This window comes from Boleophthalmus pectinirostris, unplaced genomic scaffold (genome assembly GCF_026225935.1).
Source record: "Boleophthalmus pectinirostris isolate CB_2022bp ecotype Guang Dong unplaced genomic scaffold, ASM2622593v1 HiC_scaffold_7, whole genome shotgun sequence".
NCBI lineage: Eukaryota > Metazoa > Chordata > Actinopteri > Gobiiformes > Gobiidae > Boleophthalmus > Boleophthalmus pectinirostris.
The window spans coordinates 2,736,221-2,880,399 of record NW_026571473.1 but is presented as its reverse complement, the minus strand read 5'-3'; the positions used below and the strand labels follow the sequence as shown (position 1 = coordinate 2,880,399).

Sequence of the window (144,179 nt, the reverse complement as noted above, 5' to 3'; positions counted from 1 at the left end):
GTGAAGATTTTGATTAAAGACCATTCAACTTGGAGTGTGCCCATGTTCCCTCAGCCCTATGTTCCCTCATTTTTACTTTTTTTTTGTTTTTCTTTTTCCAACATTAGGCTCTATATTCCCACATTTCCTTTATCATCAATTTCTTCCAATTTGGTCGTCAATTACACTCACACTTTTATCCAGCAGCAGTTGCCCACAGATGTAATGTAGAGGTCATGGTGCAAAGGATGTCATGGTTCATGTTTTTAGTGGTTGTTTTTGCTCAGTTTGGTGTTTTATTTTGACATTTGTTGTGTCTGCTTGTAGTTTTGAGTTTTACTTCGTGTCTTGATTGTTTGCCCCGCCCTGATCTGTTTCACCTGTGTCTGTGTGCATTTATACCCTGTGTTCTCCTCGGCCCTTTGTTGGTCCATTGTCTCTGTCAGTGTTTCTTCTTGTCTTGTGTCATGGCAGTTTAGTTTCGAGTTTTGGATTTTTTTTGGATTTGTCATCAAATAAATACTTTGAAGCAGTCCTGCATTTTGGGTCCTCCCTCTGTTTCTACATGACAAAGGATCCTAGTTTGAAATGACTCTGAATCATCCCTTTAAATGAACCGACTTAGGCTGCATTCAGACTGCAGCCTGAAGTGACCCAAATCCGATTTTTTGGCCCCTATGTTCCTGTATCTGATCTTTTAATGACAGTCTGAATGGCACAGATCTGATTTTTTCAAATGTGACCCAGGACACTTGGATATGTGCTCCTGAAACTGATACATATCTGATCTTTTGACATGTGACTTCAGTGTGAACGGCCAAAGCGCATTCATCCACCTACACGTTATCTACAAACCAAAAACGTCACTATTCTGCGCTGAAGTAGGCGAAAATTGTTAATGAACTCTGTGTCACTGAAGACAAGCACATCACCACTCACCACTCTTGGCTCCGTCTCCACATCCACACGTTCCTTTCAACATGGACGTCACTGCCGCTGTCCCACAAAACACCACAACCAAAAACCTCGTCCTTCTCCTTCTCAATCTCCTCCTTAAAACAAGTCAGTTGTTCATGTTCTGGCTCCGGTACGAGAGGAACTTTAAAATCTCCAGGTGATCAATGCTGCGTCCATGTTTGGACAACTTCTGTAAACACAGAGCACGCTCACTGCGGTTGACGTCGTCATGTCTCCAGTGTCACATGTGGGACACTTTCGGGCCGTTTAACGTTCACACTGGAGTCACATACAAGTCACATTTAACTGGAAATGTGAACGACCTCGAAAAAACATCGGATTTCACAAAAAAATCGGAATTGAGCGTTAAGCCCTGCAGTCTGAACGTAGCCTTAGACTTTGATTTTAAGAAAAATCTTAGAAATAAGAAAATTCTTAGAAATGAGGGAACATAGAGCTATGGGACTATAGGGCCGACCCCATTCAATGAATGTGATCTTGAAAAAAAATTAAAATAAAAGTACATCACAAATTACACAAACTGGCTAATTTTGGTGCTATTTGGTGCAATATAGTCAAAGTTCTGCAAAAAAGAAAAGTTGTGATGTACAAAAATATAGTAGTGGTGCAGGAGGGTTAATGACATCACAAGGTGGAACAGAGCGTTTTGAGGTTTGGAGATGTAGACACACTAATAATAAAAGATTTACTCAAACATGTGAATGAAACAAAACACAACTCCAGGTCTGTTTTTGAGGAGGAAACAACATTATAACATGATGTAAAGCTCACAGGAGACAATTTGGCGTAATATAAGACGTTTAGCTGTACATGTCTGTAGTCAGTGTTGGGAAAGTTACTTTTAAAATATATTCCCCTACAGATTACAGATTACAGATTACATACCTCAAAATGTAGTTTGTAACGTAATCTATTAAATTACTTAAAGTGACTAACGTAATCTGAATACTTTGGATTACTTGATATTGTCATGTTTTTTAAAACTACATGAATGTACCAACCACATCCTGAAAATTCTCGTTGGTTTTCTTCAAATTGTCTGTTGATCCCAAATCTCCATGAACAGACTTTTGTTTGTTGTAGAGAAGAAAAGACGAAGATCTGAACATAAGATAAATCTGCTTAAAGAAAATAAAAAGTCCAGTCTTTACTTCACTGTATTAAAAATATTATTGATAGAGAAATGATTTTGATATGAGATCACTGCTGCTTTAAAGTCTGTCCACCTACTGTTAGTGTCAGATAGATTAGTCCTGGTTTTTGTCCTGGTTTTAGTCCTGGTTTAGCCCAAAAGGTGAAAACGGGAAAATACCGCCATGTACTCCATTTATTTCAACAAAGTAAATGTAACTGAATACAGTTACTCATAATTTGTACTCTGATTACATTAACGCCAGTACCTGTAATCTGTTACTCCCCAACACTGTCTGTAGTACTTTTCTGATCAAATAAGTCCAGCTCTTACCTTGTTGGCGCACAGGTGTCACTCAGGTGCGCACGTGTAATCCAGGTGAAGCTCCGTCCTTGTCCTTCTTCATAATCCTCCATCTCCACCACCTCCACCCTCCTCTCCTCCTCCTCCTCATCCCGGGGCGAGGGGAGGGGGCCGGGGGCGTCCCACCTGCAGCGGAGCCCGCAGGTGAAGCCCTCCGTCGACGTCTCCAGCTCATCCCTGCGCGCTCTCACCTTCTCCAAATCCTCCTCCACCACCACAAGTGCTCTCGCTCAGCTCCTTGGCGCGTGTGAGCGAACAAGACTTCTCCATCCAGTTTTTTTACTTAAACACACAAACACGCGCACACACTCCACTAGCTGGCGCCTTGTGTATTCTTTTATTTCTCTCTCTCTCTCTCTCTCTCTCTTCGGCATCAGCAGCAGCCCGGCTAACCCCGCGCAGGGCCTGAAATGCTCTCTAGCCCACAAACACAAGACGCTTTTCATTATCTTGGCCGTCTCTGCACACGGTCTTGCGTCTAAAAGCTACCGATTTCTTTCTTGCTTTAGCCCCGCACACAAAGGGAGGGCATTTTGTAAATTACTTGCTCGTTTCAAACCAACAAAAGGTACTTTCATTGAACCCTCTTCCTCTCGGCGGCCCCCCTCCCCTCCTCCGCCCGCTCCTCTTCTTCGCCAGCGCCATTTGATTTTGCTCAAATTTGATTACAAGGCTGGAAGAAAGGAGAGGGGAAATAAGAAAGAGACCCACAGATGGCTCTTCTTTTGAGGGAGCCTGAATGGGTGTATACGGGCATCCACACGCCCTCAGACGCGCGCTAAAAAAAGAACTTGACAAAATTATTGGTTTGGTGGCTTTCTCTGAGGCTGACACCGCGGCGCGCAGGAGACGAGCTGCACGGGCTCTGCTTCTGTGCGCAGGTCGCGATCAAAACAAACCAGAGCCAAGGAACGCAATTTAGAGCAGTTTAGAGCGAGTCAATGTCAAATCAACACCTGTAATGTTGATTTAAAAAAAGCACGAGAGACGCATTGAAGTTCATGTTATTTAAATGTGAAATGACGTTTTGTCTGAGACACATGAGGATTGTTGTAAATAAGCAACTTCTGCATGTTTTAACTCATACACAGTGTTTAGGGAGTAACAGATTACATGTACCGGTGTTACATAATCAGAGTACAAATTATGAGTAACTGTATGAAGTTACAGTTACTGTTTCAATGAGTGATAATTGGATTACAGTTACTTTGTTGAAATAAATGGATTACATGGTGGTATTTTCCTGTTTTCACATTTTGGGCTAAACCAGGACTAAAACAGGACTAAACTAGTACTAAACTAATACAATCTGACACTAACAGTAGGTGGACAGACTTTAAAGCAGCAGTGATCTCATATAAAAATCATTTCTCTATCAAAAATACTTTTAATACGGTGAAGTAAAAACTGGACTTTTTATTTTCTTTAAGCAGATTTATCTTATGTTCAGGTCCTCGTCTTTGTTTCTCTACAACAAACAAAAGTCTGTTCATGGAGACTTGGGCTCAACAGACAATTTGAAGAAAACCAACGAGAATTTTCAGGACGTAGTTGCTACATTCATGTAGTTTTAAAAAGTATGACAATATCAAGTAATCCAAAGTATTCAGATTATATTACTCACTTTAAGTAATTTAATGGATTATGTTACAAACTACATTTTGAGGTATGTAATCTGTAATCTGTAGGCGAATACATTTGAAAAGTAACCTTCCCAACACTGCCCATAGAAATAGAACGGCAGATCTCACAGTGACGACCGATAGTAGTAGTAGTAGTTTCTTAGGTCTTATTTATTATGTTTTGCCAAAAAAAAAAAAGTTAAATACAAGAACAAGTGAATATTGGCTAGGTCTTAAGTATTTGAAGTAAAAACCTCAAGATTTCTTTTTTGTTTGTTTTGTTTCTGTAATTCATTCCTTCAGTGTCAAAGAATCTAAAATACAAGTATGTAATTTTGGTATGTGAAGAATCCCTCATCGTCCAGGTAGAATCCACGACGAGGAGAAAATTCAGTTTGTCGACTGGACAAAAGTTGGTTTGGTTGAAGATGTTTCGCAGCTCAACTGCTTCTTCAGTTGTGAACTGAAGAAACAGCTTTTGTCCAGTCGACATATTGAATTTTCTCCTCACCATCAGTTTTGGTAAGTAATTCTAAACATGAAACTTAAAATACAGGTCTTCCTCTATGAATTAAGAAAGCTTTCAGAAATATTCATGTGCATAGGATAGAAATCCGTAGTCAGGCTGTTGCCAACGCATGTCTCCACTCAACTTCATTTCTCTCCAGGGACTAGGTCAGGAAGCAGAAGGTTAGACTAGATGGTTTGCAAGAACCCCGGAAGTTGTAGACCGTGCACTGGCCAATCAGCTGTGAGCTGTGAATCCATGACGTCAAACTCATCGTGTCTGTCTGTGTCCCTTTTGTGGAACAACACAACAGTAAACAAAGTGTTGAGATGGATGTAGACGAAGACAGACATTGTGTGTTGGCAACGATTCCCGGGATCGAGGATTTAAAGCTGGAACAAAGAGAATGTTTGGTGAATTTTATCAAGAGGAAAGACGTTATTATCCTTCTTCTTACGGGATTTGGAGCATTACATACGTCACGACCAAACGGCAGCGATTGGTTAAATAAAGTATCCGCGAACCATCGAGCAAAAAAATCCTAATGCTGTCAGACGGATTCTACATAGTGAAACCGAAGTGAAATCAGCTAAGAATCAGGCTAAGAAATCCGTGTATATTTGTCTGTAGTTGAGTATAAAATAAATACTGGTAAACTCTCAAATGAGTCCAGTCGTACAGAAAATGTGTTGTGTGTATTTTATCCATCGGAATACAAATTGAAAAGTCCTGTTTTAGTCTTAGTTCAATCCTGTTTTAGTCCTGGTTTAGTCCTGTTTTAGTCCTAATTCAGTCTTGGTTCAGTCCTGGTTCAGTCCGTATGCGGCGCAAAAGTCTAGCATCTCGATCGATGCTTCTTCAATAAATAAATCCTGTGAAGTGATATTGTATTTTTGACAGTCGAGTCGCGTTTGTGAATTCGTATTTGTACTGAAGAAATCATAAATTTTTATTTTGTGATTGTGATTCTTGATGTTGTAACTTTCTAATTCATATTCTGATGGATAAAATACACACAACACACACACACACACACACACACATATATATATATATATATATATATATATATATATATATATATATATATATATATATATATATATATATATATATATATATATATAATACGACTGGACTCTTTTGAGAGTTTACCAATATTTATTTTATGCTCAACTACAGACAAATATGCACACAAATATTTCTGAAAGCTTCTTGCCCCATATTCCTGACATCATTTGTATAAGCAGACTCACTGGCAGCTGATGCTCCTTGCTCTGTGGGAAACACTGATATGGCCTTGTCCTCAACTGATTCATTTAAAGCAGCATTACCCTGGACCAAGATGGAGGCTTTGTTGACACATTTGTTCCAATGTGCTCTATTCATGCTTATGTCACAAACCAGGAAGACGTTTGGAAATCTGTGATGAAAATGTCCTTTGGGTTCTGTTAATGGTAGTAAGTCTGACAAAATGTATAAAAAGTCCCAGTTTTCTTCATCTCCATGTCATTGTAGTGTTCCGTTATGTTCGACTCATCAACAATTCAAACCATTCCTCAGTTTTCATCATTTCTCCACTGACACACAACTCTGAGTGCTCTGGTACATGTGATTAGAAGAGATGAGGGACAAATTCCAGATGATTCCAAACAGCACATACATCTACAGTCTTCATTTTACGATCAATATATATATATATTTATATATATATATATATATATATATATATATATATATAGTGTTCCTTTAATAAATAAATAAATAAATTTCATGTTTAAAAATGTATTAAAATCTCAGATGTGTTACATGATCGTTTAGAAGTATTTTAAAGAGGTATTTCATTGTATTTATGATTTAAATTAAGAAAAAATGGCAGAATGGGGGCGGAATGGGGTTTTGCCGCATCACTTCTGGTTTGCCATTTTTCTGGTTTGCACGGTGGACAGTCTGCATGTAGGATCTGTCAGGCTGGTCTCATCAATCGTAATCCACCTTGGAGCTCAAAGCAGGCAATGCCGTGAGTTATTTAATGCACTTATAAGTTCCTAAACATTTATATTTTTGTATCATTAAGTGAATATATAGCCTTTTAAATAAGATGAATGCATTTTGTTTTTGTGTTTCATTCGGCTCAAATTCTAAGAGCAACGTTGTTGTATGTTACAGTTTTCACCATCTGAAGAGGAAAATTAAACTTCCAGAACTTCTCCTGTGGTTCTTCTTCAATGGTTTAACTAAGTGTCACATCAAGGACATAACGATCACATTTACTTAAGTGGGTTTGATCACAGTCGGTGAGTCCAGTGTCGGGAACTACACTGGAAGTTGTCATCACATGTTTCCAAACGTCTTCCTGGTTTATTTAAGTGTGAGTAGAGACTATTAGAATAAATGCGTCCACAAAGCCGCCGTCTTGGTCCAGGGTAACACTGCTTTAAATGAATGAAAATAAACAAGGCCATATCGGTGTTTCCCACAGACCAAGTAACATCAGCCAGTGGTGAGTTTGCTCATACAAGTTTCATGTTGAGAATTTATCAAAATTAATATTAATGTTAATTCTTTTATTTAACTTTTCTTTTGGTAAAACAAAATTTATATTAGACCTAAGAAACTACTAAAGGTACAACAAGGCAAATAAATGAAATAATCATCTCCCTCTCAAGTCCAAGATTAGTCCTAGTTTAGTTTAGTCCTGGTTTAGTTCTGGTTCAGACCTGGTTTAGAGCTGTTTTAGTCCTGATCTTGGTTCAGTCCCTGTATAGTCTTGGTTCAGCGCCAGTTTAGTCCTGGTTTAGTCCTAGTTCAGTTCCGGTTTAGTTTTGATTTAGTCCTTGATTTAGCGCTTATTTAGCCTGGTTTAGATCTGGATTAGTCCTGGTTTAGTCCTGTTCAGTCCTGGTTTAGACCTGTTTAGTCTTTGTTATTAGTCAAGTAGAGATAAACAGTTAGTAAATAAAATGGTTTGTTTAGTCCTGATTTGGTCTTGGTTCTGCCCTGTTTCGTCCTGGTTTAGTTCTAGCTGCTGGCGGCTCTGAGACCAACCTCGTCCTCCACAATGTGCGGATGAGCATTTTCTGTTGTCTCTGCTTCCTCTCCTGCAGAAGGTGCCACCTCACTTTAAAGATTTTGTAAAATTTCAAATTCATAAATTACTTTATGAAAATTCATCAGTTAGTTTAAATTTGGAACCATTGGAGCTGGTTGACTAAACAGAGGTGACATCTTCTGCAGGAGAGGAAACAGACCCTCCTTTCTCCTCTCCTTCCTATGTTCCCTCCTGCTCCTCCTCCAGGCAAGGTCCTTTCTGATTTGTAAATATATATATATATATTGTATATAGAATTATTATTATTTTGTTAATCTGTGTTGTTTTCTTTTTATTGTACAATAAAAAATTAAACCTTATTTCTTTCATCAATCGAAGACCATATATCAAACATCAAACATACATAGACAAGAGTTAAGAAGTTCATCAGTGTATATTTTATTTTTTTCTCCATGTAATTTGGTAATTAGTGTAGTGTAGTGTACATGTTGTGCCCAGTCCTGGCAGCTGTTACCTGCAAACAAGAAACACAGAACAGCACAAAATATACAGTCTAAATGTAGGCAGTGTAGTAATAAATTAATAAGTGAATAAACATAATGAATCATAACCATCAACTCTTTAATGTTAAGCTCTTTGTAGTTTAGTGGGTGGCTCTTAAAAGAGCCGTTGTGGGTCAGTCCTGTGGAGGACATGACTGTGCTGGCTGCCATGGCACTGCTCCCTCTTCACAGAAGTGGGCCATGAACACCTCCCTCACCCTCATGGCCTCTTGGGATGCATTGTTGGCTCCCATCCGCCTCACATCTGGAAGTGGGTCCTCTCCCTGTGCTCCAGCTGCCCTCGGTGTAGGTGAGGATGCTGTTGCCCTCATGAAATTGTGGAGGCGACCTGTGGGCTGACTTCCACTGCCCGGCGAAACAGTCTCCACTGCGAGCTCCAGATCCCAAATGCATCTTCAACCACCAACCGTGCCCGGGAGAGGCGGTAATTGAAGATGCGCTCCTCTCGGGTAAGGCCACCATGTGCACGTCCGGGATAGGGTCGCATCATGTGTTTCTGCAGCGGAAAGGCCTCATCTGCAACAAAAACATGGGGCTGGGGTCCTCTGTAGTCAGCTCCGGGCAGGTGTTGGTCAGGGGGTAGAGGAAGTCTGCCCTCACGCAATGCCTGACCAAAGGGAGAGTTGGCCAAGATCCCCCCATCGCTCGTCCGGCCGTATCCACCAACATCTATGATCCGGAACCGGTACCGGGCATCAACAATGGCAAGGAGAACCAGTGAATGGTCCCCCTTGTAATTGAAGAAAAGGGATCCTGAGTTGGGCGGTGCCTTTAACCGGACATGTTTTCCGTCCACAGCCCCCAAGCACAGTGGGAAGTTCCACTGCTGCTCAAACTCCGCAGCAATGGACCTCCAGTCTTCTGCTGTGGGCACAGCCATAAAGTCCTCCACAAGGGTCTCCCAGATGGCTGCTGCCACATCTGGGATGATGGCGGAGACTGTTGAGACACCAACCCTGAAGCTGGCCCCAATTGTCCTGTATGAGTCCCCAGTGGCAAGAAACCTAAACAACAATGAAAATACAATGTAATGTACTTGTACTAAAATGTACTACAATCTGAAAATATTAATGCTTTACAAAGTATTATAGGCATGTTTAATTAGTATGTTCTATAACCCTGGTTTCACACAAACACAACAAATAATTGACTATTTGTAGTAGCAAGAACAGACAATAACTCTGTATAATTAATATGTTTAAAATGCCTAAACTATTTTTTATTGTTAATATTTATGAATACAAAATAAGTTATTATTGTTATATTATTTCATTATGTATATATATATATATATCAGCTGACCTGAGACAGATGGACAGGCGCTCCGCAGCTGGAATTGAGCGCCTGTAGTTGGTGTCCTGGTAGGTTATCCGCGCACCGATGCGGGACAGCAGGTCATCAAATTGGGCCACGGATACACGGAAGTACCGCTGAAAGCGGTTTTCATCCAGACGGAGCTCCTGGAGCAAGTGATGAAACCCGCCAAACTCCGAACGCCGCTGGATTATATCATGGACCCAGACACGCGGCCGCCGAACCGATCGCCTCCGCTGATGGGTTTTATGTAATAAATACACAAAAGCCACTCGCTCAACCTGATCTGCCATCGTTTCGGGAAAAGACCGGGAAAATGGGACTTGTCTCCAGGGCAACAGACGCCCCGGACGCGCGTCAAGTATTTTTCTCCCGATAAGTCCACGGCGTCAAAGACGCGCGTCTGGGGCGTCTAAACTCAAATGCAAAGGCGTCCAAATTGAGGCGTCAAGGCGTTTTTTGACGCTTTGGTGTGAACGCCCCTAAACGCTCAAGACGCGCCGCGCTGACGCCAAATTCGCGCCGCGCTGACGCCGAAAACGCGCCGCAAAAACGCAGGACGCTCTAGTCGCGCGTCCACATAGACTTTACATAGAAAGTGGACGCTTTGACGCTTTGGTCTGAACGGGCCTTTAGAATAAAGTGCAATTGCACTTCCACTACATTAGGGGGCAGTGGCGCTCTCATTGGCAGAGTGTGCGCAGGGAGCATTCGCTCGGTGGTGTAGGAGTTTTGTTTGCACTGAGCATGCGCGCTTTGCACACAGCACAGAGTTTGAGTATGAAGTGTAGACACGAAGTGTAGCAGACCCTCAAGTGACACCATGAAAAAATATTTAACAGGGATGAGAAGACAGGCGGAGAGAGACGGAGATAAAAAGACAAACGAAAATCTCCCGAAAGCTAAGACGAAATATGACGAAGCGTATGTAGCGCTTGGCTTCACTGTGACTACGGTGGGAGACGAGGAAAGACCGGTGTGTTACTGTGTCTAAAAATGTTGGCAGCCGACAGCATGAAGCCCAATAAATTAAGGCGTCACTTAAATACATTACACCCCAATCACTCTGATAAGTCGCTTGAGATTTTTCAGCGAAAACGTGCCGAATATTGCCGACAATCATCCCGCTTGTGACTGCTACTTCAGTAAACCAGCGAGCGTTGTTGCCGTCATATAAGGTGGCAGTGTTACGCAGAGGTGTACTTATAACAGTTTTATAGACAAATGATACTATTTCTGTGTGTGACATCTGATTTATAATTTAAAGTTCATGTAACTGGAATCACAAAACATTAAATCATACAACAAACTGGTATTTTCAAAGCACAGACACAAAAGTGAAAAAAACAAACAACAAAGCTGAATCATATCCAATGGAATACTGCAAGTAAAAGTATTGTTACGCTGTACAATATTAGTTACTCAAGTACATGTAACAGACTGAATGTAAGTCGTCTATCCACCTTCATTTGAACCAGTAACAGAAAAGTGTTTTGATGTTGTTCATCTGAAAACACACACGCTCCACTCAGTCTTTGTCTTGTGCGGTGTAAACTTAAAAATAGCTGTAAATATAATAAATAAAAGTCTCTAACATGAAACATCTTAAACCAAACGTTTCTCGCTCTCTCCATCTGTAATCCTGTCAGGACAATGAAGCACTTGTTTTCTCCAGGAGGATAATTATAGGCCTGCAGCTTTCACACATGCACACAGACAATACTGAGGTCCAGACCCAGTCTAGTCCTGCTCTAGTCCTGCTCTAGTCCTGGTTTAGTCCTGCTCTAGTCCTGCTCTAGTCATGGTCTTAGTCCTGGTCTTAGTCCTGGTCTTAATCCTGATCTTAGTCCTGTTCTCAGTCTGGTCTAGTCATAGAGTCATTAGTTTTTTTTGCTGGTGCATCTTAAGTAAATAAAACCATGTTCAATGTAGATGTATGAGGTTTAGTCCTAGTTTAGTTCTGGTTTAGTCCTGGTTTAATCCCTGTATAGTCTTGGTTCAGTTCCAGTTCCAGTTTAGTTTTTTGATTTCATTTTGGGGGTGATCCGGAAGAAATCCTGGATTCTGGATCACTTTGAAATTTTAGTTAACATTGTGGTAAATGGGGCCAAAAATTTTGTTTCTCAATATCTCAGTTAATTATTGACCAAACCCCATGAAATTTGACTCAGGGATGGACAATGGGATCCTCTTTCATATTCCAAATTGAAAGATACGAGACAAATATTTATGGAAAACACAATTAATATGAGGGGGACTGTAGTCCTTGGCGGAGTCTGCGCTCTCTGACTGCTTTTCTAGTTTATCCTGGATTGGTTTTAGTTTAGTTCTAGATTAGTCTTGGTGTAGCCCTGGTTTAGTCTTGATTTAGACTTGGTTTAGTCTTGATTTAGTCCTGGTTTATTCCAGTATAGTATATAGCTGTGGTTTAGACCTGGTTTAGTCTTAGTTTAGTCCTGGCTTAGTCCTGGTTTAACCCCGGTCTAGTTCTACGTTTAATGTTGTTTTTTATAATTAACAAAACTAGTCGATCTCACCTGGGACAGAAGGGGAGGGGCTTAGATCAGAGAGATCAGGAGTCTAACCCACAACCTCCTGGTGAGAGGGAGGAGACAGGACAACCGCCCGACATCAGAGCGTTTGTGAAAGCAGCGGCTGAAACGTCCCCAACACATTTGCACGACCTCATTGCTCAGGTAAAGGGGCGGAGCCTTACTGCTCAGGTAAAGGGGCGGAGCCTCACTGTAGTAAACAAAAGCACTCTTTTATATGTTGATGGATCCACAGGTGAAGTCTCCCTGTCCAGGATGTTGGAGCTTTTCTCAAATCACAGTCTGACCTGTTCATTTTCAGAAAAGTCCTGGTGTTTGACACAAAGAAATACAAATTTAATTCACAAATATTAATAATAACATAGTTTTGTTTTGTATCTGAACTAGAAGTGCACAGTCTGATCTTTGAACACTGAAGAGTCTCAAAGTGAGTGGTTTTACTGTAGACAGGAAACAGGTGACACAAAGGTCTGCACACAGATCCCGCTTCAGTCTTTGCGATCGGGGATTTAAAGTCTCGTAAGATTCTCCTCGTGTCTGTGGCGTTCGCTTTCTGTCGCATGTTTTGGTTAAATGGTTAAATATCCTGTAGTGTGTGTCGGCCGTAACTGCTGCTGCGAGCCTCATCGTTCTGCTCTTAAAATGTTCGTATTAATCCACTCTACGTGATCCCGGGTTTTTCATTTTGCTGTTTTGTCTGTAAATCGATTCCTAAAATGCAGCTCTGTATTCTCCCCTGTAACCGCAGGCCTCGATGAGCTTCATTTGACTGGAGCCGAGCGATTTCTTTACAGTCTGTGGACGTCTAAAGAGGAAAAGGACTCCACATTTCAGCATTCTCAGTTTGTATTTTGGATTTAGATGTGAGTCATTTATCATTGAAAGACAAACAGACTGTGAGTAAAACACAGTGATAATAATAAAAATGAAATGTGAAGTTTTTGAGGCGCCTATGTTCTATTTTTGTCATAATTACACGAGGGATTCGGGACATAAGCCTCTGCCATGTTCTGTTTTACATTAGTCCTGGTTTAGTCCTGGTCTTGGTTCAGTCCATATTTTAGTCCTGGTTTAATCCAGATTTAGTCCTGGTTCAGTCCTGGTTTAGTCACATCAGGACACTCTCTTGTCACTTTTTAGTGCTCTCCCCGTCTCCATCCCTCTTTATCCCTCTTCTCTTCCTCTGTCTTCATCTCTATGTAGCGGGAGGGCATCTGACACACACACACGCACGCACGCACGCACACACACACACACACACACACACACACACACAGTGATGCAGGGGTCACTGGGGCGCCTCCTCCCAGAATGCACCTCTGCGGGTCAGAGGCACTAATGGACAGCAGTTACAGAGAGCAGAGGAGGGCACAGTGAGCTCAGATGCAGAGATATGAAGCCTCCAGAAGGTCTGTATCTGTATCAAGTCTTGGGGAAAATATAAAGTATGTCGTCTTATGTACTTGGAAGTGTTTTTATTATTCTTTTTTATATATAATGTATTTGTATTTATATGTATTTATTAAAGGGACAATGATAGTAAAAGACAAGACAATGTAAGAATGTAATGTACCATATTTTTTGGACTATAAGTCGCTCCGGAGTTTATGTCGCACCAGCCAAAAAAAATTAGTAATGAAGAAGAATAAAAAACAGATATAAGTCGCACTTTTGGGGGAAATTAATTTTATAAAATCAGAGACCAGGAACCGATATTTCATGTTGAAAGTCAAGTTCTAGTAATAACAAGCTCAATCAGAGATATCAACCTGGTCCATGAGGCGTCGGTGGGTCAGTTCATCAGCACAGAAACAGTTTATGTGGAGTCCAGCCCATATGACATCATCATTATATCCACAATGTAATGTGTGTATGTGTACAGGCCCATGAACATTAGTGTGATGTTGGTCACACATGAGAATGTCTGTGTTTGTCATGAGTTGTGTGTATGTTAGTTGTGTGACTGTAGATCAGTGTGTTGTGTATCACCAGAAAAACAAGAAATGGAAATTATTTTTGTTCCAATTAGAATTTTAACAGCTACACTGAAAGAGAAAGAAACTGTTCTAATTAGTGATGATCTAGAAAACTATGAATATTTGATTATACAAATGCATCAAATTATAAATATTATAATTATTTTCCTGAGATTTTGAGACACTCCCGTTGCTTGAGCTCCATCCTTCATGGAGTAACACACATTTGACCTTGGTTACCTATTTTTCTTTTATAAAGAAGCATTTTATGGAGCTAAATTATTCCCTGATTGTGGGAAAGATGGACTGGCGTGGGTAATGTGTTTTAGTTTTTCCTTGAGTGAAGCAGAAAAGAAGGAGCCACTGTCTGTGTGAATGTTCATGTATGTTATAAAGTGACCTTGACCGGTTTCAACCTGTAACATCCAGTGTACCCCGGTTATGTGTGCGCCAACTTGTGTGATGATTGGGTGAATATTTTAGGCCGCAGAAGGTTCAGAAAATGGCGAAATTGCCGATCTTTTATAATGGCGTGACTTTTCAATTGACCCGTGTGACCTTAAATGACCTCAGATCCTCACCAAACTTTTTTTTTTTTTTTTTTTTTTGCGGCATCGGGCACGGGAGCTTGACCCATGTACCAAATTTGGTGACAATCGGTCCATAAATGGTGGAATTATTGCAGGTGGACAGACACACACACACACAGACACACACACAGACACAGGGTGAATATAAAACCTGGTCAACCCTTCGGGGATCAGGTAACAACAGAAGAGAGAACAACAGACTGTTAACATCACATATGAACAGTTCTTCAGATAAACTATAACATAAACAACAGAACAGAACAAGTTTAACAAACTCTCCACCTCACTCCAGATCACTAAATCCATTCAGTTCTTTGTCCATCCATCCAGTGACTTCAGGAAAGTTTCATGGTGCATCCTCCCGGTGTCACAAGTTTCTCTCTCACTCCAAACTTTCTTTCTGCTGCTCGATTATCGTTTTCAACTGCAGATTTCACGACTTGCAGTTTGTAATCTGTAAAATATGATTTTGTTTTTGGGGACATTTTGGGGGCAAAGACAGAATGTTCAATTGTTCAGTGGTGCAGAAGTAACGGTGCGATCGACTGACATGATACAGACAGAACAGAGGCTCTTTCTGCAGGAGACATGTGCAGTAGAGTGAAGTGACAGTGGTAGAGGAGGAACAGGAGCAGCAGATACTCACACACAAGAACCTCTCCACACTTCACTGAAACATTTTAATATAGAAGTCACACCCAAGTATAAGTCACAGGAAACACACAAACCATGAAAAAAGTGACACTTATAGTTAAAAAAACAACAACTTGTAAATCTGCAGGATTGTAGAGTCATCTGCTGGACCAAGGCCACATCACCCGCACAATTCATAAAACACAACAAAAGTTACAATACTCGCTCCTAGATGGATCTCTCACTCATACACTATAAAACACTCATACAACGTTAGTATTAAAATGTCCAGGTCAGACATATTCACACACACACAGCATTAGACCTTTTTCACAACAGCCGGAAGTGTCACCGTGTAGTTGTTTAATGGTTTCCTGTGGCAATATGTGTGTGTAAATGTGTGTCGTTTTCTCCAGCAGTTTCATAAATCTGCCCCATCACCAAATCTTCAACCAACAAACTCCACAAAGGATAAACATTCTAACATGAACAATTTATCCACAACTATCAAGAGAAGAAAGACCAAAACATAAAGGAAACAACGATGATGCATTAGTGACACTGAACAAAACCGAAGTTATGATCATGAAAACAACAGAAGGAACAGACTGATTCTACAGTTACCGTATTTTCCGGGCTATAGGGCGCACTCTTAAGCCTCCAACTCCATGAAAAAACAACTCTGTGCCCCACAATCCAGAGCGCCCTATACACGAATCCACTCTGGTGGCCCCTGAGAGAACCCCGAGTCCGTGGAACAGGGTGTCTGCAAGGTGTGATCGGGCGTCAGCTGCTGTTAGCGCCGTGAAGCGTCGAGTTCTGAGCCGGCCCTTTCGCCCGCAGTCACCCGATGATCTACGCAGGTGCACCTCCGGCGTTTCACCGCTGCTGATATTGCAGTGATTTTAGGGAATTTGTATGAAGAAAAATGAAAAACCCTCCACTTCAATCCAGGTTAAAAAAGCACTGTGACGCGCATTACTGACATTTGGACTGAGTAAAATATTACTATTTTCTTCCTTGTAATACCTTACATTACTGCGTTACAGCAAAAAGCTAAAGTAATTCGTTACTTTTATAACGCGTCCCAACACTGAAAATAACATATTAATTTTGTATAATTTATTAATCAAACTTAACTTTCTTAATATTTATGATATTCATGTTTATCAAATGTGTATTTTTATGTATGCAATTATTTATAATTCAACAACGATCCCTAAACATTTCACATTTTACTTTAAAACCAATGCAGAGATTCAGAGATACAAAACTCCTCAAAATCATAATTTTCATCCAAAATGTGTCACATGCAGAGTCAGTTTTGTTTCGATCCAGAGGATCAAAACTGGAGCAGTTTTCACATCTGGTCAGTGACGAATCAGAAACGATTAAAAAGTTGAGGAAATGTTTGATATTTCATGATAAAGTTTGATGATCATTCAGTTGTGGATGTTTCATTGTGTTTTCATCCATGTTTGAATCAGTGGAGTGGAGAAAATGAAGTATGTAAATGTTTTTGTTTTTTTGCACAGCTATAATGTTCAATTTGAATCTGTTCATAAGGTGAAGGCTTTAATATGAGCCCTTTTTTGCCTTTTTCAGCACCTACTTTTTTATCTAGTGAGCTTTTTATTGTTAATGTTATATATGTGTGTGCAAAAATCATGTTAATTCTCATTTTTATTTGTATATGATATAAGAGAGGGGCCAGTGTCATTACTCTAGGGAGGTTTCAGTTTTGTTTAACAGCTAATAGCTCTCGACTTTCAGTAAATATTGTTTTTGATCACAACAAATGCACTGTGGAGTTATCAGACAGACAGCAGACAGTCACGAGGAGAGAGAGAGAGAGAGAAGGAGGGAGGACAAATAGAAGGAGAGAGAGGGAGGAGAGATATGACGCTGTGAAAATGCTGACAGGACACCCTCACGCTTTTCCATCCTCCAGCTCCCACCTGCTCCAGACTTAAACCTGCTTTTGATTCTGCTTTTCCTGATCAGCTCCCAGATTCTCGGAGCAGTGGTCAGCCTGCATCCCTCGATCCGTCCCTCCCCTCCATCCCTCCATCCCTCCATCCCCTCTCCAACGACGACAACTCATTATAACCCCAAGATAAAACCAAATGCAGAGGTGGATTGTCAAAAACGGAGAAATAAACTGGTGATAGAAATGACCTTAATATTATTTCAGTCTGTGCGTATTTCCAATAAGAGTTTTCCATCTTTGCGTTTGATAAAAGGATTATGCGTCCGGCGGCTTTGTGTGGCCCTCTCAAATCGGCAGATGGGAGGAGCTCTGCGTGATTGAAAAATTCTTGTTTCCTTTTTGCAGGGTTTGCAGTCCTCTTTGGTGAAGTGACAAATCAGCATTACTCCAGATTTGTACATGTGCCGAGGGCCGTCTGCGCTCGTGGCACACAGAGTCTAAAACTGTTTATGACAGGCAGAGAAGAGCCTGGGAGGAAAAGGAGACGTCAAAATGTGGCTTCACTCATTTTCTTCAGACTTTTCAAACGCGCATAAATGTAAATTCCCATTTCTTTCCATGTAATAAAGTAAAAGCAGCTCTTAAGGTCAAAGCGTGACCACTGTGTGCCGTCTGCACCCCATTATAAACCAGGATATAATACTGGTGCACTTCCTAGTTCGAGTAAGGACCCGAGCTGCAGCGTTCTGGATGTTCTGCAGCGTCTCACTGGTCTCTCCAAACGAGATGTGAGACACTGCAGAACATCCAGAACGCTGCAGCTCGGGTCCTGACTCGAACTAGGAAGTACGAGCACATAAGTCCTGTGCTCAGGTCTCTGCACTGGCTCCTGTGCCTCAGAGACTTTGAAGCAGCTCTGCTTGTACAAGTCTCTCCATGGCCAAGCACCAAAGTCCATCTGTGACATGTTAGTGTCATATGAACCATCTCACACTCTGAGGAGCTCAGGGACCGGCCTCCTGCTGGTGCCCAGAGTCACGACTAAACAAGGGGAGTCAGAGTTTCAGGTTCATGCAGCTAAAACCTGGAACAGTCTGAACATGTGAGACAGACTCTTCTGTGACGCTGTTTAAATCCAGACTCAAAACATTTCTGTTTGACTGTGCAAATAACTGAAAGGTTTTCATTCCGCACTCTTCTCTCCAATTTATGTCTCTCTTTTTTAATTTTAATCTTCATCATTATTTATGTTTTGATTTGTTTTTATTATGATTTTAATGTATTTCTTATTCTGTAAAGCACTTTGAATTGTGCTGTACAAATAAACTTGCCTTGCCTTGCCTTGCACTGTTAGCATGCTAGTTGTTGTTAGTGTTATAGTGACAGCAAAACTTCTTGTCATTTTCTGATTTGGCGGTTTTTGTGGGTAAAAATGACGTGTCTTTTGTTTAGACCAGGGGTCAGGAACCTTTTTGACTCAGAGAGCCATGAAAGCAAAATATTTGGAAATTTATTTCAGTGAGAGCCATATAATATATTTTAAAACTAAATTCAACTAAATGTGAGCCTCTGAATTTATTCTTTTAAATAATGTTGTTATAATACTCACCATTAATGCGACCAGAAGTCACATTAATGGTGCCATCAGTGGCGTCAGTGCCGTCATATGCATGCTGGTTCCGTGCACTGGTTCCGTTTGGGGAAAGTGAGACTGCACTGTGGAATACAGGTCTGGGCAGGCTGCTCCGGTCCTCCGCGCTCGACTGCAGCTGGTTCCAAGTTGGTGCAAAGGATCCAGACAGAAGCGTGAATCCTGTTTGGTTCGATATGTTGTTCTGAGCGTCTGTCTGTGCACGTGTTTTGTTTTGTTTTTACGGGGAAAGCGCTTCTCAGGTGGAGGCACCGGACACCACTCCCCGCTTCAGCTCATCTATTTCTTCTGGTGCAAGCATTTTTCATGTGTTTGCATTTGCACACACAGCTGATGGATCAGATCCATGACCAGAGATGAACAAGGACTCGGAGGTCAATGATTTTGACACTTCTTTAACATATTTGTGAAGAGGCGAGCCGCTCACTAATGCACATTTTTCAAGGTTTCAAGGTTTTTGAGTAATCCATACAACTGTAATGAAATAAATCCTACAGGTTTGACTCAAATCCAGCTCCGCCCAGAGGCTCGGTGTAGTCATGACTGTGCTCGATGGCATATTTATGCGGGTCGATGTAAACGAAAACTTTTTTGAAAACGATGTTGTGTGCACGAAAACGGAGGGAGGGAAATATTTGTTTCTCGAAATACGCGGCTATGGGTAAACGTAGCCTAAAACAAGTGAGAATATTTTATGTTTTATCTGTGAGCCAGATGCGATTATTAACAGAGCCACGCCTGGCTCGCGAGCCATACGTTCCTGACCCCTGCTTTAGACGGTAACAGGCTTAAAAACGCAACAATCTGAAACCACCTTTAGAGTGGAAAAGTTGAATACACTCCTCTGTAGTGTTTCCATCTCCACTGTCCAAGACACAAAACTCTGGTCAGATCTGCTCAGGTTGCGTACACGTTTATGTCACGAACACGTTTACGTCACGTACATCACCTCCTAGAATCACCACTGAGTCGCCTGGCATGCACACAATCCAATTCCACACACTTTTGCATCATCGTATACATGCAGATTTCCTCCTGAAAACACCTGTCTAAATGCAGAATAAAACGTGAAGACGCGACGCCACTTTTGTGTCTTCTGTTCAACACAGTCATCATATAAATGTAGCTTCTCTCTCTCACTCTCTGTCTGCTGTAGCCACAAATATGTCTCAGATTAAATGCGTCAAAGTGTGAACATATCACTGAGTTTATTCTTAGAAACAGACAAAAACTAAACATTTGACCATAACTATCAAAGTATCAGAGTAAGACTTTTTCCGCTCTGCTGTTTCAGTTATTAACCCTTTCAGACCGACGGTATCGTATACAATGTCTGGGAATAGGTTTTATAAAACCACACATAACTTTTCAACCATAAACGATAAAAACGTACATTTTCCCCATTGAAAAGCTGAGAGTTTTGGCTTTCTGAGCAGATTTCCGGCATTATCCTACATCAGACACTGGGTGATGACGTTTGGAAAACGAGTGTCCAATAGGAACTTTGTTTTTCACCAAACTCATGTGCTCCATCCATTTTGATTGGTCTAAACTTTACCAAAGTGTAGTGAGTCAAAATGGTCGATGCTCTGAGCGTCTGTGTTTGTAACAATTGAAAAAGTCGCTCTAATTGCAGATATTTCTCAAATAAATGGAACATTATGCATCTCGGTCTGTGTTTTTGCGCATCCCTTGCTATTTTTATTTTCAGATTTATTTCAGTCCAAATGTCCAAATCCAAATGTAATAAACACATGGAAATGCAGAAGTGATGTGTCTCTGTGTCCTGGACCTGACACCAGCTGTTTCCAACTGACACCAGGAAAGTCATGACGCCACTGCACTTGTTGTTTTTGTTCTGAGGCAATAAGGAGATTTTAAGTTTACTTAAACACTTGATATTTTGCACTTTTGTAGCTAAGGCCCAAAATTAAGCATTTTTTTTATGTCCAAAAAGTTATTTATACATGTTTACTGTGTGTTTTGTATGAAAGAGTGTGAATTTTATTTTTGTATTTTTGGTCCTGTAGCTTTTATTACAGCCATATGACACAAATACAGCAGCAAATTGTGAAATAACAGATTGTACTGAAAAAAAAGGATGTATAATACATCATTAGGGGGTAAAAGGAGGAGTTTTAAATGCAAAATTAAGAAGGACATATGTTCTAAAAATGACCTTAGGTCTTGAAGGGTTAACCTTATATAAATACATATTTTTTTATGCTTTATCAGTTACACAGTTTATATTCCAAGAGTTCATTTGATCAAAAAAATTAATTTTTTTTCAAAGTACAGTTACTATTGGGCCCGGTCAAGCAGAAGTAAACATCAAGGCCAAAAATTCCAGTTAATTCATCTGATATAAAAATGTATTGAACAGATACATATGTACTCTAGTTTATGAAACTGTTGACCTTTTTTCTGTACCATTTTTGGTTCTAAAGTTCCATATGTTTTAAACAGACCATGTATGAAACATGGAACAAAAATTATTTCCCAAATTTCAAAGACCTGCAAATCCTGTAAATAAATGGATGTATTTCATCATATCTTGTGTTATTCCATCTTTGAACTGTTGATGAAGATACATGATTTTTCCAAAAAAAAAAATTTAAAATAATAAAAATTTGCTTGGAAGGACTGACATATTTTATAGAAATAGTTGCCTTTCATTTTGAAGTAATATTAAAGTATTCGGAAGAAAAAAGCGACAAATGATGTAAAATCCTGCACCTTCTACTTGTTTGTACAATTTTCCCTCCGTTACTTTTCCCTCCGTTACCATGACCTTTCTTAATAAAAAATCTCATGACTCAAAAAGTAAGAGGTTTTTCAACCTAATCTTGTACCATATGGTAGAAAACTATATGAAGCAAATATTCAAACCAGTTTGTTAAGGATATGGAAGTGAGAACCAAGAGTTATCACTGTTTGGATTTATTGCCCAAAAAGTGCTGCATATTTCATTCCCTCCGTTACTGACATGAGTTTTTAAATTTTTGGTCAACAACATGAAAGAATATTACAGGTTTAACTTGACCCTGTTGGAGTGTAACTCTTTCCTACATTCTACTATTACTATATACTTTACTTATTTCAATAGTCCCTCTAGTCCCTCTCTGAATAAGAGACATTTGAATGTCAAAAATTCTGACCCTGTTTCTCTCTGTTACCACATGACCAGAACCTATAGCAACTTCATTGCATATTTGAGCATGTTCAGTGTGAAAAACTATGCCAAATTAGATAATCGCACTCCTTTTGGTCTCTGAAAGTTGTAAAATGCTCTTATAAACTCATCATGGTGAATAATTAGGACGCTCTGAATGCAGAAAGTAAGTAAGCAGTAAGTGAGGAAGAACTCTGGACCACTGCAAACTGTTTTTAATGATCGAGTTCAGTTTTCCATGTTTTTAAGACAGTAAAAATCAGGCACGGCGTCTTTACACTTCACGTTCTGTCAGCGTTGGCGGCGCTCGTGTCTCGGGGGACGCACTAGAACCATATCGACTAAACACAAATGTCAAATCTCATTTATAAACAGACCTAATCCTTGTGGAGTGTTTATCCGGCCCTGATGTCGCCGCTCAGAGTGCACATCATTTAGCGTTTGACCCCTCGTTCAGTTAACACAACAGGGTCACGACCTCTGACCCCTGCTGCCTGCTCCAATCACAGACAGACTCAGATAAACCTCAGCAGAGGGAGGGAGCCTGTCTATATTTATGAGGACCATTCATTTACGAAGAGAAAAATAAATAATCGTCTTTTAGAACATAATTAGATTTTGAATTGAAAGATTTGGTTTTCACATTTAGAGCATTTGCAAATATATTTCTTGTAAAAATGTTGAAACACCTGTCACTTTATAATGACAGTGTCACTTTAAAGGTGCACTGTGTAACTTTTCTGAGGGTCTGCAGCCTGTTCTTCTCCATGGAGATGTTCATCCTTTAGTTTAAATTGTCCACAGACATTAAACTAATCTGTCTTGCATTTGTTCAAAAATATCTTTAAAACTTCTCACTGTGAGGGCTCGCCTCTCCACAAATCTAACCAGTAATTTGAAATGTACAGTATTTTTCGGATTATAAGGTGCACTTAACATCCTTTAATTTTCTCAAAAATCAACAGTGTGCCTTATAATCTGGTGCAGTTTATGTATTAATTCTCCTGGTGTTACTGACCTCAAACCAATTGTATGTGTTACACGGCGCTGAAAAATCAGTCAGAATGTTTTAGTAGGACTTTGGTAGTCACTCCTCTTGATGGATTGTCGGAGCATTATGGCTTTAATGGTCTTAAGTTTGTTTCTGTAAAACATAAACAAATGTGTGCATGGCTGCATTAAACACATTATTACTCTGTGTATATTCAATTCATGGAGACTTTGATTTTGATTCCATGGAGATGTTACTGCTTTTCCTGAAATGTTCCACAGTATGACATTAAACACTTATTCATTACCAGTGTTGGGAGTAACGCATTATAAAAGTAACGAATTACTGTAATGCATTCCTTTTTCCAATTTTAGTAATGTGGCATTACAGGGAAAAAATAGTAATATTTTATTTGGTACAAATGTCAGTAACGTTAAAAAGCTTTTTTAACCTGGATTGAAGTGGTGGGTTTTTCTTCATACAAGTTAGCTAAAATTACCGCGATATTCAGAGCAATGAAACGCCAGAGACGCGCCCGCATAGACCATCAGGTGACCGCGAGCGAAAGGACCGGCGCAGAACTCTGCACTCCATGGCGCTAATTGCAGCTGACGCCCAATCGCTCTTTGCAGACACCCTGTTCCACGGACTCGAGGTTCTCTCAGGGGATGTCCTAGATTCCAAATTCTAGTCCAAGATTAGTCCTGGTTTAGTCCTGTTTCAGTCCATATACGGCGCAAAAGTTCATCATCTTCACAGTTCTTTTGGTGAGAGAAACTTAAAAGTGCTGTAATAGTAATGTGATGTTTTACATTTTAAACACAGTAATATTGTAATGTAACAAATGACTTTGAAATGACAGTAACAAGTCATAAATAACACATACAGTTGTAAAGTAACTTGCCCAACAGTGATCATTACAGGTGTTTCTACTGACCTACGTGAAGTCTCTCCCATCAAACACAAACTGACTCAAAAACTCTGTCAGTCGTTTGTGCTGTTTTGTGCTGCGAAAAGTTTAGTTTGTGGTGCTTTAGTTTTGGAGATATTAATGATTCTTTTATAAGTCAAATTGGAGTCAGCAGCCCTCAGGAAGCCTCAAAAATGCTCTAAAACTCCCAAAATGGAATCAATCTTTTCGTGTTTCGTGTGTTTCATTTGTGTTTCGTTTGTGCTTCGTTTAAAGTTTCGTTTGTGTCATTCTGACTCTTTAAGATATTAACAGTTTTATTTTCAGCCAGTGACGTCATCCAGCCCCTCAGAATGTTAAAGACAACAAAAAATTATACAAACGTTGTATTTGGTTTGTACTGTTTTGTGCTGTGACAATTTTTGTTTGAGTGAGTATATTCCTAAAATTATTAATTATAATTTTTGCAGAAATTATATGAGGTCATTTCCTCTCTGCTGACAGCAGACATTTATTTCAACAAAGTAACTAATCCAATTACCACTCACTGAAACAGTAACTGTCACTGAATACAGTTACTCATAATTTGTACTCTGATTACATAACTCTGGTACATGTAATCTGTTACTCCCCAACACTGTTAATATCTCAAACACAAACAAAGTTACTAAAGATTTTTCCACAGCCTCAGATCGTATTTTTACTAGTTTTGCTAAAGTAAAATATATACAAGAAAATATATATAAAAGAATTGTTAATATCTCAATAACAAAAGCAGCACAAACAAAACTTTTAGCAGGACGAACGACTGACATAATTTTTGTACAAATTTGCGTTTTTCAACTTCACGGAGGTTTTCTATAGCTCAAAAGTGTAACAACTCTCTGTGAACATGTTTTAATCTCTATGGTGGAACATTCTAGACAACGCAATAACATCTCCATGGAGACAAGCAGGTGATGGACCCTCCACCGGTAAAGTTGCGCAGTGCAGCTTTAACAGTAGAGTATAGAGGATAGTGCAGTTGTAATGGAGCCCCCAGACGCTGCAGTCTTCAGGGAGATTAACACAACTAAAGCTGCTCTATTCATAAACGACTTGCTTAATTAACATATGGATTAATTTACATTCAAATTAATATCTTTAATCCATACCATTATAACTCTCACTATATCCTCTCTGGTTCCCATTAAGAGACACTGGAGGGTTTCTGTGGAGCTGGGGGATTAAAAAAACGTTGAAATGTTACACAATCAGGCATTAAAATAGAGTCATTTTAGATTTACAGAACATTTATAGTTACTACTTAAATTGAATGTATTATTAAAGCTGCACTGGGACATTTTTCTGGTTGAGGTTACACTGCTGCATGTTACTTTTGGGTTAGGGTTGCCAGGAATGTTCCAGAGTATGGCGTTAAACTTAAGAACCAAATATTTATTCAGTACCAATAGCAAAAATACATACAAAACATAGATTCTTAGTTGAGTTTGGTCTTGCCTTTCCACAGATCTAACCCATAACTTGTCTACATGGAGATAGAGAAGTTGATTGCCAGACTCAATAACGTATTTACCATGGAGACATACACGTGGATGACCCTCCACCAGAAAAGTTACACAATGCACCTTTAACAATTATATTTTTGGTCTTTGTTTTAATATTATATTGTGATTTGTGAGTTACGGCATCCAAATAATTTCCCTTGTGGATCAATTTGTGGAGAATTTGCCCAATTTTGGCTGCGATTTGCTTCTCCACGAGTTCAGGGAGGCATGACTTGACTTTGGCCCCGTCCACACTAGTTCGTATTCAAGTCGTTTTCGTTGCGGATGCAGTGTTCGTTCACACTAATCCAACTGAAAACGGCTCCAGAGACGGAACAATCTGGTGCCTCCAGCTCCCATGAATTCATCTGAGTACAGATCTGATCCAGCACCGCGTGGACGCCTGAAAACACTGATACTCTCTGATGTAGGTTTATGCATCACAAAGTAATTCATCGCCAAAACACTAAGTCTACATTCAGACTACAGGGCTTAATGCTCAATTCTGATTTTTTGTGAAACCCGATGTTTTTGCGAGGTCGTTCACATTTCCAATTAAATGTGACTTGTATGTGACTCCAGTGTGAACATTAAACAGCCCGAAAGTGTCCCACATGTGCACTGGAGACACGACAACGTCAACCACACTGAGCATGCTGTGTTTACAGAAGTTGTCCAAACATGGACGCAGCATCGAGCACCTGGAGATTTTAAAGTTCCTCTCGTACCGGAGCCAGAACATGAACAACTTACTTGTTTTAAGGAGGAGATTGAGAAGGAGAAGGATGAGGTTTTTGGTCGTGGTGTTTTGTGGGACAGCGGCAGCGACGTCCGTTGAAAGGAACGTGTGGATGTGGAGACGAAGCCAAGAGTGGTGAGTGGTGATGTGCTTCACTTCAGTGACATGGAGTTCATTAAAAATTTTTGCCTACTTCAGTGCAGAATAGTGACATTTGTGTCTTGTTGATAACGTGTAGGTGGATGAGTGTGACCTGGCAACATTTATAGTTATTCTGCCTCTTTACATCATATTTACAGACAGTAGGTTGACTTAATGGTATTTTTGCATCACATTCTAGACATTAGTGATGGGGATTCCAGTTCTTTTTAGAGAACCGGCTCTTTTGGCTCGGCTCACTAAAAGCTGCTGGTTCTTTTGGCTCCCAAGTGGCTCTTCAGATTGTTTTGTTGCAAGCAGGACTAAAGCAGGTCTAAAGCAGGACTGAATCAGGACTGAACCAGGTCTAAACCAGGACTGAAAAAGGACTAAACCGGGACTTATTTATTTTATGCTAAACTACAGTCAAATATGCTCGTTTTTTTATTTTAATTTTTTTTAATCCTACGTACACGCAAATTTCTCAGAATTTCGTTTTGAGCCGCTGCCGCTGTCAAACCACGAATCACGCGGCATGAAGAGAAAAAAAGTGAGAAAAAGAGAAAACACGGCTCCCAATAAGGATCAGGCTCCCGTCGTTCGCTTCAAAGAGCCGGTTCTAAGAGTCATTTCGTTCGCGACCGACCCATAACTAGAAAAGAAAGTAGCGCTATTAGCCTTTAGCCGTAAATACGTGTGCGCTGCGGTAATTAATTATATGCGCAAATGTCATAATTCACACGTCTGTTCACAGCTCATTTACATATCAGTGCAGGTCCAGTAACAAATATACGGCCAATATAATCAATTTACAATAGACCAATAGAAAACAGTCTGTTTATGTGCGGGAGCTACAGCAGCAAACCCATAACAAACCAAAACTGACCAAAACTAGCTTCAGAGTCGACATATTTCCAACACTCACCGCTCACACAGGCTCCTCCTCACATCACAAATCTGCACTAATAAATGTCCTTTTAATTCAGACTCAAACCGATTGTCCGTAAAAAGAAAATAATCTCAGTGTTTGGATCTGTGTCTGCAGGTGTAAACAAACACACGTGAGTGACGTGACTCCGTGGTGTGTTCAGGGACAGTACGGACACACAGACAAATGACTCCGTAGATAAATACTGATGTGGAGCCACATATTAGGACATTTATCTGTCTGTAAATTGGATTAAATGAACAGAATGTAGAGAGTCTAAGCTTTATAACGAGGTATAACATGCCCACGTGAAATATCGGCCCCTATCAGCAAGCATATCGGCCGATAGCCGATATGCCTAAAGTTGCCCATATTAGCCGATAATATCGGCCAACCCATATATCGGTCGGGCTCTACTCAAAACTATTACGTATGTATAACTAATTATACAGAAAAGTATTGAAACTGTGTATTTATATGAGAAAATGCTGATTAAACTCCTGATTCATTTTCAACAACTAGCAAAAAGTCAGTATAATAAAAAGCATTTGTATGTTTTATGCATGGATGTTAATGTAATTCTCAAGTAAATCTTTACATCTATAGCACTCAAAACTATTATGTATGTATAACTAATTATACAGAAAAGTACTGAAACTGTGTATTTATATGAGTAAATGCAGATTAAACTCATTTTCAACAACTAATAAAAAGTCAATATAATAAAATACATTGGTATATTGTTTTTGTGGATGTTAATGTAATTCTCCTGTCTTTAAGTTTACAGCACTCAAAACTATTTCATATGTCTGACTAATTATACAGGAAAGTACTGAAACTGTGTATTTATGAGAAAATGCAGATTAAACTCCTGATTCACATTTTCAGCAACTAATAAAAAGTCAATACAATAAAGTATTCGTATGTTGTTTATATGGATGTACATTTAATTCTTATGTTTTTTTTTTGTTTGTTTTTTTTTAAGTTTATAGCACTCAAAACTATTACATTTGCATAACTAATTACACAGAAAAGTACTGAGATGGTGTATTTATATGGGAAAATGCAAATTAAACTCATTTTCAACAACTAATAAAAAGTCAGTATAATAAAATGCATTTGTATGTTGCATGTATGGATGTTAATATAAATCTTGAGTAAATCTTTAAATCAATAGCATTCAAAACTATTACGTATGTATGACTAATTATACAGAAAAGTATTGAAACTGTGTTTTTGTGAGACAATGCAGATTCATATCATGATTAACTTCCACATTTAATATAATTAATTTAATGATTATACAAAAAGTACTGAAACTGTGGATGAGAAAATGCAGCTTAAACTCCTGATTCACATTTTTAGCAACTAATAAAAAGTCAATATAATAAAGAAATGGTATGTTGTTTTTAAGGATGTTAATGTAATTCTTATGTTTTTAAGTCAATAGCACTCAAAACTATTATGTACGTATGACTAATTATACAGAAAAGTACTGAAACTGCATTTTCTCATCTTTATATGAGAATGCAGAGTAACTAATAAAAATGTCAACATAAAAAAATGCATTGGTATGTTGTATGTATGGATGTTAATGCAATTCTCAATGAAGTATTTAAGTTTATAGCACTCAAAACTATTATGTATGTATGACTAATTATACAGAAAAGTATTGAAACTGTCTATTTATATAAGAAATGCAGATTAACTTAATTTTCAGCAACTAATAAAAAGTCAATATAATAAAATGCATTGTTGTTGTTAATGTAATTCTTATGTCTTTAAGTTTGTAGCACTAAAAACTATTACCTATGCATGACTAATAGATAGAAAATTACCGAAACTGTGTAAATGCAGATTAAAAACATGATTAACTTCCACATTTAAAATGAATAAAAAGTAAATACAATAACATGCACTTGTATGTTATATACATGTACGTTAATGTAAATGTCGTGTCTTTAAATCTATTGGCAGTCCTCCCCATAAGCACAAAATGATTGGTCAGAAAACTATTATGACAGATGTCCAAAGCACCACCCATCTCATTCAAAACCACCTCCAAAAAGTCCAAGAAGAACATTTAAAACTTTGGCAAAAACTCCTCTGAGAATTATCACAAAACTTCATTCAAGTCCAAATAATTCACCCAACCTTTTTCCTCAATCAAACGCATCTTCTATCTTCTATTTATTTACAAAGCCGCCCCTAAGGTATCCTATTATCATTGCTAATCACCTCTCTTGAATCGCAAACAACCTTCAAAAACTTTTCAATCACAAAGCTCCCAGTTGGCGTTGCATTTCCTGCACGCAACAAAGCAAAAAAAAAAAAACCAAACAAAAAAACAACCGTCCATAAATGCATAAGTACCTCTGCGGGTGCCCAGGGAAGGGTGGCGTTGGTCGGGTAGATGTTGGCGATACGCTGGCTCCTCTCTGGTCCTCTCTGGAGCTGCTTTCCTCCGTGCGTGCTGCGCCGGGGAGAGTGACTGTCTTTTTCTGGCTGGCATTTTTAATTAGAAACCAGGGCTGCTTCTGCTCCGGCTCCTGCTTCTGCTATCGCCTGAACCATCTACCTCTCCAATCTCTCCTGACTCAATCTTCCCCCACCATCTCTGATTTTCTTTTATATTTATGCCGGAATATTTAATTGTAGACAAAGGTTACTGTGGGCTCTATTCATTGCGCACAGGCAGAATAATCTCTTTTAAAAGGCTTGACATTTCAGTCTTTTCAAAGGGGGCTGAAAAAATTATATCCCCTCTTTTGTTAATCAATGAAGTAGAACTGCCCCGAACAAAGGAATTAAATTGCTTGGTTGGTTTAATAAAAACGCTCAGAAATAGCAGCTTCCTCTGGGCTTTTGTGCATAGCTGCTGGCTGGCTCTCCCCAACCCCTATATGCACAAACCACTGTAATTCCATATGATTTGAGGGGCAAATTCTCTCATTTCTCATACAGTTATTGGCTGTGAAATCCTATTGAGTGTGCAAAGGCTGCCGGGGTGAGCGGGACCTCTCGCCTGGGCGGTTAGCTGGCCAGCTCCCTGGGAATTGCGCTCTTTGAATCTGACTTGAACTGAGACACACAGGCAGCCAGTCCACTACAATTTACAATTTCTATACTGTCTCTGGCAGGGAAAAACATTGTAATTATGCAGATGATAGGGGCAATAATTAGGGGCTGTGCGGAGGGTTTTGTGTGCGTTTTCGGCGCGCGGCGGGAGATAGCGGCGGTGAAAGGCTCCTCACACAAGACCAGATGTTCAGAAACGTGTCCAGAACTCTCCATTAGCCCCACTGGTTCAGAGGAAATAATCGAACGTGTGTGTTAGAGCCGGGCTGGGGGATATGGTGATAAAAACTGAAATTGCCATATCGTGATACACTAATGTTCAATTATTACACAACTGACTCTTGTGTGATCTTTAAAGGTGCATTGTGTAACTTTTATGGTGCAGGATGTTGTGGAATTTCTGAAGTACAAAGAATAAAAGTGAGGAGTTGTCTTAAATCTGTCTGAATCTGATTTATTACAGCAATTGTGCGCACAATTACAAACTGAGTGTCCCTGACAGAGCAGTGTCTCCCTGATCTTTGTGCTCAAAACAAAACATACAGAGCCTATGTGCCCCTCAGGAGACAAAGGGCACGCGGACACATGCCAGAACTCACAGACAAGTGCTTAGTTAGCAGAACAGTAAGGGCATTAAATAACATATGGAAAACAATGTAATCAGTCTTATGCTGGACTTTTGCACCGCATATTGGGCCAGGACTAAACCTTTATTTATTTATTTATTTATTTACCTATCTATCTGAGACAGGGACAGTGCACAATATACATGAACCTTAACAGGAAAGATGCTTTCTACATCAGGTTGTAGCATCAGTGTTAATTTCCACCTGTCGTCCCTGGGCAGGTTCATTGATTGATTGTATTTTAATTGACCTTAACTATCAACTGTTCTTCTTGGAGAAGTGTAGAATGTTTTGGGTTGACGGGGGAAACCAGAGCGCCCAGAGAAAACCCATCCAGAAACGGGGAGAAACATGCAAATTCCACACGTCGAACCTGGAACATTCTTGCTGTGAGGCATGAGTGCTAACCACTCAGCCACTGTGCCACCAGGATTAAACCAGGACTAAACCAGGACTGAACCAGGACTAACCCAGGACTGAACCAGAACTGAGTGTGGGGACCAGCCCAGAGGTGCACCCATGTAGACCATTGGGTGACCAAAGGTGACAGGACCAGTGCAGAGCTCCGTGCCCCATGGGGCTAAAGACAGACATTGCCCAGTCGCTGATTTTGCGGACACCCTTCTCCATGGGCTCGGGGTTCTCCCTCTCTCTCAAGTCCAAGATTAGTCCTGGATCAGTCTTGCTTTAGTCCTGGTTTAGTCCTGGTTCAGTCCTGGTTCAGTCCTGCTTTAGTCTTTAGTCCTGGTTCAGTCCTGGTTCAGTCCTGGTTCAGTCCTGGTTCAGTCCTGGTTCAGTCTGTATGTGGCACAAAATTCCGACATTGCAGTTTAAGTCACAGAAACAGGAAAAGGTTATCTGTTTTTTTCCATTATTCATTTAAACACAAAATTTAAAACTAAAAAAAACTAATGGTTATCTTTTTTTTTTTTTTTTTTTTTTTTTCATTTTGGTTTTGGAGACAAATAATGAGGAAAATATGTTTTTTGTTTGTTTTCTTATTTTTGGTGAATGAATGAATGATACTTGGATTGAGGTGTCTGTTGTAGCTCAAGGGTCGTCAATAAACCCCCATTTATGATCCGAAAACACAGGACTAACTTATGCACAACTTATACAAATGATTAGACAATTCTGTAAAAAAAAAAAAAAAAAAAAAAACATTACAAGGGTTTGTCAAATGCTTGTCTCCATAGAGATGTAATTGCTTTGCCTTGAATGTTATACTCTATAGAAATAAACTTGGTTGGACACAAGATACTGGTCAGATCTATGGGGAAGCAAACGTGAACATGTTAAGAAGTCCTGTTTCTCAAAAGAAAGGTTTGAGCTATAAAAGACCTAAAATTGAATACATGCAAAGCAGATAAGTTTAATGCCATACTGTGGAACAAATAAATAACACAGTGTGCCTTTAAATCATGTTAGAATGTTGTAATGTCATCAAAAAGATTCACACATGTTTGAGTAATCCTTTATTATTAGTCCGTCTACATCTCCAAAACTCAAAATGCTCTGCTCCACGTTGTGATGTCATGTAGTGGTAGTTTTTGTTTGAAATTCCAGGACTGAAATTATCCAAATTAATTTATTGAAAGGGTATGGAGTTTAAAAACACAGTGGAGCACTTCCTGTATGACATGACATCACAAAGAGGAATAGTGTTTTTTTTGTTTGAGAGGAGGGTTTGTGTTTTAAACAAGTGTGAATGAAATAAAACACAAACATCTGTCATGAGGAAGCAACACTGGATATGACAGATAATACTCCCTACAACTGTACAACAACTCACCTTTATGTAACAGATAATACTCCCTACAACTGTACAACAACTCACCTTTATGTAACAGATAATACTCCCTACAACTGTACAACAACTCAGCCTTATGTAACAGAAAATACTCCCTACAACTGTACAACTCACCCTTATGTGCCAGATAATACTCCCTACAACTGTACAACAATTCACCCTTATGCAACAGATAATACTCCCTACAACTGTACTACTCACCCTTATGTAACAGATAATACTCCCTACAACTGTACTACTCACCCTTATGTAACAGATAATACTCCCTACAACTGTACAACAACTCACCCTTATGTAACAGATAATACTCCCTACAACTGTACTACTCACACCTTATGTAACAGATAATACTCCCTACAACTGTACTACTCACCCTTATGTAACAGATAATACTCCCTACAACTGTACTACTCACCCTTATGTAACAGATAATACTCCCTACAACTGTACTACTCACCCTTATGTAACAGATAATACTCCCTACAACTGTACTACTCACCCTTATGTAACAGATAATACTCCCTACAACTGTACTACTCACCCTTATGTAACAGATAATACTCCCTACAACTGTACTACTCACCCTTATGTAACAGATAATACTCCCTACAACTGTACTACTCACCCTTATGTAACAGATAATACTCCCTACAACTGTACTACTCACCCTTATGTAACAGATAATACTCCCTACAACTGTACTACTCACCCTTATGTAACAGATAATACTCCCTACAACTGTACTACTCACCCTTATGTAACAGATAATACTCCCTACAACTGTACTACTCACCCTTATGTAACAGATAACCCTGTGTCCTGTCAGTCACTATTTCATCTTTGAACTGTTTCTTCTTAATGTTGATTTCTGTTGTATCTTGCAAAATGAAAAAACACGCGTAGAGGTAGAGAAATGGTTCTACACTTCCTTTAGTGATGTCACAGCAGGATTCTTAGCACAAGGGTGACACAAGCCAAAAAGTGTCTAAAAAGTGTCTAGCAAAGAGTTTCTGAGAGTCCGAGGGTCTAACCGAAGCTTTTGCTCCTGTGTCCATATAATCTCCCTTGTGGATCAAAGGTGCTGCACAATTACATAATAACAACAATAATAAAATGATAAAATAAACTACTAAAATAATACTAGTCTTAAAATAAATTTAAAAAAAGTAAAATAAAATAAAATAAAAATCATAGAATAGAAATAAATAAACCAATAAATAAATTAAATCAATAAAACCAATAAAAACACATTAAAAAAATCCTATTTCTGTGGATTGATTACAGGACATGCAGGCTATTTAGAATATGACATTACATTTAGTGCTGTCATGCGATAAAAAAAATTGAGAGATTAATTAATTATGATCTGTAATTAATTAATCTAATTAATCTCTTTTTAATCTCACCTAAAAACTGCTGAGAAAAGCTTCAATTTTAGGTATTTTCATTTAAATTCATTATTACATTATTGTGGCAGATCAAAAGACTGATATAGAACAAAAAAAAGTGACTTTATAAAGTCATTTATTGTTTAACAAATCTCTCCAAATTGGCTGTTGAGCCCAAGTCTCCATGAATAAGAAACTGTTTGCTGTAAAGTAGCAAAGACGAGGAAATCTGAACATAATAACTTTTGTCTACTTAAAGACAATAAAAAGTCCAGTCTTTCCTTAACCATATTAAAAATATTATTGATAGAGAAATGCTTTATATATGAAATCACTAGTTTTAGTCCTAGTTTAGTCCTGGAACGGGTTAGTCCTGGTTTTAGTCCTGGTTTAGTCCTGGTTTAGTCCTGGTTTAGACCTGGTTTAGACATGGTTTTAGTCCTGGTGTTAGTCCTGGTTTAGTCCTGGTTTAGTCCTGGTTTAGTCCTGGACTGGGTTAGTCCCAGTTTTAGTCTTGGTGTTAGTTCTGGTTTAGAGGCGCACAGGAGGAAGCGCAGTTTACGCAGCGTACGCGAGAAAACTACGGAGCCCGCCCGATGACATCCCGATCACGTACGCGAAAAAAGATATTAAATCGTGGCCTCAAAATACTATTTCGTTCCCACAATATATAATTCGTTCCCACACTTTAGCTAAATCGTTCGCACGTTTTAGATATATCGTTCGCACGTTTTAGATATATCGTTCGCACGTTTTAGATATATCGTTTGCACGTTTTAGCTATATCATTCGCACGTTTTGATTAAATCGTTCCCACATTTTAGCTAAATTGTTCCCATGAATTAAGAAAATGCCGCCAATTAAACAAACAGGGCGTGGTGTTCGGTTGAGTTGGCAAGTGCTTCTTGCATGGCTAGCTGGACCTCGGACTTCAGCAGACACAAATAAAGGTAAGATATATCATTATTTATATGTTTCCCCTCCCCCCATTTTGACAACGTATATTGCTCCCTACTCAAATGTATGCTTATGTAAATGTATACTTATATAAAATCCAGGATTGTGTAGTAGCGTGGCATAGTGTGCATGCTATAGCTAAATAAAAAAACAAAACAAAATGCTAGCTTAAATACTAGTGAGCTAATGCTGCTTGCTTATAGTGGAAATGTTATGGAGTAAAGTGACAGTAAAATTGTCCTAATTGTTTACCGTGTGTTTATGTAGCAATAGATGCTCAACTACTGCGTTTTTGAGGGAGCGTAACACAGAGGAGGGAGTCATCCAGACACTGAAGGATGAAAATGTAAGTTTCTCTGTTTTTCCACCTCAGAACATTGATCTCGTAACATCTATAGCCTACAATACAAGTGCCAAACACACATCCATGTAGAATGTAAGATACCGATTTGGATGAAATGCGAATAGACCTGTATAGACCCAGTGTTAGCCCCAATTTCGTCTTAGCGTTAGCCATCTATCACCACAAACTATGAAATACCAGGACTGTTTTGAAGACTTACAACCACTCAACTACACATGAGTGTGTGTTTGTGTTTGTGTGTGTTTGTGTGTATTTGTGTGTGTTTGTGTGTAGGACAATAGTGCAGACATCATGAGCCTATGCAGGTTGTTTTCACCAGTGACATTTAAGTTGTAGGTGATTTTATATTTGTTATTTTCTTTTATATTTCACGTCGGGAGAAGAATTTCCAAAACACGAATGTGTTTTTACCTGTGCACTGCTGCCTCTGTTCTACTGGCTCTTCCACCTGGTTCACTGTGTGACTGACGCCGCCAACGTTAACATGAATTTAACTTAACGTTACTGCGCGCGTTTTGTGTGGGTTTCCGGCAATGAGTGGAATTACCAAAATTAAAAAAAATTATGAATGTGGGGTTTTTTTTGTGTGTGTGTGTGTTGTTGTCCCAACAACACATAAAAACAGATTTTATAATAAAGCAACTCGCACAGAAACAGTAAAGTAAGAGATTAAAAATTAGATTAACGCGATTAAAAAACACAACGCGCTAAATATGACTGTAATTAATTAATTGCAATTAATGCAATAATTTGACACCCCTAATTACATTTATGCTCCAGTTTTATTTGATCTTTTGGGTGGACGAGTATTTGCCTGAGTTATCTGTTTGGTTTCTTTGTTGTGTTGATGTTGTGTTTTCTCATCGCCCTCTGCACTTTTTCTGTTATGACACTGATGTACAGTAAGGTTCCCATGCCTGTGCTCTTATTTCAGTTTTATTTTTGTTTTTTTGGTTGTTTTTCTTTCTTTCTGACCTGTTGTTTTCCTTTGTTTATTGTCCTTTTTGTGTATTGCCGTTGCGTCAGAGCGTTGTCAATGTGTCTGTCTTCCTCTTGTTTGTCTTGTTCATCTGTTATAATATTGGCTCTGTCGCTGGAGAGTTTGTGGCTGTGGGATGTTTCTGCGTCCATAAGAGATATTGGTCGATGTGGGTTTGTTTTCTATGTAAAAGCTCTCAGTTCTGTCTATGCTGCTTCCACTCACCTGTGGTTGAGGGAGGAGCTGGAAGAAGTGTGCACGGAGAGGGAAGTCATCTCTGTCAAGACCACTGCTCCTGTAACCCAGCCTTAGAAGAAATGCCTGAAGGAACATTTTATTTATTTATTTATTTATTTTTCTTTACTTTATACATAGTGATTCTTCTGAAACTACTCCAGATTCAATATGGTTTATAAGTCATGTTATTCTTAAAGGCTTCATGGTATGTTTTGATCTGTGTTATGTTTTTCCTCATCACAAACAGACCTGGAGTTGTGTTTCGTTTCATTCACACATTTAACACACAAACCCTGCAGATTTATTTTAAGACTAATATGGTTATTTTAGTAGTTTATTTCATCATTTTATTATTGTTGTTATTATCAGTGTTGGGAAGATTACTTTTAAAATGTATTCCTCTACAGATTACAGATTACACACCCCAAAATGTAGTTTCTAACGTAATCCATTAAATTACTTAAAGTGAGTAAGGTAATCTGAATACTTTGGATTACTGGATATTGTCATGCTTTTTAAAGCTACATGAATGTATCAACCACATCCTGAAAATTCTTGTTTGTTTTCTTCAAATTGTCTGTTGAGCCCAAATCTCCATGAACAGACTTTTGTTTACTGTAAAGTAGCAAAGACTAGAATCTTAACATAAGATGTTTTATCTGTTAAAAGAAAATAAAAAGTCCAGTCTTTACTTAACCAAATTAAAAATATTTTTTATAGAGAAATTATTTTTAAATGAGATCACTGCTGCCTTAAATTATGTGCACCTACTGTTAGTGTCATATTCGTTAGACCTGGTTTAGTTCTGGTTTTACTCCTGGTTTAGTCTTGGTTTAGTCCTGGTTTAGTCCTGGTTTTACTCCTGGTTTAGTCTTGGTTTAGTCCTGGTTTAGTCCTGGTTTTACTCCTGGTTTAGTCTTGGTTTAGTCCTGGTTTAGCCCAAAATGTGAAAACAATGTAATCCATTTATTTAAACAAAGTAACTGTAATCCAATTACCACTTATTGAAACAGTAACTGTAACTGAATACAGTTACTCATAATTTGTACTCTGATTATGTAACTCCGGTACATGTAATCTGTTACTCCCCAACACTAGTTATTATGATGTATTTGTGCAGCACTTTGGAAACTGTTTGTTTGTGAAATATGATATAGAAATAAAGTGTATTGGATTGGATTGGATTTAGTTCTTCTTTCAAACAGAAAACACTCAGATGACATCACAAAATGGAACTGATAATGCAGGATTATTCGAACATGTGTGAATAAAACAAGACACAACTCCAGGCCTGTTTTTGATGAGGTAACAACATTATAACATGTTTAAAAGCTCACAAGAATCAGTTTTGCGTATTATAGGAGCTTTAAAATAGATGACATAGTAATGCCTACTGGTGCATGAGGTGTGTGGATTAGATATAGCAAATTAATGTGGAAAAAAAAATGTAAAAAAGGAAAAAGAAAAGAAATACTTTGTTAATGGTTTCTATTGTATCAAAATATACTAGTGGCTCAAATAGAAGTGCACTTCAGTGGTCACATTTATAATATAACATACATGTATCAGAAGTAACTTTAATTTAAAATTGGATTAGAGACATTTACTGTATTAAATTGATAGTTTTATAATGAATAAAAGAGTAAAACTTATCAACACTCAAAGGAAAGATGATATAAATGCACAAAACAATGAATTTAGATTTTTCGGGACTCGTTCCAAATGTGGATAGTGGAATATGATTCAGATTTACCTAATGTAACTATAAGGAGTTCATATATGGAGTCACTCTGCAAGACAACGAAAAAGAACATTTCTATAATTCTTGCTTATTACTAGCCAAACAGTTCATTCATAAATGCAAATTCTCAAATTTAAAATCCTTGTTCAAAATTGACCTTAATGAATTTTTGCAAGCACGCCCCACAGAAGAGCTTTTGGTTAAAACTACAGCCATTCCAATTACTGACAATGAAGACTTTTACAGATCCGCATCAAAAACACTGTTCCAGAAGCTCCATGTGATTTATCCTGCAGACATTCACGTTGTCACAGGAGTTTACCATTCATCACCATCACTGTGCACTTTACTCTCTGGTGAAGTATCTCTCTCTCCACACTCGCTCACAAACACACTGAGTATTGTTCATTTATAAATGTTTCATTGGTAAAACTCCATCCTACCTCAGCTCACTCCTGCACATCCACAGCTCCAGCTGCATCAGATACACGACCCTGGTAGTTCTAAAGCTGCAGCTTTGGGACGCTCCTCATTTCAGTCTCTGCAACAGGGACTGGAACCACCTTCAACAAACTTTAAAACTTAGTTTGTTTTTACCTCTGTCGACTTTTAAAAACTCCATCCAGAGTATTTTACAGGATTATTGGACATGCTTTTAACATTTTTATATCTGTAATGTGCAAATGTTTTACTGTCTCATGTCTGTGTTCTCTGTTTCTGACTGATGTGTGAGTGTGTTCTGCTTGGGCTGTTTTATTCTGCCTCTTGGCCACGCTGTCATTGCAAATGAGATGTTCTCAATTGACTTACCTAGTAAAATATTGAATAAAAAAAGAGAGAATCTTGTGCCATATTAAAACGAAACAAAACAACCTACTGCAGTTAAGCTTATGCAGTTAAGACCTTTTTTTTTTTTTTTTTTTTTTTTGTATTTTGTATTGTATTTTGTATTTTGTTATTTTTTATTAAAAAAAAAAAAAAAAAAAAAAAGATGAACTCCGATCAGGTCGCGTGCTGCCTGTATGCCTGTTTTACGACACTTCCTGCTGCTTTCCGTCACAACACTGCACCCTCCGCAGATGAAACATGAGAGGTCAAAAGTTATGATTTTCACCTTTAAAAACCGCTGGACTTAATCTACAGAGATGGTGAGAGGTTTCGATATACAACGGACTAATAGGCACTGTTTAATGAGCACAGAGCTCATTGTTTGTACTAAAAATGAGACGAAATCAAGTCTAGATCCTGTGCTATGCTAATGTTAGCCGCTGTGTGAATGGCTCCACATTGTTTTTTCTGTGCAGCTTTACCACATTTTCTAAATCAAAAACTGGGACATTCTTGGTTTTGGATAGTTGTTAATAATAAAAATTGTGAAACGAGTGGGTATTTAAGAAAACTTCTTCTGCAGAGACCATTTATGACTAACATGAGCCAGTCAGTTGGTCAAAAATAGACAGTTGGGACATTTCTTGTATTAAACTGGGACAAATCAGTGGTTTTGTATAAATCTGCTGGGACAGGGGACACAGGGCTCAAAACTGGGACTGTCCCGGGGTAAACAGGGACGTCTGGTCACACTATGTTTAGGTATAGGTTCATTCCACGCCATTTCAACAAATGGCCCCACGCACTTCGATCTCAAAAAATTTTGAAAAAAATACCAAATAGTCCCTTTAGAAATTTTTGATCATTACTTTTTAAGTTACAGCTCATTTAATAAGTGGAGTATATGTCAATTTACGGGAACCTCAAATGTGAACAAGATACAATAAAAAATTGATGGAGCATTATAAAATACATTTGTTTGGTACCATATGAAAGGTATGTTTCTGGTCTTTCAAGAAAAAAAAATCTAAATTTTTTCATCACTACCCACATGCCATAAATTACATGTGAAAATTGGAGCATGTTACATTTTCTTATTTTTAACAGGACCATCACACATAACCTATTTCAAATTTTTAACATTTGGTGTTTTTTTTAACTGTCCTAGTACATATCTTGATTCTCAAAAAATGTAAGGGTCTCTGACACCTACAAGTAAGGCTACAAGGGCTAAAAATGGTACACCACGGAAATGAGCAAGTTTTTTGTTTTTTTTTTCATTTTAAGTTAATATAAAATGACAATGAGTTGACATACCAAACGTTGTTATTTGAACACAGAGTAGAGGACTAGAAGCCTACAAAATTTCAGCTCTGTATGTGTGATACTTACGGAGATATCGACTTGTGAAAACGGCTGAGAAAAAATGACTTGCATTTTGGGCCTGTAAATGGACACATACTCCACTCACTAAATGAGCTGTAACTTGAAAAGTATTGATCAAAAATCACTAAAACTTCACAGGGTGGGTACATGATCTTTTTTCATTCATAATTTCATATAATCATTATACACATGAGAGTTACAGTATTAAATGTGGCTGCTTTTCTCCCCTGTTTTAGGCCAGTTCAGTGGTGGCTGTGGGACTGGCTCTGGCGGCAGCAGGATTTGCAGGTAAACTGACAAATTACAAAAGAGAACAGGTCCAACTCTTAAGCATTCTTGTCTAATTTCTGTCTAAATATACATTAAACACAACTTTTCCAAACTGTTTAGGAATTGTGTAGTATCAAAGTGTCATCAGAGCTCAAAACAGACAGGGAAAGGGCAGATGTTTTGTTTTACAGTATCCATATTATGTTCCAGTTTTCAATCTGATTCTGTGTGTGAATATATATGTGACAAGCAAGAGATGGAAAAACTATGGGGATTCATTGGCAAGAGTAAAATAAGATATAATTTTGAAGGTCTAAGTTTATTTGTTTATTTATCAGGGACAATGCACAAAAACACTGACCTACACAAAGAGGTCATGTTTGTGCCAGGTTTGAGCAAAATACCTTATTTCCATCTTCAGTCCCTTTACAGGTTTGTGTCATAAATGGCGTACATGCCAATAAAAACAATGTATATTAATGCAATCATTCAGTCAATCAGGGGGAGATAATAGCATTTCATTTGATTTACAGGATGTTTATTGAACTTGTGCTGAGTCCAGAGGTGGGACTTGCAAGTTGTGACTTGGACTCGAGTCAGACTTGAGTCACTATTTTTAGGACTTGACACTTGACTTGATAAAATGGACTAAGACTTGGGACTCGACTTGTACTTGAAAGTCATTGACTTGGGACTTGACTCGGACTTGAGCCCTGTGACTTGAGAAGACTTGATGCTTAGACTAGTTGACAAATGAACTGTTATTAATTCACACTCTTGTCAAGGCATTTAAAAAGGAAAAAATAACATTTCTACAACTTTTATATAAATACTTGTATATAAATATACCAAGACTTTTTAAGTACAATTTTGTTTAAAAATTATTTAAACTGCAAAAATCTGATATATTTGGTACCTTGGTTTAAAGACTTGAAATAACTTGAAGCTCAAAACAGACAACTTGGACTCGACTCGGACTTGAGGTCAAAGACTTGAGACTTATTTGAGACTTGTAAAACAACGACTTTGTCCCACCTCTGGCTGTGACCAGTAATTACTGGAAAGTGGAAGAATCAGGAGAAAAAGTGTGTGTGTTTAGTGACCAAACACCAAAATCATTTTTTTCTTCTGATTCTCTGTGTAAATGTGTCTAAAATAGAAGTGTGTCTCTATCTCTGGCCTTATTTTGGCATTTTAGTGCATATTTGTTAAAAATATAAAAAATTCTTTCATCAACTATGGCCAGAACATTTGAATTTTTAGGTTGGACTAATGGCACCAGTGAGTCAGATGCAGGTTACTACGTGACGAGTATGTGAGCCCCTCCCCTACCTGGCACCGCTGGGCACCGCCATGTCCCGCCGTGTCTGGAGAAAAGGGAAATGGCGTGATCCGAGCACATATGTCCGCTCTGTTTCCGCACTGGTCCGCGCCGCTTCGGGAGTGGGTTTAATGTCTCTTTAATCTCTGAAGATTTTGTTTTACCTCTCTTCCTCTCTTGCAGGACGTTATGCCATGCAGGCCATTAAACAGGTGGAGCCTCAAATGAAACAGGCTCTGAAAAGTTTCCCCACTTCGGTCAGTAGTTTTACACACAACAAAACATATAAACAAAAGCAAAAACAATTGTTTGTTCTTTTTTTTTACTGATTCAAAGTGTGTTGTTGTAGGCTTTTGGTGGAGGCTACTACAGAGGAGGGTTTGAGCCAAAGATGACGAAGAGAGAAGCTGCCTTAGTTTTAGGGATCAGGTAAATACTGTTACTAACCACACCACATTCTTAACATTCTGAATTATTCTAATATTATACAAAGTGACAATACTTACGGCAGGAAGGGTGGGGCGGCCAATCACACATTCATATAGACAAATGGGTGGAGTGCCTTGCTAAAGAACACAGTGGTAATAGGCAAGGCAAGGCAAGTTTATTTGTACAGCACAATTCGTACACAAAGTAATTCAAAGTGCTTTACAGAATAAGAAATACATTAAAATCATAATAAAAACAAATCAAAACATAAATAATCATGAAGATTAAAATTAAAAAAGAGAGACATAAATTGGAGAGAAGAGTGCGGAATGAAAACCTTTCAGTTATTTGCACAGTTAAACAGAAATGTTTTGAGTCTGGATTTAAACAGCGTCACAGAAGAGTCTGTCTCGCATGTTCAGACTGTTCCAGGTTTTAGCTGCATGAACCTGAAACTCTGACTCCCCTTGTTTAGTCGTAACTCTGGGCACCAGCAGGAGGTCGGTCCCTGAGCTCCTCAGAGTGTGAGATGGTTCATATGACACTAACATGTCACAGATGGACTTTGGTGCTTGGCCATGGAGAGACTTGTACAAGTAGAGCTGCTTTAAAGTCTATTCTCTGAGGCACAGGAGCCAGTGCAGAGACCTGAGCACAGGACTTATGTGCTCGTGCTTCCTAGTTCGAGTCAGGACCCGAGCTGCAGCGTTCTGGATGTTCTGCAGCGTCTCACAGCTCGTTTGGAGAGACCAGTGAGCAGAACATTACAGTATCTAACCTACTGGAGACAAACACATGGATAAGTCTCTCCAAGTCTGATTTAGACAGTAAACCTTTGATTTTTGCTATGTTTTTTAGATGGTAAAAGGCTGCAGATGTTATTGATTTTATGTGACTGTTAAAGTTCAAGTCTGAGTCCATTATTACCCCTAGATTTCTTGCCTGATTTGAAGGTTTTCGAGAGAGAGACTGGAATGACTGCTGACACTGTCCCTTTGTTTCTGTGGACCAAACACTATGACTTCAGTCTTGTCAGAGTTTAGCTGGAGAAAGTTGTTTTGCATCCACACACTGATCTGTTGGATGGTCATAATATGGTCTGTGCTGTTCCCACAAACTATATCATAACTGGGACTAAACCAGGACTAAACCAGGACTAGAACAGGACTAGAACAGGACTAGAACAGGACTAAACCAGGACTAGAACAGGACTAAACCAGGACTAAACCAGGACTAGAACAGAACTAGAACAGAACTAGAACAGAACTAGAACAGAACTAGAACAGAACTAGAACAGGACTAAACCAGGACTAAACCAGGATTAGAACAGGACTAGAACAATACTAAACTAGATTTAAATGTGAGAGTGTCTTTAGATTTGAGCGCCACTAGTTTTGAAAAGTACTTTTTTTTTTTTTTTTTTTTAATTCATAGACTTTGTGATAAAATAATCTTAGTCAACCAGACAGACATCAACAAGAGATAGATACTTTATTGATCTCCAAGGAGAAATTCAGGTTCTGCCATTATCTCAGGTGCAGCTTTACGTAAAACAGTACAACGTAACATGAGGGGAGGAGGGGGGGAATGAAGCAAAACTCCCACAGTGCTCCTATTTTTTATTTATTTTTTTAGATAGCTAGATAGATAATCCACAAATTAAACAATAAACACAAATAAAAACAATAATAATATTCAACAAAAATTACAACCAAATATTAAACCACACTGCACAAAAATGATACAAGATAAAACATAAAAACAAAAACAGAACAAAACAGGACAAATATGTAATCAAGACCAACACAGACACAGATAGGACACACGGGACACAGACAGGAGACACAGGACACAGACAGGACACACAGGACACAGACAGGAGACACAGGACACAGACAGGACACACAGGACACAGACAGGACACACAGGACACAGACAGGACACACAAGACACAGACAGGAGACACAGGACACAGACAGGACACACAAGACACAGACAGGACACACAAGACACAGACAGGAGACACAGGACACAGACAGGAGACACAGGACACAGACAGGACACACAGGACACAGACAGGACACACAGGACACAGACAGGACACACAGGACACAGACAGGAGACACAAGACACAGACAGGACACACAGGACACAGACAGGACACACGGGACACAGACAGGACACACGGGACACAGACAGGAGACACGGGATACAGACAGGAGACACAGGACACAGACAGGACACACAGGACACAGACAGGACACACAGGACACAGACAGGACACACAGGACACAGACAGGACACACAGGACACAGACAGGACACACAGGACACAGACAGGAGACACAGGACACAGACAGAAGACACAGACAGGACACACAGGACACAGACAGGAGACACAAGACACAGACAGGAGACACAGGACACAGACAGGACACACAAGACACAGACAGGATACACAGGACACAGACAGGAGACACAGGACACAGACAGGACACACAAGACACAGACAGGACACACAAGACACAGACAGGACACACAGGACACAGAGAGGAGACACAGGACACAGACAGGACACACAAGACACAGACAGGAGACACAGGACACAGACAGGACACACAAGACACAGACAGGACACACAAGACACACAAGACACAGACAGGAGACACAGGACACAGACAGGAGACACAAGACACAGACAGGACACACAAGACACAGACAGGACACACAAGACACAGACAGGACACACAGGACACAGACAGGACACACAAGACACAGACAGGACACACAGGACACAGACAGGAGACACAGGACACAGACAGGACACACAAGACACAGACAGGACACACAAGACACAGACAGGAGACACAGGACACAGACAGGACACACACAGGACACAGACAGGACACACAAAGGACAGACAGGACACAGACAGGACACACACAGGACAGACAGGACACACACAGGACACACAAAGGACACACAAAGGACAGACAGGACACACAAAGGACACACAAAGGACAGACAGGACACACAAAGGACACACAAAGGACAGACAGGACACACACAGGACACACAAAGGACACACAAACGGACACACACAGGACAGACAGGACACACAAAGGACAGACAGGACACAGACAGGACACAGACAGGACACACAAAGGACACACAAAGGACACACAAAGGACAGACAGGACACACACAGGACACACACAGGACACACACAGGACAGACAGGACACACGAAGGACAGACAGGACAGACAGGACACACACAGGACAGACAGGACACACAAAGGACAGACACAGGACAGACAGGACACAGACGGGACACACAGGACACAGACGGGACACACAGGACAGGACAGACAGGACACACAAAGGACACACAAAGGACACACAGGACACACACAGGACAGACAGGACACACAAAGCACAGACACAGGACAGACAGGACACACACAGGACAGACACAGGACAGACAGGACACACAAAGGACAGACAGGACACAGACAGGACACACAGGACACAGACGGGACACACAGGACAGACAGGACACAGACAGGACACAGACAGGACACAGACGGGACACACAGGACACAGACGGGACACACAGGACAGACAGGACACAGACAGGACACACAGAGGACACACAGAGGACAAACAGGACAGAGACAGGACACACAGGACACACACAGGACACAGACGGGACACAGACGGGACACAGACAGGACACAGACAGGACACAGACAGGACACAGACAGAACACAGACAAGACACAGACAGGACACCATAGGACACACAGGACGTAGACGGGACACGGACGGGACACAGACGGGACACAGACAGGACACACAGGACAGACAGGACACAGACAGAACACAGACAGAACACAGACAAGACACAGACAGGACACCATAGGACACACAGGACGCAGACGGGACACAGACGGGACACAGACAGGACACACAGGACAGACAGGACAGACAGGACACATACAGGACACAGACAAGACACAGACAAGACACAGACAGGACACCATAGGACACACAGGACGCAGACGGGACACAGACAGGACACACAGGACAGACAGGACACAGACAGGACACACAGGACAGACAGGACACAGACAGGACACACAGGACACAGACAGGACACAGACGGGACACAGAGAGGACACAGACAGGACACAGACAGGACACACAGGACACACAGGACACAGAAAGGACAAAACAGAACAAGACAAGTACTTGAAGTCCCCGTCCCAACCATAGGCCTCACACCAAAAGCTCAAAGCCGTAGCTCCTAAACCTCTTGACATGGACAAACGTGTCTAAATGTACAATGAATTCTAATGTTCTAGGATTCAGAACCACAGTTTTAGTCCCATTTTTATATTTTCCATTTTTTGGAACGTAAGAGCAACCTGTTATTATTTGTAGCTCTAATTTTTTCAGTTATAAATTGTAGTTCAGGGGTCTCCAACCTGTAGCTCTCTTCTAAGTAGCTCACCAAGGGATTTCTGAATCATATGTTTTGTGCTGAATAACTTAAATTTGATTTAATTAAATGACTATTACCATTGTAAATGTATCGTTCTGATGCCTATCTGCCTATCTGTGCACTAATAAATGGATAATAGTTGTGTAAATGTTTTGTAGGCATCAAACTGCACATCTAAGGCTCTTATATTTACTCCAGTTACTGCGACGGCTAAAATGAGTCGCTCTCCAGCGTTTGTGTTTAAGTGTAGCTCACCAGAGGAAAAAGGTTGGAGACACCTGTTGTAGATTTGTAGTACTTACTTTGATTGTACCAAATATTCAATCTGTAGCTTCATTATTTAATGTATTTTTTGTATATTTAACATTGTATGATAGTGTGTGTTTTTACCACTTGTGTTTTGTGTTTACAGCCCAACAGCTAATAAGAATAAAATCAGGGAAGCTCACAGAAAACTGATGATCCTAAACCACCCAGACCGAGGTAAGAACAAAACTCAAACACATCTACAGTATTTTGGATTTTTTTTTTTCATAGATGGTAATGTAACTTTTCTGATGGAGGGTACTCAACCTGCCAGTTTCCATAGAGATGTTCTTGCTTCGTCTGGCATCAGTATGGCATTAAACAAGTCAAATCCTAGCCATGTTACGAGTCAGATCTGTGGAAAATCGACTCACAATAAGAATGTATGTTTTTCAGTGTATTTTGAATAAATAAAAACCTCAACAGTTTAATAAATAAGTTTAAAGCCATACTGTGGAACATTCCAGGTAAAGCTATAACCTGGTCATGTTACAAGTCAGATCTGTGGAGAGCTGACTCTTCTCACATTAAGAATACATGTTTTTCAATATATTTTTGAGAAATAGAATCCCCAGTAATTGAGTAAATAAGTTTAGCTACGTTTAATGCCATACTGTGGAACATTCCAGGCAAAGCGATAACTTCTCCATGGAGACAAAAGCACCTGGCCATGTTACAAGTCAGATCTGTGGAGAGCTGACTCTGATCACAGTAACAGTATTAGTTTTTCTGTGTATTTTAGAGAAATAAAACACCAACACTTGAACAATCACATTTTTATAAGTTTAAAGCCGCACCATAGAATGTTCCAGGTGAAGCAATAACATCTCCATGGAGACAAGCAGATGGCAGACTCTCAACCAGAAAAAGTTACATAGTGGATCTTTAACCAGAAATATAATAAAACTTACCGCTCTTGTGTTTCAGGGGGGTCGCCGTACCTCGCAGCAAAAATAAACGAAGCCAAGGACCTGATGGACGACCAGACCAAGAAGTGATCCTCATGATTCTGCTTTGGAACTTCAACAAAGACATTTTCTACACAGTGTACAAAGTGTTCACAGCCCTTAATCTGTTGTAATATAATCACGTTTAATAAATGAAAGATGTGGAAATGGATTCAAAAGGCTGCTGGAAATCATTTCTGTACAAACTCTGTAAACAAGGCAATATAAAGACATCTGCAGAGTAATCATTCATGACATGGACTCGAGTCAGACTGGAGTCACTATTTTTAGGACTTGAGACTTGATTTGATAAAATAGACTTGGGATTTAACTCAGACATTTAAAAAAGAAACATACAACTCTTACATAAATACTTATATATCAATAGACCATGACTTTTTAAGCATAATTGGGTTTAAATTTCATATAAATTGCAAAAATCTAAACTATAATTTAATTTGGTTTAAAGACTTGAAATGATTTGAAGCTCAAAGCAGAGGACTTGACTTGGACTTATGAGCCAGTGACTTGGGACTTGACTTGGACTTATGAACAAGAGACTCGAGACTCGACTTGGACTTCACTGACTTGGGACTTGACTTGGACTTATGAGCCAGTGACTTGGGACTTGACTTGGACTTATGAACAAGAGACTCGAGACTCGACTTGGACTTCACTGACTTGGGACTTGACTTGGACTTATGAGCCAGCGATTCGAGACTCGACTTGGACTTGACTCGGACTTGCAAAATGACTTCGGTCCCACCTCTGCTGATCATTATTATAAAATGACCAGTGAGTTCATAATTATGACCATTTTCATATCATGATTAATCATGATCATGATCATGATTAAACTTCAGACAGGGGAATTTAATGTCACTGTTTGTCTCCTGTATTTAGATTTCTTTATATACATTTTAAAAACTTTGATTTCAAACTGATAACTTACACAAAGGTAGTATGTTTAAGAATTTTATTTATAACCCCATTATAAAATTCCAAAATGCCTCTATGGTGTTTTTCAGATTGTACAATGTGAGTGTGTGTGTCTTAGTCCAGATGAGGCAGATAGTCTGATTTGATACTTTGCCATAAATAAATGTACAAATGTTGTATTTGATCATTTATGAGTGATTCAAAACAAGAATTCACAAAAATGCATTTTAATCATATTTATTTCAGCTGCCTCCACCTGTAAAAATATATATGTAAAAATAATATACAAATACTGGAGTTTAGAACATTATGTCATCTGAAAACATCGTACTATACTACACTACCTATTCTTCTTCTACCCCTACTACTACTGTTACTACTACTCGTACCCCTATTACTACCACTCCTACCCTTAATACTACTACTCCTACGCTTAATACTGCTATTCCTACCTGTAGTGGACCAAACAGAAAGGCAAATACATATATAATTTAACAAAGGCTCAAATTACACAAATTAACAAAAAAAAAACTGGGCCCAACTGGGGTAACTCAAAATCAAACCGAACAGAACAAAACTAACCCAACCCGACAAAGGAACAGAGGTGTTTAAATACCTAAGGACCAACTAAAACTAAACACAAGATGGAGGAATTACACTAATTAACTAAACCAATAACTTAATCAAAGTAACAAAAAAGCAAATAATTATAACACAGAAAATAATAAGTGATAATAACGTGACCTTAACACAAACTAAAATTAACTTAGTAAAACAAACTAAATAGTGCTCCCCCCCTTTGTTGAGTCCTGATGGTCTCTCCCAGGGTCGTCCGTCCGTCCGGTGCTCAAAAAAACAAAAAGAACAAGTGTAAGTAAATTAGACCTATATTAACTAAAATGTGTGCACTCAAATTAGAACATAAGTCTAAATAAAGGAATTAAATTATGTGTAATGTAATTAACTTCATGTAAATAATAATGAAAATGTACTAATACTGACACTATGGGGTGGTGGCAGAGGGATCCACCACACACTCCCCCTCCTCTGAAGGCTCACTCGCACAGCGGGACATGTAGTCAGCAATGGCGTTCTGCTTGCCCGGGATGTGCTGCACCGCAGACCTTTGGTTTTCTGTCAGGTGGTCAAGACTGGGTACTGAAGTTGCTGGGACAGGCAGATACTGCTCCTCCAGGTCCTCATCCTCTGCATTTTTGATGTAAAAGGAAGCTTGTTGGTCTTCAGGTCTGGAGACCCATTCCTTTAACAGGTTTACATGGAGAACCCGGGTAGAGCGGCTTTGATCTGGAACAGAAATTTTATAGGTTGTTGGTTCTAATTTCTCCATTACCTCATAGGGGCCCTGTCACTTCACTTTGCCAGCAGCTTGCTATCCTCCGACGGCAGCATTACCAGGACCTTCTGACCAGGCACAAATCCCCGCTCTCTGGACGCAGCGTCATCCCAGGCCTTTTGTTTGTGCTGGGAGGTCTTCATGTGCTCCTGGGCAAGAGCGGTCATCTTCTCCAGCCTCTCCCGCATCTGGAGCACATAGGAAACAACATTCACAAGTTCTTTGTTAGTTCCCTCCCCCTCCCACAGTTCCTTTAGGATTGTCAGGGGTCCCCTCATTTCATGACCAAACAGTAGCTCAAAAGAGGAGAAAACCCTGTAGAGGACTGGGGAATCTCTCTATATGCAAACAACGATGTATGGGAGCCATTGATCCCAGTCTGAGCCGGTTTCATTTACAAATTTCGGTAGCATCTGTTAAAAGTGTTTGGTTAAACCTTTCAGTTAATCCATCCGTTTCTGGATGATATGGTGTTGTTCTCAGTCCTTTGATACCCAACAACTGGTACACATCTTTCAGAAGTTTTGATATAAAATTGGTATCCTGGTCTGTGAGTATCTCCTGAGGAAACCCCACTCTTGAAAAAAACTGCACTAAACAGAAGGCTACCGTTTTTGCTTTGACAGTTTTTAAGGGGAAAAACCTCTGGATGCATAGTCCATTAGCACTAGCATGAAGCGGTTACCCGATTTTTCTCCACAGGTCCAACAATGTCCATGGCCAAGCGCTGAAATGGTGTACTCACAATTGGTAGAGGGTGGAGCGGAGCTTTTTTTGGGGAGTCTGGATGATGTTTTCTGACATTCTGGGCAGCTCCTGCAAAACTGTACAACATCTTTGCACAAGCCAGGCCAGAAAAAACTTCTATGCGGGCAAAGGTCTTATGCTTCCCCAGGTGGCCAGCCCAGGGAATAGAGTGGCCCAATTTTAAAACAGTTTCTATTTGTTTGTTTATTTGTTTATTTCAACTTCTAGTCATTGTCACAGAAGAACAACAAAATTGGAGCATCCCATAAAGTGCAAACCCATAAATACCCCTTAAACCCAAGTGAAAACATTGACCCAGTGTGGCCTCAGTACAACATGAGACAGTTCTTATAGCAGCATGATGAGGGCGTCAAGTAACGTGCACAGACAGGGACATTCAGACAGACCTGAGAATCATGACAAAAATGCAACAGTGCAACCAGTTCAGTGTTATTAAAAGTTGGATGTGGTTTTTGTCCGTGGGAGGGGGGCAGAGAGGGGCCGAGGGGGGAGAGGGGCAGAGTTCAGGAGCCTCACAGCCTGTGGATACAGACTGTTGGTCAGTCTGGATGTTCTGGCCCGTATGGACCTGGACCTTCTCCCTGAGGGCAGCAGGTGGAAAAGGTGGTGCGCAGGGTGATGTTGGTCCTGCAGGATGTTGTGCACTCTTCTCAGACAGCGAGTGGAGTAGATGGTGCTGATTTCTGGCAGAGTTGTTCCAATGATTCTACCGGCTGCTTTCACCACCTGCTGGAGTGCCTGCTGGTCAGCCTTAGTGCAGCTGAAGAACCACACTAACTGACTGATTCCGGTACTATGAGCTGTTTTGTTGACCCCTGTTGTCTGTAGAGTATGCCATTTTGAACACACAAATCATTGTTATTGGTTTTAGCATGCTGAAAGTACTGAGCTAGCTTTACATCCTGGTGCTGCAGCTCTATAATATGACCAGGTATTTGGAAATGTCGCTGTACCTCAAGCTCTGGTGTGTCAGGAGGAGTCACCACGGTGCCTTGGAACTTCTCCATCCTCTGCTGTCTCCTGGATTTGTGCTCTTTAGTAGTTTGTTCTGTAGAAAACTCAACATTATAGAAAGGCAGAGTGCTAAGGTCTGAAATAATTAGGGCTGGATGTCATTAAGAAGTTGCCGATATGATACATATGTCGATACATAGGCCACGATACGATACGTTTTTGGATACAGTGCACTTTTGATTCAATACTAGAGAGAGATAGAGAGACAGACACAGACAGACAGACAGAGATATATACATTTTATTATTTTTGTTCAGTGATTTTAGTATTATTTTATTTATTGATTCTATTAGTTTCCTCATGGTTGGAACATAATTCAGCAGAGTTTTGTTTTTTTTAAGTGAAATGTTTACATTGCTACGTAAAGCACTTTGGAACCGGTCTTGTTTATAAAATGTGCTATACAAATAAAGTTGGATTTGGATTGGAATGGTTATATCAAATCGATTCAGTATGAAAACAAAAGCTAAATCATGGCTGTGGTTCTAAAAATCTACTAAGTCCACTGAGTTTGTGCAAAGTTAATATGAAAAACACCCATTTTACTCAAAACTGTGAAAATGTGAACACAACTGGAGCTTTTACACAAAATAATTTTGTAAAATATTTCTAAAAATACTCTTGGCAAAATATCGATTCAGCAGCCCACGATATCAATACTGTATCATCAAATTAAACGATATGATACATCGGTATTTTTGCACACCCCTAGAAATAACGTCCTTTGATTGTTTTGCCTGGGCCCGGGTGAGAGCTCCAGTGCACATTTGAGTAGATTGCAGCAGGTCAATTAACACAGGTAAGTCACTGCCCAAAATGACCAGAACGGCAGGTTATTCACTGCCCCAACATTGAGCAGGTGAGTCTGTCCTTTTACGGTGATATAGACATCAGCTGTAGGATATTTCTTTTCATCACCATGGACACAGCAGATTGGAACGGTCTCAGTGCTGCAGACAGACTGAGGTGACACATACCTGCGCTGAACCAGGGTCTGTGTACTTCCTGTATCCATCAGTGCTTTGAGCGGATGTCCATTGAGCTCCACAGGTGTCTCCTTTAATGCCTGCTTCATCGCTGCCCTCTGCAGTTCTTCCCTGGGCACAAAGCACATCTGGGACAACTTAACAGGATTTTGTGGGCACGTTGGTTTAGTATGATCCTCTTGTCCACATAAATAGCAGATTGGTTTTCTACCATTGAATTTTGATGTGTGATTTTTCCCTTGCAGGGGGCTTAACCCACTGTGACAAAGAGGGCCTTTGTCCCCATTTCTTTTCACTTTATTTCATTTACATCTATCAACTAAACAGCTAAATGAGACTATCCCGGGTTTGTTTTATTTAGTCTTTGTTTAGTTTAATTGATCACATTCACACAGTTACTTTAATTAAACTCATTTTATTTGGTTATATCTATTCATTTTGTTTAAACTTACCACCTTTACCTGTGACTCCACATGGTCTGGGAACAAAGAGGAGGCGTGTCTTTTGGCAGCCATATTTATAGGTTCAGGGGAGGTGTTGGCCCAGACCATGTGGAGGGAAGCCTCAGAATTGGTTCTTTTTGTTTTATCAAATTGGTTTGTAGAATTTTGGTTTTAGTGTTTCTAGTTGAGTTGGAGCACAGTTTAGTTTAAAGGGGGATTTAGGCCTCTGAGAATAAACTAATGCAGCACACCAGGAAAATGAGGAAATTGTGAGAATTTAACCTGTGAGTTGGTGCAAACCCAGGGGGAGGGACTTCCTCTCTGGGTGGTATAAAAGTAGAGGCAGTGTAATCAGTTACAGGTTCACCATCAGTGCAGCTGGGTGCCTGTGGGTTATTTTCATTTGTTGTATTAATTTCTGTTGCTTTTGTTTAGTTAAGCACAGTTATTTTTGTAAATATGTATTTAATTTTGCTCACGACACGGAGGACACAATAAAGATTTGTTTGGTGCAGGTAAATTTTTTGCACTGGACTCGAGGCTTGCTTCATTTGGGGGAGGAGCCAAAAATGATGACGTCCGAAGCCTCGCTGCCCGGCTGTACCATGTGACTGCTTCAGGAAGTGGTTCACGGATTTGGCGCGATTCGAAACAGTTTGGTACATTCTATTTGAGATTTTTATTTTTTTAAAGGAGGGGAAATTCTCTGTAAAAAAGAAACCATCTGAGTCCAAATACTGTGGAGAAATTGATATTTTTAAATAAAAATGAATAAAATGACCCTATCTTACCGTCCTTATTGTGGCATAAGCACAGACGTAAAGTCGTAATACTAGTAATATAACTAATACTACTACTCGTACCCTAATACTACTACTCCTACCTTTAATACTACTACTTCTACCTTTAATACTACTACTACCTTTAATACTACTACTTCTACCTTTAATACTACTACTCCTACCTTTAATACTACTACTCCTACCTTTAATACTACTACTCCTAATATTACTACTACTACTCCTAATATTACTACTACTAGTCCTACCTTTTAATACTACTCCTAATATTACTACTACTACTCGTACCCTAATACTACTACTCCTACCCTAATACTACTATTCACACCCCTAATACTGCTACTCCTACTCTTACCACTCCTACCCCTACTACTACTCGTACTCTTACTACCACTTACTACCTACGACCCCTACTACTACACTTACCCCTACTCTTACTACTCCTACTACCACCTACTACTACTACTACTACTCCTATTCATACCCCTCCTACTACTTATTTCTATCCACTACTCCTATTACTACCTACTATTCTTACTACTCGTACTCCCTCTACTGCTCTTACTACAAATAGAATCTGTTCATGAAAATAGAATCATAAATGAGACAGCCGAGGACTCTGTGAAGATCCACATGGAAAATCAAGTTTATTTAAGAACTACCCATACAAAACATATTGCACATCAACCAACCAGAACAGTCCTTATAAAACGTACTGAAGCTGAGTCAACGAAAACACTAGAGACACAACTCCCAGTCGTCCAAATTGTCTCCGAAAGGATCCAGTAACGCCTGTTTTTAGTGTCAAGATTTTTCCTTGTCTTTTTTTTTGTTTTTATTTTTAAATACTGTACATTCTCTTAAAATAAATAACCCAAATAAACCTCTGTCCGCGGCGGGGCAGTCGTGACCAGTTTGCGTGGAAGAGCCTTAGAAAGTGGCGTTGCCCTGGGCTACAGTTTCCAGGAACGTTTTACAACACTTACTCGTACAGCTTCGTGAATTTCTACGGACGATAAATTCAGACTTTTTTTTTTTTTTTACGTAGTTGTGTTTAGGGACAGTTTGCGTTTTCTGAAGAGGGTTTTGAAAGGACTTAAAGGTGGACTTAAAGGACTTTTGGGGGTCCGTTACCATGGAGATGAAGATGGAGCTGTTCCTCAGTACAGTATTAAACTTCTACAAGATGCATTTATTCAATTATGTGTGTTTTTATTGCTCAAAAATACCTTTAAAACACGCTTTCTTATTGTGACCTCGGTGGTGTCTCCTGCTTGTTTCCATGGAGATTGAAAAGTTTAATGCCATACTTTGGAATATTGGAGTTAAAACAATAGCATCTCCATGTAGAAAAGTAACTGACGGGGCTCTCTACCAGAAAAGTTACACAGTACACCTTTAAGAACCCCAAACCCGAGGCTATTTGAACTTGTTGCTCTATTTACAGCAGTACAGTGTTAAAGGTGAACTGAGTAACTTTTCTAGTGGAGGATCAGCAGTCAGCTTGTTTCCATGGAGATGTTAGTGCTTTGCCTAGAGTGTTCCAGAGTATGGCATTAAACTTATCTACCTGTAAAGAGTCAAACAAGTTATGCCGTGAGGTTAAGTTACAGGTCAGATTTGTGGAGAGGCGACCCCGCTCACAGAAGCACATGTTTTTCAATTTCAATGCATTAAAACATCTGTAATCTGAATAAACGCTATTGGTAAGTTGGAAAGTTTTAATGCTGTACTGAGGAACATTCCAAACAAAGCATCTTCATGGGCAAAAGCTGAAGGTAAGGATGTGCAGTTAAGCAAATATATAATTAAAACTTGAATTATTGCTCTATTATACTACAAAAATGTTGGAATCGAAACTACAACTCGTAGTTTATAGTTTCTAATGTCACAAAAACAGTACAAATAAATTGAATTATTTCACTACAAGCACATTTTGACACTGCTGGAGTAACTTTTTGAAATAATCTTGATTTCAACTGATTTTGTGATTTGGATTTTTGCTGGTGACACTTTGCAGCTGGCGTCATCAAGATTCCCTGGAGGTTGAAGCTAACTGGCGGCACTGCTCTGTCTGAAGCTCTGTAACTCGAGTTAAGACTTTTGTCTGAACAGTTTGACCAGAAAGAGCAAAACTACAAATGTGAGCTGCTGCTGATTTGGCTCCTGAAAAGGTGCTCATAAAATTACAAAACTGATTTAAACTTGAATTTAAACTTCAAAAAACATATTAGGCTGTGTTTGCAAATATGTGCATTGCGTCACCATGGTAACCGATGGTACATTCCACCATTGACACCCATGTAGAAGCGCGATGTCACTGCAAAGTATCAATAATGAAACAGCTTTAAATGATAGTGGCCAAAAAGTTACACGGTGCTTTGACTTTAAGTCAAACATTTTTGCCAAGTGCCTCTGAAAATATGTTGATAAAATTATAAAACTGACTTAAATTTGAGCTTTCAGACTAAAACTTCTAAAAATTTATTCGGCTTTTGCTAATGTGTGCATTGCGTCACCATGGTAACCAATGGTACATTCCACCATAGACATCCATGTAGAAGCGCAATGTCACGGCAAAAATGTTTGACTTAAAGATGCACTGTGTAACTTTTTGGCCACTATCATTTAAGGCTGTTCCGTTATTGATACTTTGCCAAGTGCCTCAGAAAATATATTGATAAAATTACAAACCTGATTTAAACTTTCAAACTTTCGAGCTTTCAAACTATCTAAAAACTAAAACATTATGCTTTTGCTAATGTGTGCATTGTGTCACCATGGCAACTGATGGCACATTTTGACACAAACACACATGTAGAACCCCTCCAGCGTGACGTCACTGCAAAGTATCGATAATCAAACGGTGGAAATTAACACCAGCCAAACCAGAAAAGTTACACGATGCATCTTTGAGTCAAACATTTTTGCCTAGTGCCTCAAAAAATATGTTGATAAAATTACAAAATAGATTTAAACTTGAGCTTTTAGATTGGAAATACTTCTTAGGCTTTTACTAATGTGTGCATTGCCTCACCATGGTAACTGATGGTACATTCCAATATAAACACACATGTAGAACCCCTCCAGCGCGACGTCATTGCAAAGTATCGATAATCGAACGGCGGAAATTAACTCCAATGAAACCAGAAAAGTTACACGGTGCATCTTTGAGTCCAAAAACATCGCCTAGTGCCTCAGAAAACCTCATCAGAAAATCCACAAAATGTCCCCGTGAATAGAATAAAGTTCAAATGTTCGAATAGAGATTTGGTTTACAGGAAAAACCACTCTGACGCTACATCTTTGTCCAGTCCTCAACAGTGAGCGGTCAAATCCAGAGTCTACAATGGACCAGTTACACAACACATCAGTGCAAAGTTAAAAGTTTGATCTATGTTTTTTTTTTAAAGTTTTATGCTGTGTTCTATGACTTAAAAGTGGTTGCATATTGAAAAGAAAGAAACAAAAAACAAAAATAATGAAAGCAGCTAAAGTTCAAATTCCTCACCACATTTAGAAGAAAAGCAAAACTGGACTTCTCAGATACAATTAAACCAATGACATTCTCGGTATTGGAAAGGCGCATGAGCAGTGTAAACCTTATGTACCAGCTTTAAACTCCTGTGGACGACCAGCGGGATTTTTGCACTTTGTGAAGAGAGACAGAAAGTTATTGTCTTTTTTTTTTTGTAGTTTTGTAGTTAATTTCAAAACAGACTTCGTGTTTCGGAACTGATTCTACAAACGTACTTAGCACTTCTGGGAGGAAATGTATGATTGTTTTAATATGAACGGATTCAACTGGCGATACGGAACATTTCCGGTGGAGGGTCTGATGTCTTCTGGTTTCCATGGAGATATTAAGGGGTTATCGCTTTGTCTGTAATGTGTCGTCAACTTATTTATCTCTGGAGAGGAACAGAGCAGCAGATGGAGCCTACCAGGCCGAGTTACAGCCAGGTCAGACCTGCGGAGAGGCGAGCCCACTCACAGTAAGAATGTGTGTTTTTCACTGTATTTTTTTAGTAATATAAAACTTGTACTTTAATTAGAAAATGCAAAATAGATATGTTTTGTGTCACACTGTCAAAGCAAGAACATCTCCATGGAGGCAACACACAGAACGTACACCAGAAAAGTTCCATAATACACCTTTAAATGGACTACTTTTTCATTATATCAAATCGAACTGATCAAACTGAAAAATCTAATTACTAAACAGATGTGTGTAAGTAACATTTCCGGTGGAGGGTCTGGTTGTTGTTGGCTCATTTCCATGGAAATGTTATTGCTTTGTCTGTAATGTTCCACTGTATGGCATTTGAAGCTTATCTGAAAGTGTCTAAAAGTGGAGAGGAGCAGATGGAGCCACCAGGCCAGATCTGCGGAGAGGCGAGCCCACTCACAGTACGAATGAATGTTTTTTTAGGTCATTTTTTAGTAATCTAACGTGTAAATGCAAGTTAGGTTAGTGCAGTGCTACGCTGCGGAACATTCCAGGCAAATCACATCTCCATGGAGACACGAAGACACAACCTCCACTAAAAAGTTCCTTAGTGCACCTTTAAATGAATTATTTTTTTCGTTATATCAAATCTAACTGATATAAACTGATATATTTTAATGGCTACAAAACTATGATTATGGAACTAACGAAACCAATGTGCAATACGTAACATTTTCGGAGGAGGGTCTGACACCTTGTTTCTATGGAGATGTCTGTAATGTTCCACTGTATGGCATTAAGTTTTTTTTTAGTATCCTAATATAAAACTTGTAATTTAACAATTGAAAGCAAGAGACTGTGGAACATTCCAGGCAAATAAAAAAATTTATAAAAAATCCGTAGACCCCGCACCAGAAAAGTTCCATAATGCACCTTTTTACTATATCAAATTTAACCGATATATTTTACTGGCTAGAAAACTCTGATTACGATTCTAATGAAACTAAGAAACTGCAGTGTGTCAAAGGTTATTTTTCGTGTGTCTAGAGGCAGGTCACGACGTTTTAAAACTACTGAAGGCACAAATGCTGGAGGTGAAGCTTGAAGTGGAACATGTCATTGATGAAAAAGGGGCACACAGAAGAAACGGGGAAGCATTTCTTTAGTTTAAGGTAGATAAAACGTCTAATTTTTAAACCCTGCTACTACGTTGGATACCACAGTATTTGTTCAGCAGGAATCCCTGTCTATTTCCAATATCTGTGTTCAGCCGACCCTCTCGAACAGCTGAAGAGGGGCTGAAAAAGGACAGCAAAGTGTTATCTGACTGTCTTTGGCAAGCTCATACAGGAAGAACTATTGTAAAATATTGTACAAATTGTATTAAAATGAAAAACTGGACAGATATGTGTAAAGAGTAGCAGTAGACCAGGTTTCAAAGAACAGTGCTTGAAATTAAATGCTTGCAAGTGTTTGGAAACCTTCCGCGTTTAAACTACGAGACTCCGTTGACCACTGTTGGGTTGGCGTCGCCTTTGTGGGAGGCGGAGCCCTGCGTATCCGTCGGCGACCGCTGTGTTTTGGAGCTGTTGCCGTTGGAGACGTTGGCGCTGGCTGGAGCGGGCTGAGGGCTGTGCTCGGCGATAGGCTCCACCTGTAACAAGAAACACAAGAGGAATTCATTTTAAGAGAGGAAGGTGAGCGCTTCAGTGGGTCAAAGGTCAGGTCAGGTGCTCATCGGGATCACAGAGGAAAAACTTCTCATATATGGCGAATGCATTTTCACAGTTTTTATCTGTTTTTATCTTTTGTTTTTGCTCTTTTGGCTGTTTTAATATGCATTCTGTAAAGCATCTTTGAGTCTCCTGAAAAGCACTGCAGAAATAAAATGTGTTACTATATTATTACTTACAGACAGGCCCGTTGACAGAAATTTGGGGGCCTGGGTCAAGAAGGTTCACATGGGCCCTTCTCTAATATAAATTAATAGGAAGAGAGTCCAATTCTAGGCCCCTAAGGCCCAACGATCTGGGACAACAGACCCCTTTGCCCACCCCTGTCTACTCCCCTGCTTATAGACATTATAAAGAAAAAGCTGAGGCACTCCGACTGCATTAAAAGTCCTTTAATATACAACACTGGGCTAGCCCCGTTTTATATTATTGAAAGACTTTTAATGCAGTTGGAGAGCCTCAGATTTTTCTTTTCAGGGAATTCATTTAGTTTCATTATTGAGTTACTGAGTTCTCTTCTTCCCACTCCTTTTCAAGCTTCATTAAGAGAGAGAGAAAAAAAAAAAGATATATATGAAATGTACAAGAAGTGTACTAGATCCATGTATATTTCTTGTGTTCATTAATCTGCTCAAAATAAATTAAAGAAACATTAATGAATGAATAATTGCTCAAGTGAGTGTCTAGTTTTTGTATCAGTTTTTTACAACCTTATGTTATATTCTAAATTTCTTCTCACTTATAAGTTAAAAAAATAAATAAATTGGTCAAACTAAATCAACCTAAAACAGAATTTAATATTACTACAACTACTAATCAATACTAGAACTAGTATCAAAACTAGATATACTCATTTGGGCAACTACACACATACATTAGATTGGATAATCGTTTTAGAAGAGTCTTCTTGATTTATCAGAGAACATTAATATTACAGAAACTACTATTTTATTGTACTGAAAATTACAGTCTATTGTTAAAAAAAAAAAAAAAGTTTGGTAATAACATTGCGGTATCAGTAACTTAAAAGTTATCCTTAGTATCAAAATCTTAGCGTAGTCTTAGTATCTAGTTAGAGATTTGAGTAGGGTGACAGCAATAGTTTGACTGATGTGGAATTGTAAAGCGGTTTTAAAAATACACAACTTAAACTTTGTGCCTGGGGAGTAAGTTTAGTTATTCTGTTACAAGAGTTACTCAGTGTTCCAGATACACACCACTTCCTTGTTTTTCTTGGGGTCCTTTTTAGGCATCTGTCGGCTTTGAGACTCCGCTCTGGATATGTAGTCTGCCACTGTCACTGTGGAAACATATGTCAAGAATCAAGAATCAATAGTTTTAAGTTTTTTTTCAATGGATAAAACATTTAAATATGACTCATAATCAACAATCCAATGCAAACAAAACACCAATGTCAGAGCAAGTAAAACAAATAAACACTCTTAGGGCTGGGAGATATGCCAAAAAAAAAAAAAAAAAGGTTTGTTCATGTACAGCAACTCTGAAATGGTTAATAATCTGTATATAAAACCGATGTATTATCACTGCTGTTATTATCATCACACATGGTAAGAGCCGAGAACACAGTTTCTATTACAGTTCATTACACTTACAAACAAAAAACAAAAACACATTTTGAAGTATGACATTTTGAAAGTAAATACAGATGATCATATAATGATAATACTGAATCTGCTGTGTTGTGTAGCTGTGTGTGTTGTGTGTGAAAGTTCAGTCCGTTACCATTACTCGTATGTGCTGTCTGGTACATTGTTGGCATCTTTAATTTCCTTATCGCTGTTGGTATCCTTCTGTATTATTGTAATATTCATACTATACTCCATACAGATGTACAACAACTCACCTTTATGTAACAGATAAGCCTATGTTTTATTTACTATAATATGCAAAATACTATAATAGATTTTTTTATTTACTTGTACATTCATTTATAGAATTATGTCTAATTTGACAACAGTCTCTTGCTATGTTTTATTGGTACTTATTTAGAAGTTTATGACCATTTTTATATATTTTTTACTCTTTGTTATTTTAATGTAATAAATTGTGATGTGTGAGCTACTGTGTCTGTAATTTCCCTTGTGGATCAATAAAGTTTGTCTAAGTCAATATGAGGATTGTTATGTTTACCAAGCTATAACCATCACTCATTGTCTTCAATTGTAAAGAGTTCATATAGTTTAATGTAAAAATTATGAATAATACAAAAGAAAGCTCATTATGTTAAATTAGAAAAGGGGATGGGATTTAGTGAGTTTTCTTCTTCCCATTCCTTTCTGGGCCATTTTTTCATTGTTGTTTTGTTTCTGTTATGATTGTACTAATGTCAATAATCTGTTTCATTGTAAAAGAATATAAAATGCACACTTGCTAAATTAACTAAACTAATGACACACTAACCAAAGATCAGATTTAAACCACAAACATGTGACTAGAGATTTTTTATTACTTATTTTTCTATTTTGACATGCATTTATATAATTATGTCTTATCTGACACTCTGTCCCTAAAATGTATTATTACCATTTACATCTTTTGTTATGTGTGAGCACTTGTATCCAAATAATTTCCCATGTGGGTCACTAAAGTTAGTCTAAATCTAATCTAAATCTACAATATTATTAAATGCGCATGAACTGTAATAAATAAACAACACTTTAGTACTGAGTTTGTAACTGTAATGAGTTAATTCAACCTTTTACAGCTTAAATCTTATTATATAACCATAATATAACAAAGCATTTCCCATCTGTGCAAAGAAAATTTACAAATGATTAATACTAATCCATAAAAATATAGTTCCGGCTTTCAGATATTGAACGATAAGTCCATACAGTCCTTAATTACAGCAGAACGCCAAGTGTTCTTTCCATTACACTGCCTTTAAGAGTCTAAGCTATTTGTATCTTGAGAGTTGGTTAAAATTGTTAAAATGACAAAAGCTGACCAATAGAAGGGGGAATGGAAAATTTACTTATTCTTATAATGTATAACATTTAACTTTTATTGTATACTATGTTTTGATAGTTGTATGCTTGTGGACCATTTTTCTATGCAGTCTTAAAATCAGGAAGCAGATATTGAGCATGTGGAGCTGAATTTGAAGTGTTTTATGTAATGAGTGATTGTGAAAAATTCATGGAGCTTTGGTGATACTAGTAGCCAAACACTAATTTCCTCTCCAGGACAATAACATTTACCTTACCTTCATAGACAAATACTGAATACTGACAATGCTATTATCAACAAAATAGCAGCATGTTGTCTTTTTATAGCCATATCTCCCAGCCCTTTTCACTGTATTAATAGTTTTTAAATAAAAATCCAAGACACTAAGCACAGCGTTGTCAAGCAGCCTCCCTGTGGTTTCCATTAGAGAACACTTAGATATTATTTTGCACTTCACACACAGGTTAGACAGCACTTTCGTTAGTCAGTTTTTTGTTTTTTTTTGCACACAGCTTTAGTTCTGGGCGTCACCATGGTTACCTGGCTGCCTCTCCTCGGGGTAACGCACGCGGCGGCGGCGACTGCGGTTACGACGCTGAGGTTTGGCTTCAGACTCATCTGGAGATTTTACCAGAATCACAACTTTGTACTTCTGAATATTTCTCTGTATTTGTAAAGTACTAGTAAATATTGGGCTAAGAATCAAAAAGGACCAAACAGCAAACTTAAAGTGGGAGAGAAAAACTATGACCTGACTATTGTCCTTTAAAGGTGCATTGTGTAACTTTTCAGGTGGAGATGCTTTGCTTTGTCTGGAATGTTTCACAGTACCGCATTAAACCTTTCTATCATCATGGACCAAACCAGACCAAGTTAAATGTCAGATCTGTGGAGAGGCGACCCTGCTCACAGTCAGAATGTCTGTTTTTCTAGGTTTTTCAGCTATAAATCCACCTGTAATTGAATAAATGTAAGGAGGAGCCGATTTAATGTCATACTGTGGAACATTTAAAGCATTCCAGTCCCTGCTCCAACCAGTGTATACCGCTGTTGTGTTGTTGGGCAAGACAAATCACCCACCTTGGATTTCACACGGGCTATCTATGGCTTTTAGAGTGATGGAAAATTAGCAGATTTTTTGTTTTAATTAACAGTGATAAAATTAATTAATACATTTTTTGAGTTAAAAGACCTCAATTCACGATCCTTAATTCTCGAAATAAAGCCCAGTTTGGCCCCAAAATGTCATGTAAAATCTTAACATTCTCAGCCCTCCATCTGTTTTCATTTGCACTGAATCAGCAGTCTTATCTGTGTCTGAGCGTGTCTCCCTGTTTTTTAAACCTACCGATTCCATTCTCGCTGACGGAGGCGTTGTCAGACTCACTCATCCCGTCCATGAGGGTGGCGTCCTCGTCGGTCCTGCGTCGCCGGGAGCGACGGCGGCGGTTGGCGGACATGTTGGATTCGCTGGCGTCGGTGTCGGCGGTCTGGTCGGTCTCAGTGTTGGCTTCCATTGAGCCGTAGGCGTGGTTAGCCTCATAGTCTCGGTAGCCTGAACACAGCAGGAAATAGTTCATAACTGAAAAGATTGTACTGCTCAGGAACTAAAACAGTAACATTTCTTGACAGGCAAAACAGTATTTGCGTGACACAAAGCCAATGTTGAGGGTAGGAAATAAAGCAATATATAATATTGACCTTTGAAGATACTGAAGTCTTAAAATTGTACCTATTTGACTTCTACTACCTTCTCATCCACTTATTGACAGCAGCTGATGAAGTCAAACAATATTTGCACATAGACCAAAAAATAAAAGATTATAGATCTCCAGATTGTTAATATGAATTATTTTGTTATTGTCCACCCCAGATTGTAATTTTATCAGGAATATCTACAGAAAATGTGTTGAAACTGCTCATATATATTCTAAATAAAGGACACAAAATATACTCTATAGCACTGATACTGGGGTGAAGGAAGTCTGGGAGTCCCTGCTTAGACTGCTGCCCCCGCGACCTGGCTCTGGATAAGTGGAAGAAAATGGATGGATGGCACTGATACTTTTAACATGGAGCTATTGCTATTGCATTATACTGTACATGTTGCTATTCTCTGAGACAAGGTCGGTGTAAAGCTGAACACTTTACCAGATGTGTTGCTGTATCCTCCTCTTCCTCTGCCCCTCCCTCCAGATCCTCCTCGTCCTCGGCCGGCTCCAGGCCTCCTGCGGCTGTCCCTCTGTGGACGAGGGCCCCTCTCACGCTCTCTGTTCAGAAGGACAACATTCAAGAAGACATATACAGATGTTTACAATAGTACTTTATAAAAGGTATTTACTACAGTCAAATCTTCTCCAGGCACTCACCTGTCCTGGTCCTCTCCGGCTAAGGACCAGTCGCTGAGCTCATCTTTGCGCTCTGAGTCTGTCTCTGAGGCGTTGGACTGCTCCGAGTTTGTGCCTGCAACAAATAAACAAACACACTGCATAAGAGACACACACATTCAGAGTGTTCTGTCTGACGCTCTGTTACTCAAGTTACACTTTAATCTGAGCTTTATTTGAACACACTGACCAGAAACACCTGACTAACTACAACTGTGGAGCTAATTTGTGCTGTTAAACATGTCCCTTTCAAATAAAATTACAGTCACAGCCAGCATTAGCCAACAGTTTGGTTGAATATTAAAGACCTAAACTGGGCTATGAGTACTGATCATGTGTGCACTGTGTCACCATGGTAACTCCTGAACATTCCTATATAGACATACATGCAGTACCCCCAGGATAAGGTCACTGCAAAGTAAGAAAACCAATATTTTGCAGTGACATCACCCTGGGAAGTACTGTATACAAGTCTATAACGGAATGTTCAGTGTTACTCCAGCTCCTGCTTTTTTATGACACAGATCAATTAGAAAAGGACACCAACATAATAATAATAATAATAATATACTAGCAGTTTTATTATAGACGTGTGCTGACCATATCCGGTGCTGTAGCTGTGGCCCCTGCCCCTGCGCCCCCTCACGTTGTAGGGGCGGTTGGCAGAGGAGCCGGCACTGCCCTCTGCGTTATAGGCTCCTCTGTCTGAAGACGAGCGGTGGCCCTGGGTGATCTGACGCAACTGCTCGTCTATCTGCAGCCTCTCCATACGCAGCTGCTCCACCTCCTTCGACCGGAGAAATCAAACAGAGCAAAATGAGCGCAGGGAGAGACAGGACCATGAAGCACAGAGGTCATACTCTGATTGGCTGAGCACAAAACCAATGTTATAATTTATCATCTATAGTATTTTCTTCTTTCATCACAACTACCAAACTGTTAATGTCATATTCTGCATAACCTTAAACTGCTGCTAATTATTTACTCTCCTATTAATTAACTCCTTATTACTGCATATTAGTATGATCTTAAGATATTTTTTGTCAAAAGTCAGTACCACAAGGAATGTAGTGTATACTTATTAACACTTATTCATGTAAAATTTTGGCAATTCTTGTTGAAATAACCTGAAATTTTTACAGAATATATAGAAAGAGATCAGGATTTAATATTTACTGTTTTATTTTTGTTCTGTTTTCAAGTTGAGTTGTTCACCCCCAAAGAGAAGTCATTTTGTGTCTTGGAATCTGCTCACACACATATGTCATCGTTTAGCCCGGCATAAGCAGCCTTCCTCTTTACATTTTTGGTACAAAGTTCAAATTTGTTTGCCGGTTGGTGAAGTTTTTCCAAATTTTGCATTGAAGGCTGCACAGTCTTGCGTGACTGTGTCTTGCAAATTTCAAGATGCAAAATGACTTGTCTTTGGGAGTGAACGTCTCAACCTGAAAACAGAACAAAAATAAAACATTCAATATTAAATCTTGATCTGTTTCTATAAATTCTGTGAAAATTTGAGGTTATTTCAACAAGAAGTGCCAAAATTTTCAGCCTGTGCATTGTTTCCCATGTAGTAGAGTGTATTCCGTTTTTCTCCATAACACATTTTGACTTAAAGATACATATTTTATAGGGGTAGGACAAGACACTCCATGAGATTAGATCTTCGAGAATGAGACAAAAATGAAATTTTGACATAAATTGTAATAAATAAGTAATGCAACCAATAAAATTTTGACTTCACTGTCTTGTATTTTTTAAATATATTTTAGCAGTTACTGTACTACTGCTTGCTTTTTTGGAACTACTGCTTCTCAAATTGTGTAACTCACTCATCTTTTTTTTTTTTTTTCCAAGCCAAAGGTAAATTCAGATGGAAAAAACTCTCACGAGATCATTGTTGTGTGCACGATCTTGCGGCAAATTTTTCTCGCGAGATCTTGTGGCACGAGATAATATTTTACAATATCAGATACAACCCTTTAATCGTTTAATCTCGACTTCCTATTCACCATCAGAATTATCAATTAAAAAAGTGCGGTACACAATTCTGAAGATTCTGTTTTGGTTCAGAATTGATTTTAAAGGTGCATTGTGTAACCTTTCTGGTGGAGTGATAGAAATGTTTTTTTTCTATGGAGATGTTATTGCTTTGTCTGAAATGTTTCGCAGTATGGCATTAAACCTTTCTACCTATCTTCCTGGAAACCAAATCAGAAAAAAGTGACAGGTCAGATCTGTGGAGAGGCGGCCCTGCTCACAGTAAGAATGTCTGTTTTTCTACGTAATTTGAGCTATAAAACCACCTGTAACTGAATAAATATAAAGTAAGACTGTTTCAGGCAGATCAATAACATATCCACAGAGACATGCAGGTGAAAAGTTACATAATGCACTTTTAACATTTCACAATCCATCTGTACTAAAGCAATACACAGTTCACTTTATTCCATGGGAAAAAAAATCAGGCAGAGCCCCTTTAATAGTTTAATCTTGACTTTCTAATCACAGAACTGAAGTGTTGGAGAAACCTGCGTCTGGGCTCCCTGTTCATACTCATGTCCTGCACTGGCTGAGAGCTTCCTGTGCTTTAATCTGAAGGCTGCTGAGCTCCGGCTCTGAGTAAAAGGCTCAATCTGCCTCAGCTCCTCCTCAAGGTGCTGTCCCTCTGTGAGAATCTCCACCAAGTCCTACACAACGCAAACACACACACATACACACACACACACACACACACACACACACACAGCAGTAAGCATGCACAAATCTGACCACAACTACTGCAGAATATACAAGATATCAGACATGCAGTGAGAGGAAAACAATGACGACCAGGTGGGGTATGTATTAAAAAGAGAGATCATATTGCAATAGGCTCTTTGTAAAGCAGAGGACTGGCTCGCTCACCTTTTCTCAAAGCAAATGGTAACTTTTTTCAAATGTAAAATATAAAACAAACAACTACTGAAAATTTAAATTAAAGCACAGACGGCCTGATCATGTTTTTATGTCACATTAAGGGTGGGCGATATCTCGATATTTTAAATATATCTCAACATTTTTTTAAACTTGATATGGATTCTGACATATTGTATATATGACTATAATGCTTATATTCAATTCTGATTTCGCCGCTTCACTTTTTGCCTTTGCCTTCTCTGTCGTTGCCTCCGCGCTCCCCCGCCTCCTTGATTTTGCTGCTTGAGTCTCATTCACTCCTCACTATCGCTGTTAATGCCCAAAGTTAGTGCCAATGAAAAGCTTCTAAGCACCACGAACCTTTTCCACCATTTACAGACAAGACCATCAGCAGCACATCCTCATATTCCACTGAGTCATGTCCTTTAGTCCGAAAGAAGCTAAACCGAGTCAGAGGCACATGGAGTGCGCTGTTTATGCAAATTAGCCATGCGCTTTGAAGTTTCATTTCTGTTAAATGTAAACACATGTGGCAAAACTGCATTAAACACATTATAATGTCAAATGGGCTGATGTGGCTCAGTTGTTATGGTTTAAATGTTGAAAAGTTTATTTATGCAGAAGATTTTAATGAATAATCTGCTGCAGTGTCACTTGTGCAATAGTGTTTGGAAACGTTGGGTTTGATCTGCAGTGGATTGTGGGAAGCCTCACAGGTCCTTACTGCTGGATAGAAACATGGATCTGTTAAAATAAGGAACCTCCCGAGCTTCCTCTGCTAAAGGAGCTCACGGTTCTGGTTATCCTGTGGTTAATGCAAAGATAAGCTTGAGTTGAGTTGTTTTATTTATGAATGAAAAGAAGGCAACATGTATTATTTCTTTTATTTTACAGTTAAATTATTATTTATGTAATCTTAAATGTGGCAGAAGCACTTTGTTCCTACATGAACTTCCGACCTCTTTGCACTTTAATAAAAAAAGGCATATTTGTTTGTGAAGTAGTTATTGGGGAGTTATTTTTCCTGTACACATATCGAGATATATATCGTATATCGAGACATAACAAAATATATCGAGATATATTGTTTGCTCCATATTGCCCAGCACTATGTCACATACTTCAGTTTGTGTTGTCATCTGAATATTTATTATGCCTCAAGATTCGCATTAGTGTTAGCATTTAGATAAAAAGATAAGACATTTTCACCACATTTGTAAACTGTTTAACATGTTGTCAGTGACATTCACTCGAAACTATTAATGTTATTAATGTGGCTCAGCAAAATGCCCGTAGAGACAGAACTGGACAGGAAGCAGTGGCGCTAAGAGTGAGCTTTGTTTATGGTTTAGACTAGGGGTGTGCAAAAATATTGAAATATCGTATCGTTTAATGTGATGATACAGTATCAATATCATGGGCTGCTGTATCGATATATCACCAAGAGTATTTTTTTAGTATAGTTTACTAAATTATTTAGTTAGATTGCTACAGTTTTGTTTGCTTGTTATTATGTGACAAATTTGACATATTCACTGTTTTGATGATTAAAATGGAGAAGTGGTTTAACAAAGACTAAGTATCACAGTCATGATTTAGCCTTTTTTTATTTTTATTGAACCGTTTCGAATTGAAAGTGCGCTGTATCGACTAGGGATGGGCATTCGATGAAATTTTCTTAATCGATCGTCGGAAGAATTAAGGATCGATTATCGATTAATCATTAACGTTTTTATATTAAAATGATCATCATTATTATTACTATCTGCACTACTAATCTGCATAAATAAATTCAACTTTACGACATATAAACCATAACGACTCTAGAGCCACATCAGCCCGTTTGACATTATAATAAGGCTGTGTCCTGAGCCCCCTGCTGTATACTCTGCTAACATATGACTGTGTGGCTTCTCACCCGACCTGTCAAATTGTTAAATTTGCAGATGACACTGCTGTTGTGGGTTTAATCTCGGAAAACAACGAGCAGGCATACAGACAGGAGGTACAGCTGTTGGAGACCTGGTGCAGAGAGAACAACCTCTGTCTGAACCTTTCTAAAACAAAAGAATTAATAGTGGATTTTAGGAGGAGCAGCTGTTCACTGTCGCCTCTCTACATCATGGGCACAGAAGTTGAAAGGGTGTCCGGCTGGAAATACCTGGGTCTGCACATCACCGACAGCCTAACTTGGTCCACTAATGCAGCTGGCATTGTTAAGAAGGCCCACCAGCGTCTGTATTTTTTGAGGAGACTCAAGGCTGCTGGACTAGGCCTCCCTGCTCTCATGTCTTTTTATCGATGTGGAGTGGAAAGTGTGTTGACCCAGTCCATCACAGTGTGGTACGGCCACTGCTCAGCCCAGGACAGGAAAGCTCTACAGCGTGTGGTCAGAGCAGCAGAGAAGATCACTGGATGTGACTTTACACCCATCTGTGAAATTTATGAGGAGCGTTGTAGAAGACGGGCCTCCAGGATCATGGGGGACCCCTCGCACCCCTCCCACCATCTGTTTGTTCCTCTGCCCTCTGGGAGGAGACTGAGGAACATTAAAGCTAGAACTTCTCGGCTGAAGTTCAGCTTCTTTCCTGAGGCTGTCAGACTTGTGAACAGTGCACACTGACTTCCTGCTTTGGTTGCCTCTCTCTCTATCTTGCCACGTTTACTACTTGTTCATTGGAACTGCTAAATGTTGTTGTTTTAAATGTATTTATTTTTTAACATTGCTTATTATTATTGTTTTTTATTTCTTTCTGGATCACTGGGCCTCGGGGAGCACATTTCGTTCTGTCATGTTTCTCTCACATGTTTGAATGACAAAATAAAGAACCTTGAACCTTGAACCTAATGTGTTTAATTCAGTTTCGCGCAACTCTCACAGAAACAAAACTTAAAACCGCATCGCTAATTTGCATAAACTAAGTGAAGATAAAACTCCAGCTCTTGTGTCGCTGATGCGGTCAATTTCTGTCGAATTAAAAGACATGACTCAGGTGAATACAGGTTAGTGTGACCAGATTTGTGTTTGTCAAAACCAGGACACCGTACGGGGGGAGGGAGGTGGGGACTCGTCATCGACATTGTGCTACTCTCACCTGGCAAAACTTTTTCCCACTGGACATGAAACATCTGTGCTGCTTTATACACTGTGCACATGGACTCACACTTGTCCCGAACGCAACGGAAAGCGTGGAATTTCTTGTACAAATCATCGTTAAATACGTATTTGTGCTTCGGTACGTTGCAGACTGACCCACTGTTTGTGTCTCGCTCCTTCTGATGCAGAGACACATGTACACACCTGTCACGATACACACAGCAACCTACATTCAGTTTGTCGATTAAAATTAACGTAATCGATGAAATTCTTAATGATCAATTATCGATTAATCGACTAATCATGCCCATCCCTAGTATCGACACATGTATTGTATTGTGGCTTATGTATCGAGGTATGTATCACATTGGCAGCTTCTTAATGATACCCAACCATACTTTGCACAGCTCATTGTTTTGGAGATATGCAAAATTAGACTATTGAGTATACTGTGGAATAAAAAGTGTTAAAAAACAGACAGAAATAAAAATAACATTCTTAATAATCATTCACATATAGGAATTAAAACGACATGCTGCATCTCTGTGGTTCATTTGGCAGTTTCTTCTCTGAGTGTTTTACGCTTGAGCCCCTGGTGCTTAAACGTTTACACCTCGATGTGGAGTATGTGAGAATTCGCCCACGAGTGAAGACACAACCCAGTTTAGGCACATTCCACCAAAGCACACATGTTCTACAAGATCATTCTCATGCACTTTAGTACAGCGCTAGAAACTGTTCAAACTGCGCCTCCGCTACTTGCTCTCGTCTCCATGGAGTTGTTATTTTTTTACTAGGAATGTTCCTCAGAAGGGCATTAAACATACAGTATCTCTCTTGCATTTGTTCAGTTACAGGTGTTTAATAGCTCAAAAAAAAACTTAAACACGTTCAAAATTGTTCCCATGTGCAGGCTCGCTTCTCCATAGATCTGACCATTAACCTGTCTCCATACTGTGAAATAATCAAGGCAAATGCTAATATCACCATGGAGACAAGCACCCTCTGCTAGAAACATTACACAGTGCATCTTTAAATAATAAGTTACTACTACTGTTACTTCTACAACTGTTACTACTACTGCTACTGCTACTATTACTACAAGTACTACTGCTACTGCTACTACTGCTGGTACTGCTACTGCTGCTGCTACTACTACTGCTGCTACTATTACTACAAGTACTACTGCTGCTGCTACTACTGCTGCTACTACTGCTACTACTACTGCTACTACTACTGCTACTACTGCTGCTACTACTACTGCTACTACTACTGCTACTACTACTGCTGCTGCTGCTGCCACTGCTGCTACTGCTACTACTACTACAAGTACTACTGCTGCTGCTACTGCTACTACTACTGCTACTACTACTGCTACTACTGCTGCTACTACTACTGCTACTACTACTGCTACTACTACTGCTGCTGCTGCTGCCACTGCTGCTACTGCTACTACTACTACAAGTACTACTGCTGCTGCTACTACTGCTGCTACTATTACTACAAGTACTACTGCTGCTGCTACTGCTGCTGCTACTACTGCTGCTACTACTGCTACTACTACTGCTACTACTACTGCTACTACTGCTGCTACTACTACTACTGCTACTACTACTGCTACTACTACTGCTGCTGCTGCTGCCACTGCTGCTACTGCTACTACTACTACAAGTACTACTGCTGCTGCTACTACTACTGCTATTACTACTATTGTTACTGCTGCTACAACTGCTACTACTGCTACTACTACTACTGCTACTACTACTACTGCTACTACTACTACTGCTACTGCTGCTACTGCTGCTACTACTATTACTACTGCTGCTGCTACTACTGCTGCTACTACTGCTGCTACTGCTGCTGCTACTGCTGCTGCTACTGCTACTACTGCTGCTACTACTATTACTACTAGAGCCCGACAGATATATCGGCCGGCCGATAATATCGGCCAATATGGGCACCTGGAGACATATCGGCTATCGGCCGATATGCTTGCTGATATGGGCCGATATTTCACGTGGGCATGTTATACCTCGTTATAAAGCTTAGACTCTCTACATTATGTTCATTTAATCCAATTTATAGACAGATAAATGTCCTAATAGGTGGCTCCGCATCAGTATTTATTTGCGGTGTAATTTGTCTGTGTCCGTACTGTCCCTGAACACACCCCCAGAGTCATGTCACTTCACTCACGTGCTATTGTTTACACCCGCAGTCGTGCGCAACACTGAGATTATATTCTTTTTATGGACAATCGGTTTGAGTCTGGATTAAAAGGACATTTATTAGAGCAGACTTGTGATGTGAGGAGGAGCCTGTGTGAGCGGTGAGTGTTGGAAATACATCGACTTTGAAGCTAGTTTAGGTTATCTGTTAGCGATTAGCTGCTGTAGCTCCCGCACATAAACAGGCTGTTTTCTATTGGCCTATTGTAAAGTGACTATATTGTCCGTACATTTGTTACTGGACCAGCATTGATATGTAAATGAGCTGTGAATAGACGTGTGAATGATCCACATTTATGCATATAATTAATTACTGTGGTGCACACGTTTTTACGGCTAAAGGCTAATAGCGGTAGTTTATTTACTAGCTAAGAGTTATGGGTCGGTCGCGATCGAAGCGGCTCTTAGAGCCGGCTCTTTGAAGTGAACGACGGGAGCATGTTTCTTATTGGGAGCCGTGTTTTCTCTTTTTCTCTTCAAGCTGCATGTAGACCTGTAGTTTGACAGCAGCAGCGGCTGAAAACGAAACTTTCAGAAATATGCGTGTGCATAGGATATTAAAAAAGTGCATATTTGGCTGCAGTTCAGTATAAAATGGATAAAGCAGGACTAATCTTGGGCTTGAGAGAGGGAGAGAGACCGAGTCCCGACACTCAGTCCTGGTTCAGTTCTGGTTTAGTCCTGTTTTACACAAGGTTTAAATCTGTTTTAGTCCTGGTTTAGTCCTTTTTCAGTCCTGCTTGCAACAAAACAATCTCAAGAGTCGCTTGGGAGCCGAAAGAGCCAGCTGCTTTAGTGAGCCGAGCCAAAAGAGCTGGTTCTCCAAAAAAAAACAAAAACTGGAATACCCATCACTAGTAGCTAGAAAAAGATGCAAAAATGCCATTAGGCCAATCTACTGTATGTAATTTTGCCTAAATAAACCCAATTTAGAATCCACTAGAGCCAAACCTAAGTTTTTTAAACAATTCAAGATTTACAGTGAATTTTTACATCACTAAATATATCGGCGATTATATCGGCTATCGGCAGCTCCAACTCCCATTATATCAGTTTCATATCGGCCACAACAAATCCATATCGGTCGGGCTCTAATTACTACTACCATTGTGACTCTAACAGTACTTCATACAAATGTGTAAGTGGCTAAATGGAGGATGCCATGCGTTTCCGTACCACTGCACAGGCGGGCACAGGCTCACACACATGCCCCATACCCTGTGTAAAAGTACATACAGGAGCGCTTACATTGAGGTAGGAGATGTGGTACTCCAGTAACACCTGCACGTTCCCAATGCTCTCCTTTGTGCCCACGAAGATGAACGGAACCATTCCCTGTGTCGCCAACAACAACAAAAAAACACCATAAGCAAGATCAGAACAGACAGTGGCTAAAGAGAGAAAAAAACAAAGTAGGACTGCATGATTTTAGAAAATAAGTTAAACATTCAACATTCTTGACTCTCTACAGTTCAAAGGTCCTATATTACACAGAACTGACTAGTGAAATTTGAGCCGTGTTATAATATTGTTACCTGCTCAAAAAAAAACAAAAAACGTGGAGGGTCATGTACCATTCGCTCTTTTGAATTTCAATTAACAAAAAACAATCAAATGGGAAAACACTTTATTTCATTATTCAGTTTTAGTATCGAACAAATACAGATTTTGACCTATATTTCCAATATTTAATTTAAAGCTTATTTCAAATCACACCAATCAAAAAACAATCACAGTGCCTATTTCAATTTGGATATTTTATTTTCTTTGGTTTATTTGCCCCGGAAGTTCTGCTGTTCAGCGCTGTGTGTAAATTCAGTGTCTACTGAACAAAGGAGAGTTTATCACTGCTTCCTGTTTCTTGCCATGCAGTTCAACAATGACTTCTAAGACATGAAAATACGTGTTGCTATAACAGAAGGGAACAAGTTTGTCCACTAAATTGCAACGATTTTTCAGGTAAGTCCTTCTAGCAGAACTTCCAGGACAAATAAACCAGAGAGGATAAAATATCAAAACTGAAATAGGCATAATGTTTTTTATTGGTGTTATTTGAAATAAACTTTAAATTAAATATTGGAAAAATAGGCCGAAATCATTTTTTTTGTTGGACACTAACACGGAATAATGAAATTCTTAATTGAAATTCAAAAGAACAAATGGTACACAGACCCTGGAGTTGTGTTTTGTTTCATTCACACATGTTGTAGTAATAATCCCTTTTTATTAGTCTGTCTACATAACTAAAGCTCAAAATGCTCTATTCCACCTTGTGATGTAATGAAGTGGTAGTTTTCAAGTGAACAGCTCCTTTCACCTTTAGTTCAGTAGAGAGTGGTAATTCCAGGTCTGAAATGATCCAAAAGATTCTAGTGAAGATGTAAGAAGTTTAAAAACACAGTGGAGCACTTCCTGTATCACCACATGACATCACAAGGTGGAAGAGAGTGTTTTCTGTTTGAGAGAAGAACTCAGCCTAAATATACAAGGTTTGTGTATTAAACATGTGAATGAAACAAAACACGACTCCAGGTCTGTTTGTGACGAGGAAACTACATTAGAACACAGATCAGAAAATAGTGTTATAAATAAATAATACAATTTTGTGATTTAATACTATATTGTAAGAACATGTAACAGAAAAAATATTGATGATCAAAATAGGACAGAAACTTGCAGGTAATCATGTTTTTCAGCTTAATCTTTTATACAAAATTTAAATTACTTTTTCTCATTCTCAAGATTGTATTTTTGTCAATCACTATGGCAACAATCCTAATTTTTAAAACTCATGGCTACAGTGTTTTTTTCTGCACTGGTTCATTTTATTGTCCGTTCACATTTGTGCATCCCGTGTTTGTTCTTCATTTGTCGTGTTGTAAACTTACTTCCTGTCTGGGCTGCTTGTTGTCGTTGTCTCCTTCGATCCGGACTCTCACCACTCCAGATTTATCCACGATCTCCTGGATCACCTTCCCATTTTTACCAATGACTTTTCCTGAAACACAGCATACTAAAGTCAGTTCACAGTTAGAGATAAAGTGAAATCAGTAACAACCAAAGAATATGTTTTATAAAAGGGGTTTGGTAAATGTATCATGAGCTATGTATTGTGTATTGTATGAAACTTAGGAACCCTGTGACTCCCAGCCCTAGATCTGCTGGCGTTTTCCCCTAATTACTTTTTTTTTTTTTATATTTGGAACACCATGGCTATTAATTAAGTACAACTGAGTTCAAGTTCAGTTCAAAAGTTTATTGTCAGTTCTTCATAAAAATAATTGAAATTGTGTTTCTGTCTATCCCATGAGTAATAAATAAATAATAAATGGTAAATCAATTCCTCATATTGTTTTTTTATTAATTTTTTTATTTAAAACAAATAAAATAACTTTCAGTATATATTCAATAAATTTCAACTAGGATGGACAAAATGGGGAAAAAAAAAAGAAAAAAAGAATCACTTTCAATTCAATTCATTCCATCTTATTAAAAAGAGACCCGTGGACTTCAAGCGTATGAAGCAGGGTGTCAAAATCACTACAGTTTTTATTTTATGAGGACCAATAATTTCAGAGAAATTTTAAAAGTTTGGAATGAGTTTGTACAATACGGTAACAGGAATGCTTTTAGGTTTCAAGAGAAACACGTGCGATGTCCGTGCGCTAAATGAGGTCTTCATTTTTCACTCATACACGGTGAGAAAATAGTCGTTTACTTTCTGTAATTTGGTTTATAAAGATGAGAAGCACAAAAGGAGAGAAAAAGGAGAATAAGTGAGGAGCTGTGGCTGGATCAGAGAGAGAGACACAAAATTGCAATTTTTCAGGTAAGTGCTTCTAGCAGCAGAACTTCAGGGGCAAATAAACCAGAGAATAAAATATCAGAACTGAAATAGGCACGATGACTGTTTTTTTGATTAGTGGTATTCGAAATAAACTTTAAATTAAACTTTGGAAAAAGAGGTTGAAATCTGTGTTTTGTTTGACATTAAAACGGAATCATGAAATAAACTGTTTTCCCATTTGATTGTTTTTTGTTCTTAATTGAAATTCAAAAGAACAAATGGTACATGACCCTGGAGTTGTGTACCACTCGACGCACACACACAGAGACAGAGGGAGAGAGACACTGGAGTTTTAGTCAAATGGTGTAAATTTAAGTAAAAACTTGTGAAGAGGTGAGGAGACACTGTGGCACTGTGGCCCAGGTTGCTTGTTCCTCAACAACTGAGATCCACCAGAGTAGAAATCACAATCTATTGTTCTTACAATTTTGGGCACGGCTCTAATATTAACATACGCAAGACAAGCTTTAGTTTAGCACATGAAAGTCTTTAACATGTCATTTTTTCCTCCAATGTCTGAACTCTGCTCCAAACCGCGTGCTTTTTCTGAGACAGGATTGGCTAAAGACTTCATCATTAAAAAGTCCCAAGATGATCATTTATTATTCCAATTTGGATTACAGCTAAAATTTAATTAACTGCACAGTTCTATGGTACACACTCTTCTTTTACAGAATCCTTCCACTCACTTTTAAAGGTGCGCTATGTAACTTTTTGGTTGGGGGTCCGTTGCCTGTTTGTTTCTGTGGAGATGTCATTGCTATGCTTCAGATGTTCCACAGTATGACATTAAACAGTCTATCCTACATTTATTCAATTACAGATGGTTTTATAGCTTTAAAATACATAGAAAAACAGGCACTTCACAGATCTGACCTGTACCTTGATCTGGTTTGGTCTCCATGATAGAAAGGTTTAACATTGTACTGTGAAACATTTTCAGACAAAGCAATAGCATCTCCATGGAGAAAAGCATCTGATGGATCCTGCCCCAGAAAAGTTACACAATGCACCTTGAACTATAGATTATACCTAAAATTTAATTAACTGCGCAGAGCACAGGTACACACTGCTGTTTTGCAGAATCCTGTCCCATTCTCTTCACTTTTGAATACTTTTGTGTCAGTAAACTCTAGTCAAGGCTGTTGTTAGTTGTGTTGCTATAGTGTGTTTTGTGCCTGTGTATCTTCTGAAGCTCTTAAGTCTCTTTGTGTTTTTCTTACCTACGAGGTTCCTTGGTACTTGCACGGAGTCCTCCACAAACTCTAAGAATCCTCTGGCTTTCTTCACCGCATCTGCAGTCTGAAAGAAAACAGCTTTCACTAACCAAGTACCTGAAATATAAATGACTTTTACCAGTGCAAAGTCCACGTTTTAAAGTCACAAGTGCCTAGTGTTACAATAGAAAAGAAGATCATAAATTCATAAATGTTTAAAGGTCCTATATTATAGAAAATTGACTCTTGTGAGCTTTAAGACGTGTTAAAATGTTTTAACTCCTCAAAAACATTACAAAAGTATCTGGAGTTGTGTTTTGTTTTGTTCACAAATTTTGAGTAACCATGTATTATTAGTCTGTCTATATCTCTAAAACTCAAAATGCTCTGTTCCACCTTGTGATGTCATGAAGCAAGTTAAAGGAACAGTTCAGAATTTTGGACATAGGGCCTCATTTCCTAGTGAGTCAGAGTGTTGGAGACGTGTGGAGACACTTTTTGAAATATTCCATCCAGTCCTTGTATTTGCAGAGGTCACTGGTGTTAGTCTAGTGCATGTCAATGGTCATAGTTCTCCTGCCACTAAGTCTTACTCACTCCACAAAACACCTGAAACAAATCTATTATTACACCAGACTGTCCATGTGAATGTTTGTGTTGATAGAATAACTTTAGAAGTAAGGGTCTGTTTACACAAGAACGCCTGTGGGTAAAAACGACAAAATATTTTATTGGAAGTGTCTTTTCGTTTAGACGTTTAGTGTACAGAGAAGGATCTGCAGGATCCTTCTGAAAACACTTGTCTAAGTGCAAAATAAAAAGTGAAGACACGTCATCATATAAACGTAGTCTGAAACCAACCTTACATTTGAAGGATTTATGTCTGAGCAACAGCAACAAGTTGTACTTCCTGATAGAAAGTTGGGCAGAGGTAGACTGATATATGAGAAAATAGTCCCTCAACATGCGATGATTAGTTTTATTTCAAACATTATTCTATTGACACAGACATTCACATGGACAGTCTGGTGTAATAATAGATTTGTTTCGGGTGTTTTGTGGAGTGAGTAAGACTTAGTGGCAGGAGAACTATGACCATTGACATGCACTAGACTAACACCAGTGACCTCTGCAAATACAAGGACTGGATGGAATATTTCAAAATGTGTCTCCACATGTCTCCAACACTCTGACTCACTAGGAAATGAGGTCCTATGTCCAAAATTCTGAACTGTCCCTTTAATTTAGTAGAGACTGACAATTCCAAGCTGAAATTTATCCAAATGATTCCAGTGAAGGTGTATGGGGTTTAAAAACACAGTAGAACATTTCCTGTATTACTGCATGACATCACAGGGTAGAACAGTGTTTTCTGTTTGAGAGAGTGTTTCTGAGAGAAGAACTCAGCCTAAATCTGCAGGGTTTGTGTGTTAAACATGTGTGAATGAAACAAAACACAACTCCAGGTCTGTTTTTGATGAGGAAACAACATTAAAACACAGATCAGAAAGAAGAGTAATATGGGTCCTCTAAAACAACAGGAGATGTGTGGAATAATAGCTCAGAACAAACCAGAGTGTTCCATATACACATCCACTCATACACACCTCTCCATAGATCCTGAACGTGCCCGTCTCCTCGTCCAGTTCGATGGCAGTGACCCCTGGGACTTTTCGAGCCTGCTGGATGTTGTTGCCGTGGCTCCCGATGGCCAGTCCCATCAGGTCCGGTCTCACAGTGAACTCCTCCTGGAACGAAGACACCAGCTGCCTGGAGCTCTGCACAACACACAACACACATATTACAATACAGCAGTTAAAGTTAGACAGCTGCACAGGTGGGTACATTTACTCACTAATTTCAAGCACCATACTGTTCCTGCTTAAAGGTGCACTATATAACTTTTAGGTTGGGGGTCCGTCACCTGCTTGTTTCTGTGGATCTGTCATTACTCTGTCTGGAATGTTCCACAGTGTGACATGAAGCTGCTCTACCTTACATTTTTTCAATTACAGATGGTTTCATAGCTCAAAAATACATATCAAAACAGAAATTCTCATTATGAGTGGAGTCTCCTCTCCACAGATCTGACATGTAACTTGTTCTGGTTTGGTCTCCATGAAGATAGAAAGGTGTAATGCCATACTGTAAAACATTCCAAACTATGCAACAACATCTCCAGAGAGAAAAGCTTTTGACAGACCCTCCACCAGAAAAGTAACACAATGAGCCTTTAAATGTATACTTCCAATCACATTCATCAATCGTTACAACAAAGTTTCGCAACCGTTACGACACAGTTACTCAAGTGATCGTATCCCCCAAATAAATATTTACCCATAGAGCCCTGATGAAGACTAAGTAGTCGAAACACGTTATCGTGACTATTAATAAATTCACCGCAAATCAGAGTGCCTCTTTTTTCACTCCACAAATATTTACCCTTACTTGAGTCATTCCTTGCACCACAACATTCTACTATTTCTACTAAGGCTAATTTTAATGTAATGTTACGCTCACTTGCATACAGTTCTTGGCTCCTCTACCACATCTGCACTTATACAGTATATGTACACAAAGCCTGTGTTTCACACTGACCTCCAGGTGTTTGGTGGCCTCCTGGTTGCGAGACATGAGCATCAGTTTTGTCCTGATGCTTCTCAGATGCATGTCACTGAGCAGAGACACACGCTTCGCTGTGGCCTCGTTTGTTGACTGGAAAATGGAAAATAAAAAAAGCATTAGTTACTTTTTTTGTTTTGTTTCAAATACCAGACCATCAGACCATATTTTCAGTAAACATAAAGGTGCATCATGTAACTTTTTGATGGGAGGATCTGCCAACAGTTTTCCCACTCTTTCACTGACAAAATTTCAAAAACGCTGCCATGACTTTTTCATGATCTAAAGTGAATTTTCCATGACTTTATGGCACCTACATGTGCAGAATTGATCAAACTTTCAGGCTAAATATGAAATGTGTACTCTTTCCACTCACCTTATGGTGTGGGATTATAGTTTTTGAACATTCAAAATCCTGTCAGTGCATTTATTGTCGTCTCTTTTAAACAAAAGGCGCACACGTTCAGAAATAATTAGAATAGTCTCATGAGAGCTTAACAGAACACTGTACTTGTGTAAGAGATACTAAAATTCCATGACTTTTCCAGGCATGGAATATGACATTTTCAATTTTCCTGACTTTTCCAGGATTTCCATGACTGTGGGAACCTCTGCCAATATCTTGTCTCTATGGAGATGTTGTTGCTTTGACTTGAATGTTCAGCAGTATGGCATTAAACTTATCTACAGAGCATTTATCTCATTATGGGGGTATCACCTCTCCACAGATCTGCTACAAGCCATGGGGCATCACCTGCTTGTCTTCATGAAGCTCTAGAGTTTAATGCCATACCGTGAAACATTCTAAACAAATCAATAACATCTACAAAGAGACGAGCAAGTGTCAGACCACCTACCTGAAAAGTTACATAATACACTTTTTCAATTTGAAGTAAAGAGTTAAATTAAGAGTTAAACACGCACCACGATGAGCAGCTGGCTGGACTCAGGGCAGAAGGAGATGTGACAGGCTCCCACAGCTTTTTTGAAATCCTTATGGGCGTTCTCATTCTGACACCTGAAGGACAGAAACAGACAAGAGGAGCTTAGTGGAGCTGTCACGAGACTGAAACTTAAAACTTGATTTCGATATTAACAAAAAGGGCTTGAAAGAGGATACCTAGGCTGAGCATTTAAACACATTTTAATTCAGTTCAATGATTTCAAAATGTCAGTTACTGGCTTGAATATTTTTAATGGAGAGGTCTGGTTTGGAGCAGAGTTCAGACTTTGGTGGAAGAAATCAGATAATTTTTTGTAAATAATGTTTAAAAGTCTGTATTGTAATAATGTTCAGGAAATAAACTCTGAAAACCTCCTTTAATTTTTCAGAGAACAAATGAATACAAAATCAAGGAACTGATTTTGAGACCCCAATGAGAATTAAAAACACTTACCCACTGTCTTTTAATGTACACAGTGTCCCCAAAAATTTGACATAATTTCACAGGCCAATAATTTTGGCAGTTCTTGTTGAAATAACCTCAAATTTTCACATGTATGAATGTAAAGAAACAGATCAAGATTTTATATTTAATGTTTTCAGGTTGAGCCGTTCACTCCCAAAGAGAAGTCATTTTGCATCTTGGAATCTGCTCGCACACATATGTAACCCTTTAGCCCGGCATAATCAGCCTTCCTCTTTAAATTTTTGGTACCAAGTCCAGATTTGTTTGCCAATTGGTGAAGTTTTTCCAGATTTTACAATGAAGGCTGCACAGTCTTGCGTGAGTGTGTGCGAGCAGATTCCAAGACACAAAATGACTTCTCTTTGGGAGTGAACGGCTCAACCTGAAAACAAAACAAAAATAAAACAGTAAATATAAAATTCTGATCTGTTTCTTTACGTTCTGTGAACATTTGAGGTTATTTTAACAAGAATTGCCAAAATTATTGACCTGCGAAATGATATCAAATTTTTGGGACACGATGTATTTTAAGATGGATCAGGACCATTCTCAGAGTAGTAAGAGTTGCTTGAGTACTGACACCTAAAAATGTGTATCTGTTCTCAACACTAGTATTAGATTAAAGGGCCCACACTGCAGCTTTTTTTCAGATCTATGTTATAATGTTGTTTCCTAATAAAAAACATGCCTGGAATTTAGTTTTCTTTCATTCACACATGTTGCATATTTAGGCTGTGTTCTTCTCTCAAACTGAAAACACTCTGTTGCACTGTGTTTTTAAACTCCATACACCCTCATTAGAGTCATGTGGCTCATTTCAGACCTGGAAATGCCAATCTGTACTGAACTAAAAGTAAAAGGAGCTGTTCACTTGAAAACTACCGCTACATCACATCACAAGGTGGAACAGACCATTTTGGGCTTGGGAGTAAAGACAAAATGATAATAAAGATGTGTAAATGAAACAAAACAGAACTCCAGGTCTGTTTTTGAGGAGGTAACAACATTATAACATGTCGTAAAGCTCACAAGAGACAATTTTGCGTAATATAGGACTTTAAATTTGAGCATAAAAACATAAAAACCCTAGTCCTTTATTATTTGCAGATCCTTACGCGTGTGCCAGGTCCTGTGGCACAGGGACGGTGCATTTGGTGAAGGAGTTCTTGGTGATGGCCGGGTTTGTGTTCACCGGACGCAGACGCTCGAAGGTCACGATCTCGTTATACGTGGCATCACAGGCGGCGTACTCGATCACATAGAACTGAAGAGACAAGACGGAGAATTAACGAGCAGAAATATTTGTTTATATTATTTCAGATTAAACTACCACAAGGCTAAGCTGTGTTACATTCCTTATTCTTAAAGGTGCACTGTGTAACATTTTGGTTTGGGGTTTGTTACCTGTGTGTTTCTAGGGATATGTCACTGCTCTGCCTGGAATGTTCCACAGTGTGACATTAAAACGGCTCTAACATTTATTCAATCACAAGGGGTTTTAGAGCTCAAAAATACCTAGAGAAACACATTGTGACTGTGAGCGGGGACTCCTTTCCACAGATCTGACCTGTAACTTGGTCTGGTTTGGTCTCCATGAAAATATAAATGTTTAATGCCATAGTGTGAAACATTCCAGACAAAGCAATAACATCTCCATGAAGAAAAATATCTGACAGACCCTCCACAAGAAAGGTTACACAATGCACCTTTAAGTCTTTTGTGACTCAAAAAGTGGTCAACTGCAGCTCTCTAAACTAGAAGGACTGCAACTAAACATAATTTTTGTAGTTTTTAAAGAGGAAATGCATACATGGGCTATTATTTTACATTTTGTACAATAAAAAATGTATCTAAACCAGCCTAGTAAAACTAATTGACTTCCTGTTAAAAAGGCTAAATTTGTGGTGTGTTATGTGTGGAGAGAGGGGTGGGCTATGTGACAGTTTTTGTTTTATAAATATATATTTTTTGTTGGGTTTTTTTGTGTGTTTTTGTTTAGTTCTGTAAAATGTTAAAATTAATTTAAAAAAAGCCTCTTCACTGTAGCTTTAGATCAGGGGTCTCCAACCTTTTTCCTCCTGTGAGCTACTTTTGGTAAAATGAAAATGCCAGAGAAATGCTACTAGTTTTAGAAGGTGCCAGAAATGGTGTAAATATAAGAGCCATGGTGCATCAAAGATGAGGTACAGTTAGACATCGATAAAACATAATCCATCATGCAGTTATCAGGGCACAAAATTAGGTATCAAAGGTCACGTTTAGACTGCAGGGCTTAACGCTCAATTCAGATTTTTTTGTGAAATCCAATGTTTTTGCGAGGTCATTCACATTTCCAATTAAATGTGACTTGTATGTGATCTCCAGTGTGAACATTAAACGGCCCGAAAGTGTCCCACATGTGCACTGGAGACACGACGACGTCAACCGCAGTGAGCGTCTCTGTGTTTACAGAAGTTGTCCAAACATGGACGCAGCATCGAGCACCTGGAGATTTTAAAGTTCCTCTTGTACCGGAGCCAGAACATGAACAACTGACTTGTTTTAAGGAGATTGAGAAGGAGAAGGACGAGGTTTTAGGTCGTGGTGTTTTGTGGGACAGCGGCAGCGACGTCCGTTGAAAGGAACGTGTGGATGTGGAGACGGAGCCAAGAGTGGTGAGTGACGATGTGCTTCGCTTCAGTGACACGGAGTTCATTAACAATTTTCGCCTACTTCAGCGCAGAATAGTGACGTTTGTGGCTTGTTGATAACGTGTAGGTGGATGCGCTTTGGCCGTTCAGACTGAAGTCGCATGTCAAAAGATCAGATATGTTTCGGTTTCAGGAGCACATATCCAAGTGTCCTGGGTCTCATTTGAAAAAATCGTATCTGTGTCATTCAGACTGTCATTAAAAGACCAGATACAGGTCACACAGGGGCCAAAAAAATCGGATTTGGGTCACTTCAGGCTGCAGTCTGAACACAGCCAAAATGAAACATTTACAAAGGAAATAGGCGTTTAATGAATCAAATTTGAGCCCAATACGTATAATTCAGAATCTCTGGGTGAGCTGCTTGGAAGCGGGTGGAGAGCTACTGGTAACTCCCGGGCTACAGGTTGGAGACCCCTGATTTAGACCATAACAAGCAGCAGATAATGGCTTTAACTTTCTATCTCTATTTTAGAAAACTAAAACATCTGTAACTGAATAAATGCTTGATATAGTTTAAAATAGGTTTAATATCATTATCTTGAAGATACTGGGCATGAACAGGAGCAAATACCAGCAGAAAAGTTACACAGTGCGTCTTTAACATGAGTACTTACATCTCCTTTCATCATGCGCACTTTGGCCAGCCACCACCCACAGGGCTCCTGGTCGTTGGCTCTGGAGAAGATCTGACGGAGCAGAAGGACAGTGAGTATTGAAACACGGAAACAGAAGCTAAAACAGAAGAATCTCCACCTCCACCCACCTCCACCTCATCCCCTTCTCCAATCTCCTTCTTGGCGTCGGCCGGCGGGGGCAACCTGACGTCACCAAAGGGCACCTGGCGTTCTGGCTGCCAGCTACAGCGTCACACACAAAGGAAATGTTATGACACGTTTTTGAACATTTTGACAGGACTGGACTTGACTGACGCTTAATGTTTGTGTACTTAGTTTTTTGTGTATTAAGTGTGGAGATGTTTTTGCTTTGTCTGGAATGTTTCACAGTATGATATTAAACATTTCTGTCTTCATGGAGACCAAACCAGATCAAGTTACAGGCCAGATCTGTGGAGAGACGACCCCACTCACAGTCAGAATGTTTGTTTTTCTAGGTATTTTTGTGCTATAAAACCACCTGTAATTGAATAAATGTAAGGTAGAGCTGTTTAAGGTCTGTAATACTGTGGAATATTCCAGGCAGAGCAATGACATCTCCATAGAAACAAGCAGGTGAAAGACCCCCAACTAAAAAGTTACACAGTGCACCTTTAAATTCAATGAACATACACTGAAATCATCTGAAATCAGTAGACCTCCAATAAAAATGACTAGACTGGTTGAATATATGATGAATATGATGGAGCAATAGATTTTGGTGGTTTGGTGGAGCATTGTGAAATTTGGAGTATAGACAGACTCATAAAAAAGGATTACTCATGTGTGTATGAAACAAACCACAACTTCAGGAATGTTTTAGATGAGGTAACGGCATTCTAAGGTGGCTAAAAGGTCACAGGAGTCAATTTTGCATAATAGGACCTTTAAATCTGAGTATATAGTCCTTAGTCTACATTGTTAGAAGCACTGCAGATTCTTATGTGTGATCTGACGACCTCTGACATCTGTAGATATGTTATTGCTCTGTCTGAATGTTCTACAGTGTGGCATTAAACAGCTCTTCCTTACATTTATTCACTTACATTTATTCACTTAGGTGGTTTTATAGCTCAAAAATACCTAGAAAAACAGACATTCTGACTGTGAGCAGAGTTGTCTCTCCACAGATCTGGGGCCTCATTTATAAAAAACTGCACAGGAGTTGTCGTAAGTTAGTGCGTACGCCTAGTAGCTACGACAGGCGTGCGCCACGCAAACTCCATATTTAGAAAACCCACCGCACGCACCAAACCACGCAATCTTTGCTTTATAAATCCCACCTGCAACTAGAATCAGAGCACGTAAACCTACGTCACGTCACGCCCTCTCACACCTCCACCTCACCATAAAAGGAGCATGTAAAGTGACTGAGATTTCCCTAAACATGAGCCGATAATCAGTGGGTTTGATCGAGACACGCGGGACAGTAGGGAGGAGGACACTCCACGCAGCACCACGTGATCACGACAAAGACTTTATTAAAGACTTTATTAAACAAGGTTTAATAAATAAATACAAAACTAAAAGTGACAACAATGACTCATCTGTTCATTTAATCATTTTTTATAATATTTAGGCAGCACATCTTTGCAGTAAAGTCCATGTGTTTTTCCGCTGTTTCAAGAGTTTTATCGCTATATTTTTAAGTCTATCTATGATGTGTGTGTGGACTGGCCTTGTATATTTATGTATATACACGTAGATACGTGCACGCGCTGATCTGAATGGTCAAATGGTTATGAGCGCACCTCCCCTGGAGAGGGAAAGGAGCGAGGGAGGGACACGAGGATACGAGGACACAGATTTAGCACGAAACACATCAGATACAGATGTTATTCTGCCAATTAAAGTCCACACGAAACATCCAAACTGCTGAACCTGTGAGTGTGGGTCTGTGAGTGTGTGTGGGTCTGGGTCTGTGAGTGTGGGTCTGGGTCTGTGAGTGTGGGTCTGGGTCTGTGAGTGTGGGTCTGGGTCTGTGAGTGTGGGTCTGGGTCTGTGAGTGTGGGTCTGGGTCTGTGAGTGTGGGTCTGGGTCTGTGAGTGTGGGTCTGGGTCGGGACGGGCACGGGCATTATTCTGTTCTTCATACAGTCAGAGAGCAGCTCTCATGTGCAAGAGTTTGGTTGGGGTCAGGTTCGGGCAGTAGGCTTCGTGTTGTCCGCAGACTCAGGTCACTCTGGCACTCGGTGCGTAAAGACTAAAGTGAAAGTGTTAAAGTTGCGTTCATTAAATCAAAGTCTGGCTCCTGCTGCGTCCAAGGGAAGAGTTTTTCTCTCAGGTTGGGTCATTATTTCGTCCTCTGTGTTGGTCACAGACTGTGTTTTGTAGAAGTCTATGGTCTCGGTGTGGACTGTGGGAGACTCTGCGCTACACCGTGTCCAGGAACGTGGCCGCGCTCGTGCACGAGTGTCAAATGTATAATATTGTGGAGAATAATGAGTGGAATAAACAGCCCTTCTCCGTGTTTTGGTGAACCAAACATTTAAATGCGCAAATCTGAAGGTCATTCTTCTATATACGTGGATTTTCTGATCAAACACTTCCTCAAACTCTGTTCACTTCTGCTTCTCTCCACGAGTGTCGCTTTTTCCCCGTGTCTCCAGACTTTGCGTAGAACTTACAGGAGGTCCCGAGTTGGCGTAGAGTTAAGCAAAGAGCCACGCCTTAGTCGAGTTTTATAAATACCGCGGCTGGCGTAGGAAGCGCGCACGCACGGATTTTTGCGTAAGCAAGCTTTATAAATGAGGCCCCTGACCTGTAACTTGGTCTGGTTTGGTCTCCATGAAGATAGAAAGGTTTAATACCATATTGTGAAACATTTAAAGAAAATACTTTTTACTTTTACCTGACTACCTTTGAGTGCAGGTATCTGTACTTTCTACTCTACTACATTTTTGAACAGGACTGAAAAGTAAAAGTATTTTTTTTATTATCGTTTGAAACCTGATGTAAAGAGTGATGGGTTTATTTTTAACACATTTGTAGTTTAAGCAAACAAAAATATAACAACAAATTAACAAATTGTTCCTGTTCAACAAAACTCAGCACAAATCTTTATTAAAATTACTACTACACTCTATACTCTTCAGTACATTTTTAAACAGGTACTTCAATACTTTTACTTAAAAATACACTGTGTAACTTTCTTTCAGTCACCATGGAGGTTCTTTGCCTGGAATTTTTCACAGTATGATATTAAACTTATCTGTTTCCATGGAGACAAGCATCATACCAACTTACAGGTCCGATCTGTGGAGAGGCAGTCCCACTTAGAGTAGAATGCATATTTTTGAAGGTTTTGTTTTATTTTGAAAAACATCTAAAATTAAAAGAATAAGTAAGTTTAATGCTATACTGTGGTACGTTCCAGGGAAATTCCTCACCTGAGCATATCACTACAGACACAACCAGCTGCTGGACTCTTACCAGAAAAGTTACACAGTGCATGGTGAGGAGAAAAATCAGTTTGTCGACTGGACAAAAGTAAGTTTAGCTGAAGATGTTTTGTAGCTCATCCAAGCTGCTTCTGAAGTTCAGAACTGAAGAAGCAGTTTGGATGAGCTACAAAACATATTCAGCTAAACTAACTTTTGTCCAATTGACAAACAGATTTTTCTCCTCATCATGGATTCTACCTGGACGACTGAGGGTTTCTTCACACATTACATAGTGCACCTTTAAGTAGACTTTTTCATGTTATATTTTTTTTACTTTTGGGTATTTTTTGCTCTGGTATCTGTACTTTTACCTAAGAAGTTAAATTAAATAGCTCTTCCAGCGCAGTTTTTTTTCTAATATAACATGATCTGAGCTGTGTATGGTTGAATAAATTACTTCTATAGATAATTATTGCTTGGTTCAGCCTCGTTGCAGCTCAAACCTTTAAATGATTCCGTCTATATAAAAAAGGTTTACTGGGATTATCCTGCTTTATTTCTATTATGTCAGTGGCATGAAGGAGTTTCAATATCTAATCGTTTATAGTGAATTTTCTTTTTTTTCGTAGCTCATACTTGTGTTATCAAGACGGGCTCAGAATCACAGAATAAAGCCAAAATAAACTCACTTGTTCTCAAAGGCAATGGTGAGAGAGTCATCGTGGATATCTTTAACAAAGCCCTGAAAGAGACACAAAAACACAAGGATTAGGGATATTATTAGAGATTAAAAGAAGACAGAGGGTGTGTTTGCATTTACGCTTAGATCACAGCAAAACTGGAACTGAACTTGGACTAAGTGTGGAACTGGGGCAATTCAGTTAGTGTAATGTTAATCAAATCATGTTTTTTTTATCAGATGGTCAGTGATCAACGTGGGACTTTTTAACTGACAGGTCTTCCAGCCAATCCTGTGACAGTATTTGTTATTTAAAGGGCCCATGTTTACGCCATTTTCTGATCTATGTTGTAATGTCGTTTCCTCATCGCAAACAAACCTGGAGTTGTGTTTTGTTTCATTCACACATATTTAACACTCAAACCCTGCCCATTAAAACACGCTGTTCCACTTTGTGATGTCATGTGGTAATACAGGAAGTGCACATCTGTGTTTTTAAACTCCATACACCTTTACTAGAATCATTTGGATAACTTCAGCGCTAGAATTGAAAATCTCTACTGAACTAAAATGTAGCTGTTAACTTGAAAATGACATCTTCATGACATCACAAGGTGGAACAGAGCATTTTGAGCTTTGGAGATGTAGACAGACTAATAATAAAGGTTCACTCAAACATGTTTTTGAGGTAAAAACATTATAACATGACTTTTAAGCTTTTAAGAGTCCACTTGAGTATGACTTATCAATAACTCAATGATTTTTGTAACACCGTTTTTTTGTTGTGGGTTGTTTTTTTGTTTTGTTTTTTACTTAAATTTGGATCAATTTAAAGTACAAACACAGTGAACTATAAAGAGACAGTCTTCACTCAGGAGGTCTAGATCTCTGACTCAGCACAAGGGTCACAGCTGCTCAGGCTTTAAATATTTCCTTGTAAACGGGCTGTGGCCGAAACAACTATAGGTCACATGTTTAATTTAGTACCAGAAACACAATAAAATGTTTTAGTTACAATACATGACAATACAAACTGAGAAACTAATATAAGAATCACATTTAAGAACATTTACAAAATAAGACAGGGACTTTTGTTTGTGGAGGAGATTCTGGTACATTCACCATTTGTTTTTGTGTCGATTCAAATTCTGACTTCACCTTTCAGCTCTATATTCTGACATTAACTACAGTATTTTATTACACACACAGTTAAATTACTGTTTGTGTGATCACCTTTTTGTTAATAATAATAATAATACACAAAATTAACTCTTGAGCTTTTAAGTTGTGTTAGAACATCATCATCAAAAACAGAGCTGGAGTTGTGTTTGGCTTCATTGACACATTTGAGTAACTTTTTATTATTAGTCTATCTATATCTCCCAAGCTCAAAATGCTCTGTTCCACCTCGTGATGTCATGTAGTGGTAATTTTCAAGTTTACTGCTCCTTTAAGCTTTAGTTTAGTAGAGACTGGCAATTCCAGGGCTGAAATCGTCCAAATGATTCTAGAGAAGTGTCTAAAGTTTAAAAACACAACAAAGCACTTCCTGTATTACCACATGACATCACAAAGTGCAACAGTTTTCAGTGTGGGAGAAGAACTCAGCTTAAATGTGCAGGGTTTGTGTGTTAAACAAGTGTGAATGAAACAAAACACAAACTCCTCCTAGTGCAGATAACCGGCCTCATAGATTCACAACCAACCCGGCAACCAACACACCATAAAACAACAGACAACAACAAAGTACTGGGAAAGTACCACAGATATGCTCCTGTCACAGACTCAGAAATATTTCTCTGACAGGTGCTATAAGGAGCTGACTGGACTAATCAGTAATATGCATTTCCTTTATGAAATGATCAAATTATATCATCATTGTATTGTAGAAATATAGTGGAATTAATTTGATTGAATCCACCAAAATCCATTGAAACTTAAAGGGAAACCAAGAAGATTTGCTGATGGAAATGTCAATCCTCTGATCAAACTCTCTCAAGTGTAGAGGCAAACACAGATCTCTATCTGACTCAGACTTATGAAAAAAAACAAATGACTTCATAATAACAATAATGCTTGGATTTTTAAGATTCAAACGCTTTTACAATTCAATACCCTCGGTGGTGGTAAGACACGGCTGCAACCACAGCTGTCGGGGGGGTTTGCCCAAGGACACAACAACTGGTTTCCGGCTTTACTTTATGTCACTTGATGTCATGTTATGTTAAGGCTGTGCAATTAATCAAATTTTGATCACAATTTCAATCTGTGTGTCAAACGATCTCTAAACTCATACAATCGAATTGAAATGATTAATATTGAGATTTAAAAAAATATATAAATTAATATATTTCTTTTATTTTTTTAAACATAGAGATTGCAGCTGGATATATAGTTGATTTTGGATACATTTATGTTTTTATATCCCTTATTTCATGTTCAAAGTACATGTTATTTTATTATTTTATGTTTTATACATCGCAAAACTGCTCTAAGGTACAGATTTGTAGCCTATATTTATTTTCAATTTGTTATTAATAATTTACGCAAAGCTTTCAGTGTTTTTTTTAAGAGAGATATGCTGAATAAATGCATCACGTAACTAAAAAAAATTGTCTGCATAATCGTGATTTCAATACTGACCAAAATAATTGTGATAATGATTTTTTCCTTAATTGAGCAGCATTATGCTATGTTATTTTATCTTATATTATTTTATGTTATATTAGTTTAAGTTATGTTTTTTACACTATTTTATATTATGTTTTTTTGTTTGTTTGTTTGTTTGTTTATTTATTCATAAAGTATAAAAAGACTAAAAAGCTTGTACGGTGTGTAAATAAACAACAAATGAATGAAAAGGAGCAGAAGGAAGAGCCATCTTATGTAATCCGCCCCCTTTTCCAGACAATGCATGAACACTATAAAACTTTATAATACAATAGTTTAACTATTCATTTATAACAGGGACTGACAGCCAATCACACGTGACTTCTGATTCATTCATAATTTGGACAGTTATTAAACAGTCCACATATTCAGTGCATTATCATGTATATGTCCCAATAGTGATAGTAAAGTGTCATCCAAGTCCTAATAAACAATGTTAAATAAAGCGCATGGAGAGAGGGTGACAGTGACTGAGAAATACCATCTATTCTGAGAAATGAAAGGGGAGGGCTGTAGTAGTGGAGCAAATGAGAGGCCGGGGTTGCCAAGTAAGTACACAATTTAAAGCATCTTCAGGCTCGTAAACAAATACAGGAGACTTCTATTTCCAGCTGCCATTTTGTGAGAATTTATGTCTGTCTGTCTATGCTTAGTAGAATTATTTCTTTTTCCAAGTATTTGTATTGACTTGACTTATTTTATTACATACAGCATAGTTAAAGACAATTTAATGCAATAAAACACTACAGAAAAACACTGTCTCCTTTTTTATGAGACCACATGGGAATAGAAAAGGAAGTACGGCGATTTAATGTTGAAAATCACTTCTATTGTCTAAAGAAATTTTAGTACAGATACTGAGAATTGAGCAGTTTGAGAACTGTCTTGATCTATATCACAACTAGTTAAAGAAGAAGTACTATTACTTAGAAGTTAAAAAAAAAAAAGCAAATTATAGTCTTAATGTATCTAAAATCTAAACTGTGACTAAATTAGGATTCAAAACTAGAACTAAACTGGGATTGTAATATAACAAAACCCAGAGTAGACTTTACCAGGACTAAACTGGGACAATAAGAGAACTAAACCTGGACTAAACTGGGACCATAAAATAACTTAACTTGGACTAGCCTTAACTAGGACTAAAGTGGGACTATAAAAGAACTAAACCAGGACAAAAATTGGACTATAAAAGGACTAAACCTGGACTAGCCTTAACCAGGACTAAACTGGGACCGTAAAAGAACTAGACTTAACTGGGACTATAAAAGGATTAATCTTGAGCTAAATCAGGACTAGAGTAGAACCAAACCCATCGATTTGTCACTTCTCCTGTCGAGTCCTGTCTACTCGCTCGTGAGCTCTGGCAACCCCACTTTGGGGCAACAGCGGCTCCAGAAATAACCCAGAAGTCTACAGTATCAGTCTGACATGCCAACTGGACCAGAGTGACACCAACAGCCGGGCCACAAACCCATCCTGCAGCTCAGATAACTCGCCCATGATCACGTATCGAATAATAGAACTCCAAACAGTTCATAAACTCTCACCAAAAAAAAGCACTGATTTCTAACAACAACAACAACCTCAAAATAAGCCAAAAATTGAAATCTAAATTGTAAAAAACACGGATTAGTTCTGATTAAAACTTGTCGTTCTTTGAATGGCTGCCATGTGTATTGTCTTCACATTGACCAGATAAATACTTGTAGTACTGTATTGGGAACAATCTGTATCCATATGTGTTCATTTTTAGACAAAGTTAAAACAGAAAATGAAAAAAGTTGAAACAGAAACAGAAATTCCAAATTTTAGCAACACTTTTGTACAAATTGTTCCATGTTTATGTCTTCATTTAGATGCTATTTTACTTATAAGTACCGATTAATTACAATTTTTCCAGTTATGAATTAAGGGGACGTTATATTTTGGTAATCTGGTGTTTTGGCTTAAAGTTGATCACGTGTAACTGTATAAAAGCTTAATCTTTAAAGACAAAAGGGCTGGTTATACTAAATATGTAAGCAAATATTGAAATCTAGCTTAATTTGTCCGCTTGTTGTGTTATTACTACGCCCTGATCTGCATGTGATAAAACAGACATGTTACAAAACTGTGAATGAAACTTATTGACGTCAACTAGCACGCAGGCTAACGGTCACAACGCGAAATGTGGACTTTTTCTGACATATTAAGGCTTTAGTTGCGTTAAATCCTAAAGTTTTAAGCAGAATAGGCTTGTGTGGCGCACGCTGGAGGGTGAAGTGTCCATGAGGAGCGTCTCGAAGTCGGGAAAGAGCTGGGAGCGAGGTTAGCACGGGAGCTAACCCCGGCTAGCCTCGCCGCTCCGGGCTAACGGCAAACACTCGAAACGCGAGGAGGACGTGCGGATCGCTTCTCCCGTGATCTCTGGGGGACAGAGCCGAGCTTCGTGGCCGACGGTCGCGGTTGTTGCGCCGTAATAAAGCCGCTTTTACCTTGTAATAAGCGCCGTTGGAGCCACGGACCTCCACCGCCAGTTCTTCCATATTGGACACGCAAAGGATCTCGGGACGACAGGTGCGTCTTCAGGCAGGCTCAAGTTTGGAAAAAGAAACACGGTGACTCCTTAGTTTGCGATGTGTCCTCGAAATACAGCTTATTTTATTAGAACAATGGTTTAAACGGGTTAAATGAGTCTGTGTTCGTGGAATGAGGCTATTTTTAATGTTGGTTTTACGGCAGTCATCGCTGTAAACCGGTAGGCTCTCTAGAAGCTGGTTGCCATGGAGATTATCCGGATGATGTTAGACTTCTTATTTTTTTTATTTATTTTTTGACACTGGGACCAAGCTAATGTGTTTATTAAGATTTTGTATCAGATTTTTAGACCAGAAACAATGCTATTTACATGCACATTTAAAGCAAGTTTGAAAATGTACTATCACCTTTTTTTTTTTTTTTTTTTTTTTTTTTTAAGTTGTGTCCATTTATTTTTCGGAGCTTCAGTCTTCAAAATGCTGAGGATGATGTTAGACTTAGACTTGGATAAACTTTATTGATCCACAACACAAGGGAAATTATTTGGAAAATTAGAAAGAGTTAGTTAGAGTTAGACAAATAGGGATAATTATATAAATGTAAAAACAAAACAAACAAAAAAAAAGTAAAAAGTGCTCCTCACCTTCCACGGTGGTTGGTCTCTCTCACCCTCATCCAGCTCGGGTCCTCTTACCAGAGGCCTGAGAGCTTGAGAGTTCTGTGCAGTATCTTTGCTGTTCCCAGTACTGTACTTTTCTGGACGGAGATGACTGTTGTTTTCATGGTATCTGCTGTAGTCACTCTTCCAGTAGTTTGGGGGTTACAGCCCGAGTGTCCGATCACCACGGGCACCACTGATGCCTTCACCTTCATATATGAGCGAGTTGTTGTACAGCTGTAGGGAGTATTATCTGTTCCATAACGGTGAGTTGTTGTACAGTTGTAGGGAGTATTATCTGTTACATAAGGGTGAGTTGTACAGTTGTAGGGAGTATTATCTGTTACATAATGGTGAGTTGTTGTACAGTCGTAGGGAGTATTATATGTTCCATAAGGGTGAGTTGTACAGTCGTAGGGAGTATTATCTGTTCCATAAGGGTGAGTTCTTGTACAGTCGTAGGGAGTATTATCTGTTCCATAAGGGTGAGTTGTTGTACAGTCGTAGGGAGTATTATCTGTTCCATAAGGGTGAGTAGAAGTGGATATCACAGCAGTGGTGTAGTCTGTGCTTAATTCTTTTGGAACATACATATAAATGTTACAATTCATATGGCATTATGGCAGTCCATCAGATTTTTTTTTTTTGGTGTATTTAGCAGGGACAGTTCAGTAAAATGTACCAGAATAAGCCAGAGAGGCGATTTTTCATCTGTAGTCCCTGCACAGATGGTAAACATGGTCACCCTAAAAACATAACAATAACAATTATACAAGAAAGTGCAAATGTACATAACAGTTCAATTAAAGGAAGTGAGAAAACAAACAGACACTAACCATAACCACAATGTACACAATGAGACACGCACTCGGGTAGGGAGGGAGCAGGTTTGATGAATTATTAGTCATGTTCTTAACCTGTTTTGTATAATAGATTCTGTGATGTTAGGTCTCAAATGTGATTAAGATGTGCCACCTCTGCATCTTTTACATGTTGTGGTTGAGGTTCATAAAAAACTGGCATGAAATCTAAACTAGATCTGTAAAACACAACCACAAACTTCTCTTGAACTCTTGTTTGGCTGAATAAACTCTGAAGTGTTCTTTTTTTTATATATATATTCAGCTGTTTATAGTTTGGATTTAATTAGGCCAATATTCAATATGTGAGATGTTTGTTACTGCACGAGTGAACTCTGCAGGCTCTACTAAGAACTTGAATGTACAGTTTTATTTGCAGACTCAACAACTCGGACAATGGAATAATAATGTCTCTCCCAAATATGAGATTCAGTGCAATATGTGGAGACACTGGTGTGGCTCTTTTAAAAACATAAATGCTTTTTCTTTTGTATTGTCACTAGAGATGTAATAATAACTGAACTATCATGACATTGTATCATCAAAAGTTTCACAATAATACCGTGGGCTATCACAATATATTGAATTACAAAATCTTTTGCTTAAATACATTGTTTTATAGTAGCAATACCTAATAAACATTGAAAACTACATATCCCATGATTCATTTCAGCGCAGACAACATGAAGAAATATGCTTTTACTTGAATTCTTGGTATTCTGACAGTAATAATTGACCCCAAAATCTTGTCAGGGTGTTTTAAAAGCAAAAAAGTGTCCCATCTACAATTATATCACAATAAATATCGTACCATGAGATGCATATCGTGATAATATCATACAGAGAGATTTGGATATGGATACATCTTTAATCGTCACTGTTTGTCTGTTTTAAAATGGACCATGAATCCGGAGTAAAGATGAATTGAATTTGGATATGAAGTCAGGTGATTTCTGAAGGACTTTTGAATAAAATAAAATATAATACTTAATTTTGCATTGCTTATATACTAATCTTCACAAAACCTATGGATAAAATGTAGATAGACAAATAGATACTGTAATATCCTGAAGGAAATTTGTAGCCTGTGACCCCAGAATGATCACGATGACATCATTGTGGAGCAGATATCATGACTCTAAATCTGACTCATTCACATTTTCAACTGAAAAAGCTCTGACTATAGTTTGTTATTAATGTGCCCAGTGGAATAACATAGACTAGTAGACAAATGCTTAAAAAGTGATTAGTGCATTTGAGAAAACATGGGGCCGTTTCCTGCAGTTGTATTCAGATCTTTAAAAAGAATAGAAAAAGAATAGAATGTGATATGTGAATTATTACAGCACCTGGTATAGATATTCTACCTGTGCAGTGACAGGGTGGGTGGGGGTTTAGATTTATTTATTTTTGTTGTTCTTCCGCTTATCTGGGGTCGGGTCGCAGGGTCAACAGTCTGAGAAGGGCCACCCAGACTTCCCTCTCCACACACACTTCCTCCAGTTCTTCCAGGGGGATCGCGAGACATTCCCAGGCCAGCTGAGAGACATAGTCCCTCCAGCGTGTCCTGGGTCTTCCCCGGGGCCTCCTCCCGGTGGGACATGCCCGGAACACCTCCCGAGGGAGGCGTCCAGGAGGCATCTGAAACAGAACATCCAAGAAAATCGATGTTTGTTTGTTTGTTTTGTTTTGTTGTTGTTTTTTTCTTTGTTTTATTATTGTCATTTATTATTTCTTGTGCCATTTTACAAGTGGATCTACTCTGGTGGAGAACGTGCAACTTGGACTTCTTTTTTTTCCAGCTCTGCAGAACTGACATTTGTGAGTTTGTTACCTGCCAGTAGCATGTATAAATGTATATATTTGATGGTTTGAAAACAATAAAAATATTTTGATAAAAAAAAAGAGATAGTCCATATTTTTATTTTGAGGTTGACCTATAATATAATTTTGTGGCTTAGTGGGCTTCAGATGGCATCACAACGTTCTATAAGCCAGTAATATTTCATACAGACGGGGGCAGGGTGAGTTCTTGGGGATACTCACTTATAGAAATGATGAAGTTAAACATTTGTGAATTTATCTTTTGGATATTTTATGGCAAAGTACAATGTAATCAATAGGGGAAACTGTCTCTTTCCTCCATCTGAGAGTTTAGCATCACGTTCTAGAATCAAATTTCATATAAAATGAAAAGTTTGGTTAGTTGCGCCAATTTTATAGCTCAACTTGCAATTTTTGTGTTTGACTTGAGTTGTTCTAGTCTATTTGTGTTGTATCAGAATCTCACAAATGAAAAGTGATGATGTGAGGAGCCCGTTCGTGTTTATACAATAACACGACTTGGATATGAGGCTGAATAAATCCTTTTTCATTAGACAAAGAGTCGTACATTCACCCATCACGTTTCCACTTCTCAGGGAGGATTATTGGTGTTGGAATCAGAGGACAGGCAGGTGTTTTCCGAACAGCCAGTGCGACCCCTAGCGGCCAAAGTCTTCCCTTCACGCTCCACTCCACACACTGTAAAAACCTGACAGAGACAAGAGTGATGTGCAGCCTCTTTATTCAACATCAAGCATCATGTTCATTCATCTTTCTGTGCAAAGTAAAGTGCTGCAGTGTGTTAACATTTTTAAAGAAAGACATTTGAAATCACACACACATTTGACATTTTAAAATCCAAATGTTCTCGTTTGTTTTTTTGTTTTTGTTTTTTAAGGTCAACAATGATTTTGCTGTATCATCTTTTTTTTAAAACAATAAAACAGTAACATTTTAGTTTAGGGACCACATATTAATGACTAACTAACTGTTAATCAAACACTTATTAATGCTTATTCAGATTTCAGCTTATGGATAAAAACATCTATTGTGATCTCCGTGACTTTAATAGTAAGAAAATAGTTCATGGATTAGTACACACAAAATACAGCCTTAGACAAAAATGCATTGAAAGTACTTTATAAATACTAACAAAGATGTAATTAAGCACTTATTATGCATTTTACTATTAACTAACTATGAATATGTGGTCCCTAATCTAAAGTGTTACCAAAAATTGCATAAATATTTAGTTATACAGTTAGACTTAGACAAATTTATTGATCCAGATGGGAAATGATTTGGACACAGGAGCTCACACATCACAATATAATACAATAACAAAGAGTAAAAATATAAATAAATTCTAAATAAGCAAAAAAGAGTAAGAGACACGTGGCAAATAAGACATAATTATATAAATGTAAATGTACGAGGGCTGGGTATCATTCAGAAGTTGCCGATACGATACATGCCTCGATACATAAGCACAATACGATACATATCTCGATACAGTGAACTTACGATTCTATACAATTCAATACGATATATTTCATTTAATTTAATTTATTTCTTTGTTTGAGCCAGGTACAACAAAATTCAAAAACAATAACAAAAATAGTGATATACACATGACATATTTGGGACCTGGTGCTCAAAAGGAGCAGGATGAAGTTTAAAAAACTTATGGAGTCCTACCCCAATTGTTTTACATAATCACGTGTTTTTTTTTTTTTTTTTTTGTTTTTTGAATAACCTTTGGAGTGCTTACCTGTCATCTGCAAAAAATATACCCACATATATACAAAAACATTAGGGCTGGGCATCATTAAGAAGTTGCCGATACGATACATACCTCGATACAGTGCACTTTCAATTTGATATGATATATTTCAAATCGATTCAATACAGTTCAATAAAAAATAAAGGCTAAATCATGGCTGTGATACTAAAAGTGTTTGTAAAACCACTTCTTATGCAAAGTTCATATGAAACACAAACATTTTAATCATCAAAACAGTGTCAAAATATCAAATGTGTCGCATAAACACGTTTCCTTTCACTAAACAAGCAACAAAACTGTAGCACTGTAACAAAATAATTTTGTAAATCACACCTAAAAATACTCTTGGTGATATATCGATACAGCAGCCCATGATATCGATACTGTATCATCACATTAAATGATACGATATTTCGATATTCCGATATTTTTGCACACCCCTACAAAACATATCCACATATACTTACATACATATGCAAGTACACACACTTGTACACACATATGTACATACAAACATACATATACACATCATAGATATCCAGTACATATACTCAGTATAAATGTTTACACACATATCACATCAACATATACATACATGCAGAAACATATTTCTGTTTGTAGTCGTACAAACTAATAATAATGTTAATCTAGGCACAAAGTTTATCGTTTATGATCGTACAAAATAAACAGCAATGAGAATGAAAAATTTAAGGATTTTTTTGTTTTCATACAAACTAATAGTGTTACTGATGAAGGCACAAAAGTTTATCGTTTATGATTGTAAAAAACAAACAGTAATAAGAATAAAAAATTTAAGAATTTTTGTTTTCATTTATGGTCGTACAAGCTAACAATAGTAATAAAGAAGGCACAAAGTTTATCGTTTATGGTCGTAAAAAATAAACAGTAATGAGAATGAAAAATTTAAGGATTTTTTCGTTTTTGTTTATGATCGTGCAAACTAATAATATATATTTTCAAATTGATTCAATACAGTTCAATAAAAAATAAAGGCTGTGATACAAAAAGTCTTTGTTAAATCACTTCTTGAGCAAAGTTAATGTGAGAAACGCCCATTTTAATCATCAAAACAGTGAAAATGTCAGATATGTCGCATAAATGAGTTTCATTCCTCTGAACAAGCAACAAAACTGTAGCTGTAACAAAGTAATTTAGTAAAATGTACCAATGTACCAAAATGGTGATATATCCACAATATTGATATTTTATCATCACATATTAACACACATTAAAATATTTAAATATCATCGATATTTCAATATTTTTGCACACCCCTAAAATGTACAAGTCAAAATAAAATAGAAAGATAAGTAATAACAGTTATTATTCTTATTCAAATCTGTGTGTCATATTGTGGAATAGCCAAAGGAGCAACATTTAAGCAGCAGGGGGCGCTCTTCCAGGACAAATAAGAGTCAGGTTTGTGGAGATACAAGCCCAGTTACAGTAAGGATACAGGTTTTGATACATTTTTCAGTGTAAATAAACAAAACCCAAATGAAGCGCTGATATTTTTTGTAGGGGTGTGCAAAAATATCGGAATATCGATATATTGTATCGTTTAATGTGATGATATAGTATTGATATCATGGGCTACTGTATCGATATATCACCAAGAGTATTTTTAGGTGTGTTTTACAAAATTATTTTGTTACAGAGCTACAGTTTTGTTGCTTGTTTAGTGAAAGGAAACTCATTTATGCAACACATTTGATATTTTTACTGTTTTGATGATTAAAATGTTTGTGTTTCATATGAACTTTGCACAAGAAGTGGTTTAACAAACACTTTTAGTATCACAGCCACGATTTAGCCTTTATTTTTTATTGAACGGTATCGAATCGATTTGAAATATATCATATCGAATCGAAAGTGCACTATATCGAGATATGTATCGTATCGTGGCCTGTGTATCGAGGTATGTATCGTATCGGCAACTTCTTAATGATACCCAGCCCTAATTTTTTTATCTATTTTTGTAAATTTTTGTGTATTTTAGTTACATTACAGTTACATTACACCTGTTTTGTTTCATGGGTTTTCACTTCAATATTATCTTTATCTTATTGTGGAGGATTGTCAGTATGGGTAAGTCATTTTTATTTCTTGTGTGTCATTTTGTTATTAAAGGATATTCTGCAGAATACTTTTTAATTTATTTGACTATTTGTGATTTAATGCACATTTTGTAAAAGAAAATCCATATAAGTCAAATAAACACATTTAAAAAACAAAAGTTACAAACCGTGGTTTTAAATGAAAACTGAAAATTGCATCTACATTTAGTTATACAGTTTTTTATTTATTTTAGGAGTGAAGAGTAAGTAACAGTGTCCACCAAAATATCTGTTTAGGCAAAGCGTTCTATAAAAAGTCAAGTTATTTTCGTTGGTCAGTATTTTCCTGTGTTGTGTGCCGGCAGCCCCCACTTTCTCCCGGAGAACAGCATGTAGAGCTAAGTGCTAGTCTGTGTAATATTCTGCATGGTCTAAAGACATTATAGTGCCCTCCCTGTCTGCAGATAGACTGTCCTCCAAACCAGTTTACCAATTCCATTATGCTAAGCCGTGACTGCTAAGGAAACGATCAGCGATATACTGAAACACATAATCTCCGCTCTCCACCGGTACAGCATCGTGACAGCCAAATTTCATTCATTCTATCCAATTTCTTCCTTATTTAAGAGGAGAAAATTACTGGCGCTGTAATCAGATATGTAGCTGTGTGTGTGAGTTAAGCTTAGAGCCATTTAAGTGCAAGTGTGGCCCCGGCAAATCACCAAAGCAGGGGACAAATGTTAAAGGGCCCGCGTTACGCTATTTTCTCATCTACACTATGTTATTATAATGTTGTTTCTTCATCACAAACAGGTCCTGGACTTGTGTTTTGTTTCATTCACACATGTTTAACACACAAACCCTGCACATTTAGGCTGAGATCTTTTCTCAAACTGAAAACACTCTGTTCCCCCCGTGTGACTAAAACCAGCAGGTTCAGGAACAGTTTCTTCCCCATAGCTGTTTTCTTACTGAACTCTATCCCCCGCTGAACGTCCGTGAACCCCGACCGTGTCACCCATTCACCCCCCTCCCTCTGCTCTGTCCCCCGCTGAACACCCATGTCACCCACTCGCCCCCCTCCCTCTTCATCTCCCCACGGACACTGAACATCCCCTGTCCAATCCCTCCATCCAAACACATGTATATATCACCACTGCTGTATATTTCTGCATATTACATCTGATACATAACTTTATATTTATTTATTTAACAGTGCACATGTTCATATAGATCTTTTGTTAATTTATATATGTCATACATACTTATATTTTCTCTAGCACACCTTGTATACTTGTTCATATTATATTTTAGTCATGTTTTTCATGTAAACTGTATCATTGTTTACATATACAATACATCCACTTATATCTATGTATGGTCCTGGTCAAGCAGAAGTAAACAGCAAGGCCAAAAATTCAAGTTAATGCATCTGATATAAAAATGTATTGAACAGATACATATGTACTCTAGTTTATGAAACTGTTGACATTTTTTCTGTACCATTTTTGGTTCTAAAGTTCCATATGTTTTAAACAGACCATGTATGAAACATGGAACAAAAATTGTTTCCCAAATTTCAAAGACCTGCAAATCATGTCAATAAATGGATGTATTTCATCATATCTTGTGTTATTCCATCTTTGAACTGTTGATGAAGGTACAGGATTAAAAAAAAAAAAAAAAAGTATTTAAAATTATAAAAATTTGCTTGGAAGGACTGACATATTTTATAGAAATAGTTTCCTTTCATTTTGAAGTAATATTAAAGTATTCGGGGGAAAAAAAGCGACAAATGATGTAAAATCCTGCACCTTCTACTTGTTTGTACAATTTTCCCTCCGTTACTTTTCCCTCTGTTACCATGACCTTTCTTAATAAAAAATCTCATGAGTCAAAAAGTAAGAGGTTTTTCAATCTAATCTTGTACCATATGGTAGAAAACTATATGAAGCAAATATTCAAACCAGTTTGTTAAGGATATGGAAGTGAGAACCAAGAGTTATCACTGTTTGGATTTATTGCCCAAAAAGTGCTGCATATTTCATTCCCTCTGTTACCGACATGAGTTTTTAAATTTTTTGTCAACAACTTGAAAGAATCTCACAGGTTTAACTTGACCCTGTTGGAGTGTAACTCTTTCCTACATTCTGATACTTTACTTATTTCAATAGTCCCTCTAGTTTCTGAATAAGAGACATTTGAATGTTAAAAATCTGCCCCTGTTTCCTCCGTTACCACTTGACCGGACCCCTATATATATTATTTTTTCTTTTTTTTAAATTAATTTTATATGTTTGAGTAAGGTACAACAAAAATAAATAAATAAATAAAATTAACACATAAATATTCAGGACCTGGTGCTCAGTAGTATATGTATATTATACCTTATTCCCACCTGTTCACACTGCCATATTTATTTGTCTATATTCACTAAAGTATAATTACTTTTTACTTCAGTCTAAACCCTTTCGGTCATGATTCATGGGTTTGGCATCTATGTTTTGTTTTGTTTTGTTCTGTAGTGCTGCAAAATGACCCAATAAACTTCCACTACTATTACAATCTAGACTGTAATAATCACTTAACTGCGATTGTCATAAATACGCGACAAACCATTTGGCTCAAGATATAAGCAGAGATAGGAGCTGTACTGTGAGTTATACTGTATATGGTCTGTATTGTACATATACTCCACATTCTGTAAATATCACACTGCTGCTCCTTGCACTTCTGATGCTTAACCACATTTTGTTACATTTACTTATACAAGGCAACGACAAGGCAACACAGGCAACTTTATTGTGTAATGACAATAAAGTTGAATCTGAATCTGATGTCATGTGGTAATACAGGAAGTAGGGGTGTGCAAAAATATCGGAATATCGATATATCGTATCGTTTAATGTGGTGATACAGTATCGATATCGTGGGCTGCTGTATCGATATTTCACCAAGAGTATTTTTAGGTGTGTTTTACAAAATTATTTTGTTACAGAGCTACAGTTTTGTTGCTTGTGGAGTGAAAGGAAACTCATTTATGCAACACATTTTATATTTTTACTGTTTTGATGATTAAAATGTTTGTGTTTCATATGAACTTTGCACAAGAAGTGGTTTAACAAAGACTTTTAGTATCACAGCCACGATTTAGCCTTTATTTTTTATTGAACCGTATCGAATTAATTTGAAATATATCATATCGAACTGAAAGTGCACTGTATCGAGATATGTATCGTATCGTGGCCTGTGTATCCAGGTATGTATCGTATCGGCAACTTCTTAATGATACCCAGCCCTAACAGAAAGTGCTCCATTGTGTTTTTAAACTCCATAAAGCTTCACTAGAATCATCTGGAGAATTACGATTAGGCTAATACAAATAAATAACAACACTTTTATTCTGCACAGAACAAAATGCTACATGACCTGCATGATTCCACAGAAATAGAAAGTTAAAACCAGACTTTGGAACATTCTCCAAGGAGATAAATATGTTTTATGCCGTACTGGTGGAAGATTATAGTGAAAGGAACAACATTGCCATTGAAACAAGCAGGAGCAGAACATTCTCCAGGTCAAATAAGAGTCAGGTTTGAGTGGATGGATACAAGTTTCAATACATTTTTCAGTGCAACACTAACAAAATGAAACATGCTGTTATTTATTTTATATATTTTTTTATCTGTTTTGTGTAGAAAGTTACATGCCATGGCTTTAAATGAATGTATAAACTGTGAAGAATGCCTCCTTGCATAACTTGTCCTTACGTTTTGGGTGGAAATGTGTTGATGACATTGGTAAAGGTATTCCATTTTAAACCTCACCACTACTTCCTGTATTTTTATTTATTTTTTCTCAGCTTTTTTCCTTAAACTGACACTTAACTGATGCACAACTATGATAAATATTTACCACTGGGACTATCTTATTAAACCAAGTCATAATTAGAAAATCATGAAAACATATAGAGTGTAACATGCCCTGTACTTATCCTCTCAGAGACACAGAGACACAGACAGACGCACAGAGCTCTGCACACAGACACAGACACACAGACACAGACACACAGACACAGACACACAGAGAGCTGTGCACAGGCTCCACCCGAGGATCTTTCACCCGTCGGCTTCTGAGGGAGCAGACAGAGACGAGCAGTGTCACAGAGACACACAGACACATGTTCAAGGCTGTTTGTGCAGAGAGACAGAAGAGGAAGAGAGAGAGTGAAGGAGAGAGGGAGGAAGGGAGGGAGAGAGACAGAGAGAGGTTGAATTCAAGCTCTTTCAAGGTCCCATTCAGAGCACCTCCAGCACCTTGGCAGAAAACAATATGAAATGGAATGAAAAAATGAAATGAAAGAGAGAGAGAGACAAAGAAAGAAAGACAGAGAGAGAGGAAAAGAGAGACAGAGAGAAAGACAGACAGAGAGAGTGAGGGAGAGAGAAAGAGAGAGAGGAATAGAGAGAGAGAGAGAGAGAGAGAGAGAGAGAGAGAGAGAGAGAGAGAGAGAGAGAGAGAGGGAGGTGGGATTCAGATGCCTCCAGCTCCTTGGTAGAAAACAATATGAAATAGTGTAACTGATATAAATGTATTAATGTGTGTTTTTCTTGTGGTGCTGTTTTGTCAAGGTAAAAAATAAAATAAGATTTAAGAGCATTATCTTTCTAAAAAAAAAAAAAAAAAAAAAAGACCCCTTTATTTTCTTATTTATATTTATATCTAAAAATGTAACTCCACATTATTTTGTTCTTCTGGTGGGGGGCTTGAGCTCTTGTCTCCATGTTATGTTACTTTACCTAGAATATATATGTTATTCACCTTGCATTTATTCAGTCAAGCATTCTTATAGCTCAAAAATATGTCCTATGTCTTTATCTTGTTCTAGCAGACGCATCACCAGCTCGTCTCCGTGGAGATTGATACACTTACTCAAAGTTCAGAGTTCACTTTATTGTCAGTTTCTTCACATGTACTGGACATACAAAGGAATCCAAATCACGTTTCTCTCTGTCTCATGTGTAGACAATGACTGTGAGAGCGAAACGCCGCTACATCTGCACGTGACGCCGTTCAGATCATAACACCATTCAAGTTCTGCTGCAATACACTGTTCCAGTTGTTTGGCCTTTGTGTGTCAGTCAAAGGTTTCAGGTCAGTTGAACAGAAGCACTGGTCAGAGAGGGTTCAGATCTGTATCAGGTCAGTTTGAGGAGAGGAAGAGCCAAAAGTGTCTCTCCTCTGAGTCCTGCAGCATCATAGCAGCCTCCAGGGGGCGCCAGGTGAACACAACAGGAAAGGCCTCGCTCTTCCTCCACTCTGGTGTTTCAGTTGGTGATGAAACGTCTCATCCCTCAAAGTGTTTCCTCTGGAAGATCTTCTCTCATATAGAGTAAAAAGCCTGTAGAATCTCAAATGTCCATAGCTGGCTCCTTATCTAACCTCCTGCACAGTCTCCATGGATACGAGAAGAACGAACAGTTCATTTCACACAATCCAACAGTCCCTTGTCCCTCTAGAAGGTCTTCTGCCACATATGGTGTAAAAAACCTGTAGCAACTCAAATGTCCATAGTAGAGGTCTTGCGCGGGACTCAAAATTCTCTCCTGCAAAGAACAATAATTTTCATTCCTGCTCCTGCCCGCACCTGCGATATATTGTCCCAGTCCCACCCACAAATCCTGCAAGATAGGAATGTTTGCTAGCCAGGCTGGCGCCACCTAGTGCCTCCGCTCAATTTCATTTCTCTCCAGCAACTAGGTCAGGAATCAGAATACACTAGACCAGGCATGTCCAAACTACGGCCTGTGGGCCAAATGCGGCCCTCAGACAAATTTTTCTTGGCCCTCAGGCTTCCAGGTGCTTTGGCCCAAATGACCTTGCATCAATTAAAAATGAACTTTTTACTGCAAGTTTTTGGAAAATCTACTTTGATAACACTAATATTGAAGATTTAATGTGTGGTTTTGAGGATTTTAGAGTGAATAAAGGACTGATGGCTCATTCTAAAGTGTTAAACATGCACATATTTCAATTATTCACTGTACTGAGTTCCAGTCTACAGCCCTCGATCGGCCCTCTGCTTGATCTGTGTTTAGAAATGTGGCCCTTGATGAAAAAAGTTTGGACACCCCTGCACTAGACGGTTCACAAAAACCCCGGAAGTCCGAGTTCGGGCACCAACCAAAGAGTCATGTATTAAGTGTTGTCAACGATTCCGGAGGATTTAAAGCCAGAACAAAGAGAATGTTTGGTGAATTTTATGAAGGGGAAAGACGTTATTCTTCTTCTTCCTACGGAATTTGGAAAAAGCTCAATATACCAGCAGCGCATTACATATGTGACTACCAAACAGCAGCAATTCCTTAAATGAAAAAAGTATCGGCCTACTATCGAGTGAACGAATCCTAATGCTGCGAGGTCAGACGGTTTCTACCCAAGTGAAACTGGCTGATAAATTAGACTAGATTTTTGTTTTCTTAAGCTCTAAACACGGAGAAACGGAAAGGAACTGTCTAGAATGTGTGCAAGATTAGACCACATACGCGAGTTTAGACTACGTCAAATGTTTTTATTAATGCCAAATAAAATATCCAGCACAAATGATGTATAACAGCATTCATGAATTATTTGTATATGAGTCCGGTCAAGTGGTAATGGAGGGAAACAGGCAGATTTTTGACATTCAAATGTCTCTTATTCAGAAACTAGAGGGACTATTGAAATAAGTAAAGTATCAGAATGTAGGAAAGAGTTACACTCCAACAGGGTCAAGTTAAACCTGTGATATTCTTTCAAGTTGTTGACAAAAAAATTAAAAACTCATGTCGGTAACAGAGGGAATGAAATATGCAGCACTTTTTGGGCAATAAATCCAAACAGTGATAACTCTTGGTTCTCACTTCCATATCCTTAACAAACTGGTTTGAATATTTGCTTCATATAGTTTTCTACCATATGGTACAAGATTAGGTTGAAAAACCTCTTACTTTTTGACTCATGAGATTTTTTATTAAGAAAGGTCATGGTAACGGAGGGAAAAGTAACGGAGGGAAAATTGTGCAAACAAGTAGAAGGTGCAGGATTTTACATCATTTGTCAACTTTTTTCTTCTGAATACTTTAATATTACTTCAAAATGAAAGGAAACTATTTCTATAAAATATGTCAGTCTTTCCAAGCTAATTTTTATCATTTTAAATACCTTTTTTTTTTTTGAGAAATCACATACCTTCATCAACAGTTCAAAGATGGAATAACACAAGATATGATGAAATACAAACATTTATTGACATGATTTGCAGGTCTGTGAAATTTGGGAAATAATTTTTGTTCCATGTTTCATACATGGTCTGTTTAAAACATATGGAACTTTAGAACCAAAAATGGTACAGAAAAAAGGTCAACAGTTTCATAAACTAGAGTACATATGTATCTGTTCAATACATTTTTATATCAGATGAATTAACTGGAATTTTTGGCCTTGATGTTTACTTCTGCTTGACTGGGCCCTATTTGACTTTACGCTCATATTTAGTTTGCGGGACTGTAGTTTATCATCCCACCCGCCCCATCCGCTCCCGCAATGAGCTTTCAAAACGTGTCGAGTCAGCTCAGCGAAGAGGCAAGCCCAATCATAGTATGAGTTGATTTTTGAGCAGATAACTTTAGTGTTAAATCTTGGAACATCACAAGCAAATAGAGGCAATAACATCTCCATGGAGACAAGCAGCTGGCTGACCCTACACCGAAAAAAAAAATGACACAGTGCATCTTTAATCTTAAGAGTTTAAACTAGTAAACCATCAAACTAAAGCTATCTGCATAATTATTCATCCTTTTGTCACGTCTTTACTTTCTGATCTATGTATTTTTGTTGCACCGTTTGCATTTAATGGCAAATAAAGGACTTCATCTCTCACTTTGTCTGTGTATTTACAGGCACATGATCTAAAGACGCTTCCACAGATATGTGCACACTTCAGTTTTAACCTTCAGATACGTCTTTGTTGTATTTTATTTCCTACTGTACACAAACAAATGCCAGTGATCGGTGAAAAGTTCCATTTCGTATTCAGTCTGTGTCAAACCTTGAATCCACCATCCTCCAAATGAGTCACGCTGGCTGCACTCCAGTTTTGTGCTTCAGAGGTATGTGCTAACGCTGCAACTGTAATGAGAAAGAACACGTTTGATTTGTGAGAAAAATATGCAAAAGTTTGACGGTATGAAGCCAGCTCTGTAGTTTTCATTAAAAACTATTTGGAGTACGAGGACATAATGACTTCTGAACCTCTGATAAAGTGCAGCAGAAGTAAAAGTGTTTTAAATGGTGGTTTGCAGGTTTGAGGATAAGGTGATGTGGGAAATCTGTATATCGTTCATTCATTCGTTCATTAGTTTTTCAAAATAAAACCACAAATAAGAAAATAAAAATGAAAAAAAAAACAACAACTATTTTCTTCATAATTTGTCTCCAAAACCATCCGTCCATTTCCTCTTTCTGTGACTTAAACTGCAATGCCAGACTTTTGTGCCACGTACGGACTGAACCAGGTCTAAAACCGGTCTAAACCAGATCTAAACTGGGACTACAACAGGTCTAAACCAGGAATAACCAGGACTGAACCAGGACTGAGTGTCGGGACGGGCCTGGAGGTGTGTCTGTGTAGACTGTTGGATGATCAGGACTGAAACCGGGACCAGACAGGGACCAGACCGGGACTGAGATGAGGAACGAGACCGGGACTGAGATGAGGAACGAGACCGGGACTGAGACCAGGACCAAACCGGGACTGAGACCAGGACTGAGACTGAGACCAGACCAGGACTGAGACCAAGACCGAGACGAGGTATGAGACCGGGACTGAGACCGGGACCAGACCGGGACTGAGACGAGGACTGAGACTGGGACCAGACAGGGACTGAGACCAGGACCAGACCAGGACTGAGACCGAGACCAGACCGGGACAGAGACGAGGAACGAGACCGGGACTGAGACGAGGAACAAGACCGGGACTGAGACCAGGACTGAGACCGGGACCAGACCGGGACTGAGACCAGGACAGAGACCAAGACCAGACTGGGACTGAGACCAGGAATGAAACCAAGACCAGACTGGGACTGAGGATGAGACCAGATCAGAACTGAGACCAGTTTAGTCCAGGTTTAGTTCTGGTTTAGTCTTGGTTTAGACTTGGTTTAGTCCTAGTTTAGACCTGGTTTAGACCTGGTTTAGGCCTGGTTTAGTCCTGGTTTAGACCTGGTTTAGTCCTGGTTTAGTCCTGGTTTAGTCCTGTTTTAGTCCTGTTTTAGTCCTGTTTTAGTCCTGGTTTAGACCTGGTTCAGTCCTGTTTTAGTCCTGGTTTAGTCCTGTTTTAGTCCAGGTTTAGTCCTGGTTTAGACCTGGTTTAGTCCTGGTTTAGTCCTGGTTTAGACCTGTTTTAGTCCTGGTTTAGTCCTGTTTTAGTCCTGGTTTAGTCCTGTTTTAGTCCTGGTTTAGTCCTGTTTTAGACCTGGTTTAGTCCTGGTTTAGTCCTGTTTTTAGACCTGTTTAGTCCTGGTTTAGTCCTGTTTTAGTCCTGTTTAGTCCTGGTTTAGTCCTGTTTTTAGTCCTGGTTTAGACCTGTTTTAGTCCTGGTTTAGTCCTGTTTTAGACCTGTTTTAGTCCCGGTTTAGTCCTGGTTTAGTCCTGTTTTAGACCTGTTTTAGTCCTGGTTTAGTCCTGGTTTAGTCCTGTTTTAGTCCTGGTTTAGACCTGTTTTAGTCCTGGTTTAGACCTGTTTTAGTCCTGGTTTAGTCCTGTTTTAGACCTGGTTTAGTCCTGGTTTAGTCCTGGTTTAGACCTGTTTTAGACCTGTTTTAGTCCTGGTTTAGTCCTGTTTTAGTCCTGGTTTAGTCCTGTTTTAGTCCTGGTTTAGACCTGTTTTAGTCCTGGTTTAGACCTGTTTTAGTCCTGGTTTAGACCTGTTTTAGTCCTGGTTTAGACCTGGTTCAGTCTGGCTTTGCAGTTTAAGTGACAGACATTGGAAACGTCCGTTCTCCGTTTTTTCCATTCTTCATTTAAACACAAAATCGAAAACTGAAAAAAAAAAAAAATCATTATCCATTTTTTTCATTTTGGTGTTGGAGACAAATAATGAAGAAAATAGTTGCTTTTCCCTGTTCTTATTTTTGGTTTTATTTTGAAATACGATTGAACAAATGATCCACAGATTGTGGGAAAGAGACTGATTTTCCTTTTGATACTTTGAAGATTTTAAGATTGTATGAAAACTCAAGAAAAAAATACAAAATGGATTTAAGGAGCACATTTTCAGGAGCCTGTGATCAATGCGACGTTCATGATCCTAACCAGACTGAACTCCGCCTGGCTCCATTTGGAACACACACTGAACACTGAAGCTAGTAATAACACATACTACTACTACTACTACTACTAGAGATACTACTACTGTAATAAGTCAGAAGTACTACCACTGTGCTGTTGAAATCTTGAACTTTGATGATATTTGTTCTGTTGTGTGTAAAAGAGGCACCAGCGTCTTCATTGTCTGAGAAAGTCGTCCTTTTACCATGATGTACAGAACCATGATGACACTGTTCTATGAAACGTTTATGGAATCAGTTTGAACATTTTCATTGGTCTCGTGGTTTGGAAGCGTCTCTCCTAAAAACAAGAACAACCTGAATCAGTCGGTTAAATGAGTGAGACGCAGTGTTGGGGAGTACCAGATTACATGTACCAGAGTTACATAATCAGAGTACAAATTATGAGTAACTGTATTCAGTTATAGTTACTGTTTAAGTGAGTGATAATTAGATTACAGTTACTTGTTTGAAATAAATGAATTACACAGAGGTATTACAGAAGTATTTTCCTGTTTTCACATTTTGGACAATATCCCTTTTTTCTTTTTCTTTTTTTTTTTTTTCAGTAATTCCACTCATTGCTGGACACTAAACCAGGTCTAAAATCAGGTCTAAACCAGGACTAAAGCAGGACTAAACCAGGTCTAAAACCAGGTCTAAACTAGGACTAAACCAGGTCTAAACTACGTCTCAAACAGGATTTAACAAAACTAAACTTCTTCTATCAATAATATTTTTTATTTGGTTCAGTAAAGTCTGGGCTTTTCATTTTCTTTTAGCAGACAAAACATTTTATGTTATGATTTCTTAGTCTTTGCTTCTCTACAGTAAATCAAGTAATCCAAAGTATTCAGATTACATTACTCACTTTAAGTAATTTAATGGATTATGTTACAAACTAAATTTTGGGATATGTAATCTGTAATCTGTAGGGGAATACATTTTAAAAGTAAACTTCCCAACACAGGTGAGAGGTGATTGTCCATCCTCAGATCAGCTTGGACTCTCTGGACTCAAGACACTTACAGAGGACGTCCTAAAGTGTTTTAAAAGACAAACAACATCCACTAAATTTAGAGGCTTTTAGTCCCAACATCTAGAACAAATCGTTCTGGTTTTAAAAGAAGCTTTGTTCCAGCTGCTGTTGTACTTATGAATCTTATGAATAAAGTGTAATCTATTTATCTATCAATTTTAATACGTTTGTCTTGGAAAAATCATGTGTTTTTATATATATTTAATAGTTATTGCATTTTTAGCCAAGTGTGATCGATTAATTTAACTAATTGTTTATGGAAGAAATCATTCTGCACTGGAGCTCTGTAACACTTTATTTTTGTAATTATGTTTTTATTTGTGTTTATTGTTCATAATGTGGATGAATGAAATGTTAAATGTGAAACCAGCCTCAAATCTGCAAAACAAATTTACCTACAGGTACGAATAAAGCAACCTAACCTAACCTATCTGTATGGAGCCATATCCTTAGTAGTAAAATCAAGTAATTGTAGTACCATGTTTTCCGCACAATCCAGAGCGTCCTATACACGAATCCACTCGGGTGTCCCAGTATGACTTCAGTAAACTACAAAGCCACACTGCCCGCAGAACACACAAACACACACGGAGCAGACAGCGACCACACAATGAAACACACCCACAGACACACTCATCACTCCACGCCGACGAGGAACGGAGCAGCGAACCGAAAAAGCAAGTGCAATGTGCCACTTCTAGACACGACTGAACAACTGAGTCACTGCGAACACGCCGACAATCCGTTGGTCCCAGACAGCACCCTCCCTACACGCCACAACTGAACAAAGCCCAGAGTCACCGTGAACGCACCAAACAAACAAAACCACTCACCCATCACACTGTTGGGTTTCCTTTAAAGTCCAGTGTGGTTTATTTGTGAAAAAAGTTTGAAAATAGACCATTTAATGACAGTGCGCCTTATAATCCAGAGCACCTAATAGTGCAGAAAATACAGTATTTTGACAACAGGAACTACTTCACAAAAGAAAAAAATAACTTAAGATGATAAACACACTTTACACTCTGCCAGGTATTATCCCTATTACATTCTTTAAATCTAAAACATGACCACCATTTTCAAATTAGTCTCAATTAGCCGTATCTGCGTGAATAATATGAAAAACATTGTCTCCTCTCTCCAGAAACACTTTGCATCCAGAGAACATTGTAATAAATAATATACCACATCATACTGCTAGAGCTAGTACTACTACTACTATTACTACTACTACTACTACTACTGGGCCTGGTCAAGCAGAAGTAAACATCAAGGCCAAAAATTCCAGTTAATGCATCTGATATAAAACTGTATTGAACAGATACATATGTACTCTAGTTTATGAAACTGTTGACCTTTTTTCTGTACCATTTTTGGTTCTAAAGTTCCATATGTTTTTAAACAGACCATGTATGAAACATGGAACAAAAATTATTTCCCAAATTTCAAAGACCTGCAAATCATGTCAATAAATGGATGTATTTCATCATATCTTGTGTTATTCCATCTTTGAACTGTTGATGAAGGTACAGGATTTAAAAAAAAAAAAAAAAGTATTTAAAATGATAAAAAATTTGCTTGGAAGGACTGAAATATTTTATAGAAATAGTTTCCCTTCATTTTGAAGTAATATTAAAGTATTCGGAAGAAAAAAGCAACAAATGATGTAAAATCCTGCACCTTCTACTTGTTTGTACAATTTTCCCTCCGTTACTTTTCCCTCCGTTGCCATGACCTTTCTTAATAAAAAATCTCATGAGTCAAAAAGTAAGAGGTTTTTCAACCTAATCTTGTACCATATGGTAGAAAACTATATGAAGCAAATATTCAAACCAGTTTGTTAAGGATATGGAAGTGAGAACCAAGAGTTATCACTGTTTGTGTTTATTGCCCAAAAAGTGCTGCATATTTCATTCCCTCTGTTACCGACATGAGTTTTTTAAATTTTTTGTCAACAACTTGAAAGAATATCACAGGTTTAACTTGACCCTGTTGGAGTGTAACTCTTTCCTACATTCTGATACTTTACTTATTTCAATAGTCCCTCTAGTTTCTGAATAAGAGACATTTGAATGTCAAAAATCTGCCCCTGTTTCCTCCGTTACCACTTGACTGGACCCATATTCTCTCAATTAGCTGTGTCTGCATGATAATATGGAAAGCACTGTCTCTTCTCTCCATAAACACTCCGTCTATAGATTTATGTTTCATCCAAACATTCAACATTGGCATGAGCAAGAAACCAACAGAACTACTAGAGACACTACTAGAACATTAGGACAGAAATGTCACTGTGCTGTAGAAATCTGTATCTAGCCTTATTCTCTGAATTAAAATCAAGTTAGAAATTGTAGAATTATGACAACAAGAACTATTTTACAAAGGAAAAAATAACTTCAGACACTAAACACATTTCAAAGTCTATAGAAAGCTTTAGCTAACCACCCTGCCAGGTATTATCCCTATTACATATTCTTTTTCATCCAAAACATGACCACCATTTTGAAATTAGTCTCAATTAGCTGTGTCTGCATGAACAATATGAAAAGCATTGTCTCCTCTCTGCGTAAACACTCCGCCTGGCTGTATTTTCCACATTTCGCATTAAGCACCGTGTCATTTGCAGCTAATAGTCTGTGACTACTGCAGCCTCTTAGCGTCACAAACAGCGCAGAGCCTATGCTGTGTGTTCTCTTTCACACACGCAACGCGCCCAATTTCCTCCTCCACTCGCGGACGCATTATAGGTGTATAATTGAAAATTAGCAGAACATCTTTTTTGGCCCGGGGTAATTTATCATGCCTTATTGTTCATGAGTGACACCTCCAGCATCCTGGTTCCTAACAAGGGAGAGCGCGGCTTACGCTACCCAGGCCACGTGCATTTCTTTGGGGTCCATTGTGGCTAATTGTGGCCTCCCTCTCCTCTGAATTGCCAGCTCCGAGCGGTGAAGCAGCCGGTAACGCTCTCACCATTATCAAAGATACTCTTGATCTTTTGAAAACGCAGGAAATAGATTTTTTTTCTCTTTCTCTCCCTCTGTCTCTCTCTCCGTCCGCCCGCTCCCACAATCACACAGGAGGGGCTGCTATGAGAGAAAAGTAATTTGCAACGCATCCATTAGTTCTTCATTAAAGCAAGATTAAATTGCACCTCAAATCGCGTCTGGCTTTGCTCAGAGTAAAGGGTGACAGTTTTAGGGCCAAAACTAATTACTATGCTGCTGAATGGGCCAGGCAAACAGGCTGTTTTTACATGTGATAGTGTGGGCCTTTATTATATCCAGACTAATTCCACTTTGCAGCTCGGCTAATGAGACCGGGCCTCTCTCCCTATCTGACGACCACCACTCACACAAATGTATAATTTTGATAGCACTTGGAGTTTGCATTAATTATTTTTTTTCACAAGACCTGTTACAAGTGGCGGATCTGTGATGTGTAGAATTATCATTTTAGAGAAAGAGAAGACAAATGGGAGGGAAATGTCACTCCAAGTTTGGTTTAAAAAGTGGAGATCTGAAAAATAATTTGAACAAAGGGCAGAAACTGTAAAACTTTACGGTATGAAATGTGAGTTGAATACACAAAGTACTGCACATTCCATTCTTACGTTATGTTTTTGGTCCTATCTCGCAATTATCAAATGAATAAAAAACAAACTCAACCTAATTTCTTTTCTGTTACTGGTGCTATAGAACAGAGAATAAGAGAAATATACAACATTTACAGTACAATAAAAGAGTAGATAAACATGTCATGGACAGTTTGGTTTAAAACGTGAAAATTTTAATCATAATTTGAACAAAGGACAAAAACTGTAAAACTTTATGGTTAAAAATATCACAAATATATGGAAATGTGAATTGTGAACACTGTAAATCCAAACGTTCAAAGTAATTAAATAGATTAACTTGTGTATACTCAAAGTTTTAGAAATAGTCCTGCTAACTTCATTATGTCAAGTTGCTGTGACATGTTCTTCTGTTTGAGTCATTTTAACTTTTTTTTTTTGATTAAAGGGAACTACTGTGGGTATAAGTGAGTGCAACTTAAAAATATAGATGTACAACTTAGTAAACTTAAGTACTTAAAAAATAATATGTAACGTGTGTATAATGTACTGTGTGTGTAGTCTAATGTGTAATGTATGTAAGTATGTATGTATTATTAAACTATGTACATATTATATAATATTGATTAGACTAGTAAATCCCCTGATTTTCAAGTGAGGTCCCTGGTTTTAATTCCCTATAATCTAATATATGTATAATGTGTCTGTATGTATAATATCATGTGTTTATAGTATAATATATGTATACTATAATATATGCTTTACTGGCTTCAAATCCCCCTCCTACAGTGTGTGTAATGTGAATATACTATGATGTATGATATGTGTACTATGTGTATAGATACAGCTGGATGTACTGGACTGTGTGTACAAAATCATGAACTACATACAAACCTGAAAATGTAATGATTCCAGTGGTTTGAAAAACTCTAACTGCAAATATTTGAAATGAACACTTTTAATAGACGCATCAAGAATTCTGGACTTACGGTCATTGCACAATTCGTACTGGGAAGGATTTTCTGAAAAAGTGAGCATCAAACCTCCATGTTTGTTTTCCCAGTGGGACGTGTCTATTGACAAAGTCGATCTTTTCAAGTCTTTTGAACCATTTCACTTTTGTTTCTGGTTCTGATATTGTCATATTTTAGTTTTGGGCAGGATTGATCCACAGGAAGAACCAAAAAGGAAACATTTGACTGTCTAAATCATCCCGATTTTGCAGCGAACATTTTGTATGTGGAGCGTCATCAAAGCAGGATCTCGTTTGTTAAGCGAAAAGTGCAGAAGACAAACAGACTGAGCTGCACTTTCTTGTTCTTATGGTTTTACAACAACATCACATCTTGGTCTCTTTGCAGTCGAAGGTGTTTCTTGGTGAACAGCTGGTGCCTTTCACTTTGGCGTTGACTTTTTAAATTCGTAACCGAGGTTGAGTGAGGGATCAGGATTTTACTTTGATGGCGCTCCACATACAAAATGTTCACTGTAAACTCGGGATGATTTAGGCAGTCAAATGTTTCCTTTTTGGTCCTTCCCATGGATCAATCCTGCCCATCACCTTTGCCCTTCACTATTTTTCAGTTCTGTTGGGAAGGGAAACAGTTTGAACAGAGGTTTGAGTCACACAAATCTGATTCCCTTTTGCATATATGGAATTCGCAAACAAATTTCTCGAGCCATTTTCCGCTGTTCGGATCCAACAACCACACGATTACAATGTCCGAATCCCAAAACTAAAATATGACAATATCAGAACCAGAAACAAAAGTGATATGGTTCAAAAGACTTGAAAAGATCGATTTTGAAAATAGACACATCCCACTGGGAAAACAACATGGAGGTTTGATGCTCACTTTTTCAGAAAATCCTTCCCAGTGTGAACTGTGCAATGACTGGAAGTCCAAGATTGTTGATGCGTCTATTACAGTTCCAATATGTTTTTTTTTTTTTTTTTTTCAAGTGGAAGGTCTGTTTCCCTGAAGATTCCACCATAAGGCATTAAACTTGTGAATCTCTACAGAGACAAGCGATGCCACCAGGCCTGGTTAGGTCTATGGAGAGGAGAGTTTCTGGCACACAGGCCATGAGAATACAGGTCTGTCCGTAAGAGTGTGTAAGTCCATGATTGGTCCTGACACGCCGTCTCTCTGCTGCACACCGCCTCTCACACTTCACTCATGTCTCTGCTGCTCAGATTAGACCCGTCCACAAACAGGATTTCACATGTACTCCCAGAATGCACTGCTGTCCGGGATCCCATGGTTCAGCTGGAGAGCCCGGTACATAACATGCTTACGACATGATTTATGCTCAACCCAAGAAGCGCAGAAGAAGAACGGGGCTGTACTCGAGTAAAAGTGAGTGCTGCAGATTGACTGATTGACTAAAAGGGAGCGTGGCAAAAACTCTCAAAACTCTGACATATCTCTGTGGATCTGACCCAGTCTGTTTAGGTAGAGTTTTATGTGAAGCACTGGTCAGATGAAGCTGTTTTAAATGTGCTATATAAATAAACTTGAAATGAATTGAAACTGCACTCACAAATCTACAGCTGCAGGATGAGTTCATGCCAAAACTACAGAAATATTTCTAGGAATGAATGTTTGTATGTTTGTTTGTTTGTTTATTTTAGTTTCATGGTAAATGGTCAATGGTCACATTTTTATGTAGCACTTTTCCATCTTTACAAGGAACCACTCAATCTGCAAAGGACAAACAATAGCATCATAAACAGCAGGCACAAATGCTCCTTTTCATAGTTCGGGGGAGAAATTTAGAAATGTTCTGACAGAAATTCTGAAATCTTTTGATAGGTATGTAGTCATAACCTTTGCATATAAATAAAACACCTTCGCTCGGGTCGTCTACCAGAGACCTGGGAGCCTGAGAGTTCTGTGCAGTATCTTTGCTGTTCACAGTACTGCACTTTTCTGGACTGAGATGTTCTGTTGTTTTTCCTGTTATCTGTTGTAGCCTCTTCCAGTTTGGGGGTTACAGCCTCGAGTGTCCGATCACCACAGGCACCACTGATGCCTTCACTTTCCAGGGTCTCTCCAGCTTCTCCTTGAGCCTCTGGTATTTCTCTAGTTTCTCATGTTCCTTTTTCCTGATATTACCATCACTTGGTATTGTGATGTCCACCACCACGGCTCTGCTCTGTTTCTTATCCATCAACACTATGTCTGGTTGGTCCATCACCATCCTGTCAGTCTGTATCTGGAAGTACCACAGGATCTTGGGTCGTTCTCCACAACCTTTGGAGGTGTTTCCCACCTTGACCTTGGGGTCTCCAGCCCGAACTCTGCACAGATGTTTCTGCATACTATGTCCTCTATCACTGAAACATAAATATATCTATCTATATATACCTATATATCTATATCTATATCTATCTATCTATCTATCTATCTATCTATCTATCTATCTATCTATATCTATATATCTATCTATATATATATATATATATATATATATATATATCTGTCTTTATATAAATACATTGTTTCCTAATGCACCTTGCAGGTGTAGTTTTGTGAGTGCAGTTTGGATCAGATACAGAGATATGTAAGAGATTAAGTTGTGTTTTGTGAGTTTTTGTCTTTGTCTTTAGTCGACCAAAAAGTCTAGAAATATGAACAGACAAACCAATACAAGAATCACGTTTCAGAACATATAGATGTAAACTACAGACATAGTAACTTTTTATGAATAATTAGACAAGATATTTTGTTTGTGGAAAAATTAATGGTCTTTTCTAATTGTTTAGTGTGACCAGACGTCCTTGTTTACCTGAGAGCCCAGTGTCCCCTGTCCCAGCAGATTTATACAAAACCAGTGATTTGTCCCAGTTGTTCCTGTTATAGACCAATTTGTTCCTTGTCAACAGTAAAATGAGGCATACATTGTCATTTGTTTCAGTAAAATACAGAAAAGCTGCTTAAAAACGACCAAAACACAAAGAAAACGTGACTATACTGACTCACATTAGTGCCGAGTACAACAGTTTTCCTTAATTACGCACTCAATTCACAATTTTATTATCACCAACCAACCCAAACCAGGGATGTTCCAGTATTTTATTTTGAAAATCTGGTCATCCTATAATTGCTAATTGGCAATTGTGTCCATTTAAATTGCGATTTTGCTTCATTTTCGGTTTGACTTGCTTCCTGCTGCACGGTGTGTCCAAATCTTAAAGCGTGTTATAGGCTTTCCAGCTGATTAGGCTGCTCAAGTGGAATTCAGAGTTACTTAAAATACATTTTCTACATACTGGGCATTTTTTACAAGCCACCAAAACCTCCTTTCGCTAGCAAAAAATATATGCACTAGCGTTAATTTTTTAAGCAGAGGAAGCCCCCAGGTTTTCTGCTGAAGTCAGACTTGAGAAATCCGAGCTTCTCCGTCCCGGCCTGGGTTTATGCTAAGCTTGTTAACAAATGATCCAGGGGCAGATAGGGACCTCTACATTACCATAACGTGGGTGAATTAGCTATGATCTCCCACTGCGGCCCCAGAGAAAGTGGTCCTCAAGTTTAGCCGCGTGCTGCCGAGGATATTACGATAACATGGTTTAATAATAAAAGTTTATAATCTACTTAACCAGACACCAGGGTTCAAATATGTTTCTGTATCAGGATTATTATTAATGCTGCACAAAATGGGATGTGTGCACACTTTTGCCAGAAATGCAGAAATAAAGGGTGTATTTGGGATTGCTTTGACTAGAATGTTCCACAGTATAGAGTGAACTTATCAGGTTACAGCCCAATGCTACATTACAGGTCAGATCTTTCACTGTGTTTTTGAGCAGTAGAAACACATGTATGAATAAATGCTAGATTGTTATGGTCCCGGTCAAGCAGAAGTAAACATCAAGGCCAAAAATTCCAGTTAATTCATCTGATATAAAAATGTATTGAACAGATACATATGTACTCTAGTTTATGAAACTGATGACCTTTTTTCTGGACCATTTTTGGTTCTAAAGTTCCATATGTTTTAAACAGACCATGTATGAAGCATGGAACAAAAATTATTTCCCAAATTTCAAAGACCTGCAAATCATGTCAATAAATGGATGTATTTCATCATATCTTGTGTTATTCCATCTTTGAACTGTTGATGAAGGGACATGATTTAAAAAATATATATATATATTTAAAATGATAAAAATTTGCTTGGAAGGACTGACATATTTTATAGAAATAGTTAACGTTCATTTTGAAGTAATATTAAAGTATTCGGAAGAAAAAACTGACAAATTATGCAAAATCCTGCACCTTCTACTTGCTTGCACAATTTTCCCTCCGTTACTTTTCCCTCCGTTACCATGACCTTTCTTAATAAAAAATCTCAAGAGTCAAAAAGTCTAATCTTGTACCATATGGTAGAAAACTATATGAAGCAAATATTCAAACCAGTTTGTTAAGGATATGGAAGTGAGAACCAAGAGTTATCACTGTTTGGATTTATTGCCCAAAAAGTGCTGCATATTTCATTCCCTCTGTTACCGACATGAGTTTTTTACATTTTTTGTCAACAACTTGAAAGAATATCACAGGTTTAACTTGACCCTGTTGGAGTGTAACTCTTTCCTACATTCTGATACTTTACTTATTTCAATAGTCCCTCTAGTTTCTGAATAAGAGACATTTGAATGTTAAAAATCTGCCCCTGTTTCCCTCCCCCGTTTTGCCGGACCCATATGTTTAAAGTCATACCATGGAACATTCCAGGCAAAACAATAACGTCTACTCCTGAAAAGTTGCCCTGTGCACCTTTAAATGTGAGCTGTTGGTGTAGTTTTGAATGTGGAGAAGTGCAGTGTTTTTCAGGGCTGCTCTGGGCTCAGACTCGGCCTCAGTCACAAGTGCACAGGACAACCTCCAAATGAGACATAAACACTTGAAAAAGGCTGGACTGAAACATATATAGAGTTCAATGGGCAATTACACAAACAAAGGAAATAACACAAACCAGTGGAGAGAGGGTCGGACAGACGATTACGCACAAAGCTGCTGTCACGTGTGTTGTGCACAGACTCACACACTGTCACAGGACACACAGCAACAACTGGAGGGTTGAAATTTCAGGGTAAAATATTTCAGAGTTGTTTTTAAACACAAAAAGTGTCATTTGAACTATTTGAAAGTTAAATGGGGTCTGAGTTGATATGGTTGAAGTGAATTCAACTTCCACTAGTGTTCATTTAACTTTCCTGAGTGTTAATTCAACATCCTCTAGTGTTAATTCAACCTCTTTTAGTGTTAATTCAACTTCCCTTAGTGTTAATTTGTCTCCTCTCACCCACCACTACAAACTCCCATGAGAGAAGACCAGTTTGAACGAGTTTTGTTCAGAATTTCATCCTAAATTAACTCAAATAAAGTGTGTGTTGTTTCGATAAATTGGGATAACTCTACAAAGTGGCATTCGTTTACTCTCAAAATTTTAATATATTTCTTGATTTTGGGTTAAACAGAAACTTTGGTCCAGTGTTACTTAATTAACATTTCCAAAAATGTTAAATGAACTCTAGAACAGATTGGACTCATATAAACCCTGAGAAAATGTTCAAATTGACTCTGTGAGAGTCAATTTGAACACTGTCTTTAGCTCTGTACCATTTAAAGATGTAAAAAAATATATATTTAATGATTGATTGATTAATTGATTTAGTTGTTTATTGCAAATGCCGGTGAAAATGAGACGTTTGCAGAATTTGACGATGATGAAGCCTACGTATGACAGAGAATATTTACTGACAAAACATGTGTTTTCATAAAAAAAACACGACATTTTATGAAAAAAATGTAATGAAAATAGTTATACGCATAACACATACACATATTACACATACATTTAAATCTACATTATACAGACTTAATTCATGATGAACAAAATGTTTTATTAAGAATGATTCAGGCTTCTATTTCATTAAGGTGTTAGGATAAGGAGTTAGGGCATTTATTAAGCCATTACTAGACGAGAATTCTGTTGTTCTATTGTTTTTTTTTTGTTTGTTTTTGTTTTGTTTTTTAATTGATTTTAATATTTAACAAAACAAAAACTAAGATACAAAACCCATGTCAGTCAAGTCAATTCCAGTCTTATCAACATGATCAAGAAAGGGTAGATGGAAAAGTAAACAGATAATACTTTTTTATCCCAAAGGAAGTTCATTTTTCAGCAGCAATATGTAATAATAATATCAGTAATTCAGTTTAATCAAGCGTTGAACAACCGTGTGGTGTGTAGCCCTGTACTAAGTGGAGGGTCAGATGAACAGGCCTAGCTAACAAATACAAACTGTAAACAAGTGTGTGTGTTCGTTTCAGAGTAGTGTCAGTGTAGTTAGCTCCTCCCTGCAGACAGATATAAGGACGTGTCCACCAGCGTCTGAGCAGAACTGAAGAAGCAGCTTGGATGAGCTGAGAAACGCTTTCGACCTAAATAAACGTTTGTCCAGTTGACAGATTGACTTTCTCTTTTGCAGTGGATTCTACCTGGACGACTGAGGGGTTTTACACACATCTTCAGCCTTCTGAGAAAGTACAGTCTGCTCTGTCTCTTTCTGTAGAGCAGCTCTGTAATCTTAGAGTTCACATCTGCTCCAAGTCCTGTTGTGTCTCCCTCACAGTGCAGAATGTTCTCCAGAGTACAGCGAGATAAAGGTTCATTAGTTCAGTTTGTCTGAACTGGGAGACTGGGAGGAGCAGAGGATTTCCAGGTCTGAATTATTCTTAAACTATTTGATTTGATTGTGTTGTGATTTCAGTCTTTGTTTCTGCTTTATAAAGACTATCAAAAGTGCAGTTATATAGTTTTACCATGACTTTTCACTGCAAAAGTTTGCCCAACACCTCTGATATAAGTCTGTACAAGTAATAGTTTTGTGAGTCTTCTGTCGTCTCCCTGACAGTCACAGTGAAATACCAAACATCTGTGTACAATTCAAACTCCTTCACCTCACTCTCTCTTTATGACACTGCAGATATATTTTTGATAGTCTCAGTCGTTTGGTGTGAGTTTGCACAGTGCAGGTGAATGGAGCTCCTCTGCCTTATGGGTTTAGACTCTGCACTTCAGCCTGACAGGAGACTTGGTTTGGTCCTGGTTTAGTCTTGGGTTAGTTCTGAGTTTAGTCCCAGTTTAGTCCTAATTTGGATGTGGTCTATGTGCAAGTATGAAAGCACCACAAAAATTAGATTTTAGTACCACTTTATTAATTACATCTTAATTAACCTTAATACAACATGAAATTGAAACATTAAATAAAAATGAACAAATTGTTTCTAATGATTCAGCCTTTGTAATTACTTATTTAGAGTGTTATGTTTAGAAATGAGGTTATCAAAGGAACTGGACCTGATTTTTTTCTGTGTATTTAAGCAAAATGAGTCTTGCCTCAGTTCAGATACAGTATATTGTATAATCAGCTCCACTGTGTGTGTCTGCATCTAATTATAAAGAGTTTTATTGTCTGGTAACCAGGAAGTGCATTGTTAGCATGCTATTAGCACAAAGACACTTCACAGAGCATTATTCATCCACTCAATACCCAGTGCTGGTAAAATACAACTGTAGCCACAGCTGCCCTGGGGCAGACTGACAGGAACGAGGCTGCCAGTCAGCGCCATCAGTCCCTCTGACCACCACCAACACTCACACACTGGCTCAATCACCAGTGAAGCAAACCTCTGTCCCCACAGGCCAGACCTGGGCGTTGTGCAGCTCTGGGGTCACATACACATACGTCCCTTTGTTTGCCTCTGACCGGCCCATTTAAGATCATTTGGAATGACAAAATAAACATATTTTATAATTTGACCTCATGCCTGGACTAAAGCTTTTATTTTAGACGTGTTTTTTTTAATGAAATTTTTGTTCGGCAGTGTCACTTTTTCATTGTTTAGTTAAACATGAACTCTTACAGTCTGAACAGCTCATCAAAACAAAGAGATTTACTGCTTTTTATAAAGAAATACAGATCATATTCTGCAGAACTGAGTAAAGCATTTTGGCCTCCACAATATTTTCTGTTTCTCATGTGTCCCCATGGAAAAAAGAACAGCTCACCCCTGCCTTTGGGAGCTGGTCTGCCTCAGCTGGGAGAATCCAGAATCTCTTGATTTTCTTTCATGATCTCATTACTAGGCCTGAATCATTCTTAATAAACAATTTGTTCATAATTATTATAAAGTATTACTATGACTTTTCACTCTTTGAAAACAGTAAAAAGCTCGGATATAAGTCTGCACAAGTAACATTTTTCCTCATGTTGAGGACAGTCACAGTGAAAAACATACATCTGTGTACATATTCAGACACCTTCACCACACTCTCCTTATTACACTGCAGACTTATTTTGATAAACAGTAATTTGGTGTCAGTTTGCACAGCGCGGGTGAATAGGCTCCTCTGCCTATCTCACTCACTGCCACTCACTACAATACAGCCTTATGGGTTTAGACTGCACATTTCTCCTTCAGTGTTGACACATATACATATCACAGAGGGATTAGCACGCCGCAGACTGTAACAAACCTCTCTTTGAATAAAAAAAAAAGAAGTGAAAAAGGAAAAGAGGGCCCATTCTGGTTGCAGAGGTGCCCAGCCAGAAAATAGCATACTTAGCTGACAATAGAGTGGTAAGTACTTTAGCTGGGATCAGCTTTGGCAGAGTGAAACACATTAGGAAACAATGGAGGGGAGCCTGTCTGCTTGGCTGCCTGTCAGAGCATGGCTGTTATGTGTCATGGGTAAACAGTGGTGTGAATCGCCCGTTATAATCCCCTCCTCATCTCCCATGATCCTCCTGTGCAGCGAAGAGCCTGACTGATGGAGCTCCTCGCACACGGGGACGGCGCTGTGTGAAGAGGAGCAGGGGTGACGCTCAGATCTGCAGATTATGGCTTATTTGTGATCTTGAGTTTTGAAGATTAAATTGTTTACATCTAAAGCTAAAGAAATGTGAAAAGGAAGAGCAGTGGGACAGTTGGTGAATACGATAAACCACTAACCAGGATCTTGCAGGTTTGAACCCTGTGACAGAGTGTGTACTGCTCAGTTATATTTACTGAAGCCACTCTTTAAAACTTCTCAGGAGTAGTTTTCACACAGAGTCATACAGGGCTGGACTGGTTAGTAGAGCCCGACCGATATATCGGTTGGCCGATATTATCGGCTAATATGGGCACCTTGAGGCATATCGGCTATTGCTGACAGGGGCCGATATTTCACGTGGGCATGTGATACGTCGTTAAAAATCTTAGATTCTCTACATTCTGTTCATTTAATCCAATTTACAGACAGATAAATGTCCTAATATGTGGCTCCACATCAGTATTTATCTACGGAGTCATTTATCCGTGCGTGTGTCCGTATTGTCCCTGAACACACCACAGAGTCACGTCACTCACGTGTGTTTGTTTACACCTGCAGACACAGATCCAAACATTGAGATTATATTCTTTTTACGGACAATCGGTTTGCGTGTGAATAGACGTGTGAATTATGACATTTGTGCATATAATTAATTACCGCGGCGTGCAGCATTTATGGCTAAAGGCTAATAGCGCTAGTTTCTTTACTAGTTATGGGTCGGTCGCGAACGAAATGGCTCTTAGAACCGGCTCTTTGAAGGGAACGACGGGAGCCTGATCCTTATTGGGAGCCGTGTTTTCTCTTTCTCTCACTTTTTTTCTGTTCACGCCGCGTGCAGATTTGTGGTTTGACAGCGGCAGCAGCTGAAAACGAAACTGAGAAATTTGCGTGTACATAGGATAAAAAAAAACTAAAACAAAAAACAAGCATATTTGGCTGTAGTTTAGCATAAAATAAATAAGTCCTGGTTTAGACCTGGTTCAGTCCTGATTCAGACCTGCTTTAGACCTGCTTGCAACAAAACAATCTGAAGAGCCGCTTGGGAGCCAAAAGAATCAGCAGCTTTTAGTGAGCCGAGCCAAAAGAGCCGGTTCTCTAAAAAGAACTGGAATACCCATCACTAGTGTCTAGAATGTGATGAAAAATGCCATTAAGACAACCTACTGTCTGTAAATATGATGTAAAGAGGCAGAATAACAATAAATGTTGCCTAAATAAACCCAATTTAAAATCCACTAGAGCCAAACCTAAGTTTTTTAAACAATTCAACATTTACAGTGAATTTTTACATCACTAAATATATCGGCGATTATATCGGCTATTGGCAGAGCCAACTCCCATTATATCGGTTTCATATCGGCCACAGCAAAATCCATATCGGTCGGGCTCTACTGGTTAGTACACAGATGTAAAGACCAGGTCAATGAACTCTCTCAATTCAGTTCAGTTTTGTTTAAGTCTAAAAAAAGACAACAAACTTATGGCTATGTTTTTGAACATTTGTGTTTCATTTTTGTTTGTTTATTTATTTTTTCAAATTTACTTGTTAGTGTAAAAACAGATCACACATTACACAGTTTTTTTAACATACAAACTCAAAACATGTTTTATCAAAATATTTAACAAAACAAACCAGGACTATTCACTAAACACATGCTTTTCTTTTAACATGACCTTTTATTTTGGTACAATCAAAAATAATACATTTTGTGCCTTCTTTATCATTATTATTAGTTTGTATGACCATAAGCAAAAAAAAGAAAAAAAAATCCTTACATTTTTTTCATTCTCATTGTGATTTATTTTGTACGATCATAAACAATAAACTTCTGCGCCTTCTTTAATATTATTAGTTTGCCTGACTACAAACAAAAATATATTTGTGCATTTATGTGTATATATGTGTTTATGCATATGTATCTATGTATGTATGTGTGTACATGTGTACATGTGTATATGTGTGTGTGTATATGTGTGTATGTAAGTTTGATATGTTTTTTAAACTTCAGCCTCTTTTTGAGCACCAGAAATGCTCCCACACATGAACATGTATATATTCTGATGTTTGTAATGTACCTTGCTCAGAAAAAAATAAAAAAATAAAATAAAAAAGGAGACAAATGTGATGGAGTTTTACATGAAGTCTGATCTCTGTCCATTTAGAGCACATCTTGTAAAATAAGTCCAGCTGCACTTTCAGTAAAAATGAAACCTTTTCCATTGTGTAGATTTGTACAACATCAGTCCACTTCTGAATTGTTGAACTCTCAGGTTTAAGCCACTTCCACTTCCTTGTTCTTCCTTTTTACTTGCAGCCAGTAGAATGCAGAGTAATCTGTTGTTCTTGTTGTTAAAGCATCTAGTAGGAGTTACCAAGATAAAGGCATCAAACGACAGAGGGAAAACAAATGAAAAAAAAAAAAAAACATTTTGTAGATGTTAATGAATCTCTGACCAATATTCTTGGATGATCCAAGTTTCCCAAAAATACTGAAGAGATCAGCACCGTCACTGACACATCTCCAACACGGAACATTTGTGTTTCTTGCACACTGCCTTCATTTTGACTTTATTGTTACTTTTCTAGTCTATCCTTCAAAAAGTGTTTTGTTCTTAAAATTTGATAAATTTCAAATCATAAATCATGTTAGAGACATTTGGGTGACTCTTACAAACGTCTCACTTGAGTCGTTTACTTTTATGAGTGTAATTTCCTTTACCTGTACTTGTACCTCTTCTTTAGTAATATTATTTTGAAGTAATGTTCCACTTTAGTACAACTTTTTACTTCTCTTTTCACATCTGACCATAAGTCCTACAGTTATTTACTGTGTTCCCATGAAAAATGAATCATGTAAGCTTTTTCCACAGGAATCTGAAATTCATTTTACTATTGCAATTAACGTATTTAGCAATTAAAGAGGGAGTACTATGAGAAAATATATATTTATTTATTAGATTTTTTTGAGCTTTCTCCTATGTTGTAAAGTTTTCTCATCAAAAACGTGACTGAAAAAGTTTAAGATGTCATCCATGCATGTTTGGGTAATTTAGAGATCTCTCCCAGGCCGTATTCAAATGGTCTTTACATCACTCACGCTCCTACAAGAAAATGTTCCATAAATACATTAAAAACATGATACAAAATTGTACACAGCAACTTGACCAACCTGATGTGATGTGCAGTCATTTTAGATGCACACTGATTGTGTTGTGGTAGCACTCTTGAGGGGGAGTGACTTAGTGCGAGGAGCAAAGAATAGGAAAACTCAAAGCTTGAAAAACAAAAGTGAAACTAATAAAACATGTTAATACGTTGTTTTGGGTGACTATAGCATTTTCAAAACAACAAAACATAACACGGTGATCTAAGAATGTTATGTGTTAATTAACCCTTCCAGAACAACAGTATCATATACGACGCCTGGAAATATGTTTTATAAAACCATGCAGAACTTAAAAGATAAAACTTACTTTTTACCCTTGAAAAGCTGAGAGTTGTGCCTTTCCAAGCATATTTGCAGCATTATCGTCCATCACACGCTGAATGATGATGTTGGGAAAATGAGTGTCCAGAAGGATCTTTGTTTTTCGCCAAACTCATGCGCTTCATCCATTTTGATTGGTCCAAACTTTGCCAAAGAGTGTAGTGAGTCAAAATGGTCGATGCTCTGAGCGTCTGTGTTTGTAACAATTGAAAAAGTCATTCTAAGTGCACATATTTCTCAAATAAATGGTAAATTGCACATCTTGGTCTGTATAATTGTGCATCCCTTGCTATTTTTATTTTTATCCATCCATCCATTTTCTTCCGCTTATCCGGGGCCGGGTCACGGGGGTAGCAGCCTAAGCAGGGACTCCCAGACTTCCTTCACCCCAGACACGTCCTCCAGCTCTTCCGGGGGAACCCCGAGGTGTTCCCAGGCCAGTCGAGAGACATAGTCCCTTCAGCGTGTCCTGGGTTTTCCCTGGGGCCTCATCCTGATGGGACGTGTCTCTTCCCGGTGGGACGTGTCTCCTCCCGGTGGGACGTGTCTCCTCCCGGTGGGACGTGTCTCCTCCCGGTGGGACGTGTCTCTTCCCGGTGGGACGTGTCTCCTCCCGGTGGGACGTGTCTCCTCCCGGTGGGACGTGTCTCCTCCCGGTGGGACACCTCCCGAGGGAGACTCCCAGGAGCCAAAAAGGATATTTTGAGTTTACTTACACACTTGATATTTTGAAGTTTTGTAGTTAAGTAAGTAAGTAAGCTATGTTCAGAAAGTTGTTTATACATGTTTTCTGTGTGTTTTGTATGAAAGACTGTGAATTTTCTTTTCTTTTTATTTATTTAGTTATTTATTTGAAAACTACATACATTACAACTAATAGGAACCAAACAACATACAAGATACAAGACAAACATTACGATAGAAGACGATATACAAATAGGGACAAAGGAGACAGGGGCTGGTGACAGTGTGAACCTTATATGTGTGTGTCTGTGTGTGTGCATATGTGTGTGTGTATATGTGTGTGTGTGTGCGCCTGCTGTGTGTGTGTGTGCATATGTGTGTGTGTGCATATGCGTATGTGTGTGTGCATATGCGTATGTGTGTGTGTGCATATATGTGTGTGTGTGTGCCTGCGTGTGTGTGTGCATATGCGTGTGTGTGCATATGCGTATGTGTGTGTGTGCATATATGTGTGTGTGTGTGTGTGTGCATATGTGTGTATGTGTGTGTGTGTGTTTGTTTGCTTGTATGCATGTGTGTGTGCATATGCGTGTGTGTGTGCATATATGTGTGTGTGTGTTTGTTTGCTTGTATGCATGTGTGTGTGCATATGCGTATGTGTGTGTGTGTGCATGTATGTTTGTGTGTGTGTGGGTGTGCGTGTGTGTTTGTTTGCCTGTATGCATGTGTGTGTGCATATATGTGTGTGTGTGTGCATATGTGTGTGTGTGTGTGTGTGTGGGGGGGTGGACAGGTTATATGCAGATGAGTTACTGTTGACCTGTATTATTACTAGTTAATTTGAGTATTGAAAATAAGTAAAGTATGTGTATATGTGTTTCTGTGGAGTTTTGCCTCAGATCCCCACTCAAGTTGGAGCAGGCTGAGCCACGCCCACACCCCCCATGGAGAGTGTGGGGGCCACCCCCAGGGCCCCGCATGGGACAGCGGGCGGAATTTTATTTTCTGTTTTTTGTATTTCTGGTCCTGTAGTTTTTTTTTTAATCCCACAGCCATATGACACAAGTACAGCAGCAGATTGTAAAATAAGAGGTTGTACTGAAAAAAAAGGATGTATAACACTTCATTAGGGGGTAAAAGGGGAGTTTTAAACACAAAATTAAGAAAAAAATCCAGATGAGAACAAATGTACTAAAATTGCCCTTAGCTCTTGAAAGGTCTGAAGTAAAGTGGCACCTTTTTATCAAACGTCATGAATATTTTGCACGTTTTTAATGTGAACTTAATTACATTTGATAATCTTTTAACATTAAACAAAACATCCGCACTTGAAACCGCCGCCGCCGCACCACCACTCCAACTCTCCCAGCGACCTACTTTTGGCCCCGACCCACCAGTTGAGAAGCCCAAATTACGAAGCATGTCTCCAGTATTGGATTAAAGCCCATAACAGCTTCCACACGAGTGCACCAAAAAAAGATTACCCAGCCAAAACAAATTAAAAAGCACCATTTGAAAAAAAAAAAAAAAAGTCCTAAGAATCCGCCGCTGTGAATATTATAATTATTCCCTCCAATATCACGCCTTTGACAATGACACATCCACACTGCAATATTTTGATAGGATCTAAATCAGGAAGTCAAATTTATTCCAGTTTTATTATTGGAAGGGGGGCGGTAATGAGCGGGGGCCGTTTTAATGCAAGTTAAAAGCTGGATAATGTGAATGTGTGCGTGAGCGCGAAGGGGGGTGGGGGGGGGGGGCAGGGGGAGGGGCCTCTTTAATGATATAAGAGCGAGTGTTAAACCATCTCTTCAAATCTGCCAGAAATCCGAAACGCGGCGGCCGTCCCTGCGCTTTTAATGCAAGCCAAATGAGCCTGCTGCGTAATAATAAGAAGCTTCGCAGAATTAGTTTATGGAAAATTGCATGAGAAAAAAAAAAAAAAAAAAGAAAAAAAAAAAGGTACTAGTTTTATCTATCTCTCTGGCATAAGCAAAAAACGTAGAAAAGCGTGGGTGGAACCTCCTCTTACATTATTTGGGTGACGTTCCATCAGTGGCGACGAAAAGCGTTGAACAAATTCTATGCATGTTAATGATAAACACAAGTCCACCTGCTCCGATAAAAAAAAAAAAAAAAAAAAAAGAAACACTTTCATTCTGCGGCCTCCATCACCCCCTCCTCTTTTTCTCTCTCTCTTTATTTCCTTCTCCCTCTGCTATCCCTCTTCTCTCCTCTTTCTCTCTACTTTCTCCTCTCTCTCTCTCCTCTCTTGGCTCTCTCCTCTCCTCTCTCTCTCTCTCTCTCTCCTCTCTTCTCAGCCCTCTGTTTCTCTCCTCTCCTCTCTCTATTATTGTTCTCTTTTCTCTTCTCTCTGTCCTCTCCTCTCTCGCTATCCTCTATTGGCTCTCTCCTTTCTCTCTGTTTCCTCACCCCTCTCTCCTCTCTCGCTGTCATCTCATCACTCTCTCCTCTCCTTTCTCTCTCTATTTCTCTCTTCTCCTCTCTCTATCCACTTTCTCCCTTTCTCTCTCTTCTTTCTCTCTCCTCTCTTGCTGTCCTCTCATCACTCTCTCCACTCCTCTCTTCTCTCTCTCTATTTCTCTCTCATCTGCTCTCTCTATCCTTCCTCTCTCTCTCTCCTCTGCCTCTGTTATTTCTATCTATCCTCTCTCTCTTTCACCACTTTCTCACTCTTCCTCTCTTTCTTTCCTCCCCCTCTCCCTTTTTCTCTCTCTTGTCTTTCACTATCCTCTCATCACTCTCTCCTCTCCTATTTCTCTCTCTCCACTCCTCTTCTCTCTCTCTCTATCCTCTCCTTTCTGTCTCCTCTCCTCTCTCTATCCTCTTCTCTATTTCTCTCTTCTCTTTCTCTATTATTTTTTCTCTCCCCCTCTTCCCCCTCTCTCTATTTCTCTTCTCTCGTCTCTCTCCACTTTCTCCCTTCTCCCTCCATCCTCTCATCACTCTCCCCTCTCCTATTTCTCTCTCTCATCTCCTTTCTCTCTATTTCTCTCTCTCTATATCCTTTCCTTTGTCTCTTTCTCCCCTCTCTCTGTCCTCTCTCCTCTCCTCCTCCATCTCTCTCACCTCTCGTCTCTCTTCTCACCCCTCGCTCTCCTCTCTCTCTATTTCTCTCCCCCTCTCTCTCTTTCCTCTCTCCTCTCCTTATTTCTCTCTTCTCTCCTTTCTCTCTGTATTTCTCTCTCTCTTTCCCTCCTCTCTCTCTATCCTCTTATCACTCGCTCCTGTTTCACTCTCTCTTCTCCTTTCCTCTCTCTCTATTTCTCTCTCATATCCTCTTTCTTTATCCTTTCCTCTCTCCCTTTCTCTCTTTCTCCTCTCTCTCCCTCTCATCTTTCTTTTTTTTCTTTCTCTCTCTCTCTCTCTCTCTCTCTCTCTCCTATCACTCTTTTTGTCTTTCCTCCCCCTTCCTCTCTTTCTCTCTCTACATCTCCCCTCTCCTCCCCAATCTCTCACCTCTCGTCTCTCTCTCTCCTCTCCTCTTGTCTCCTCTATTTCTCTCCTCTCACTCTCTTTCTCTTTCCTCTCTTCTATTTCTCTCTCCTCTCCTTTCTCTCTCTATGTCTCTCTTTCTCTCTTCACTCCTCCCTCTCTATCCTCTCCTCTCTTTCTCTCTCTCCCCTTCTCTCTCCTCTCCTCTCGCTCTTTCCCTCCTCTCTCTTTCTTTCCTCCCCCCTCTCTTTTTCTCTCTCGTCTCTCTCCTCTCATCACTCTCTCCTCTATTTCTCTCTCTCCACTCCTCTTCTCTCTCGCTCTCTATTACTTCTCTCTCTATCCTCTTCTCTCTATTTCTCTTTTCTTTCTCTATTATTTTTTTCTCTCTCTCTATCCTCGCCCCCCCCCCTCTATTTCTCTTCTCTTGTCTCTCTCTACTTTCTCCCTTCTCCCCCATCCTCTCATCACTCTCTCCTCTCCTATTTCTCTCATCTCCTTTCTCTCTATTTCTCTCTCCTCTCTGCATATCCTTTCCTTTCTGTCTCTTTCTTCCCTCTCTCCTCTCCTCCTCCATCTCTGTCTCCTCTCGTCTCTCTCCTCACCTCTCGCTCTCATCTCCTCTGTCTCTATTTCTCTCCCCCCTCTCTCTCTTTCCTCTCCTCTATTTCTCTCCTCTCCTTTCTCTCTGTATTTCTCCACTACTCCCTCTCTATCCTCTCATCTCTTTCTCTCTCTTTCCCTCCTCTCCTTCTCTATCCTCTTATCATTCGCTCCTATTTTACTCTCTCTGCTCCTCTCCTCTCTCCCTTTCTCCTCTCTCTCCCTCTCATCTTTCTTTTTTTCTCTCTCTCTCCTATCACTCTGTCTTTCCTCCCCTCTCTCTTTCTCTCTCTACATCTCCCCTCTCCTCCCCATCTCTCTCACCTCTCGTCTCTCTCTCTCTCCTCTCTACTTCTCTTGTCTTCTCTCTCTATTTCTCTCTCCTCTCCTTTCTCTCTCTATGTCTCTATTTCTCTTCACTCCTCCCTCTCTATCCTCTCCTCTCTTTCTCGCTCTCCCTTTTTCTCTCCTCTCTCTTTCTCTCATATCCTCTTTATCCTTTCCCCTCTCTCTTTCTCTCTCCGCTTTCTCCCTTTCTCTCTCTCCCTCTCCTTTCTTTTTTCTTTCTCTCTCTCTCTCCTATCACTCTGTCTTTCCCCCCCTCCCTTTCTCTCTCTACATCTCCCCTCTCCTCCCTCTCTCCTCTCTACTTCTCTCGTCTCCTCTCTCTATTTCGCTCCTCTCTCACTCTCTTTCTCATTCCTCTCCTCTCTATTTCTCTCTCCTCTTCTTTCTCTCTGTATTTCTCTCTTCACTCCTCCCTCTCTATCCTCTCCTCTCTTTCTCTCTCCTCTCTCCGTCGCTCCTCTTATCACTCGCTCCTATTTCACTCTCTCTGCTCCTCTCCTCTCTCTCTATTTCACTCTCTACCTGCCCTCTTTCTTTTTTCTTTCTCTCTCTCTCCTCTCTTTCTCTCTCCTCTCTCCGTCGCTCCTCTTATCACTCGCTCCTGTTTCACTCTCTCTGCTCCTCTCCTCTCTCTCTATTTCTCTCTCATATCCTCTTTCTTTATCCTTTCCCCTCTCTCTTTCTCTCTGCGCTTTCTCTCTCTCCCTCTCCTCTTTCTTTTTTCTTTCTCTCTCTCCTATCACTCTCTTTCTCTTTCCTCTCCTCTCTATTTCTCTCTCCTCTTCTTTCTCTCTGTATTTCTCTCTTCACTCCTCTTATCCTCTCCTCTCTTTCTCTCTCTATCCTCTTATCACTCGCTCCTATTTCACTCTCTCTGCTCCTCTCCTCTCTCTCTATTTCTCTCTCTACCTGCCCTCTTTCTTTTCTTTCTCTCTCTCTCCCCTATCACTCTCTTTGTCTTTCCTCCCCTCTCCCTCTCTCCTTCTCTTCCCTCCTTCCCTCTTCCTCCCTCTCTCCTCCTCTTCCTCCTCTTGTGTGTCCTCGGCAGAATTACTTATGCGCAGCTTTTATTAAAACATGTCCGAGGCAAATGAGAAAGCAGCTGCTATCTGCGTGCGGCGTGAGAGAGCGCGAGCCGCCGCCGCTTGTTACACTCGCGCCGGCGTAACACAGTCAGCGATTCTCGGGGCATTGAGGCGGGCGCTCGGCTGGCAGCCCTGACCTGTGTTTACTACATTAATCCAATCTTCAGGCTCCTCTAATGGAATTCTGGCCCTGCTGGAAAAACTGTCAATGTGCGCTAATAATGTGTGAGAATCCGCTGTGTTTGTGTTCCGCCGCGCTCGTTTGCGTGTGATTTCGTTGTTGGTGGAAAATTTGCCTGAGCTTTACAAAGTGCTGGAGCCTGCATCTTTGAGAGGAGCTGAAGAAGTAACAATTGGTTGCTAAGAGCTTTGAAAACCGTAAGTGGCCCCGAATATTACCGCCGCGAAAAAGGAAACAGAAATAGGCAAATCTGAGAGAAGGTTAGAGCAGAGGAGGTGTGCGCTCGTGGGCCGCCGCGGATGAAGTGCAACGTTTTGTTACTTCGAGGGCCCGTATGACGACGTTTTCTGATCTACGCCGTGTTTCCTCGTCAAAAACACACACCTACATTCACACGGTTAAAGGGACAGTTGGGAGTTTTGGACATAGGGCCTCATTTCGCAGTGGGCCAGAGTGTTGGAGACGTGTGGAGACACTTTACTCCGCCCAGAGCCTTGAGATCAGCCGACCAGATCCAGTTGGTTGTACAAAACTAGGCCCAAGAATCCATGTGTCATTTGTTCTTTGGCTTTTCAATATAAAACCAAAAATAAGAAAACGAAAAAACAACAGTTTTCTTCATTATTTGTCTCCAAAACCAAAATGAAAAAAACAGATAATGATTTGTTTTTTCAGTTTTAGATTTTGTGTTTAAATGAAGAATGGAAAAAACAGATAACGTGACTTCCGTGCCTGTGATGCCGGACTTTTGCACTGCATACGGACTGATCCAGGACTGATCCAGGACTGATCCAGGACTGATCCAGGATCCGAGATCAGACCAGGACCAGACCGGGACTGAGACCAGAACCAGACTGGGACCAGAGCAGGACAAGCCTAGGACCAGAGCAGACTCTGAGCTTTGACTCAGAGTCTCCGTGGGGTCTGAGTCTCAGCTTCGAGCTCCGGCCCTGCCGTAGGCTCTGAGCCTCCGGTCTAGTCCCGGCCTGGTCTCGGTCTCAGTCCTCGTCTGGTCTCAGTCCCGCTCTGGTCCTGGCCTGGTCCCGGACCTGGGTGAGTCTGTATGCAGTGCAAAAGTCCGGCATCACAGTCACGGGAGTCATGTAAACAGAAAATATAACTTCCTTGGGGTTCTGTTCAGGGTAGTAAGTCTGACAAAATGTAGGAAAATTTTGAAAATGTCCCAGTTTTCTTCATCTCCATGTCATTGTAGTGTTCTGTTATGTTTAGATAATCAACAGTTCCAACCATCCCTCAGTTTTTATCATTTTCCCACTGACACACAACTCTGAGTGCTCTGGTACATGGGATTAGAAGAGATGAGGCCAAACTTCAGATGATTCAGCACATACATCTACAGTCTTCATTTTATCGCTGATCACAGTGGTAATGAAAATAAAAATGGGTTTGATCACAGTCGGTCGGTGAGACCAGTGTCATGAAATACACCAGAAATTTCATCATGTTTCCAAACGTCTTTCTGGTTTGTGACATAAGAATAGAGCAAATAAAACTCCATACACCTTCACTAGAAACGTTTGGATGATTTCAGATCTGGAATTGCCAATCTCTTTTGAACAAAAAGTAAAACGATCTATGAACTTCGTGACATCACGAGGTGGAACAGAACATTTTGAGCTTTGGACATGTAGACAGACATGTGAATGAAACAAAACACAACTCCAGGTCTGTTTTTGAGAAGGTAGCAACATTCTAACATGGCTTAAAGCGAGACAAGAATCCATTTTGCGTAATATAGAACCTTTAAAGCTGCACTGTGTAATTTTCCACCACCTCCGTGAAGCTGACCCTCCATCAAAAGCAAACCTACAGAAAAACTGTCAATCATTTGTGCTGCAAAAAGTTTGGTTTGTGCTGCTTTGGTTTTGGAGATAATGATTCTTTTGGGACCAGGTTGTTGTCTTGCAAGTCTCAAGTAAGTCTCAAGTCTTTGACCTCAAGTCCGAGTCAAGTCCCAAATCAAATACAGGCAAGTCCAAGTTGAGTCTCGAGTCACTGTCCAAGTCGTCTGTTTTGAGCTTCAAGTCATTTCAAGTCTTTAAACCAAAGTAGATTTTTACAATTTAAATGACTTTTAACATAAATTGTACTTTAAAAAATCATAGCATATTTATATATGAGTGAGTATATAAGGGTTGTAGAAATGTATTTAGTTATTTTTTCATTTTTAAATGTCTTGACAAGATCTTAGTATGAATCATTACAGTCAGAATAGAAAGAATTCAGATTTAAAAGTGCTGCTCAAGTCTTCTCAAGTTGCAGGCATCAAATCCGAGTCAAGTCCCAAGTCACTGATCTTCAAGTCCAAGTCAAGTCCCAAGTCAAATACAGGCAAGATCAAGTCAAGTCTTGAGTCACTGGCCCTTAAGTCCAAGTCAAGTCCAAGTCGTCTGCTTAGAGCTTCAAGTCATTTCAAGTCTTTAAACCAAAGTAGATTTTTACAATTTAAATGACTTTTAACATAAATTGTACTAAAAAAAACCCAAAAAATTCACACCATATGAGTATATAAGGGTTGTAGAAATTATTATTATTATTTTCCTTTTTAAATGTCTGGACAAGATCTTAGTGTGAATCATTATGGTCAGAATAGAAAGAATCCAGATTTAAAAGTGCTAATCAAGTCTTCTCAATCACAGGCCTCAAGTCCGAGTCAAGTCCCAAGTCACTGATCTTCAAGTCCAAGTCGAATCCCAAGTCTTAGTCTTTTACAGGTCAAATTGGGGTCAGCGGCCCTCAGGAACCTTCAAAATACTCTAAAACGCCCAAAATGGTGTCAGTCGTTTGTGCTTCGTTTGTGCGATTCTGGCGTCACGTCGCTTTGGTGGAACCTCTGAACCTTACTTCTCCATAATATTGTGAACCATCAACTTTTTCTGTTCTTCTCTCACACTGGAGTTGAAGAATTTCAGGACAAAAATTTCTTCTCTCAAGTCCAAAAGGCTGCAAGTTGTTAAGGTGTTTTCTTCACAACAGAATTTTCAGACTGTGAAGCTTCTTAAGGAAAACCAAATCATCTGCAGGAGCTTCACAACTTCTCACAGAAACTTCATGCAGCTTGAGTAACCTTTAAAAAAATCTTTTTTTTTCTTCAAAATGTCTTCCTAAATCATCTTTTAGAGGCTAAAACCTAAAGCAGGGTTCTAATCGAGATTATCTGAAACTGTATTTTTTCCCAGGCTTTTTCTTTCGATTTTGTGTTTTTTGATGAAGACTTCCACAGTTGAAACTAACGCCTCACAATATTTGCTATTATTATCAGTGTTGGGAAGGTTACTTTTAAAATGTATTCACCTACAGATTACAGATTACATACCCTAAAATGTAGTTTGTAACGTAATCCATTAAATTACTTAAAGTGAGTAATGTAATCTGAATACTTTGGATTACTTGATATTGTCATGTTTTTAAAACTACATGAATGAACCAACCACATCCTGAAAATTCTTGTTTGTTTTCTTCAAATTGTTGAGTCCAAGTCTCCATGAACAGACTTTTGTTTGTTGTAGAGAAGAAAAGACAAGGATATTTTAACATAAGATAAATCTGTTTAAAGAAAATAAAAAGTCCAGTCTTTACTTCACCAATTTAAAAATATTATTGATAGAGAAATGATTTTTATATGAGATCACTGCTGCTTTAAAGTCTGTCCACCTACTGTTAGTGTCATATTGTTTAGTCCTGGTTTAGTCCTGGTTTAGACCTGGTTTACGTCTGGTTTAGACCTGGTTTAGTCCTGGTTTAGTCCTGGTTTGGCCCAAAATGTGAAAACATGAAAATACCTCTGTGTAATCCATTTATTTCAACAAAGTAACTGTAATCCAATTACCACTCACTGAAACAGTAACTGTAACTGAATACAGTTACTCATAATTTGTACTCTGATTCCATAACTCTGGTACATGTAATCTGTTACTCCCCAACACTGATTATTATATCAATCAATCAATCAATCAAACTTTATTTGTATAGCACTTTTCATACATTTAAAATGTAGCACAAAGTGCTTCACATGCAACAGAAAAATTACAATACAATAATTAAAATCAAGAGCAACCCCCCCACCCCATCCCTTTGTTTCATCCATATATACAACCATTTAAACATAAACATAAAAACAAAAACATAAAACTCCTAAAGGTTATTATAAAAATCAAAATGGAACGTAATTGTACAAAACAGGAAAATGCATGAATAGAATTTGTTTTGTGTATAATTCCCATCCTCTTTTTCGTGGAACAGTTCAAAAGCAGATCTGTTGTGTTTTTTTGAGAGCTTTGTTTCTCATCAGACCCATTACCGTTCTCTCTTTTTTAATAGAAACGACCATATGCCGTGTTCTTATCCGTTTGTAAATGAAATTGATTTGTTGAAGCGGTGATGAGCCTGTGTGAGGTCAGAGTGTGTATGGGTGTGTGTGCGTGTGTGTGTGTTTGAGTGTGTGCCGGCTCCATTAGCAGATCAGCAGGTCCCTCTCATGTCTCGGCGTCTGTCTCCGTCTGTGGCCTTGAATATGTCCGCGGCATTGAGTCTTTTGAGCAGTGCGTCTCACCTCTTCACTCCTTCACTCCCATTTCAATCATCGAGAAAAACAACATCAACCCGGGAGTCATTTGGCCGATGGAAAAATACAAATAAACGAGAGGACTATTGAGCACTTGAAGGTAACACGGACATGGGGAGGAATTCAAACGTGACAGGATTCAACGTGGAAAGACAAAAGATAGAATATTAAAGGTTTTATATTACTGTATTTTTCGGAGTATAAGGTGGATTAAGCGAAACAGTCAGATAAGTCGAACGTTATTCAGCTCATTCACAAGAACTCTCAACAGTGAGTGTGTACACATGCACATCAGTATCCCGGTTATTAGCCATATCGCGGTTCTGTCAGTATTTGGGTTACTGCGTTTACATGTGCGCTGAGAAACCGGGATACTCATATTCGTGTATACATGATCAAATGGAGTATCCCAGTTTCTTGACATAATCTTACAAATGTGCAAGCGCAAAAATTAACTTAATTTAATTTAATAAACCAAGAAAAATACAAACTGTGAGCTCCTTTAGTGTAGGAAGCTCGGGAGGTTTAACCAGCGGTGTGGAGCTATGAGACATCTCACAATTAAATCCCACATTAAATCTTCAGCATAAATAAACTCAACTTTACAACATATAAATCAGGGGTGCTCAATACGTCGATCGCGATCTACCAGTCGATCGCCAAGGTCATGTGGGTAGATCACCACTCGATCGCGTTTGGACTCGGTCTTGTCTCTCACTCGAGGTCTGACACTCAACAAGTGTGATCATATTTCATTACGGCCGCTGCTGTTGGTAATAAACTTGTAGCGGGTGCAGGAGCGTGTGGGGCGTCTCAGTGCAGCCTGTCTGCTCATTTGAAACCCGCGGAGACTCTACGGCACATCACAAACACACACGCTCCCTATGCACGGCTCGTCTGCAACAGCGTGTGCCCTCGTGTACCAGCGTGCATCACAGGGCAGGTTCAACTTCCTAAACATCCTACCTGTCCATCTGCCTCACGTCAGCACGCCGCCCCTCGCCTTTTCACGCTCTCGCTCCTTCCTGCGTACAGCCAACACAAGCCCCTCCCACAGTGCGGCTGATTAGAAGAGCAAGACGAAATGTGAAGCAAAAACCTCTGTCTAAATTTGTGTTCCAGTGTCCACAAAGCAGGTCTACAGCATAGAGCGGATCTACAGAACAGACCTACTGCCACATTTGGCTGAAGTTTGTCTAACAAAAGTGCACAAATGCATCTGTGTTTGTCACGATGTGTGTTTGGTTTGGTAAACGTGCAGAGGCTGGTAAATATCACTGCAAAACCAGAAAAGAATGTAACTCCAGTTTGGAACTTTAAAAAACAGGTTTAAAAATCTTCCTTCACTTTTTTCACAGTTTTGTGTAAAGTGCCAGAGGAAGTTCTCTTAAAGAAGAGGTTCTCAAACTGTGGGCGAGGGTCCAAAAAAGGGGCACAGAGTGTTTCAGTGCAGTTTGCTTGGCTTTGTATTAGGTAGATCTTTATGACTTGGTCATTTTGTAAGTAGCTCACATGCTGAAAAAGTGTGAACACCCCTGATATAAACCATAACCACTATAGAGCCACATCAGCCCATTTGATAATATAATTCAGCTTTGTTTACGTTTAACAGAAACGAAATTTAAGACCGCTTGGCTAATTAGCATAAACTGTTATAAAATCAGCTTGCCCCTTGTGCTGCTGATGCGATCAGCTTCCTTTGGAATAAATGACACGAACCAATGGATTATGTGTGTTCTTTTTGTGACAGAAGAGGTGATGATGATGGTGAGTCTGTTCTGTGTGTATCGTATAGGAGATAGTTCATGTTTTAGCTTTTCAGTGATCATACATGTGCAGGTTATACAAGTGCAGATTGTACGTGTGCAGGTTTAGCACAGCTCTTTATTTTACAGTTATTTCACTCATGTGTGGTCACTTTATTTATGTCGGTCACTTTATTTATGTCGTTACTG

At 38.8% G+C, this 144,179-nt stretch overlaps 2 protein-coding genes across 9 annotated transcripts; one reads left to right on the top strand and one right to left on the bottom strand.

Annotated features, from left to right (window-relative positions):
• Positions 1-39,482: 39,482 nt before the first annotated feature.
• Positions 39,483-48,617, top strand: dnajc19 (DnaJ (Hsp40) homolog, subfamily C, member 19). Its single transcript, XM_020925254.2, has 6 exons — positions 39,483-39,596; positions 40,899-40,950; positions 42,437-42,510; positions 42,603-42,682; positions 47,598-47,668; positions 48,419-48,617. The coding sequence occupies exons 1-6, from the start codon at positions 39,594-39,596 to the stop codon at positions 48,487-48,489; spliced, it is 351 nt and encodes a 116-aa protein (XP_020780913.1). The 5' UTR covers positions 39,483-39,593; the 3' UTR covers positions 48,490-48,617.
• A 6,747-nt stretch (positions 48,618-55,364) lies between these two features.
• On the bottom strand, positions 55,365-95,897 carry fxr1 (FMR1 autosomal homolog 1). 8 transcript variants are annotated; one of them, XM_055164452.1, is made up of 19 exons: positions 95,675-95,897; positions 90,538-90,590; positions 86,577-86,670; positions 86,428-86,499; positions 84,236-84,384; positions 82,636-82,729; positions 81,688-81,804; positions 80,697-80,867; positions 79,096-79,174; positions 76,914-77,023; positions 75,274-75,372; positions 68,313-68,471; positions 66,382-66,568; positions 65,764-65,857; positions 65,546-65,664; positions 64,743-64,949; positions 63,935-64,012; positions 61,642-61,724; positions 55,365-60,345 (listed from the first exon to the last, which is right to left on the bottom strand). In XM_055164452.1, exons 1-19 carry the CDS (start codon positions 95,723-95,725, stop codon positions 60,187-60,189), a joined length of 2,175 nt encoding a protein of 724 aa, XP_055020427.1. In that variant the 5' UTR covers positions 95,726-95,897; the 3' UTR covers positions 55,365-60,186. The 8 variants fall into 8 exon arrangements, with proteins under 8 accessions (XP_055020427.1, XP_055020428.1, XP_055020429.1 ...); XM_055164453.1 differs by having other exon boundaries at positions 75,274-75,369; XM_055164454.1 differs by having other exon boundaries at positions 75,274-75,360; positions 95,675-95,896.
• Between the last annotated feature and the right edge of the window lie 48,282 nt (positions 95,898-144,179).

Coding starts and splice junctions, on each gene's coding strand:
- fxr1 (XM_055164452.1), bottom strand. CDS start 95,725: ATGGAAGAACTGGCGGTGGAGGTCCGTGGCTCCAACGGCGCTTATTAC. Junction 77,024..79,095: donor AGTACCAAGGAACCTCGTAG/GTAAGAAAAACA, acceptor GCTGTGTTTCAG/GAAAAGTCATTGGTAAAAAT. Junction 66,569..68,312: donor AACAGGGAGCCCAGACGCAG/GTTTCTCCAACA, acceptor CTCCGGTCGAAG/GAGGTGGAGCAGCTGCGTAT.
- dnajc19 (XM_020925254.2), top strand. Junction 42,683..47,597: donor GCCTTAGTTTTAGGGATCAG/GTAAATACTGTT, acceptor TTGTGTTTACAG/CCCAACAGCTAATAAGAATA. Junction 47,669..48,418: donor CCTAAACCACCCAGACCGAG/GTAAGAACAAAA, acceptor CTTGTGTTTCAG/GGGGGTCGCCGTACCTCGCA.